Source organism: Phaethon aethereus (genome assembly GCF_964289735.1).
Source record: "Phaethon aethereus genome assembly, chromosome: 1".
NCBI lineage: Eukaryota > Metazoa > Chordata > Aves > Phaethontiformes > Phaethontidae > Phaethon > Phaethon aethereus.
Window position 1 is genome coordinate 57,343,508 of NC_138575.1, and position 144,179 is coordinate 57,487,686.

The 144,179-nt window shown below is 43.3% G+C and overlaps 3 protein-coding genes across 5 annotated transcripts in view; 1 reads left to right on the forward strand and 2 right to left on the reverse strand.

Annotated features, from left to right (window-relative positions):
* Positions 1–13,508: 13,508 nt before the first annotated feature.
* MRTFA (myocardin related transcription factor A) lies at positions 13,509–91,571 on the forward strand (the record flags this gene model as incomplete). The annotated part of the gene is made up of 15 exons (XM_082011129.1): positions 13,509–13,796; positions 44,965–45,121; positions 63,539–63,604; positions 78,620–78,675; positions 80,239–80,314; positions 81,473–81,634; positions 83,075–83,250; positions 83,713–83,868; positions 84,374–84,627; positions 84,974–85,145; positions 85,423–86,538; positions 87,713–87,868; positions 90,007–90,180; positions 90,580–90,640; positions 91,072–91,571. The coding sequence occupies exons 1-15, from the start codon at positions 13,788–13,790 to the stop codon at positions 91,569–91,571; spliced, it is 3,291 nt and encodes a 1,096-aa protein (XP_081867255.1). The 5' UTR covers positions 13,509–13,787.
* Positions 91,572–97,281: 5,710 nt separating this feature from the next.
* On the reverse strand, positions 97,282–110,833 carry SGSM3 (small G protein signaling modulator 3; the record flags this gene model as incomplete). Of its 2 annotated transcripts, none has more annotated exons than XM_082001971.1 (16): positions 97,282–97,443; positions 97,851–97,911; positions 99,524–99,646; positions 100,012–100,097; positions 100,425–100,473; positions 100,825–100,895; positions 100,995–101,069; positions 102,393–102,442; positions 102,885–102,939; positions 103,488–103,643; positions 103,958–104,085; positions 107,538–107,592; positions 108,545–108,772; positions 109,733–109,878; positions 110,109–110,304; positions 110,699–110,833. In XM_082001971.1, 16 exons carry the CDS (start codon positions 110,816–110,818, stop codon positions 97,366–97,368), a joined length of 1,677 nt encoding a protein of 558 aa, XP_081858097.1. In that variant the 3' UTR covers positions 97,282–97,365. The 2 variants fall into 2 exon arrangements, with proteins under 2 accessions (XP_081858097.1, XP_081858096.1); XM_082001970.1 differs by having other exon boundaries at positions 100,995–101,147; positions 110,699–110,818.
* An 18,564-nt stretch (positions 110,834–129,397) lies between these two features.
* The window catches only part of ADSL (adenylosuccinate lyase), a gene marked incomplete at its 3' end in the record, with an annotated part of 19,465 nt that continues 4,683 nt past the window's right edge, over positions 129,398–144,179 (reverse strand). Inside the window, exons 2-13 of one of the 2 annotated variants that reach the window (XM_082009783.1) lie at positions 142,685–142,888; positions 141,510–141,554; positions 140,422–140,501; positions 137,852–138,023; positions 137,512–137,558; positions 137,010–137,100; positions 136,123–136,192; positions 134,930–135,077; positions 132,825–132,915; positions 132,028–132,117; positions 129,806–129,982; positions 129,398–129,484 (exon numbers count right to left, since the gene is read on the reverse strand). In XM_082009783.1, the coding sequence (XP_081865909.1) occupies positions 129,398–129,484; positions 129,806–129,982; positions 132,028–132,117; positions 132,825–132,915; positions 134,930–135,077; positions 136,123–136,192; positions 137,010–137,100; positions 137,512–137,558; positions 137,852–138,023; positions 140,422–140,501; positions 141,510–141,554; positions 142,685–142,888 (1,302 nt within the window). The remainder of the gene's footprint in view (positions 129,485–129,805; positions 129,983–132,027; positions 132,118–132,824; positions 132,916–134,929; positions 135,078–136,122; positions 136,193–137,009; positions 137,101–137,511; positions 137,559–137,851; positions 138,024–140,421; positions 140,502–141,509; positions 141,555–142,684; positions 142,889–144,179) is intronic. The other variant, XM_082009784.1, reaches the window with a different exon arrangement.

Genomic DNA, 144,179 nt, shown 5'->3' on the forward strand with positions numbered 1-144,179 from the left:
GGAATAGCAGCCATTTGGCTTGAACATGTAAACACTGACATATAAACATTTCCATTGGATGGAGAAGTTTATCAGCAAGATGAGACTTCTGCATTTCTTAGAGATGACACTATTTTTTTCTTCAGAAAATCTGGGACAGTAGAGTTTTGCCTGCATTGACTGTATAGTGAGAGGAAAAAGGAGGGTTGGAGGAATGTTTTGACTGTGCTATAAGCAAAGAATAACAAAAGCAGTTTAACTGTGGAATTTTGCCAGAAAATGTTTCAGTTATCAGATTAATCTTTGCTCACTCATTGCAATATAGAAGGAGCAGTAAAGAGCTTGTCTTTCACTACAATTGTAAGGCTGTTCTGCTAAATTTTTGTGAAGCTTGTTATTTTGAAGGCGGGGTGTGTCTGTGTTTTCTGTTGTTCCATCTTCAAGCTGGATTGAAATTCCATGGAGTAACTGAATAAGGATATTGATGGAAATACATTATACCTGCAGCATCTCTTAGCTTAATGGCACACACATTAGGAAAAAAGTCAATGACTGCCCATGCCCATTGCAAGCCAGTTTATTGCCTACTTGGGGTTCAGGTGGCTAAGTAAATTGCAGGATGCAATACTTTAACCACCTAAGATTGAGCAGGAGCTTCCTTGACGAATAGGACAAAGTTTTAAAGTTGGCCTTTTATTGGCCAACTTTGTATCTGGAATAAAACTTCAGTTCTTAGTAGAAAAAGGAAGATAAATATATGCTGTGCTGGAGGATGTGTTATGTGTGGGAGAACAAGGATCTCTGAACACCCGGGAAGGCTAATGGAAGTGCTGGAAACTCAGGAGAGGTAAACAAACTGAGGCAAGGAAGCTATTGAAATAATTTGTCCTGTTTTCTGAGTATGTGTTTGCATTTACACACACGCACGCACGTTTTTTCTGAAGGATAGTCATAAGTTTTTGCAAAGATGCCAAAAATCACTGAGCGTATGTGTGTATTTATATATTTTTTTTTAATCTTCATGCATGCCTTAGGAGGTAAGACTTCAAGGTCTTCTGTATTGTGCCAAGTGAGCTGTCTATCCAGCCTGGTGTCTTGTGTTGGCTAGTTGCTGGTAATGAGTCCCTTGGAAGGGATGTAGAACTGGGGGTTTACAGAGAGGTTCTTCCCCCTTCTGTCTCACCCTGCCAGCTGATTAGGGATAGCCTGGTATATTCTTTAGACCTGGAGTATTCAGCAGTTGAAGTTTTCCAGAGAAAACCATGCTGAAGAAAATACAAAGATTTTTTTGACTGGTTATGGGGTCCCACTTCTGTAAAAGACTAGCAGTTGCCCTGTACCAGGTGGTAGGACAGACAGACCAAGAAATGGCTCGGTGTTGGAGCTGTCTTAACTCAAATGAGTTGTAGGAGAACGTGGATCTTAAGTGCTGGGAGTGAAATACAGCAGCATGATGACTCTTGAGCTTTATCAGTGATGTTGCAATCTTAAAGTGGAAAAGACTATCCAGTGAACCAAGATTACTAGAAATTAGGGATTGGTCAGCAGACGTCTTCAAATGGAATGCGTCTCTAACTTCTCCACACTTTCATGTGCGAATAGTGGTTTCAGGGGTACCAGTGTCTCAAAAAAACCCAACCAACAAACACCCAAATAAAAAAACCTTAAAACCAAACAATGCCAAAAACTTGCACTGGAGTAAAGATTTAATATATGGATAGACTTAACTCACTTATAATTTGTGATTTGAAAAAAACTACACCATCACAAGCAAACATTCCATGCCTAAATTTTGATGTTAAGTGCTTAGTGCTGTCAGAAGAATGCTCCAGCAGAATTATTTTATCAGATTATATAATAAGGCATTTTTTTCATCAGATTGAAATATCAAAGTCTTAACAGTATTGAATTGTTTACTATCTATGTGGAAGAGTTTCCCTGACTTCTTGAGGCCTTTTTGCCTTGCCTTTTAGGAAATCTAGGATCTACAATTCTGTAAAAAGTACATTGTAAGTATATACTTGGTTTTGTAGCCTTTCATCATTGTCATATTTTAATTACAGTTGTATCAGTTTGGCTGCTTTATTTAAAAAAATTACGTATTATGAGTTCCCTTATTAAATTAATTGTTTAAGTGGTTGTAAGTAATTCTAAATATTGACTTAATGACAAATACTGTAAGAGGTGGCAGAATGACTTCTTGATTCTGTGGTAGAGCCATGATTAATGTGTGCTGACACATTTTATTCAAAGAAAAATTGAAACAGTCTCTGAAAGGGATTGTAAGGCAAACTTCTAAAGTAGTAGTGTTCTGCTTTTTTGTATCAGTATTGTAAATCCTGTCTCTTGCAGATTGTTAATTGGAGAAGAGTTGACCACATAAATGTGCAATTCATTACCTGTAGCTGTTTCTAAACAGCTTCCTTATTTGTTTGGGATCAGGGAGCTCTTTCAAATTTTACGATATGCTGATTATCGAAGTGTCTAGCAGTGGTCATTCTTTCTTCAGAAGAGACTACTTGGTCTTATTGCTTCTGATGTTAAGGTACTATACAGCTCCTATTTGTGGTGTGTGTGTGTGTTTGTTTTTTTTTTTTTTTTTTTTTCAAATCCAGCTATGTTAATATTTATGTCCTAAGTCCACCCAGTCTGAAGTTTGTATTTGGGGAGGTGCCTGGATTTCTTTTATTTTCTCTTATTGACAGAATATCATGGCATCTCAACTGCAATTCTGTGCTTCTGGTGCCTAGGAAGCCCTAAAGTCTGAAAGGCTCAGAGGAAGAAATGGAATGGAAACTGTGTTAAAACCTTCATCTGATGATTTGTATTTTTTTTAAGGTGGCTAAGGAAGGAGGAGTGAAAGTATGGCAACTACAAATCAACTTCTGACCCTTTTTACTGCCTTTGGAGACAATAGTCTTCCAGACCTCTGAAGTAATTATTTTCTAGTCAAGTACTGCTGTGCACACCTGTTAAAACTGTATTGCCAGAGAAAAGTGGTGTGTTACCTCAGTGCATTCACGAGTTTTTAAGGTGTGCAGGATGGTTCCCTCCTCCTGCCCCCTCCAAAATGGGATTCCTATTGCCGTCTTGACAAATCTTTGAAATGTACTTTTTTATCTTTCCTTGTTTTTGTTTGGATGGATAACATGGTGTGATAAACTAGTCATAACAGTCTCCAACTTCTATCCAATGTTTAAGAATGATTTCAGTACAAGGATGGGAAGATTGAGTGTATAATTTGGTGAATATTTTGGCTTAGTAGATCTCAAACAATGTATTCTTCAGAACTGACAAACCAATAGTACTAAAGTAAAAGTTCTGCCCTGCAAGTAGCATGGGTATGTGTATACAAGTGTGACATTCCTTATGGTATTTCAGTCCAACTTCTGTTGTGTGTGCCAAATGAATTAAAGATTATATGAAAAAAAGAATCCTAGATAAAGGACTTTGCTCCTTATTCTTCCAGGAGAAAATAGGCTGTGTGGGTTTTTTAAGTGTGGGGTTGTGGGGTTTGTGGGTTTTTTGGGTTTGTTTTTTTTTTTTAAAATCTCTGAGTATTTGTGTCCTGTTTTCCCTTTCAGTGACTGGGGAGATAGCTGCTGGCATGGAAGTGAGCTGGGTTTGTCCGTGGGAACTGTGAGTAAGGTGCGTGTGGTGTTCTCTTTGCTGTCTTTAGTCTGTACCTTTTGTTTCTATGTGCTGAATTGAAAATTACTTGTGGTCACTAAACATGAGGGATTGTACTGTGTTAGGAATGGAATATTTTGAATGTATACTAGCATCGGGTGTGACAGCTGTCCAGCAAGGATTTTATAGCATGAGAGTATAAATGGCACACTTGTGCCCTTTTCACTGCTTGCCTAGCAGTTAGTCAGACTTTTCACAAGTTAGCTGGTACTGTGTTGCAAACTTTTTTCAGTGTTACTGATACTTGGCTCGCTAGACTCACTTATTCAACTATATAAAGGCAGGCAATTGTATCTATGGAGTAAAATTGTAATGTCTGCAAAACTGTAACTGAGCTTACCATGATACAGTAGCATTTGAAAGAGAAGATGATACATTGAGACATTATCTGTGGTCCCAGGCTGAGTCTTACAGTAAAGCATCGAAAATGTTTTAAGCTATTCTAGCACCAGAACAAAAGTCTTGGTTTACATGTCCTTCATGTGCTGGCTTTTAGTATTGTTGCTTCAAAGAAAAAAGTAGTGAAGATTGAATTTGGTATTCTTTGAATTGGCAAAGAACAGCAGCAGTACTGATTCCTCCACGCCTGCACCATGTTCTTTACCCACATACATTAGATTCACATGTTAGGGAGTATCTCTTGAGTACTTGCTACTTCTTTTCAGTAAACTGGTTAGCTTAGACAAGACAGTGATATTGATATATGCTTCTTTATGAATCACTGAAGAATATTCTTGCCTATTTTTCAGTAGTGTGGAAATCCAAGGGTGGAAAGTCAGTGCTCACAGGGGAAAAAGGGAACAGAAGATCTGGTAACTCAGTCGCAGCTGGTGGACTTTCCACTTAAATGAATGTCATGCTGGGTAGCTGCATTAGGAGATGCCAATAAATTCAAATAAATTTGCATTCCACACCCAGTGTCCATTGATGGGGAGGAGAGGCCAAGTAAATGCAGATTGGTTTAATTTCTGTAGACAGTTTCACACTGTCATGACTAAAGAATGTGACTGGGGTCAGAAGACTTCTTGCAGACTCTGTTTCAGGCTTTGGTTTCACACTGTACCTAACATGAGGTAACTGAAAGCTGTCACTTTTCAGTGGGCCCTGCTCCGGTGTGTGTTTGGGGTTTTGGGGATTTTTTTTGGATGATATCTAATGAACCTGTGGTTGCAGGTTCCGATTGCTATCACAGTGGGTAAACAAGCATGTTTCAAGGTATAGCTTTCCATCAGAACAGCAAGCTGAATTGACTTACTCTGTGACAGCAGAGCCAGTAGATTTGAAGGAGAGAAAGTGAGAATTTCAAACTGAGGTGAGGCCATACAATATGGACCTACACTCTCAGTCACAGCCCGTGATCAGACTGAATTAGATAAAATGTAAAACTACTTCCTCAGACACACAAGTAAGTTGCAAAAAAAACTTGCCATTAAACTCCTTAACATTCTTAAGTTCTGCAGTTTTGCCTGCTGCTTTGTGCTGACATGAATGCTTGTGCTGGGAACTGAACTGAGTGAAATCTAACTACTTTACCTTTGTTTTATTTCCCTTTTTACTTTTCAAAATTTATTTTCTTTTGGTTTAGTCTAGCTTAGTTCCCTGAGCTATCTTTCCTTCCTTGCCCAAGTTACCACTTTGTTATGCCCTAGGTAATCCAGTTCTTGTCCCAAAGTTCAACTCATCTGCGTTTGAAAGTGTGTTGTTTCTTCTGGGGTCTTATTTCCACACTCCTCTTGTCCAGTTACTTTCTTCTCTCATCTGCCCTAAATCCACATTCAACATGAGTTCCTTCATACTTTCTCAGCCCCTCAGTTTTCCTGCCATGAATTTCCAAGTCAAAACACGCATCTGGCTGCAGATCGTCAGCATTCCCTTTTCTAGTTTGCTGCAGCCTCCCTGCTTCCATTGGTTGTTGGCATCTGTTGCCACATGCCTTTGCTGCTGGCTGAATGCATTGCTTCATCTGCTTGCCCCTGTGGGGCGAGGAGGAATGCTTTTGCCTCTGACATGAAGGAAATTTAAAAAAATGCATCAGACAGCAATTGCAAGGAAGTCAGTCAGAAGGAGGTGGAAAACAGGCAATCCTGTTCTAAACGCACTGTAGTTCATCATGCATTTCTTTGGCACCAGTGCAGGCTGAAACAGCTTGCTCCCTTTCACGGCTCCCTCTGTTTTGCTGGCATAGCTGTTTCTGTGGCCATGGTGAGCCACTCTGGGGAACAGATCCTCCTGGAAAGAAGTGGTTTTTTTCTAGATTATTTTTCATCTGGTCCAGTACATGTTGTCTCCATAAGATTTATGCTAGTTTCACAGTGAGGAAGGTATGAGAGTGGGAATGTGTAGCAGACTGCTTAAGTTGGCACCACTGCTGTTTAAGTGTGCTCTTTGACATTACAGTTAAGTTGATCTTTCAGTGAGCTGCTGTTGCAAAGGCTGGTCAAAGTTCTGCACAGCTGTGCACTCCTGCTTCTTCCTTTGCATCAGAGGTAGTGATTGTGCAGCCACAGGGCATGTCCAGCTAGCTGACTGATCCTGTAGAAAATGGTTTCTAATCTTTTGCAGAGTTAATCGTCTGCTGGTTCAGCTGACCTGAGTCAAGCCGTGGGTGCACACTCATTAGAGCAGACAAAAGGGAAGCAGCAGGAACCAATAGCTTAGTAGCAGAAGCCTGGATTCCTCTTTTAATTATGATGTTGAGCTGTATCATCACCAAGGCTTAAAATATAGAAGTGTACCCATTGACACGAGACCTGAACATCACATCTTTTTTGCTCTCTTTTGTTCTTTGAACTTCAGTAGAAATTGTTATTTCTTAAGTAGCTATCATCTTTAGTCTCACAAACTAGATCATTAAACACACTGAGAGGTATGATAAAATGATGTGTCTGTAAACTGCTTCACCAGTTTAAGGCTCAATGTCCTCTGAAATTAGAAGGATGCCTTCCTCATTCATCCTTTGAGCTTAAATAAGAACTTCAGAAATTGGTGGGGAGTTCATTCTTTCTGAGCAAGGATTGTTTATTATAGATATCAGTGTGATTCTCAAAACTAGCTTTGGTATTATCAGTTCTTCTGTGTACCCAGAGTTCCATGAGCTTGAAAGCCACAAAGTTCCTCCAAATACATATTCAATCATGAAAAGTATTTCTTAAAAAACATTTGGAATGCCAAACTACATTTCTTAGCCTGCTATTTGTGGTTTTAAGAAATGGATGTTTGGTGATGATTTTTCAAGACCTCTTAAAGACTTTCTATCACTGCTGGACCTAGTGAAACAAATGCAAGTGTCTTATGAAGGAAGTACTTCAGGCTTGAGAAATATGGTTCGTGATGAGTGGTTATTAAAATCAGGTGCGAGGCTGTGTTTGTCTACAGCAGAAATTATGAAATTGATTGCTTTGCACTAGATGTGTTCTTTGCATCTTTTCCCCCTCAAGTCCTAACATCTCTATACAGCTGTTCATGCCTTTTATCTGATAAGATTTCTTGCCATTTGCTTGCTAGCCCAAGCATGTTTTTTGACTCTTATACTGATAGATTTGCTGGAGGTGGTAGTGGAGAGACTTCTGGTGATGATTCAAGGATGTCCTCTCTTACTGTAATGTTACTGTCACACTATACATACAGGTTTTTCTCATCCGTGCTTTACCAGCATCTTTGTTCACGTGTTGCAATCTTTGCATTTTTAATAGGGCTTTTGTAGGGTAGTTTATACCTTCAAATCACTGGTTCTAATCCAGAACTAATTTGTTTACTTTTTGACTGCTTTTACCTTTACCCCACCCCCCCAACTACTGTGAAAGTGAAGGAAGTTGATGACTGGTTCATTTTGCAGAAGGCAAATGCATGTGGAATATGTGTGTTTAAAATAAAATTCCATAATCTTAGAAGATCTCTCTTTAGTGGTCTGCATAGTTTGGTTTCTTAACTTAAGGTGGTTTCTCAAGACCAAACTATTACATTGTCAGGGTACAGTCTTTGTGATCTTTGCCTTGTGGCTTGCTGTATTGTATATACGTTATGGGCAGTGTTATCAGTTTAACTCTCAATTAAATGGAGAAGTTATTCTGCCAACGGTTGTGTGTCTACCTTAAGCTGACTGAAAGGAAACTAAATAACTTTTTAAAATACAACCTTGGTGGGCTTCCTGTTGGTGACTTTTCTTTGGTATCTAAAGATAAAAAGAATATCTCTCACTCTGATCGTTATAGCTTCTCAAGCTAATGTGACGCTTTGGCTTTCATCTGCTGCAAACTTCACTTCTCCTGGATTATTCTTTTGGTTTGTGATGACCTGGGGGGTATAGTTACCTTTCAGCATGTCATGGCATTCTCTTCCTCTCTTTTCACTCATTTCAAAGATTCATCCACTTAAAGCCACTTTGCCCCAAGATTGCCTCTCCTCTTGGCTGGATGACCTCAGCTGGCATAATCATTTAACAGAAGGCTGCTCTTAAGTTTAAAATAAAAAAACCCCTGTCTTCTCAAAATAGCCTAGCTGCACACACATGCTGTTGCTGTTAGGTGCTGGAGGTTGCTTAGCAATTCTTAAGTTGGTAGGAAATTGCTATTACCCTGGAAGCTCAGCCCCAAAATGCAAACAAGGGAAAGCTGTTTATAGAGGTTTCCTTGCTTGATTTGGGAAGTGTACTTTTTTTTTTTCCCCTGTGCCTCTCTGATTTTTACTTACTTATTTTTAAATTCCTTTTGTTTTGTATGCTTTACTCTGGTTATTGAGGCTTCACATTAGGGAAAGTGGTACTTCTCTTTGGTTCATTTAAATACTGACTGTCAAGATCTTGATTATGCCGTAAGTATGTGGATATTGCCAAAATCGAGAGAAGTCTGATGCATGAAGACCTAGTGCATGTGTCCATGTCCAACATGAATGTTGGATAGATTCAACTGTATAACAGCACCTTAAGGTGACACTGCTACCAAAAGGAGCCATCCTGATTTTTTTTTTTATTTCCTTGTGCCTCATTCTCCCTCATGCTAGCCCAAGTTTTTGAGTGGCTGGGTGGCAAACCAGATCGGGAATTGATGCAGATTAAAGCTAGTAATTTATGTGTGTGTGGCCACGTCAAATTTAACACAGATTAGTTCCTTGATCTGGTTCAGCCTGTGCTCGCCCACAGGAGGTGAGGAATGAGCAGGCTGGACTGTTCTTTTTGTTGGCAATGCCAATTTAGTGTCTAACCAGAGGATGTGGTCTTATGATGCAGCTAAGTTGATCTAAGCTAGCTCTTGCCAAAAAGGGTGGTCTTGGATGCGTGCCTTTGTTGCTTCCTTGTGCCAACATTGGTGCTTGTCTGGCTTTATGATGGGATGATTAATGGAGCTAAAATGGCAGGAAACTAATCCTAATCCCTTCTCCCCCTCCCAGTTTTCTTTTCACTTAGTTCCGTGAACTAGCTTACTGTGGATCATACAAGTTTCAGTACTGCATGTGTCTGTCTGTTTTGTTTCCCTTTCACCTCTTTGGCTTTGAGCTATACTTCAGTGATTCTGGACAAGCAGATTTATGAGAAGTTTCTATAAGTAATTTTGTCATATGGTAAATGCAAAGTAGAATACTTTTTTCACCAAGGAGTAAGATAATCAGGTTTAATGTGTGTTTACTGTGATATGGTGTTAGGATGGCAAGAGGATGCACTTAAAAAGCTACCATGCAGAAGTTGCCCCTGCATTATGGTGACACAGTTCTGTTTGTAGTTGGCAATGGACTAGAGTGGGGAACCAATTTTGCTGAATACCCAGAAAAAATGGCTGTTTTTCAACTAAATTGATTCCTTAGTTGAAGAAGGGGCAGTGCAGGGACAGAAATGAGCATCTGGACAGTGGAGGACTTGAAGGTTGCTTAAATTGGTGTTGCTGCTGTAGAACATCTGTGGGATTGCAGCCACTCTTGTTCCGGAAGCAGCTGTCCCAAAAGTAGAAAAATGCCATGATAGAAAGCTTTTGTCTGGTTAGGCAACAGATAAAAATCCTTGAGGGCACTCACCCTGAAACTGTTATTGAGGATAAGAAATAAATACTTGCTCTTAAGACTGTTCATCAGCTTCTGGATGACTCACTTAAAGATCATGGCATGGCACATTTCTTTATGGGAAAGTTTCTAGTCTGTTCAGAAATGACAGGAAAATAAACGTTTTAAAATTTTAATTAGGTTCTAAATATTAATGTGTGCAACTAACTGATTGATCATTTTACAATGACAGTTATAGAGTGGTATAACTGTCTGGGAAGTCTATAAACAGGCTTACTGTTGGTTACAGAAAAGGATTCTATGACTTTCACAGGACATCCAAATATTGAAGCATGGATGATTATAAATCCTCAAGGCATCTTTCAAAGCCCTCTATGTCCTCATCAGACTTTTAATTGAAAACGTTAAAATTAAACTCACCCAATCATAGCTTTTACTGTGGTCTTGTGGACTAGAGGCTTTTTTTTTTTTTTTAAGTGGAGATATGTTGCATACTAAGACTGAAAAAAGTTCTCTTTCCTTTAGATGCTGGCTAGATGTTTGGAGGTACTAATGGTGTAAGCAGGTTCTCTCCCCTGTGATGTGCTGGCACAAGCACTGATGTGGCTGCATGGGTCCTGATTTAACTGAGCCAGAAGATGGGCTTTTATACCTGGGTCAGTTTTCTCACTGGTTTATCATGTGTCACTGCAGATTCTTGTGCTGGCCTGAAATGGAAGGGGATGTGGAGGAAGCAGAAGGCAGGATTTCCTAATGCATTTAACAGTGTGTCCCAGTTTAGTTTCATTTGAGCTGCAACCCTACTTAGAGTAATAGAATTGTTGTGCAGGCTGTTTGAGAAGCAGAGTCAGACTGATTTTTTTTTTTTTTTTTTTTTTTTAAATTTTGTGGCAGTGTTTTCCTGTACTGTTCTGGTTCAACTGTGGCTTGTATGAAGGAATTGGTCTAGCTGAAAGTAACCTAGGAAACAGCTTTCTGATATGGTTGGAAGTGTGGCCATACCAAGCAGCGCTACTGGCACAACACAGGACATACATAGTGGCAGGGCAATAATGAATGTCAAGGCAAGGAAAGGTTTGCTTAATCTGTGTTATCTTTGATGTGGGACAAACATTGAATGACATGCCAACTAGGATTAAGAAGATGATACCTTCCATCTCTGTTGTCTTCTACGTGAGTTAGCAAACCTGCAGATCCAAGTACAACTCTAGTGATAATCCAACCCCTGTGCCAAAGTTCCATTGGACAATTCACTGGAGAAACTCTGGTTTATAATCCCAGTACCAATTAACACCACTTGGTATGGTGTTGATCAGGGTTACATAGCAAGCTGGTGAGCAAGCACTGATCTCCTACTCAGCTCTATGTTGTGGCTGGCTGGTGACTGCTTTTACTGTAGCTTGGTAGAGTGCTTTTACATAAAGGATATAGTTTCAGTGGACAGGCTAATATGAATACACCTAGATTAGGAAAATAGATTCTGTTTTACAACACTTGTTAAAATGGTGTTTGAAATGTGATTTTCCTAGTTTATGCAGGTTACGAATTCCTGTTTAAAAGAAAATCCAGCATGTCTGAAGTTCCTAAGTATGTTTGCTGTTCACCTAGTTGAAGCAGATCTTACATATTTGAGACATGTCAAACTTTTTTTCCCCTTTTGGGAAGAGGAAGAATCTCTCTTTTTTTTTTTTTCCTTTTTTCCTTCTTTTCGAGGGAAGATTGAGTCTCCTGCCATTCCAAATCCTTGTTGGGTGGGAGTTAGATATGTCTGTCACCTATTTGTGGATTCAGGCCTGGCTGCACTTGTCCTTCCACATGATCTAACCTAACCATCATGTGGTACTAGGCAAAGTGTAATGTCTCCAGTATATCTCCTTCAGTAAAGCAAATTAGCTTGGCTCCTCTAAGATGGTGACAGCAGTCCTTACCAGCCAGCCTACTAACTGAGCAATTACTCTTTCTTTTAGCCCCTTTCCACAGGCCTCAAGTCACTACAGGGACAAGGCCTAAGGCCAGTTGTACTGGTCATGATTTAACTCTTCCCAGCCTTTGCAAGGATTGTTATAGCATTCCAAACTCTGTTATTCTAAGTCTGTGGTTTAAAGGTGTGTGTTTCCAAGCTTTCTGTGTCCATTGTAAAGGGAAGAAGGGCACAATCCCAATTTTGTCTCTTTGCAGATTAGTGTTACAATTTGCTCTCAAATGGATATGAGTGATGTTTGCTTTGGACAGGAAATGTATCAAGGAGAGGGTATGCACTTTCTAGCCAAATAGTAACTAAAGTAAAAGCAAATGCTTCTTATGGCAGTAAGGTTTGGCTCGGTCTCATTTGTTTTGTTGTAATAAGCACCAGCTTTCGTTGGTGGTTTTTGTTGTCTTCTTTTTTTCCCTCCACCCTTCATTTCCTTGCTTCTCTTCAGATCGTGACGTAGGGTCCTGGGAATGAGTGTATGACAACATGGATGAAATAGTGTATATTCATTACCAGTAAATTCTTATTGTTGTCCTGAATATACACTAAACAGATTTTTGAAACAAATGTACTACCACTTCTAACTTTGTTCTTGGTATTATAGAGCAAGCATTACTAACCAACTGAAGCATGAAACTGAAATGCAAGTGGGGAAAATGACTATTTGAGCTACTTTATCAGCTGTTAATGTGTTGATGTGGTCACACTCATTCAGGTTAATTATAAATGTTGTGGGGACTACTTAACAAAAAAGTGTATTGTTAAAAGCATTGCTCCAAGTTTATGCTTTCTGATTGATTTCTGGCGGATAATACAGATACTTTTTACTTTGCTTCTTTGCAACTTGCTTTACCTGCATCTCTTTGAAGCTGAAGGTTAGCCACTGTAAATACCTTTTGCTTGATAAATTACTACAGTGCAGCAGAGTTATGTAGAGGCAGTCTTCTGAGTTTAGACTGGTTGAAACAGCAGCATACTAAGAAGCAGGAGACTTCCGTCTTCATTAATGAAAACCAAATATGATTGCCCTTGTATAATGTCCGTTACTGTTTAAACGTTGACACAGTAACCATTTCACTGGAGACTTCCAGCTGGTTTGTTTCTGTTTAAATTACTGAACATATAAGAATTTTAATTCTAACATAGTAGTGGCTTTTAAATACTTATTTAAAGAATTATGGCAATATCATGAAACATTTAAAAACTGCTTATTTCATTAAAGCCCTTTATATATTGCACATTTCAGTTACTTTAGCTGAGATTTTAGACAGGAAAGCTTTCTTATTTACTGTATGTGGAATATTTTTCTCGCATTCATTTTCACTGATAGTGAATGGGGAAGAGAGAATGGAGCAAGATAATTATTTTTTGAAATACAAATTATTTTACTTGAAAACCCCAATCTGTTGTACTCAGCTATCCTTCCACGTTTATTATAAAGGATTACTTTACCTGTCTAGATTTCAGATTGACAGTTGTCCTGTTAAAACACTATTGTTGGTATAAAAGGACAGTAATCAAGAGTTCAGCAAGGTTCTAGATAGGCTGACTTCACTGGAACAACTCAATCTGTGTCTTCTCAAGATTGGCTTCCTAAAGTACCAAAAGTTGAGAATGTTCTCATACTTTTTAAGAAAATGATAATAATCTGTAGTTTCATCAGTAGTTTCTGCAGTGATGCTGTTGGGAGGTTTATGCAAGTTTCTAAACTTCTGAGTTTAGCAAGTTTCAGTCACTGGTTGGATTTGAATTGATGATAACACAAACACTGTGCTAAAGAACATGTTTCTCTAGAATATGGAGATGCCATGATGAACTGGACATACGGGTTAAGACTCTCATGTGAGATTTTAAGGTTTGTTTGTTTGTCTTGCAGGTTGCCATCACGAAAGCCAAAGTGGATTTCTCCGGTGTGGTCTGCCTGCCCCCTTCCGTCATTGCTGGAAATGGGCTGGACGGAGGAGGGGCTGGCGAAAATGATGATGAGCCGGTGCTGGTGTCACTTTCGGCGGCCCCCAGCCCTCAGAGCGAAGCTGTTGCCAATGAGCTGCAGGAGCTCTCCTTGCAGCCCGAGCTGACCCTCAACCTCCATCATGGCCGAAACCCCAACCTTCCTCCACTTAGTGAGAGGAAGAATGGTAAGTGGTACAGTGCACTCATGTCTCATGTAGTATGTCCTCACCAAGGAGGTACTGTGATGTTGTCATGGTACATGTTCTCGTGACAGGGCTGCTTCTTAAAATGTTTTATTTGTATGAAGAACTAATAATCTAGAGTTGAAAAAAATTATTTACATTGGGAAGGATTGATGTTACTGGCTGTGGAAGTTCCAGAGATCTCCAGTGATAAATGCTTTAGATTATTATTTTAGGTGAATACCGGAAACAACGTCCATGTGCTCTGTGGTGACTAAACAGTTGTGCAAAGCTGAGACAGTCAGTCAATGGAAGTGTTAGGTCACCTTCAGACTATAGCCATCTATAGATTTTTTTTCTTTGCCACCTTTGTCTGCACTTAGCACGGGAGAGTAACTTTCTCACTGCAAATGTCTGAAAGGTTGTGTCAGACTTGTTAGAAGGAGGAACAAGATCTAGAGTTAAAAATTAACTATCCCAGTAGGCCTTCTAATCCTAGAGTGAGAATGACCTGCCTGTGTTTCTTGAGTTGCAGGTAGCTTATGGATAACTATGGTATGAATCCTTCTAACCATCTGGTGGGTGACAGTGGCGTGGCAAAATACAGGGTCACTTGGTGACCAGAATTCCTGGTTTTAGAAGAATATGAACTGTCTTAAGCTCAGGATCACCAGGCTGCCATGAAAGCCTTTGCACATTCAGCCCCATTCTGTGACAGACTGATTAAACCATTTGATAACTGGTGGCTTCTGTTTGTGAATTCCTCTTAGTGATCACCCTTCACTCCACCCTCTGGGGTATATGTTGGTGGCTCTTGGCAGTATGAAGGTCTTGCTAGAGTCTGAATCCTTGCTATCAACTTTACCTGCAAGATACTATGAATTTGAGCATGGTTGAGTCCTGAGTGCCTTATAATGTTGTGCTTTAATGTTGCATTATATGCGTTACATAGAGTTGCATGGCACAGGATATTGGAAATGCTGGGGACCTTTGGAGTGGTTTTATAGCCAGAACATAATGCTTATGATAAAGTGATTTAGAATATGTGAACTGTAGGGCAGTAATTTGGATCGGAGGGACACCTCACTTGACATGCCTGATTCTTTACCTGCAGAAACTAAACATGCCCTTCTCTGAACGGTGATCAGTGTTTTTCTGATTGTAAGAATTAATTAACTTCAACCCAAAATACTGGTTTTTAAGAGGATAAAAAGAGCTTCCTCATTCATATACATTATCCCATCATTATGTAATTACAGGCATGTTTATAGGCCTTAAAAATGGAGAAGCTAGAAACTGCAAAAACAGAACAAAAAGTTTCTAATCCTTAATGTCTGAAGTCCTTTATAAGATAAAAGACAACAGATGGAGAGAAGGGTGATGGTGGTGGTAAATAAAAGAGAAGAAATTGGAATATTAGTCATCATGGTAGAGTGTGATCTCAAAACATCGCAACTAGTGGTAGACTTGATCATTTTATAGTTACGAAGGCAAGGAGAGATTTCAAATGAAATTTAACTGAGGTAGTTGTGAAACTGGTAGAGGGCTTGGAGGTAGCATGGGAAAAGCATATGAGCCTTTGTTTCCAAAACCTGAAAGCTGTCCATCTGAAGGTGACATTGTGAATTTAAAGAAGGCAGGGTTCTTCTCTTCTTAGTGAATAAGACATGACTAAGGGTCCTGAATTGAGAAGGAGCAGTTTATTCTTGATGCCACAGGAAAAGGGATACTAGTGTTGGGAATGGATAAGAGTACAATTTTAGGAAAACGAAACTTGTAGCGGCACTTTGAATGGATACAAGCAGGACACAACAGCGTTTGTTATGGTCAAGAGGAAACGATATTCTGTTACAGAAATGAAAGAGTCTTTATATGGCTCAGGTGTTTGGATAGGTTTAAAAATTGTTGTCTTGGGAATATTTTACAGAAATCACTGGTTTTCCTCTGTCAAAATAATGTTATTTTTAAAGATTCAACCTTGAAGCTGTATCATTGTAGGCTGAAAATCTGTTTGACTGGAACAGGTAAAATAGAATTGGGTTAAAAAAGTATTTGAGAAGGAACACCTCTGCGCATAACTTTTGCCAAAGAAAATTAGGGTATTCCCGGAAATGACTCATTAGGTGAGTTTCTTTAGAGCCGGTTCTTTATCAGGACTCAGCGCAACAGTGGGAATTTTACTGCTGGAGGTGCAGCTTTTCAGACAAAGCATAAAGTCCAAAGTCCCTGATCTAGACTACCTGAATATTCCTTATCTTCAGAGGTATACAATGCTTTTTTCTTGTAGGCTGGTGTATGTTGTTTTTTGTGTGTACATTCATTAAAGTTATGTGGGACTGAAAAGTGCTGTTGAAATATGGTTGTCTGCAAACTGTCACAGCATAAAAGGGGACTTGGCTTAGTGAGCTGTTGAGAAACATAGCTGATCCATTTTGAATTAATAAACTTGTTCCCTCAAATGGGAACTTTTCAGTTAGCTTGGTGTAGAGGTTGCACAGCTGTTGAAAGCTGTTGAGCTTGTTAGAGCTCCTTTTTTAAATATGGTGTCTCTTTTTTGTTGTGCCTTTGTCTTCAAACATATTAAAAAAACCTTTAAAGATGATCTGCTGGTTGAGATAGCAATCTGCTTAAACATTTGAGCAATCCAAAGTGGTTGTAGAAGCATATCTTGTGCAGTGAAACTGCTTCTGTGACAACTTGCCAAATTCAAGGTATGAGGAAGATTCAAGCTGAGTGGCAGTGGGAGGAGAGGAGATAGTAAATAAGAGACTTGCTGGAAGCTGCCTATCTGTGTCAAAGTGTCTCCAGTTTGCAGTTCTAGACAGGCATTGCTGACTCACAGCTGAACTAACTACTTATGCTGAGTGCTTCTAACATGTTAACCCTTTGTGTAACTTTTGCTTACAGAAGACTGCTTATCTATAGATGTCTGTAGGAAAATATTACATGGATTTGTACTGAATTTGTTACTTCAGGCAGTGGTTCTGGAACACAAACTATTAGCTGAGGTAAAATAGAATTTTCTTTGGCATGTGAAGCATCATGGAATTATGTATCCCATGGGAGAGCTGAGAATGCAGTGCTGTATGCATATGCTGCCATATGTCCTAGGACAGCAGATTCCTTTTTTATTTTTTTCTTCTCTTAGAGAACTGAAGAGCAGCAAGAGACAGTTTCTTGGGCTTTTCTTGCTGGCTTTGTTTTGTTTCAGACCAAGACTCCTCTTCATATTCTTCTTATTACAGCTACATATTATCCTTGTAGGTATGTGTACCTGCAAGGGTAGGTACACCTAGATAGATGGGAGTAAAGACCTTGAACATCTTGACTGTAAAGTTGTTATTAAGTTACACTTAATTAAGATGCAATCACTAAATTAAGATGCAATAAAAGCTCATAAGGATATTGTGAAGTATTGGAACATATCAGATAGATAGGAAACAATTTCTTGTCACTTCAGCGGAAGGAAACCTTATGTGGTAAGGTGTTTGTAAAATATTTTGACACAATTATTAGGTTCTATTCAGACATCAAGCTTAATGGAACATTTAAGGTGTAGTTATTTATCTTTGTGCTTCACAGTGAATTTTCTACCCAAAATTGCTATTCCTTCTCCTTTATTACCCATGTTCATCAAGGCCTCAACTTTCTTTAACTATGAGAGATTACCTGTGACTCACTCATTTGTTGCCACACAAGCCAAAAAAAGGTCATTACACAGTCATCTGAAGCTCTTAAGTGTATCTTGATTTTTCTCAGTTGCCTGTACAAAGATGCCAAGATAACTTTTCCCAACCCTTAGGGCAGGGTTAGAGCAAGGTCCTGATGAATGCGCTTGCAAAAAAGAGAAAAACCAGGTGATGAATATACAAACTTTGTGCAGTTTGGTAATTTCTGATCAAAATTATCCTATTTAACTTTCATTTGAAATTATGATAATTGCTCCACTAGCTTATTGACCCTCTCTCTTGACCCATTTTCCCCAGATGAATTAATAGTTATCTTTGTCCAGAGGTCATGAAAAAAGTTGTGTTAGTAGCCTACCACAGTCCTGGTTTCTTCTCACTGTAGACTTGTTTAAGGTGAGGTAACATTCTTTTGAATGAACTGTTGCATTTTATGATTACAAGTTTGGGCAAAACTTGTACCAGCTTGTCAGTTTTGGGGGTTTACTTGATCTGGGAAGCTTGCCTTCTACAAAGTACCGTATGTTCTGAAAGAGACTAGTTGGAATGTGTGGAATTTCAGTATGACTCAAAGTCACGTAACAGGCCTGTGCTTTAGGTATCAGAACATACTCCTGCTACTGTAAAGATCGAGTGCTGTATAAAGCATGGGGATTAATTGGTGCCACATAAGCTGTTGGTGATTATACTCAGAAATTACAGAGTTGAACTTTTTAAACGGTTCTGAGGAACTAATTTAGTGCTTATATGCCTATGCCCATTTGCTGTTAAAAGACGGGGTAATATTTTAAATGTTTATTAGGACATCTGCTTTTATTTTAAAGAATTATGTAGGTGATTGCGCCTATAATTATTTTATTAGGTCATATGTTCCTGTCTCCCTCCTGTTCTTTCCCTTTCCCATCCTGGATTATCATTACATTGAATGCAGTCAGATTCAGGATTTGTTTCAAATATAACCTATTACAGTGGATTTGCAGATTTTATAGCTGTCTTCTTGCTACTGTGACTTTAAAAACATTGATAATGTTTTCTTAAAATCATGTCATAAACTGTCCTTTTAAAAAGTGAGTATTGTGACTTGTGAACTCATTTAAGAAGTTGGGCTTGTTTGCTTATCAACAAGTGTGGTATTTTATTCCCAAGAAAGGGTTTTAAAGAGACAGGATTATGCTGAATTACTTTTTCAGTTTGGTGGGTTTTTGTTGTTTTGTTTTGTGTTGTGTTTTTTTTGTTCTAGTGTATATTCAACTTCTGGAATAGTGTGACTCAAAGTTACATTTAATTACCAAGTGGTGGTTACTGCCTCATCCAGAACTTACATGTGAAGAAGATTAAGTCTGTATTGTAGCAAAAGGACCAAGACAGGAAATATATAGCTTCCTCTGATCTGTCCTTCACACACATTCCAATGAGGCTTGCTGTTTTCTCTTGTGTGTGAGTAAGGGGAATGGTTGTTGAATAAAAACAACCAGTCTATCTTGGACAGATTTGTGTTAAGAGACTTTATGTCCCAGGAGACTATAAATTTAGCGTGCTGTCTGAAAGTTTCTGATAGAGCTGTGAGATTCAGAGCATGATAGAAATGACTGGCCTGTTACTGATGGGAGCTACTAAACAGCTGAGAAGTGGTAATCTCTTGAAATATTTAAAACAAACTTTTAAATAGTGATGGGAGCATAGTTGAGCTGGAAAGAGTAATGCCGAAGGCAGCTTTAATGTGGTGGCTTTAACAAGTTAGCTCTCAACACAGTTTTTGTTTGCTCCTGATCAAGTTAACAAGACTATAATGCCCTTCTCCAACCACTGGTTTGTAATATTCCTCTCCCTCCTTTTTCTCCTTTCCAGTTTCTCTCTTATTTCGGTTTGCCTTTGAGGTTTCAAGGTTCAGGGCTGATGGATGAACACTAGACATATAATTTGATAGCTATTTAAAAAAAAAATCCTTTTTCATTAATTTAAACTGCTTGCTAAACAAGTCAGGCTCAGATCTGGGCAGCTGTTTTGCCTATGAGAGTAAAGATTTCTGTTGCTGGTTTTGCTGTTTTAAATAGTAAGGGTCATAATGGGGAAAGGAAGTCTGGTTCTTTAAAGGGAGAATGCCATTCAGCAGGATTCTCAGTCTGTTCCACTTAAACAGTGAGTGGCTGCTTCATGCCAGAAAGATTGCACCATTTTGCAATAGTCAATTCCTGCTAGTACTTAGCAAACTGAATCCTAGCTTTGGGTGATGGTCTGCTTCTGTAATGTATGGCTTTCCTCATGAAAATTTCAAGTTTTCTGTAATTTTTTTATATTGGGGATACTATCAGCTGCTTCTGCAGGCGCTAACTCTCCCTCTGCCACAATCAATACGCTACCGCAAGGTCTAATGAAGGAGTCTCTGTGGGAAGACATTTGGTAGTGGAATCTTCATCTTCCTTGCTGGTCAAATAAGCAACATCTCAGTTAATGCTTTAAATTTCTTCTGTCTGCTCATGGTCACTGACGGTGCGCATGTACATACTTCAGGGAGTTAATTGTGTTCCTGGGCACTGTAGGGAAGATTTCTTTTCCACTTTGCTCATACTGCTTACCCTTATACCACAAAAGTAAACATACATTCTGCTGAAAATCGATGGTTTCCTGTATTTATCATGAATATAGATATTCAGGGTAGGTGATAAGGTGATTTATTTCTGTTATTAATGTCTTTAAATTCTCGGGATACAGTGCATCACTGCAGTTCCTTTCCATAAGGATTGCACAGCAAGAATGAACATTTAGGCCTGCAATTTTTGCCTAGTCTGGCTGCGAATCTAGGTCTGCATAGGTGGTGTTTGAATGAGAGAGAAGCCTAAATGAGCTGATTCTTGTCCTTTTACAACATACTACTGGTGTAAGGAGTATGGAAATCAAATAAATACTACAATATCATCACTGTAAGGGATTTTCCTGTGTTGTTTAAAGCTGCTGAATGAGTTTCTGCTGCCTCCTTTGAAGCCCCAGATGTGTTTGTGTGGGGGAAAGCAGATACGTTGCTAAAACCTGTCATGCTTTTCTCTCAGCTGTCGAGCAGCTGTTGGGGGGTTCTTGCATCTGAGTGCTAGAGAAGCCCTGAAGTTATTTAAGATTGGAGGGGTCAGAAAACAGCACTAAAGCAGTTCTGCACACCCAGATACACATCTTCATGAATACTGTTGTGGCAAGAGAGGAATTCTGACTTGCTACAAAGGGATTTTAAATCTAAAAATTGGTCTGTATCTTTGATGCCAAGCTCAACATATTTTTGGGCTATGCAGTTTACTTACTTAGATGACCTAATGAGAAATGATCATGAGCCTTGGGGAAAGATAGGGAATAAGGGAAAGCTCCTCTGGGGACAGAAGCGTTGGAATTAGTTTGTTAAGATAATTAAATTATCTGTTGGGCAAATTACTTGAGACTCTTTAGAGACTGAAATTGAATCTCCTTTCTGTTGGGAGCTAGAATTATCTAGTGAGGAAAGACTTAATTCTATTTTTATCTTTTACTTAAGAAATATTTGACCGTAAAAGTTTTGTCCACTATCCCAAATAATTTAGAACTAATCATCTGGATGTGGGAAACATGACTTAATTTTTTTTTAAACCTCTAGATAGTTTGGATGGAGGCTGTGATCCACAATGGGAGAAGTCTGAAGGAGAAAAGGCATTTTGTTTGTTTTTAAGAAACAGATGCTACCATCTATTTGGAAGAAGTTCCAGTGCTTTGTTACAGTAGCTCAGGCTTAGTGGTCAGCAAGGGGAGTTGATAGGGGAATATAGTGCAATTATTAAGAAAAAGGAACAGTAAAGATTGAAGAAAAGTGACTGATCTATCAGCATGATGTATACATTTTTGGCCATGTTGTTTCGAAGCTGAGGATGTCTGCATGTTTATGTTAACACTGGGTCTCCTTGTCCGTGGAATGAAATTGCCTCATCAGCAGAGCCCCGTAGGGGATTGAAAGTCTACCCAAGACGTCATCTTTCTCTTTTAAAAGGGGAAAAAAACTGCCAGTTCTAGTGTCTCTGACCCCTTCCTCCCCCCCTCCCTTTTACTTACAAAGCATCAAGGGGTGGACCTTACTTCTGCAAACTACACATCTTGCGTTCCCCTTTGAGTATTCATTTTTCTCCTAGCAGTAATTTGATTCTGGGCTGTTCCAGCTTGCCTGTAGTGAATAAGCAGGGAACTGTATGTTAAAAGACTGAGTTTTCTCAGTAGGCATTTTTCATCATATAAGGATGAGAATTTCTTGCAAATTTTGAACAAGATCAAAGTTGAGAGGTCCTCTCGGATTTTTTTTTTTTTTTTACATATCTATATCTATCTGTGTATTTATCTATAAAGAGAGGCCTTTAAGGGATTGTAACTGTTGAGAAAAGGATCAACATGACACTGCTGGAACCAGAAATGCAGATGACAACACTCCAATCAGGTATCACCCCAAACATATCCCATGGGTAAATTTTGCTAGTGAATCATGGGCACTGAACTATACAAGGAGTGCCAGGAGGCTATGTGACTTTGAGTAAAGACAAATTAGAGAGCTGTGGTAACTTCACCTGCAAGTTGCAGATGGATACTAATTGGATGTTGAATACTGATTACTTTAGAGCTTCATCAGAGATAGAATTATCTTTCTATTCTGTATTTGTTGCTCCCCAGTGTTAAATTTAAGTGCCTCATGAAGATTAGAAAATCCTGGTCACATCTAGGACTTGTTCTAAAGAAATTTCCTTTGTTTAGCTTTTAGCTGATTTATGAAGTTTTATTGTTAATTATTTTTTCAATGAAACATAGTCTTGATACTTTGGAGGGATTTTAAATTGCGTATTTTGGGAAAAACACTTCTGCCTTGAAAATCCCCAATACTTGTTTTATATTTTGAAAGACTGTTTCCTCGAGAATGAAAATGGTATTGTGTTTGGTTTGGGTTTTTTTTTTTCCCCTAAATACTATGGTCTTTTTGTGATACTGTGTGTACCTGTTAGATATGTAGAGTTGCATTTCTGACGTGTAAGACATGCTAGAGTTAATGACAGTATGGTTTACTTCTGCAAAACATTTTTATCTGAGGCTTTAGAACATTGTGTAGTCATGAAACTTAACAAATATGTATAGATATCAATGTCCTCTGTTCTATGGATGGGAACAGAGTCTGAGTGTAACCTTGGTAAGATACGACTGCAAACTAGTAGTAGCCTAAAAGTCTGGGTTTGCATTTGTGTACTCTTAATCTCTTGTACAGTGTTGCCTGAAAAGCAGCACACGCATAATGCCAAAAGCGTCAAGGCAAATTTGTTTCTGAAAGTTAAATGCTTTTTCTTTTCCTTAAGTAATGACTTGGAAAGAGACAAGTAAACCAATAACTTCGTAGTTCAATATAGTTTTTTTCAGAAATCGCTGTTTTTTTCCTGAAGTTACAGCATTGATTTCCCATACTTAGTCTTATGTTTTGTAAAATATCTGTGAAGATTGTGTCTGTCTTTAAAGATCCTCTATGACCTTTATTTTATAGTTCTGACATATGGTTGTATTCTTTGTTGTTTAGAGAACCAAAGTACTTTTTTTCACCTCCTGTTGTAGAAATGAAAGGCAAGAGAGGTGTTACGGCAGGGCTACATCTTCTGTGGAATACATAGATTCTGCCTCTGTGGAATACATAGATTCTGTTTCAATTCAGGAGGTTGTTTGGACATAATACATCATTCCTCTACTTGTACTCTTGCAGTATGTGAATTCTGGAGGTAGGACTTAGACATTAGCAAGGTATTTGGTATTGAACAGGATGTGTATGGCAAGACAGTATCTAATCTGACTTTGTTGTAATGAAATTTTTTCTTTTTTGGTATGACACTTGTTACATAAAGGCCTGAAAAAGTTGTTTACCTCGATGTGCTTTGTTTCTAATAGGTTTCCTAATCATGTTAATTTTTTTTGCAGACAAGGAAGAGCCATGGAATTTACATTTCGGGGTTCTTGTAACTGAATTTGTGCATGATATTCTGGGGAAACTTACAGAGTAAAGACAGACTTGTTAAAATTAGGGAAACTGCCTTCGTATTCGTATTACATTTTTCAAAAACTTTATTTGTGGCTGTGTTTTTCTTTTCTTCCAAATTATGAAAACTCCTGAGGCTTGCATTTAATTCTTAGGGTGAGAGTTTCTCCCACTGAAGAGTACTTGTGTGTAGCTTTTGCTTAAGTCAGCTAACCCTAGTCCTAGATCATGCAGTGGCGTTCTGCAATGTTGAGGCAATTTCCTGGCAAGCTTAGTTTACCTAATGAGGGATACAGATTTATGGCACCTCTTCCATCAGCGGCAGCTCTCTTTCCTCCTGGATCAACCACTGCTGGAAAAATATTAAGCAAGATGTGGGCAAATGTTTACGTAAATGGATTCACAAGATTGGTGGGGAAATTAAGTATGACAACAAGATGGAACCACATGTAGAGTAAATTTTAAAGATCAGTCTTGAATAATGGTAGTGTATTACAGGCTTCTAGATAAGGAAAATGGCTACTTGATGCTGAGGCCAAATTGTTCAACATTTTTTAGAAAAAAATGAAAAATAATGTTTAGTGACTTCAGCTGCTCTGTTTGGTTTCTACTGTTACTTAGTGAGGTAATTAAGTTGTCTGTTGGGCAAACTACTTGAAACTTTTTAGAGACTAAAGTTGGATCTCCTTTCTGTTGAGAACTAGTATCATCTAATGATGAAAGACTTAAGTTCTCAAGGCTTCTTGGTTCCTATGTTCATCTCCAGAAGCCCTACTGAAAAGATGGAAGCTGGAAACAGTTGTCCCAGTCAAGTCATCAAGGTTTCTGAACAACCATTGAAAATGTAGGAGAATCATGGCCTAAGCTGGGTAAATAAGTTATCCTGATAGACCTTACACAGCTTGCACTCCATAGACCAAATGTTCTTAAAGCATGCAGGTCATAAGGCTGTGCTTATTTAATGCTTGCGTACTAATGGGAGTCCACTCCAGAAGTAACAGTATCTGAAGCTATAGGTGACTTGGGAAATAATGTTTGTATTCCATGTTGGTGGGCACATAAAAAGCAACACCTTTGATACTAAATATGAGAAAATATTCTCAATATTTTAAAGAACTGAGGGGGAGAATATAACTTTACTATTCTGGGAGCAGAATAGCTTAAGCAGGGAGGGACTATTTCTTCAGAACAAAACATAAGTGAAGCAGAAACAATATGACTAGCAAAGTGCATGTTATATTAACTTGAAAAAATGAAACACACCTGTCAAGCTGGAAAAGGGAAGAGTAAAAAAATCAATACAAGTAATGACAGCTGAGGAAGAAAAAGTAAAAGTGAAAATCAGGCTGAAAAGACATTACAAAAAGGTGGTAGACCCAGAAAAAAGCAGAAATTTAACTGCTGTGTTTGACATCTCATTGGACTACTGAATTTGTTTGAGGAACTATGGTATTACTGAGCGAGTCATTCAAAAAGCAGTCATACACAGTGAGGCAAAATTTTGCATTCATATTTAAGAATACAGTTTTGGAAACACCCCTGCGCCAGTTTGCATGTTTTCATTCTGCTGAAATTAAGTTTATGTGCAGGTCTATCTATACCATGCTCTTAGCAGTGGGAACTCTCTCAATAGCGTTTTTCTACCAAGAGTCACTTGGTCCTTTTTGCTCCCTTGACTCTCTCAGCATGACTCATTTGTTTTCTTTATATTTATTTGCTGATTCCAAAAGCTTGGTGTTTTCTTTCCATTATCTACTTCAACCTAATCTCCCTATGTAGCCTCCTTTTGTGTTCCCCTGAAGCCTTTGTGTTATTCGTGTCACTACCTAATTATCCCATATGGAGATCTTGCAAATTCTTTTGCAGTTGGTCACTGTTTGGTCAAGATATGGACTGAATAGTTTGTTGAGATGACCTGGCTTTGTTCTGTAACAGACTGTTTGGCCCACTGAAAGAATGAGTCATTAATATTTTCTTTTTTTTTTTCTTTTTTTTTATGAAGGGAAGAATGCTAGAAGAATACTTTTTTTGGCACAATCTACAATCCAGTAACACTTAAAACTGTTTTTGAACAGCTGTACTCATCATGAGGGACTCATGCACGTTAGGGAAATCTCAGGAGTCTTGGGTGTGCTGCTGGCCTCTATATGCAAATTTTGTGCTTAAATGGCAAATACAAACTTTCAAAGATAATTTCACTTTCTTTTTCATTGTAGTTGTTGTTGTTCACAAGTTTTTTTTTATGACTTCTAGCAGGTGGCTGGGCAGAAATGTGTATGCAATACACATACAGAGGTGCAATCAGCCAGGTAGATAAACCCTAAATTTCAGATCATATTTTGCAGACGTTTTGCATGGATGGATAAGAGTTATGGCCACTTAGGGTCACTTAGAGTCTAACAGTGCATCGCCATAATGAATGGATATTATCTCTTGGCCAAATGGCTACTTATGCTAATAAATTCCATTTCCCATAAATTTTGCTCTATTTAAAACCACCTTCATTTACTATTCTGGGTATCATTGGTTTGTTTCTGTGCACTACACTGTGGTTTGCACTCTCTTGGTATATGCTGCACGTTAATAACTGTCTCTGTGTAATCTTAATTTTTTTCTCTTGAGCATACTGAAAAAAGTGAAGATCTGTTTGACATAGCTATCTATTGGGTAGCATCTTTGGGTTTTGATACGTTGTTCTATTGACCTACTGAAAAAAAATTCTTAGAAACTATTAGAGATCAATACGGGTATGCAAACCAGAAGCAGGTTGTTCTAAACTGTTAGAAGTGCGGTTTAGATGAACAAGAGGGTTTTTTCCATGCATATTTAGAGAACAAAAGAAGTGTTGTTTTGAAGTCAGCACTGTAAATGGGCATAGAAATAATTCAGTTCTCTAAAGTGGATAAAACTTGACTTCTCTGGTCTAATTTGGTTTGTATCCAACTGGTTCTGAAAAAGGAACAATCGCTTTAGCTGAAAATTAGTGTCATCTTGAATCAAATGTAAAACCTTACTCATTTTTAGGGGAAAAGTTGCATTTTTGACTACTTTAGCAGATTAGGGATATATTAAACTCAGCTTAGGACAAACTGATGCTGATCCCACTCATTCTTTCTTTGAAAACACAGATTTTTTTCTCTTCCCTCTTTAAAGGATTTAAGTTGAAGTGCTTTAGGGATGTCAGCTGCTAAACTATTTTTAATGGGAAGAAAGGGGACAGCTTGCCTTTGTATTCCTAGAAGGGAAGTGTCTCCCTTTTCAGATCTTTCAGGAGTGATAAATGTCAAAGCTGCAGTTTTTATGGTTGATTTTCTCTGTTTCCTGTTTAAATTCAGTACTGACTTTCGGTACTCGTAAAAATAACCTCCCATTCATGCACTAAAATGCCTTCTAACTTAATCTTGTCTTTTCCAAGCACCTGTTAGTAGGGTATTTTTCCTTACTGTTATTTTCATTTCCTAGTAAGAGGTTTTTCTAGTTGTGAGTTTTTTCCTCTAGTTTCTGGCATTTCATTTTGTTTGAATAGTAGAACTTAAAATGCTGATTTCCCCTCCCCCCTTCTTTTTTCTTCCCCTGCCCCCCCCCCCCCCCCAACTTGGCATTTTGAGATTGCAATGAGTTCTTGAATCAACACCATCACGATTTTGCTTTTGGGTGGAGAGTGGAGGTGAGGAGAAAACATTGCTAGCTTTATAATTTGCATCATCACCACTTTAAAAATAGAACTTTTGATTTCAGTTTGGAATCTATGGCATTTGGAAGTGTAACCTTTTGTATCTAGGTAGCAAGTTCCTGGGGAGTGTAAAGAGTTCCCTGGTTGCTGGTACAGTTCCCTGAGATGTGTATATTCTGAGTAGTGATAAAATGAGTCCTCACTGGCTTTTAACCAGAATCCTGCATGTGATCCAAAGACTGAACAAAGTTATGTGAGCTTCATCGTCATCATGCAGTGGGAATTCTTTCCGAAGCAGCAAATGGGACGTTCCTGAAGTCAGCTTTAAATACGGAAATTTTTATGCCAGAGCTACTAACTGCATGAATTTCTGAGTTGGCTGTTAGAAGACATGGAGTGAGGAGTGCACAACTGTAAGCTGCACGTTACTGAGTTATTCCATTCATGAAAGATTTGAACATAACCTTTTGCTGCCTTTTATCCCTGTGATTAACTCTTGAGTAATCAAATCACTGTGTTGTGTTAGCCAAACTGGAGTTAAAGGATTGTACTGAAATTAAATATATAAAGGATGCTTTTTTTTTTTTTGTCAAGAATGACAGCCTACAATATAGACTACTCATTAGAATCACTTAGTTGAGCAGTACCTATTTTTACTGACAACTTTAAATTTAAATAAGAAACTGATGGAAATCTATCAAAACCTGGAGTATTTGTTGAAGTGTTAAATTACCTTTCAAAAATAGTAATTTTTTTCTCTATCTACTTTGAAAATACTCTGTTCATTCATTTTCTGCAGCAAGTGTTACACTACAGGTTGAGAAAGAGGGAGTAGGAAAAACCCACCCAGGCAACTTTTTGTTTTTATCCATTCTGTGAATTAAGATGAACTTGCAAGGGCACACAGAGGCTACATTTGTTCTAAAACAGCAAAGATGCGGTAGACACAAAACAATTATTCACCGACGACTTTGTTTCCTAACCTTTATAATAGCTCCAGCTTAATTTAAAATGTACCTATTGAGAAATAACTTTAAGGGAGGGATGTGTGTGTGCATTTTAACCAGTTTCCAGTCTACATACTAAGATTGTCATCATCATACTGCATTTTTTGGTATTATTCAGTAATTGCTATTAAAAACTAAATGCAAGTTTAAAATGCATGTAAACTCATGTCAGGTTTTACATGCTGTTACTTTAATCAGAGTCGTCTTTGCTGTCAAATTAATGCATTATGTATAATGGGCCCTATTTAATTGCTGTCATCATGTTCTGTAAATTACCCATTCATTTACATGATGAATATGAATCAAGCTTTCTTAGGAAAATAGTTCAAGTGCATAGGCAAAGTGAAGTAAAAAATAATTATTTAAATTAGCTGCTTATTTGGGGTCTTTAGGCACGATTGTATAAAAAATACTTAATGATTATTTAAATAGGCTCAGGCTGATCATTGTTATCTTTGTGGCTCAGACTGATCATAGTCACCTTTGTGGCATGCCACTAATTTAGGTTCTGGATTAATATCTGAACGTGTATTATGCTGAGTCTCTAAACTGGTATGATGATTACACCACGCATGTTTTGCCTGAAGGGATACAGTGCAGACACACATCCGTTCTGTCTTCCAGCTACCTGGTTATGCTTTTCTATCCAGTATCTGCCAGATTTAAGAGATGACTAATGTTTAACAAAGCGCTCAAGTTTCCATTCCTGTGTGATAGCAGAAATTTACAATAAGGTTTAGAGTCAGGATTTTTTTTTTTTTTTAATAATGTGATACATGTTCAGTCTACATTTTGATTATAGGCATTAAAATATGAATTTTTTTATATCTAAGCTTCGATATGAATCAGTCTCTAATGTATGCCCAGAGCTGTATAGATCAGTGGTGGGGATTATAGGTAACTGCTAAGGTTTTGGGCATGTCTCTGATGTTGTTGTTTGATGTTATGTGGACACTGACATAGATAAATTTTAATATTTAACTGTTTGACATCTGCTTTCACCAGTCTCAAATGACTCCTGTAGCACAAAAAAAAACCCAAAACCCAAACAAAAAAACCCCACAAAAAAACCCATCCCCGAAACCTGAGGTAACGTACAGCTTCGTGTTGCATCTGGATGCTCCTTGCTGCTGAGCTGGTGCACCTCAGTTCAGACTTACAGCACCCTCTGCTGTTCTGAGCTTAGGGCTCTTCCAAGAAGAGACTGACAACTTGTTTCCAATTGTCGTTTCAAATGGAGAAACCTCAGCTGGTTATCTTGAGGCAGTCTGAACTTTTTTTTTCATTTGTGACTAAGGAAACATAAGCCCTGCTTTATGGATGTGGAACTAGAATCTTTATCTTAATGGAAGAAATACTGCCTCCCTTTCCCCTCAATTTCTTTGTAAAGAGAATTTTACTAATAGAATCTATATAGAAAAGTAGTCTAATAACATTGGTACAGCTCCCTTTTGTGAATAACCTTAGTGTGGTTTAAGAACGTTGTATAATTTAGGAATAGTTTAAGTAGGTAAGCAGTCATAAAGATGTCTTCGGGGTCACAGAGCCTACTCACCTGCTGTTGCAAGTAATCATGTCATATATTCCCCTTTGTAATTTTATCGAGCACCATTTAAAAAAGTTTTAGACTTCTCACTTGCCAGCAACCCATACTGGAAAGCTGTCACAGATTTTTGTCTCTTTGGTTAAAAAATCTTCTAGTTTTCAATATTAAATGAGCACGTATGTCAGTGTCTTTTAGTCCAAATAGTTTTTTGTAGTTAAATTGATGCAAACCTTAATGCAGGCGAAATTTTTCACTAGAAGAAGCTGCATCCACTTACAATATCCTTAAGTAGGCACATGCTAAAATAGTGTCTTCTAATGTGACCTGCTGAATATGTTTTTGTATCTTTCTATCCTGATGCTTATTTTAAATCAGATCCTCTAAGTAATGTTATTGATGCTTCTTAGATGTTATATACAGCATTGGAATCCTAACAGGTTAGGAATCTATTTAATTATCCAGTGTGAGAAGTAGGTTGAGAAATGTATTTATGTTTTTTTGTAATCTTTTCCATTTTCTTTGCCCTGATTGTTTTTCTCAGAAATGGGTGTACCCCAAATAAATAAGTCACAGCTTCCAGTGAAGCACAAGCTGGGTTGATCAGCCTGTAACGATAAGTGACCTTGATGAGATGTTTGGTTTTTTTCTTGCTGGAGATACTCTGATTGAAGCTCGTTTTCTTTGTCTATGTCTTTCAATATTTGAGATTTGGATTTAGCGTTCACTGATGTCAACTCAAATAAAAATTTTAAAAAGGCATATATTTATTTTATTAAAGTTACTGACACACTGAAGTACCATCAGTTAAAAATTACAACTCCCAAAACTTTTGGTTAAGCTTTTCAGAAGGTACCTTGAGCTTGACTTATTGCAAAACACTCCCAAGGCTTAGAGCCTTCAATGTTCTTTATCTAAAAGCTGAAATAAACAGAAAACACTTTGCAGTATGCCTTTGCTGACCCCGTGTTACCTCAAAAAAAGCAAGAACAAGATCCAGATTAGTAGGCTTCTTATGGAGAAACCTCTATTGCTAATCTTACCTTGAAAATCCAGAGACATGTGAGTGTGTCTGGAACGGTGTAGTGTATGAAAAGTGGTCTCAGGCAGGAAAATTTCAGCCCATTTAAGGCCAAATCATCTTTAAGTTTAAGCTAGGAAGTTATCAGCAGCCTAAATGGACCAGAAAAGAATAGCAATTTTAAACAGAAATGCAGTATTCTACAGAAGTTTAAGTTGGTTTTTAAAATTTTATTTTATTTAGATTTCCATATGAATTTAAATGTACTACACACTATCTCATTTTTGGTGGGCTTTGTTTTCCTTTTTTTTTCTTCTTTTCTTTTGTTATGCTTTATTTTCTTCTCCTCCTTGTACTGGGCTTTCGCATTATGGTGGCAGACTAAGTGACTGCTATAATAAGAGACTGCTCCACTCCTCCCAGTTTTCCTCGGAGAGAGGCACTCACTGTTTGCTGTGGTTGTTGATTTAGTGCCTGGGAAGAATGAGGTTTTTTGGACCACTTCCTCGTCACTCTCTCACTAAGGGAGTCTGCGTCATTGAGAAATGTTTAACCTTCTGGCCCTGAAGCGGGACTGGAAACTTTGCTGCAAAATCTAGAAGCTAAAACTAGATCTTGAAGATGTTATTTATGTGAACTACTCTTTCCTTTGATTTAATTAGGACAGGAGATTACAGAGCTTGATTTAGAGTTTTGAGTAGCTAATAAGTTGGAGAGTGAGCAGTAGGGAAAAATTAGTTCTGTAGTGAAGAATGGTGAGTAACTGGTTTAGAGGAGGTGGAGAGAAGAGTTGGGGACAGAAGACGGAAAAGTGTGGGAGGACTGTGTGGGGAAAGGCTGTCCTAGGATCATAATTCTGGCATTGTCAAATGCTTAAGTAATCTTTAATTCATGTAAGGAGGCTGGCTGTGCATATTTTTTTTCATATAACACAATGGTTTCAAGATGCTGATAGCAGAAACACATCATGAAAAAGCATTGTGGAACAGGAGTGTTCAAACTTAACCTTGAAGCATGAGTTGGTTGTGGAGAGCTAGGGCCTAAATTGTAGTGGGAGCTCTTATTTCCAGAGGTTTGATCTAATAACAGATACTGCCTCTCCCTGTAAGCTTTGGTATGACTACTGTATGTCTGATTTTCCCAGACTGTCCACTTTTTTCCCCTTCCCTCCTCTCCCCCATCTGGACCACTGGGATTCTTCTAAGACTTCTGCAGAATTTCCAGATGTCTGGCTGCCCTTCTGGAACTACACTCCATTAACTGAGAGGGTACAAGACATTTGGAAATCCCAGACATTTTTGCAGCATAATCATAATAAATCTGACATGTTGAAAATGTTGTGCTTTTGCACATTAAGTATATAGCATGCTTGTAGTACAAAGAGTAATCCTGACATGTCCATAGAGTGTTGGATTTATTGTACATGCTCTAGAAATCTACACAGCACATGCTTGTATGTTTATCTTCAGGATATTCCAAACAGCAATGTGGCAGCTCTGTCTCTCAGGGTCCAATCTCTTTATGGTGAAGAGATTGAAACTAAATTGAAGAAGCTTGAATAAAGGGTGAAATAACAGGAAACAGTTTGAACTGACCCAATGATTTGTTATGACTGATGGAAAAGGCGATAAGGGGCTTTTCTTCATTCCTGTTTTTCATCATTAGCAGATCAGTGCACCTGCTGCTTATCCCCAGCTATCTTGGATGTAAATTGGACGATTGGACTTTTTTTGTGAGCAGTCTAATTAATTTTGGAAAACAAAGCCATTTAAAAAAAAAGTTTTCTGATGGATCCGTGAGCTGAATTAACTCACTGAACTTACTTATGAAACCTGGAGCCATCAAAAAGAAGGAATGATGAGAAGTGGAGTAAGATGCTAGATTGTTTCATCTGGTTTGGGTAACATCACTCAAGTGGTCTATATTGAATAGTGAAACTGAGTACGGTAAAAGAGAAACAATTTCAACTCTGAAGTCATCAGTAGGATGAGAAGACTGCTGAACACTAGATCGTGGAACTAGTAAACAGTGGCAGTGGCTGGACAGTAAGTCTAGGAGAGAGGAAAGATCAGGCAGTAAGGGAGAATATACAGTGTGTGATAGACTCAAATAATTAAGAAATGTATGAAATGAGAAGTGGGTCTATGAAATTAGAAATTATCTTTTTTAGGATAATATTAAAAATATGTGCATTTCCCCAGTGTGAGGTTTGTCATGTTAGAATTTTTTTTGTTTGTTTTTACTCTGAGGTTGTTATGTATCTATGAATGGACAAGCAAGCTGCTGGAAAAAGGGTGGTTACGCATCTATCACAGAATGGTTGAGGATGGAGTGGATCTCTGGAATTCATTTTCTTCAATCCCCCTGCTCAGTCAGAGCCACCTAGAGGCAATTGCCTCCGACTATGTCCAGATGGCTTTTGAGTATCTCCGAGGATGGAGACTCCACAGCCTCCCTGGGCAGCCTGTGCCAGTGAGGCTGTGGAGTCAGCCTCACAGTAAAAAAAGTGTTTCCTGATGTTCACAGAGAACCTCCTGTATTTTCAGTTTGTGCCCGTTGCCTCTGGTCCTGTCCCTGGGTGCCGGTGAGAAGAGCCTGGGTCGTCTTTGCACCCTCCCTTCAGCTATTTGCATACATTGATAAGATCCTCCTGAGCCTTCTCTTTTCCAGGCTGAACAGTCCCAGCTGCCTGAGCCTTTCCTCATAGGAGAGATGCTCCAGTCCCTTCACCATCTTTATGGCCCTTTGATGGACCCTCTCCAGTATGTCCATATGTCCCCTGTACTGGGGACCCCAGAAATGGACACAGCACTCCAGGTGTGGCCTCACCAGTGTGGAGTAGAGGGGAAAGATCACCTCCCATGATCTGCTGGGAACATTCCTCCTAATGCAGCTGAGGGTACCATTAGCCTTCTTTGTCCCAAGGGCACGTTGCTGGCTCATGTTCAACTTGGTGTCCAGCAGGATCCCCAGGCCATTTTCTGCCAAGCTGCTTTCCAGCCACTAAGTCCCCAGCATGTGCTGGTGCACCCTCTGGGCCCAGCTATTCAGCTAGGTTTCAATCTGCCTCACTGTCTCCTCATCCAGTTCATACTTCTATCAGCTTCTCTATGAGGATCTTACAGGAGACAGTGTCAAAAGCCTCACTAAGTCAGGGTAGACAATATCCACTGGTCTCTTCTACCACGTCTGTCCACATTGTAGCTCAAACCTAAAGACAGTTTTGCCCAATAGCTGTCTCGCTCAGGCAAAAATATTTTCTGATAGGAGAGAATTGTTAGTTTGTAGTAAATTCTGGACTTACTACAGCATAGGTGCCAAAAGTAAGCATATGGCAATGTGTATACTGTTAAAATTGTTTTTGTTCCAAAGAGTTTGTTTGTAAGTGACTTCTGTTAAGCCAACTGTTAGATGCTTTGGGAGTGAGCAGCCAAGTCCTGTCAGATCATAAGAACTGGCAGGCATATAAAAACCATATCTTTTTCAGTTGCATGCTTGTCTATTCAATTAGATCATCAACCTATTTGCTTTTATATGGCCCCACTTTAATGGTCCCTCACTTGTGACTGGATTCATAAAATAGATTTGGTAACCAAGGAAGGATTTCCAGTTCTAGTTCTTACACACAGACTGTGTTACATATAAATCTCTCTACCTATTTTAACTTAGTTTATCAATCCAGAGGGGTTTTAATAGAATTGAATTGTTTAGAATCCAGAAATGTAAGGTTCTGACTGATGGGTTCTGGTAAAGCGACAAAAGAAGATCTTAAAGGGGTGCCACGCAGCTGATGAAAGATAGTGACTGAAGAGAGACTTCTCTCATATTGTTTCAGGTGAGCTCACAGGTTTAGGAGGAGGGAATCAGAACAGAAAACTGAGGCCCAAATCAGAACGTAATGTTCCAAGCAGAGTTACGTTTACAGTTATAAGCACTTAGGCTACATGCCTGTGGTGGGTTGACCCTGGCTGGATGCCAGATGCCCACCAAAGCTGCTCTATCACTCCCCTCCTCAACAGGACAGGGGAGAGAAAACACAATGAAAAGCTCGTGGGTTGAGATAAGGACATGAAGAGATTATTCAGCAATTACAGTCATGGGCAAAACAGACTCAGCTTGGGGAAAATTAATTTAATTTATTGCCAATCAAATCAGAGTAGGATAATGAGAACTAAAACCAAATCTTAAAACACCTTCCCCCTATTCCTCCTTTCTTCCCAGGCTCAACTTTAATCCCAATTTTCTGTACCTCCTCCCCCTGAGCAGGGCAGGGGGATGGGATTTGCAGTCAGTTCATCACGTTGTCTCTGCTGTTCCTTCTTCCTCAGGGAGAGGACTCCTTACACCTTTCCCCTGCTCCAGCATGGAGTCCCTCCCACAGGAGACAGTCTTCCACTAACTTCTCCAACGTGAGGCCTTCCCACAGGCTGCAGTTCTTGATGAACTGCTCCAGCCTGGATCTCTTCCACAGGGTGCCGTCCTTCAGGAACAGACTGTTCCAGCCTCGGTCCCCCATGGGGTCACAAGTCCTGCCAGCAAACCTGCTCCAGCCTGGGCTCCTCTCTCCATGGGTCCATAGGTCCTGCCAGCAGCCTGCTCCAGCGTGTGTTCCCATGGGGTCACAGCCTCCTTTGGGCATCCACCTGCTCTGGTGCGGGATCCTCCCCAGGCTGCAGGTGGAGGTCTGCTCCAGCATGGAGCTCCATGGGCTGCAGGGGCACAGCCTGCCTCACCATGGTCTTCAACATGGGCTGCAGGGGAATCTCTGCTCTGGCGCCTGGAGCACCTCCTGCCCCTCCTGCTGCTCTGACCTCGGTGTCTGCAGAGCTGTTGCTCTCACATATTCTCACTCCTCTATCCAGCTGCAATTGCTGTTGCACTGCGTTTTTTTCTCCCCTTCTTAACTTTGTTACCCCAGAGGTGCTGCCACTGTCGCTGATGGGCTCATCCTTGGCCAGCGGCAGGTCCATCTTGGAGCCGGCTGGCACTGGCTTTATCAGACATGGGGGAAGCTTCTAGTAGCTTCTCGCAGACGCCATCCCTGCAGCCCATCTGCTACCAAAACCTTGCCACACAAACCCAATACAGTGCCTTTCAACGCTTTTAAGCCGGTTGGGGATTAAAACTCATAAGATTTGGCAGGTTTTGCTGGGGCAACAGAGGAGGATATACCCTCTCAGTAACTTGCCTTTTCTTTTTTGCTCTCATGGCTGGGTTTACCATAACTCTTGCATATGAGATAAAATTTGTTTTAAAAGTAATCATGCTCCTTGCAAAGGAAGCCTGTGTCTTTGGAAAATGGGATTTATCATGAACCACATAAGTATTTTAGGTCAATTCGGGTTGTTTGGAGAAAATACTGTGTTTTGGTCTGATACCTGTGGGTATTGTGACCAAATCATTGGTGATAGGTACAGATGATGTATGAACTAGAAGAAGTTGTACATTTCATACCAAGAGTCTGTCTTCTGTTACAGCCTTGAACAACTTCAGGGAAAATAAACCTTTGGTTTGATTAATGCAGAATACAATTTACTTAATGTAGTCTGTGGAGAAGGAATGGTAGTACCATCAAGACCGCATCTTCCTAAAGTGATAGGCAAGTGAATGTCACGAAGGCATTAAAAGACTCCTTCCACTATAGCATAACCAGGATATTTTTCCTGCTAATCAAAAACTGAATGATTTAGTGGCATGCAGGTAAAAACTATCCTAAATTTAGTCTCACTTTGTCTCTCTCTTGAGATTCATACTTTATGTTGCAGTTAAAGTCTGAAATATCTGCACATGGAGGAGGGGGGATAAATCCATACTAGAACCTGGCAGCCCTTTCCTTCTGTATCAGTGCAGTCCATTCCATGAAATTAAATGGTTGCGCGCCTTGACATTGTCTCAGGCTTATTTTATGTTGTAGCTAAAGATTAAAACTTGAACATACTATACATTTTTATATTGGAAACAGAAATTCAGTTGTCGAAGCAACCATGAAATCTTGAGATTGGCATCTATCCAAGGGATAGCTGAGAGTTTTGGCACTAAAGGAGGAGTTTGAGCATTTGACATTGGAGGTGATTTATACATCTTTGGCAATGCAAGAACTAAATTTTGGATTTTAGAGGACAAAATTATTTCCCATCTCAAAAAATCCTGACAGTAGCTTTTTTTTACTGAGGGGGTGAGAGGAGCATCTGTGACAATGGAAAAGGGGACCACCACTTTCAGTTGCAGCTAACCACTGGTATTATAAAACTTCCTCTCCTACTTTACCTCATCCGAGCCTCCACTATAACGTGTCTGTGACAAAGCACTTGAACCATTTTTGGAGAAGAAGTTAACAGTTGAAAAAATCCCACATATAAAATTATTAACATAGTTATTTTATATATATAATATAACAACAATCTAAGTTGCTTCAGAAACTTCAGAGCAGACTTTAGGCTTATTTTTTTATTTTAACTGTCCATTGACTACTAACTTATTAAATGAATGGGATGGTTTATGGTATTTTTAGAATTATAACTCCATTAGTGCATAGTTGTTTCAAGTTGGGAAGCAGTCTTCTGCAAACATAAAAGGTAAATAGATATTTTAATAAAAATCCACATTCTGGGATTGCAATTCTGTATCAGATTAACAAAAAATAATTGTAATATTGAGTCTCCACAATGTTGTTATTTCCTATGTAAATGATGTGTTTGGAGAAGAAACAGTAGCTTTCTGGGCAAAAGTCACAATCCTGTAGCAAGGGTTTACCTAGTAGCTATTCTGCTAATATAAACTGCGAAGCAAATGAAGGGTTTGCTAATCCTTTCACGAGCAGTGCATGAACATCGAGTGCAGCCTGGCTGTTTCCTCTCTTGCTTAGGTAGTTTAAAAATAGACTGCATTTTCCAAGTGTTTGCAGGTAGCCCCTTTGTGCAGCAGGAGGGTTTGATAGAGAAGAAACCTTTTATTGCCAGAAGCTGAAAGGATGTGGGAGGGAGAAGTGCAGTGTATCTTCTGCTCACAACCACAGGTATTAGTGACATAACTTCTCAAACTCTGAGACATGCCTTAACATGAGGGGAAGGGTATCTTTCTTCCATCCTTTCACAGTTACTCCCTCCTACAAAGAAATTGCTGTTTTAAGGCAAATTCAAGTTGCCTCCTTTTCCACTCTGTCCTGCTCACTACCTGTCTTGGTCTAGCAGCCAGAACTTCTTTTTTCCTGCTCTTAAGAGCAAAACCAAATGTTTCGTGTTTTTCTGTTTTCTCTTGTTCATACTGTTTTAAATTAATGCCTGGAATATCTGCAAGAGGAAATATTTTGAAAAGTCTGGTCTCTTATGCTCAGCGTTCTTTACTGGGCACAGCATATACTTACTCACATGTCAGTCTCCCTGCAACCTCTGAATGTTCCTGCCAGTGTGTGGTGGTGGTAGTGGGGAAATGCACATCTGCATGTGTATGAGCACATCTGCCTACCCCTGGAGATGTATCTGGGGTGCATGTGAGTGAATTAGCAAACGTAACTGTAGATGGGAAGGCTGATAAGAACTATTTTAACTTTGTTGAATCTCGGGTGACTGTCTCTGGCTTGAAACCTTTGACTCTTTTATAACAGGTAAACTATTGCTCTTAGGTAAAAGCAGGGAACTATTACTCTTACTTCCCTTGGTTTTAAGTAATTATTTTCGAGCACGATGGATAATAGCTGAACTAAGGAGTATATGGGAATTCTGTTGCAATTCCAGCTGGAGCAGCCCCTCAGTTAAGCCCCTCCACTGGAGATACCCACCCCACATTTGAGATGCCGTACTTGATGTGTGAGCTTTCCCTGTGAAGCTCGTTGGCTTAGCAAAGGTAATTTGAGCTAATCTTTCTAACTTTGCACTGGAACAGAGTGAGAGCATTCATACAACCAGTTCTGGGGGCTCAGCAGGGGGTGGTAACTTGAAGAAGGGTTAGTAACTTTGAACTATAAAGAGGTATGCAGCAGTGTTTGCATCTAACCAGAATTTGTCAACCAAAATGGTAAAAATAACAAATAAAATGTGTTTGGATATGTGGTTTTAATTTACTTGCTTGGTTTTGTTAGGCTCATGCACCGTGGACTGCAGTTGTTTGGGAAATAGCTATAAAAATTTCTCTTAATCTCTCTGCTTTCCTCCTTCCGTCTACAGTTTTCTGTTGTGGACAGAGTCTTTCCTCTACATTAGCCAGAGAAATCCACCTACTAGTTGCATTTCTTCTCTTGGATAGAAATCTCTACATAGGCAACACCATTTTGTTGTGAAGGGGTGTATGTGCAGCTTTCTGGAGGATGGCATTGACAGAACTGTTGCCGGTGGTTTTCAAAAGAAAATAAAACCAAACTCATAAAGAAGGTGATTTAACTGACTTGTCTTTAAAAGTTGTACTGCTTTCTTTGGCTGCATGGATGACACATTCTGAGTGGGTGTAACACTTCCATTTAGTAATATTATGAACATGTGCTGCCTAATGCTTTTGTTTCGATACCATCTAGAGTCAGGTAGACTTCTGAACTGTTTCCTTCTCTTCATCACCCCCTGGCATCCTCAGTACAACAGGTCCTGGAGGGGAGGGAGGAAAGAGCAGAACATGGACCATAAATGAACCAACATCTCTGCTTCCCTTCCTGTCTCTCCTTCACCTCTTTTCTGCCCTTGTAGCAACATTGCCACAGTCTCTTTGCAAATGACCTTTGGTCAGCAACACTGACCAACTGTGTTCTTGGTCTGGGGAGGGGAGAGGTGGGAAAAGCAAAGGTTTTGGCTTCCTTCTGCCTCTCCTTCCTCCTCAGGTCTGCAAAGCCTGGGAGAGAGGCAGGGCTGAGAGGGGGATGGGGCACCGCTGCTGCTGTCTTTCCACACCTCACTTGCAATATTGACTTGCCTTGCTGGTTGGAAACTGCTTATCTACCAAGTTAATCAAATGCAGATCAGCGTTGCATTCCTTGGGCTGAACTGATTCTTCTCGCTCCTGTGTTTTGCAGATAGGGATCACAGATTTCATGTGTGTGTTTTCAGGGAAAGGCAAACTGACATCTTGGCTGAATCCCAAGGAATGGGGTGGGTGGCAGAGTTTATATATGTGCTGGGGGTTGATTTGGCTCTAGCTGCTGTGTAAAGTTCACTTTGGCAGCTGAAAGATGCAGAGAGAAGCACTTTCAGAATTAGAGACCGTGAGGTAATGAGAAAGTGACATAGGAAAGGAAGTGGTGGGGGGGAGGCTCAAAATGCGCCTTGACATCATCTGATAAGTTTTCCAGCCTGTGCAGCAGCTATTTTTATGCTCTCAACTCATAGTATTTACAGCTCAATGACAGCCAACTTGCCAAAAGTGGGGGTGGTGGTATATCCCAGAGTGGGTTGAGGGACTGAAGAGCTGCTCAAAAAGCTACGGCAAACATCCAGGTTCCCAGGCATGCCCACTGCTGTTGCCTTTTTTTACATCTGCATGGTAGTTACCTTTGGCTACCTGTTGTGTCTAGGAGTTTTCTGCACACTGACTGGCAGCACTAGCTGTCACCAGCTAGTTGAAAAGATCAGAGTATGTAAAATTCAGGCTCTTCCTGAGAACCGGAGAAGCAAGAATGTACAGTGCTCCCAGCTTGATGTTCCTACTTCTTCCTGAAGGTCACTGTTGGTGGGAGGCAGGATCCTGGGAATATCCAAAGCAAATTCACATTACATAAATGTGATTCTTAGCTGAGAAAAAGTAAGCGACACAAGTGTCAGTGTGAAGCCTGTATTTATTTTGAAGTATAAAATTAATAAAGTCATAAGACATCATAAGACATCAAAGGTTTACAGTGATGTAGGTGCAGCATTCTGTTATTTTTCCAGCTTTTGTCTGCTTGCTAGAAATATCAGAAACAGATCTTCAAATATAGTGGGCTCATATGTCTTTCTAAGGGTTCTGGCTTAGACCTTGACTGAGGTCTTTCTCATGTTGCCTCAGTATGCATGTGTTGCAGCTGTTTGCCAGTTTTTAGCAGAACATTGTTTGGATTTCATCACTGAATTGTGTGCATGCAGATCCTTGCAGGCATTGTGTCGTGTGAGAACATTATTACTGGGGGAAGGAAGGCAGAGAACCTGCTGCAGGGGAGGACTGGAGGTGAAAGGAGGAAAAAAAAGCACATTTTAAGTCGGTGTGAGTGGTTTGTCAGAAAATTTTCTATCTGCTCATTAATTTGAATTTAAAGAATACATTAATCTTTGGGGATAAAACTAATGATGTAATTCTGTGTTACAGTTAAGCTGATCCAAAGTTAGCCTGTGTCAAGACTGGTGTAGTCTCTCTCTCTTCCCAGCTGTGTTCACCAGCCAGAAGCTCTGGTGTTCATCCCACCTGGTGGTAATGCTGTTTAGTAGGTTGAATTGGGTCATTAAGATACCAGACAAATGTCAGAACTGGTTTTAAGGAGGCTAAGAGCATGTGTAGCTGAGAGAGGACAGGAGAAGGTGAACTGGGAGAGATTCTTTTGGTGGTAGCTAGCTTAAAGCTGCAATAGCTTCCAGGTCTGATGATAACTTTGCACAGGCAAATCTTTGTGTGATCCTGGAATTTAAAGGTCAAGTATCTATGGCAGGGTTAGAACTTGAGGGTTGTTCACTCTTCCATAGTTCTCTTCTAACACAGAATGGGAATTTGAAAAAGCTGCTGCTTATATGCTGTCTTGGCTTTTGAGAATAGAAAAACAAAAGAAGAGAAAGTTAATGGATTTGTTCAAAATAGTAAGTAATGATAACTGGCATTCAAATATAAGTATTGCATTCTGCGCCCACCAGGCCTCAGAACTTGCAGCAGTATCCGTGCAAGCCATGTGTACACCTGGTTACTTTTTATTTCTGTGTGAGGGTATACATAGTAATGCAGCATCTTGAGGAAGAATACATTCCCACAGTCTGTATCTCATTTCACACTTGAAAGTCAAAGGACGTAAGGCTCATTAGATGTCTCATGGACAGATTATGAAAATTTGGTTTGATGTTTTCTAAACCAGAAATCTGTGGCAAATACCTAGGTCCTGTTGATAAAGGTGATCTTTCTGCCAACAGCACTGCTGCCAATTCTAGGATAGAGGTTGTGCAAGACACTGAATGTTGGACACGCATTGGTGTGGGTTGATCCTACTTTTCTGGAGTGGTTAAGCAACTGAAACTGTTGGTGGAAATCCTAACTCTGCCATGAAATGTACCTTCCCTTCTACCCTGCTGATTTCCAAAGTAACTGTCAAAGTTACTCATCAGGCCTTACTTGTTCTTAGAGTACGCTTGTGTTTCTGTCCATGTGATCATTGATCAGACTTTCAGAGCTCTTACCGGTACATCAGGATCCAATAAAACAAATTAAACTTTTGTTTAACTTTTTGATGCTCATCAACATCTGGTAGTAGTGTCAGTGTTTCATACATGACAGGTTTCTCTTGGTCTTTACTTATTTATCAGAATCCATATTTTGCAAGGAGGTACCCCACAAGTGCTTGCTTGTGTGTCGAAGATATCCTCCAACCTGGGCCCCTTGGAGTTTGTTTTCTTACAGCATTTACGGCATTATCCAAGTCCTTTTTGGAATGTTCTGGCCCATCTTTCTCTTTTTTGGATAATTGCTCCTTTTTTCAGAATGCTTACTAACTCTGTAGGACGAATTTGATACTGTAGGACAAAATTTTAGAGTATCTTGCTCAGTGAAGAAAAGATCTATCTACCTACCATTGAGCCAATCAGGTGTTTTCTTTCCAAGCTGTTTTCTACATAGGAAGAAAAGTATGTCGCATACATATCTGCAGTTCTGCAGTAATACATTGAGAGGATCAAATCTTCATCAAGTTGGAGTTGTCAATTATAGCCACAGAGGATTGGTTGTACCATCAGGTTGCAGAAATTAGCAATGTATTTCATGTATTATTAGCTGTTTGGTGCCTCTCTTCTTTCAGTTCTTAAAGTTTTCTTCATCACAACTTGGGCAACACCTTAGGGCTGTTTTGGCAATACCTGGGTATTGGTGAGTCAGCTGGGTAGAGCAACCAGCTCACATTTCCCAAGCCTTGTACACTGTAGTGAGCTTCTGCCTCAGAGGCCTTGGCTGGCAAAGTAATAGCAGTCTTTGGCCTCTGTAGCTGAATCTTGTCATTTCCACCATGCAGTTAGTGTACTGCTTGCCAGAAGAAGTAGGACTCAGTCTGGCACAGGGTAGTTGTTCTTTAGTTATTACAGTAATTATGGGACCTGTCTGCACAGAGTATCAGGACTGATTCAATGTGCAGTTGTGTGTTGCTGCTGAAAGGGAAGACCCGGACAGTGTGTTTCTTTCTCTCCTCCTTCATCCTAGTTTTAGCACTCTTGTGGTCTGCCAGCTCAGCTTCCCAAGGCAGCTCTCTGCAGTGTCACGACTGCTAATGCTCACGCAAAAGCAGGATCATCTATTTATGCAGTAATTTGACCTTAATGGCCAAAGTTCATTGTGAAACTGAACCTTTACCTGACTTTTACAAATCCTAAATTTAAGATGAGAGTTTGTGTTGAGTATACATTGGTAATTTAGGGATAATGTGATTACGGAGCTTTATATTATCACCAAAGGTATTTTTTTACCCACAGGAACTTTAGAGTTTGGATTCTTTTCTGACTGAAGGTTGAACGTTTCAAAGTAAGAAGAGTACTGTTGAAGGTACTCAGAAATGTCACTGATGCCATCTAGCATCATTATTTAGTAAACATGTAAAATTCTGTATATTAGTTTTTAGTTTGTAACAATACGTAAGATTGGTTTTTTGCTCTAGTGCAGCTTATGGTGGAGTTAGTCATGCTTTTTAAATTCGGTTGAACACCATTTTTCTTAGATATTAGCTTCATTATTAGAGACTTTTTTTTTCTCTGTGGTTGTTATTCCAGCCTGGCTTTACAAAATGGCTTGGATGCCTCTCAAACTATTTGGAGATGAGAAATTTTTGTCTTGATTGGGGGTGGGGGCAGAGTATGAAATGGAGACTGTTCCCGTAGTGTTTAGAGTATTTAACTTCTTACTTTTATAACGTCTATGTGGCTATCTTTGCTTCAGGCTTGTAGGATGATACCAATTACTATTAATCTGTTTTTTTTCTGGAAAGATACCAGAATATTTTTTTCCAGGTATGTGTATTTATTGCACAGCTTTTCTTTTTTTTTTCTTTTTCCTTTTTTTTCCTCAGACTTATTGCACCTTTTATGATGCATGCTTAGTGAGATTAAAAACTAACAAAGCCACCAGCTGTACTGGTGAGAGTACCTCCTGGCTGTTGCTTGGATGGAACGTGCTTTTCCCTGGCCACTTCCAATTCCAGTACCATGTTGAGTAGTACGTATAACCAAAGTTTGTCAACCATATGGCATCTGTTCATGATGCACATTAAATAAGCTCCAGGTAAAATGACTGCCTCCATACAAGCACAGATTCTGAAGTTCTAGTGCTTGCAGTAGAGGGTTATTGATTGAGGGTTCCTGATTGTCTTCAGGTAGGTGTTTCTGCTAGGTTGGGAGAAAGGATTTAAGGGAAGAAGAGGCGAGAGTGTGTGCTTGTACAGAAGTAGCCTGATGTTACTTATATGTGGTCTCAAATGCATAGAGGAACTCTGTTTCCCAGATTATCAGTTTAGCTCTCTCCAAAACTAAAATTCCATTTCTGATAGTTTAAACAGGAAGGGACAAAAGGCAGTGCAGGTTCTGCACTCAGAATGGTGGTGTTCTCCTAGCTGTGTACACGGCGTGCTTACGGTCGGGAGTTGCGGGGGGAGAGAGGGTAGTGCTCAATCACATGATATTGCCTGTCTGGCAGGTGTCTGTGGTGTGAGTAGAGAAACCAACTGCTCACTATTTTGGGTGAATGAGGTTGGCTGTTACTGCAAGTGGCCCCACGAAGAAGTCCACGCATCTGTTGATAAGCACCGCTCTGCATACTGGGATCCTGAATGCTTATAGCCGCTTGCTGAAACAGTGAAGTTTCTGTCTGAGCTTTGAGATAATAGGGAGAAAAGATTTGCCAAGAGCCTTGCTGATTTTAATCTTTAGATGTTGGCTGTCAGGATTTGTCTGTGCCTCAAGTACTTCTCTGTTCCTATGCAAGCACAGCCTTGGAATCTAGCAGTAAACTAATTTTTTTTTCCAGTCTCCCGCTTCGTGCAGTGACCGAAACCTGGTAGAGAGGGATTGCGGTTGGGTCTCTTGTGAGGATTAAGCACCCCTTCCACTAGCCTGGGACGCCTCCTGTGTTACAGAATCTGCCTTCAGGTCCAGGGATTTCCTCTAATATGTTGGATAAAGCCAAGACACTCCAGCCTGCCTATGTCGGGATTGTGCCGCTTGCAGAGACTGTGTTAAAGCAAGGGAAGAGCTGTTCAAGCACATATCAAGATTCATACCACAGCTTACGAGAAGGTTAGCAGGCTCTGCTTTCTTTGTTGTAGGCACTGTGTAATTGGTTTGTGGGATTTTTTTAAATTATTTTTTTTCCCTATTGCATATTGAATCTCCCTACTTTTTCTTTTCTGGGCAGTAGTCCAGATTTTGGGTTTCCCACTGACTCCTGTGACCTGTTGTCCCTGAGGGCGCTCATAAGCATGTCATAGAATGAGGTCGGAGCTCTGTATGTAGTGATTTGCAGTGCCTGGACCTTAGGACAATTTCACTTGCATTTGGAAGTTTTAATTTCAGAGTTTAAATTTCTTCCTTTCCTCTATGTCTATAGTGATGTTTAAGGCTGTTTTATTAAAGGTGTAAAAGCTTGTTCTGGAGTGTCAACTCTGCTTTGGAGGAGACAGAGTATCATGTTTTAAGTTTCAGTATGTTGCTGTTTGGAGAGTGTGGAAGGAGTGGGATCTGTATATCTAAATGTGATTTTCTTTTAGATAGTGGTATTCTCCTGCAAATATATCTGATTTTTAAGGGGGTTTGACAATTCTGAAAGATCATGTAGACAGATAGAGGTCAAATTTCAAGGAGTGATATCTACGAGGAGAGAAGATCTGAAGGGATTGAGAAAAGATTGAGAACATGAAAACAGACAGTGATCCATTCATAGTGCACAGCACAATAAATAGCAACAAACAGGAACTGGGAAAAGATTGCAGGCAAAAGTGACAAAACATAACAAAATGCCAATGGCAAACATAGCAAGATTTATGCTTTATCAGAAATACTGCATCCATCTAGCTACAGGTGAAATTTTAATAGGAACTTGCAGGTGCAGGAGTGAACGAAGATCTTGAGAACAGTGGCCTCAGATATAAGATGACTGATTTTGAGAGTGAGTAAGGTGATTTGAGAGGAGCAGAAAATGCTTTTCAGTGACATTTTGATCAGAAAAGTAAAATAAAGGACAAAAAGCCAGACAGAATAAGGCCATGTTTGTTACGGGAAGATGGCCAGTGTGTGGAGGACGATTTCAGCAGTTGCATTTAGAGGATTTTTTCTCTCATATGCAGTTCTAGGCCTGCCGAGTCTGCCAAACAAAACCGTTAACTTTCTACTCCCTATTGTCACTGCCCTTACCAAGCCTCTTTAACTGATATCAAGAGTTAGCTTGTTATTAGATTTTAAAAATATTAAAATTTTTGTTGCTTGTTTTGATTGGCATACTCTTTGTTGAAAAAGTATGGAAAAGAAAACCGAAGTCACAGTCCTCAAATTCAACTTTGGGAGTCATAAATCCATTAGTATAGGCAGTATTCCCAGATTACTTTGCTCTGGAGTCAAAGAACTGCAGCACATCAGTCTTTAGAGGAAAAAAACCAAACCAAAATAAAAAGAGCCAGAACTAGCAGCTGTCTTGTATTTTCAAGGCATTGATTTTCACAGAAGGTGAGCACTTTGCATTTGGATGTGCCAGGATACATCTTCATTCAGTCACTAAATATCACAGGCTCTACAGTGGGATAACAGGTAGAATGAGGAAAATGCAATTCTGTAGTACTTTAATCAATATAAAAATGTTTGCTGCTGTCTCAAGTTGAAGCAAATTAAGGTCATTGAATTCTTGTATAATTCTGATTATTGAAAAGGCTGTGTTGACTCTGCAAGTCTAGCAATATCATCAGCCTACCCCATGTCTAATTCATACTTCAATATCATACATGATAAGGAAAGCTACTTTCTACCAGCTACCAAACAGGAAGGGTAGGGGAGATAAATAGAAGCTGCCAGCTTCTTTCATGTCAGGAGAGAAAAGAATAACCCTTTAGCTTTGCTGCTGCTCCGTTCCAGTCTCCTGCAGTCTTGGGATGCCTGTTGTATTTATGCTGTAGCATGCACTGTGTTTTGCAGAGCCAAATCTTACAGGCAGTGGAGAAGCAGATACACTCATGTGTAAACCCTTATGGAAGCTCTGAAAGTCCAGAATTAGCATTGAGCTGAAACTGTAATGACTGTTGTACCTTAGTTTTGGCCCCCCTGAAAATGTGACAGCTTAGTTTTGTTATCGCCCAGGACAGAAAATTCATGCACTTCTCTTCTTCACTCATTACCGCACACAGGTGAATGGGTGCCAGTCTGCTTTCTCCTCTTTATAAAGCTGGGCAAATAAGAGGTGTCTGTATTATGCTGACAGTGTTCATACCTGTTCTCTTAATAAATCTCATGAGAAGCTGCTATCTGGAATAGACTTCATCTTATTTCTGTGTGTCTGGAAAACAGATGGTCTCCTAAATCTGATTTATTTTTTTGAATTGGGACTTGACATTGAAGTTTGGGAACTGCTGATCCTTTCCACACAGACATGGATTTGACATGGGGAAGTCAAAGAACATATGCTTGTATTTTTCAAAGTATGTGTTGGAGCAGTTACTTGTAAAATTCCTAGAATTCAGGAATCCATAAACATGTTTTCTGCTCAAGAATGCCCTGGAATGACTTAGTTTTCAAATACCAGAGCCCAGTTTGCAGTTCCTAGACCTGTTAACACGACAGTATGGTAGCCCCTCATGAAAGATATGAAGAGGGAATTGCAAGCTTTAAAAAATTTCAGAAAGCTACTCAAAAAACAATTAGCATTCATGTGAGTCTAGCTTAGAATTAAGTACTTCCAAAAGTAAATCACAACTTTTCCACCTCTGTGCAGTGTCTTTCGTTCATTGCTCTTAAACCAAGCGCTTTTTTTGGCAAGTCCTCCCTTCAAAAATGTTCAGTGTAACTTGGGGGCTGACAGTGAAACTCACCTGTCTTTTTCCAAGATTTGTGTCTCAGGGCCCAGACACAGGAACAAGTTCTCGCATGCCATCTGATCTGCCGTAACTGTGTGCACATTCTTGGTCCACAGCAAATGTGAGGTAATTTGAGTTAGCTTAGCCTTTGATTAAACTATTAATATCTGTTCAGTACTTTGAAGAGATCAGGAGTCATGCAAGTGCTTGTTAACATATGGTTCTCTTCATGAGTGATCTAGACCTTACTGTCCTAAGGCCTCCAGGCACCTGAAGAGCTGGTTGGTGGCCCGTACCTCATCCAGTAGAGGGCAGGACAACCTGCACGTGTAGACTTGGAAGCTCTCACCACCAAGGAGATCCCCAGCAAGAGGGCAGCCCCTGCATCTGAGGCATCTCACAGGAATGCAGGGTGACATTTTTCTGTAAAGGTTGATCTGTGTCTTCCTAGTTGAGAGTGGACCTGAAGATGCTATGAGAGATGTCAAAGCGATGCCTTATACAAAATGTGTGGTCAGAAACCAGACGCAAAATGTAACAGATGCATCTCTGAATTATGGCCAGATGCATCCCATAATTCAGAATTATTTACGTGAATAGTGCTCTGACACAGAAAAACGTAGAAAATGTGTTGAACGCATTGGGAGCTACCTTCCTGGCATTTCTTGTGGCAAATCCAGAGGCACAGTAGATGTAGGTAGTTAGACTCCCTGCGGCCTTGTGCTGCAACCACTCTGCAAATGCGTGGCATGGTGGCTGTGACTATGCTTAAAGGGTAAGCGGTGCAGTGAAGGTAAGATAATGATATATTAATATGAGGTAGCTTGAAGTTGGCAGTAAGATGGCAATTAAAATTTATTTTTGCTTTATTGCCAGTGTGCCTCGTTTGACTGCGAAGACTAGAGGTGTTTCAGGATATTTGGTAACTTTATAACACAAGTGGGAAGCTTAGAGAAAGGGTTAACACTGAATGATTAGGGTTTTTATGTCAGTCGTTATCAGTGGAAGGAGAGTCATAGCATTATCCCTGGAGTTGAATTCACATATTTTTTCAGTCCTGCTGTCCTAATATGTTTTTGGTTTTTTTGGATATGACATGTTTTCTCCTCTTGGAGTTTACTGAACTATTCCTGTCAGTGTAATGATCCCCAGCTGTTGCTTTAGCCCTAGCTATTTTCATGCTGGGAATGGGAGGAGGAGGAGGACAGAGGCTAGCTTGTTTACCACACTGTGATCTACTTAATTTGTCAAGAAACGGCTGCTATAATACTTTCTTTAGCACAAAGTAATACTAAAAGGAAAAAATTGTAGACTCGGACCTGTAGAAGAGTAAGGACTCAACACATGCAGAAAAACAAAAAAGAATAGAAACCGGGTGTAGTGCAACAAGTGCAGCTGTCAACAGCATTTATGCAGACAATGCTTTGAACTAGTAATGATACCAAGTAAAATTTGCAGTAAGTACTTTCCTGCCCTATCAACTGAATTTTCTTCACAGTTGAACTGAGCTTCATGTTCAATGGCAGTGGTGCTAGGGTACTGATAATCCCAGCAACTGGGAAACAAGTTAATAAAGCTTGAAAAAACTTGTGTGGCTTTGGAATTATTAATGAATTGATAATTATATGCTATCTATTTATTTTAAGGAAATACCTGTATTTATACTTTTAAACAGCAAATGACTGATGCTTAGACTTCCCAGGAACTGTTGAAAAGCAGAATCTTTTTTGAAAACAGAACTATGGTACGTAAGCTCAGATTGCCCATTTTGCATCCAGAAACAACTTCTGCAGTTAACATGGTGGTTCAGAGTCCTTGCCAGACAGATGTCACTGTGACTCTCCTGCTCAAAGAAGATAAGGGTCAGTGACAGTTCTGGTTTCTGCTCATACTTTTGGATCCACATCAAGCTGCCTGTGTAAATCTTGTCTCGGTGATTTTATCATCTATAAGATCTGTCACTAGTCACCTCAGATTTTTCAGCATTCTGTCACACCTGCAAGTCATTGATCAACAACTTAATGAACATCTATACCAAAAATAAGTGCTTGCTTAGATACTTCCTTTTGTCCCCCAACTCCCATCTATCCAGTCTTTTCTGAGCATTGAATTACTGATCTTGTCACCTGCTGCATCAATAAATTTCGATCCAAAATGTTAAAGTAGCACATTTCTTGGCAAGAACCTCTGCAGCCTATGGTAGAAAATGGGACATGGTCCCTGACATAGCATTTGGTTTATCAAACAAAAACATGCAGTGAGCCTATGGGGCAAATTGTGTTCCTTTTTCTTGCAAGAGGCCTGTAAGTGGATGCATAATCTGCTGAATGGTATTAACATGGAGCAGAACTCATGGTTTTCTTTCTCTTACTTGGGCTAGTGGAAGTAGATAGAATGTTTTTCCCTGGCAGTATGTAAAATTTACTAACCTGATACCTCTCCAAACTAAGAGAAGACCCGCAGTAGCTGAAGTACATTTGTAATACGGTGATTACTAATACGAACTACAAAATGGTTTTTGCTTATCAGTGTATTGAGGATTCTTTCCTCGTGTTCAGTGAGACGGGTAGAAGAACTGTGCAGGTGACCTATTGTCAAAGTTTATTCTGTATATAATATAGTAAGCATTCTTCCAAGAAAACCAACGTTTGAACTTTCTAGTCTGCAGTTCTGCCATCTGAAGTTAGACTAAGCCTGATGAAGCTAACAAGAAATGTGTAAGTAGGTCAATAATAAAGAAGAGGATATATTGCTTTGGGGCATGGATTCTTTCCAAAAGTGACAGTGAAAATTGGTGAAATCTTGGCTTTCTGGACAATCTCATTTTAATACAGCCTTTCAGAAGTAGGCAGCTGTAAAGAAAAACTTTTGTAAAAAAAAAAAAAAAAAAAGCTATTTGAAAGTTTTCAATGGAAGTGCCCGTAATGGATTTTTCTCCATGGTAGGGACACGGATCATCTGTTGCAGCCATGCTTATAGAGACCTCATTCTGTGGTCTCCATCCCCAAAGGCAGCTCATGGAGCCGAAGCACAGACTGGCATCTGAGGGCCCATCACCATTCTGAGGGTATTTTCTGTAACGTCTCTGCTGCATCCTAACAGCTGACACATTTAACATCTTTTTGGTAACCTTCCTCACTGAAACACTTGTCAGGGCACAAACGTTGTGCTGCCCAGCTGGATTGCTGGGGGAGAACTGAGCGATGCCTTCTGGGTGACGGAAGGAAAGAGAGTCACTTTTGACTTTTTCTGCGTGACGTTTCCCCAGCTTCTTGCGGCTACTTGTTTCTCTACTTTTACATGCATTGAGGCTATAGCTGTATTTTTTGTAAGAGCTGAATGTGGCAGTGGCTATGTTCTTTGGTTACTCACCTCTGCAAATTTCACAGCGGTGCTGGAAGCCAGGATGTACAGGCTCGCTTTTGTGTAATTTGGTCAGTAGTACAAGCAGCATGTAATCTGTCCCCACAAACAGTTGTGGGGTTTTCTTTCTTATTTTGGTAAATGCTCTTTGTCATGCTCTTTTGATATTCTTTTTCTTAGCTTTCACTTTCTTAAGCTTTCTGTGTTATGTGTGAAAGTTCTTCCAAGCCTGCTTGCAGCTCACACCCTTTTCCATGTGTTGATGTCAAATTGTCCCTTGTCAAATTCTCCCCTTTCAGGAATCAAAGAAAAAATTTTAGAAGTAGATGCTAAACTACTAGTACCTTTGTGCCTCACTGAGAGACTGTGTTACTGCTGCTAATAATAGGTGTCATATTGACTGCGGATCTAACTACCGAGGTTGCAAACACTGTCACCACGTAGCTATCGCCCCTGCCTCTTTGCTGGAGGGAGCAACAGAAAGAAACCTGTCTGCCCTTCGCCTGCTTTTGTTCAGTATATTAGCAAAAGCTCACCTCTATTTGCAGTTGGAGGGAATCTTCCACTGTGTGTAATGAGTGTGGGTGTACATGCTGCTGCCAGCAGTCTCCTCTGTGCCCTTCAGTAGAGGACTGAGCCTGCAATAACATTTTAAACATCTGCAGAATTTGTCCACCAGTCTGAAGTCAAGTGGTCATGCAGGCCATTCTGGACTGCTGGTTTTTTTAGTTTGCTGATTGACCTGTCACACAGAATTATATTATTAAGGTATTTATAGCTATGATGGCACTTAAGAACCACACCAAGCCTCATAGACAGATTTGTTTTCAATGCTGTGGATCTTCCCTGGTGGGGGCGGGAGGGGGGCGGGGGGGAAGTGTCCTCGAGATCTGTAGTCCATATCTTTGAAAGAAAGTAAATATCCAAAGAGAGAGGAAGTAAAAAGTAGTAGATAGATGTTGTATGATCACAGTTTAAAGAGTTTGAGGGAATTTGATGTGCTTTTTATGTGTAATGAAAATTCTGGGGATCAGCTGCTGTACTGGGCTGCTGTGAAGGAACTGATTTCTAATGTAGAGGGATATGATGGCCATGGCTGAATCTTGTAACTTTTTTACAACTAGAAACAGAATTGTAATAGAATTTGTACTTAAACTGTAAAGAAGGTTTTAGACTGTTGCAGTACAAAGGCTGGGATCTTTATTTGAACCTCAGATGCCATGATTGTGGCATGTGCTCTTTGCAGTCTTGGAGAAAACAGCAAAGATGTTTCTCACTACCATGAGTTAAAGAAATATGGTAATTCTTTGTAGCATCCACCTGAAATTCTTGTTAAGAGAGGATGCTGGGGCTTGGACAAAAGCTGGTGGCAGGAGCACTAGCCAGATGGGGGATGCTCTGAGACTTTATTTTGCATGTAATATGCACGTTGGGCAAAACCACATTTGTTCCATGTCCTGTGAAATAACTGTCAGCACAATCAACCAACTGAAGCTGGGAGATGCTCAAGCTAGCTAATTTAAAACTATAAGGGCAAGCTTTCCGAGTTCCCTATATAACTGGTTAATTACTTCTTCTAAAGAACTGCTGGTTTTGTATTTAAATTTGCATACTTCTAAGTCCTTTTTTCTACCACTTGTGGAACAACACATTTGTTCTCATTTGCATTTGGTTTCAGTAAACCAAACATCTTTAGGTGGTTAAGAATCTGAAATGTTCTTGGAAATACAGAATTATTCCACACTTAAGTGGAAAACCCAAAAACACAGCTCATATGTTGAGGTCTCCCAGCTGTTGCCACAGAATTTTGGTGGCTTCTTGACCATTAGATGATTTCTGTGAAGGGAGCTTTTAAATTCTATCTGTAGAGGGTGCCCTGTTGCAGAAGGAAGGCTGAATCATTGGGCCAAGACTACGGTCTCTGAGAAATGTTTGAGGAAGATTTTGGCCTTGATCTTAGAGGCCGTTAATACCCTGGAGCACTGTGCTGTAGCAGAAATTGCAGTATGGGAGTTGAGCTATGAAGGAAAAATATTAGACCATGTTTCTTATTGCTGAAAGAGGCATGGAGGGATGTCCCCATCAATTTTAGTATTATAAGCATGTCTAATCAATCATGTGTTTTATGGATATGTCCTGGCACTGTCCCAAGACTTGGTTTTTTTCTGCTTATTAGAAACACAAAAAACATACTATCCCTTGAACCCAGAGTTTTAAATAAAATGAAAAGTTGTTCAGATTCTGATGTATCTCCAAACAACATGTTTTTTCTTTTTTCATCTGTATAATTTTTCAGAGAAAATATGAGCAACTCTCGTCTCGTCTTTCAGGAAAATAAAAAGATTGTAGCTCTTTCTTCTTATAAGCAGCGATACCCGTATCTTTACAAGAAAAAAATGAGAAGAGTTCAAACTTGTTTTTCCCTTCTGTAGCTTGCCTTTTGTGCCATCACATTAGCAGGCAGCTGTAGATCTGATTGTCAGGATATGTCTACCCATTCCTTCTTTTTCCTTCATTTGTCCCCATGTGCCACGTCCTATTAAATTATCTTAGAGAATTTCTTTCTAGGGTCGTCTTTGCAAGGTGGTTAAGGGCAATGTTAGTTCTTCCTTGTTCATTATTTCGTGGAAACATATAAATCAGTGTAGACTATGACTCAAGTTTACACGGGGAGTTGGGAAATTCTCTTTTTCCCCTTTCAAGGCTTCTCTTCCAGCTATAGATAGTAACAATGGATATACAGATGGCATCAACAAGCACTGATTACTGATAATATTTACTGTCTTATGATACTGGTGTGTCAATTTTAGGTAGACCTTTCCACCTAGGTATTTTGTTACAGGTCATCTTGTTGAATCATGCATGGTAGCCAGATTCCATAGATATGGATATGTGCCTAGTTATTCACACGCTTAGTTTTCACCTAACCAGTATTACTGGGACAAAATGATTTTATAAGACTCAGTACCCTGCACAGAAAGCAAATGAACTTTTTCTGTTGACAGGCTTGTTGCAGAGTTTTACATGTTGCCTATCTTACTAAATATACCAGGTTACATGTATTTTGGGTTAATTTCTTAAAGTCCTATTTTAACAGTTTCAGTGAGTGCTGAAATGGACTATTAGATGTACCAAGATTTAATTATGAGTGGACTTCTATGCATTCAACAGAAAGACTTATGTACTAATAGTAATACATTTATCTGATTTTAAAGTTTTAGTATTAAAGATGACAAAGCTGGCATTGCATTAAAAAGTAGCAATGATTAAAGTGGCATTAAACCCCCCTAAGTTTTACATGTTTAATGGAAATGGCAGGAGTTAAATCATGAGGGAAAAATGTAAAGGCAAATGCTGTAAAATGCACAGTAACTGCTAGTCTTTCTTTTAAATAAACATAAGAAGAACCTGGCAAAATTCAGCATAATTTTCAAGTTTACATATATTTAGAGCCATATACATGAGTAGCACCTGTGAAATAAACACATGCAATTGTGTGCAATATTGAGGACTGAGATTATAAACTTCTAAGACTATGAACTGGTGGTTCCTTTTGTATCTGCACATTTTACCACTAAAGAACGCCAATGCTGACTTGAGCCTTTGAGAACCACCTGCAACAGGAGTAACTATTCTCTGGAGGTTAGATCATACCATGTCACGATACTTGGACCATGCTACTGCTTTTGTTTGTTTTGTAATGCTGTGTAATGCTAGCAAAACTAAAATTGCTGTAAACGGTGGCTTTATCTTCTAAGTACAGTTTTTAACTAACATTACTTTGATTTCCACATTGTATCAAATTTGATATGAAGCCTCAAAAATGACCTGCTGAGGTAGCTTGTTGTTCTGTGCTCCTGGTGTGAGCCAGCTACCTTGTGGTAAAATGTGAGGATGGAAATATATCCTTTTGCTTTTGATTGTGTATTTGCTTTTGATTCCATATTTTTTTTGGAACCTGCTTCTTCTGTAGGTTGGGATCTTTGATTCTGCTAAATTAACCATATCAAAGAATCCATATTTCTCTGTCTCCACTAGCAGAGCTATTTAATGCCTCACAACATTGACTCATTAAAAGATAATGCATGCAAGTATTTAATTGTCCTTTGAAAACATTTATTAAAATTATTCCTATTTAATATTTCTCTTCCAACAGCATCCTCCCAACAAAAAGGGACTATTGACTTGTACCTGTCTCTGTTGTTTTTTTTTTAACTAGTAGCCAAAACTGGTCTTCTGGAACACAGTCATATAGACAAGGCATCTAATATGTCAGCAGGCTTGTGTAAGCTGCATGTCATGTCAATGATTTTATATGACCCAAGAACATTTTGAGCTGTTGAAGCTTTGATGAGTATGGTTTTTTATCAAGAAACAAGCCCTTCTTGTCCTGAGGATGAGAGTCAGTTAATTTTCTCTCTTCCTCCTCTTTTTGTGTTCTTAAATGACCAGTCGGTCCTTTTTCTGTACTTTAAAAGTACAGAAGTACTTTTAAAGCTACCTTTAAAAGCTTCTGGGCACTTGAGAGCCTGAAGGCTTTTGGAAGTGCTGGACAGAAAAAAAACCAACCCTAGTGTTGTGTGACCCACATTACATCCTTGGATTATTACTAGCACATCTACTGTGAAATAGTTCGAAAGTTGTTGGTTTGGACGTGAAGGATCTGTTCTCTTTTTTAAGAATCTCTTGATAGAAGTTTTAGGCCTACATTGGGCAGAACTGTACTCCTGTTCTCACCTGTACAAATTTTTAATGCTCTCAAAAGCTTACTAAGAGGATAAAAAGAAAAGGTGGTTGTGAAAAAAGTTTCAAGTGTTCTATTACTAGATTTGCCTTTGATGCAGCTGCATGGCTTTCTTCGTTAAACCTGCTGTTTGGCTTTGTGCCTACGATCGTCTCTGTTGGACAAGCACAGCTGGGTAAGAAGTTTATCAGTGTTCCCCAAACTGGTATGAGACACCTGTCCATCTAAGCGTATTGTGGCAGAACATGCCTATTTCTGCAGTGCTGCTAAGAAATCCACTTTTACCATTCATGTGACCTGCAATAGGGAAGCGCCTCCTGATCCTGGTTTTGTTTCCTGTTCAGGGTCTGCTATGCAGACCTCTTCTGTGGGTGTAAGGAGAGCGACCCCAATCCTACTCACAAAGAGAAGACCACAGCATGAGTAAGTGGCTTTTGCCTCTAGCGTGAAAGGCTCTTGTAACAGTTTAAGAGACCAAAACAAATCTCTTTCTATTCTTTACCCTCCCAAACTCAATTTTCTCCATAGTATGGTTGCTAAGGAAGAGATGAGGAAACTGCCTGCATTTTAATAGCAGCTGTTGTTGCTGCAGTAGAGAAAAGAGGTAGTGGAATGTGAGATAGTCTCAAATAGTAAAGAAATAAACTTCTGCTTAACTGTCCCTTTGCCCAAGCTTACTCCAAGCTATTCTTTAAAATGCATTGAGATGAACAGAATTGTATGGCTGCTATCTCCAGTACCACTGAATGCTTGCGAATTGTGAGGATGAGCAGTGTACCTGCTGCTTCTCCTTCACCCCACAGAGGGACATGAATTTTTGGCATACCCATTTCCCAGGGTAGGAAACTGTCATATAATCCCTGCAGTTTGGGTGTCATTTACAGTCTGCTTCACTTAAATGCTTCTCTGTTAACTGCACAGTCTGCTTAAATGCAAAGCCAGCGTGTATTCCCCATCAGCAGTTAGTGGATTAAAATGCTCTTAGGATCAGAAAATTGCCTTTTTAAAAAAGGCCCCAAAAGTTGGCTTTTCTTTGTTGGTAACCCCCATTCTAGCACATTCTGTGTGATGGGGCTGTGTGTCGTTGACAGTGCCAGAAAAATACAGCTCGGGGGGCATGGGGGGGGAAGTAATCCACCTCAGCAATTTGAGTTATTTTTCCAATTAATTTTGACCATTGTATACTCACTCATTCATCACAAACTATCATAGCTGAAATTTTCTTATAGCTTCTTGTGGACACTACAAAAAATTTGGTAATACTAACCACCCTTTGCTGCTTCTGTACAGAAGGGTGTTGCAACTGGAGTTTAGCAGATGCTGCTCTTGCTGTTGTATGAACCAGAATCTAATCTGGCTTCCCGTTGAAGCATGAAAGGCCTAATGTGAGTCAACATTTGGTTTGTAAGCAGGCACAGCTGGAAAATGCTGAGAGACCATTTTTGTGTGAGGGAAAGGTTTTCTCAGTACATCTCCAAGGGACTGAATTCAGTTATAAACGTAGGATATAACCTCCACTGAAAACAACGGCTGATGTGCTGCGCATTCCAAAGCTGAATTTGGCATTGGCTACTGGTCAAATGTGACTATTTAATCAGAAACGAGGAAAAAATTTATCTTCTCAATGTGATTAGAATGTCTACTGCTGGCCAAGTAGTAAGTGGAAAGGTGGCTTCAGCCTGCACAGCAAGTAGTTACACGGCACTGTGATATTTAAGTTAGAGGCCCCTGGTGTTGCACAAACAGCTGTGATGATTTTTTTCAGCAAATATCCATGCCATCAAAGTCATATTTTATGGTTGCATATTATAATTAAGTTGGCTGCATATAGGCTGTTGGTTTAGTCTAATGGTGTTACTGTATTGAAAATTTTATACAGATTGTACTGAAAAATTGAAAAATATGTGTGGGCTGTAAATGGTGGCCTAGTGCCACGTTTCCTTAGGCTGTGGTCTCTGACCCTCACAAAGTAAACCCAGTCAGACCCACTCAGTGCTAGGCCAGTGAAAATTCTCCTAAAAAATCTTTGTCACTACTGAAAGGTAGAGGTGTTGATGAACTAACTAGTAGGTTTCCATCCCAGCTCGTGCTGTATTAATGCTTTCTTGCAAGTTAAGTGGATGCTGTAGCACAGGGCTTTCAAATGGGGTGTGCAGAGGTGCTGAACAGCATACAAATAAATGATCGGGAACCCTTTTGAGCATTAAAGTGCATAGTTTGCTTTTTACTGCTTTTACTTATGCTTGCACTTTCCTCAGCTTAGATAATGAAGTTAGGCTAATTTCACTTGTTCTTGGTAGTTTCTCTTTCGAATCACATGGCTTATTGATTGGGTTGCAAGGATGAATTTTTCTATGGGGCAAAATGCTTTCACTGAACTTACAAAATCGATAAATCACTTCTGTGAGCATACAGCCTATCTAGTTAATATGCAGTTTATGTCTTGCACTCTCTTTTTTTACACAGGTATCCTAACCCTAATTCCAGGGAGTTCCACCTCCCTCAGCCCCTCTATCGGGTTTTGTTTGGCTATAGCAGCCTTCCTCCCTTCCCGTTCTGTGCTACTGCTCGTGCTGTCTGTTGTAATCCACCATATGGCTGTGCTTAATCATTACCTTGGTTGGGCAACCTTGAGTATCACTTAGGATTCCTTAGAAGAAAAGGTTTTGTAGAAATGTGAACATGGAGTCCCTTTGGCAGTAAGCCTGTATTCAACATAACATGCACAGGGCCTTACCACAAGCTGCAGTTCAGGGCTGTGTACTTCTCTTCACTAGTTTTCAAAAAACAGGAAATGCAGAATATTTTTTAATTTGTTGTCTTAAACCTGTCCTGGTGTGTGACATAGTCTCAAAGATGAGATTTTTTTTTTTCTCTCTTGAGATGCTGAGATGCAGAGGCTGCAGTCTAGTATTCTGTCAGCAGTTCTAGTCAAACTATTAAACACAAAGCGTGGTTTAGAAATAGAAGGGCTTTCAGGTGTGTACATGTAAAGGCAGGCATGCTGTTGCAGGCTTAGACGATGAGCTGCAAAAAACACCTTAGCTCATCATAAATATTTGTTCTTGCTACTGCTTATTACTAATGCACCCTTGTACTATAACTAGAGTTGGAAGTGTCCTGAAAATGTCCATATGGGTGCAGCCTCTGTATATTAAGCATATACTGCTCTGAGCTACTACCAGCCATGTGTAGGCAGGAGTGCTCTGGTCTTGGAATATGCTTGTGGGTTCCCTGTTAAGGCAATTCTATGGTAAGATGAAGAGAAAATAATCATGACTTGCTGTATTTCACTAACAGTGTAACTCTGTTGATAGTAGCTGTATCGCAGTGTTGTCTCTTAGTACACCCCATGCCCTCAAGTTCTTCTCTATCCCTCCTCTAAACTGCTGACAGCAGTCTTCTACACCAGCTCCCAGATTCCTCTGGAGTGTTTTACTAATTCTTGGAACAGTTCATTAGAGACATAAAAACCTTGTTCAAACTTTAACTATATTTCAGAATTTTTCATACTTGTGAAATAAATAAATTATGCCCATTTTCAGGTGGGAAAAACAGTCAAGCATACAAAGCCCACAAAATGTTGCATAGGCTGTGACACCAGCTGAATGAAAGAAGCGGGTTGAAGGGTACCAGTATGGAACTTATTTTCTAGCCAGCAGAGATACCGCTTCTTGATATGAGCTGATTTATTCCTAATTTGAAAATTAATTTAAAGGTTAAGTAGAGGGATAAAGGAAACAAAAGATTGTTGGTTTGTGATTGAAAGACACTGCAGTCTGTCTTTGAGTTACTTTGAATTTCTCTGGTCATTCTAGACCTTTGGCTGAGCTCCATGTTCAACAGCCTTGGATTGGCTCTTGGGACATCTGTTAATCTATATATAGGATTCACACACTTGCACACGTAAACAGGTGACCTCCTAAATATATGAAATGGTGTTGGGAACTCCAAGTACTTATTTAAGCCAAAATGAATTCAGGAGTGTACTGAAGTAATCCTTTTTGCCCTCCTCCCTGCCACAGAAATAAGCTGCATTGTAAAAAAAAAAAAGTGCATTATGTGCTGATTATAACTTGTGCTTAATATGTATATACATTCATAAACCCCAGGAATTACTTAGTGCCTATTAAAAGTATCCTGAAAATGACCTTTTTCCTATTCTCTGGTTTATTTCTCTTGACAGTTGCTAGTTTTGTGCTGTGAAGGGACATAGCGTTTAAAAATAAGAGGTGCATATAATGGGTAGAGAAAAAGGTTAGTAGATGGTAACTGATATAGAAATAAGATATATTTAGAAAATTCATAAGGGAAGCTGAAGTCAGGAAGGGAATTGTAAGTCATTTGATGAAGTCTCTTGCTGTCTGGCTGAGACTGGTTTCTCATAAATCTGGGAACAGCAGGGAGACTTCAGAAGAGCGAAAGACCAGTAACATTTTGCATCATTACTGAGAAAGGGTGAGTGAGTAAAGAGTGGCTAATCTGGTCTCAGTTCCAGGAAAAAAATACGGAAAATTTGATAAAGAATTTAGATGGTATAAGAATAGCAGTATAATCACACTGTTCAGCTTTTCAATTTGTGAAAACAGGTCTGTTCAAATGTAATTTTGCTGTTTTGATATGTGAAATTTGTTTGCTAGGGGTTTTGTCTGGGTGTAGTAGACTTTTATAAGGTCTTTAACTTCATAGTGTGGTATATTTTGGTTTTTAGAAGTATCTTTGAATTTAATGAAGTACTGTTGAAGTGGATTAAGAACTGACTGTAATCAAAGCAGAAAAGCATTTCTAGTTGGGATCAGCCTGGTGTGGTCTGGAAACAAATGCAAGAAGGTAATGGTGTGCACAGAGCAAAGATCAGTGGAGGCATAAATAATGACATTCAAAAATGGTTCAGATCATTTAGGCAAACTGAGACAGCTGGGCAAAATGTGCATAAATAAGGTGAGGGCAGAGTTATGCACCAAGGAGCAAAAAATGCCAGGCACACCTGTGTGTGAGGAGTTTTTCACTGAAAATCCGTGACTCTGGGTGGTGAAAGATATATAGTAGGTATAGCTGGAAATGGAGGGAAAGTAGATGATCCTAGCAAGCAAATAGCAAAGTGTCAAAAAGGGCTAACATACATTGCTAGCTGCGTAAGTGGGAAGACATGAGTAATAATGAGATTATCTGCACGTAAAGTTGTGGAGATAGACCTGATGCTATAGGTCTGTGCCTTGCCTGTATACATTTAGTGAGATGTGCTAATTTAGGGTATGGAAATGAGTCCCTGAAATGGCTCACTAGTGGAAATAATGCCACATAGTGAGAGATTTAATGTGCCGTTACCTAATAGGGCTGAAATCACTTAGTGGCATACTGCTGCTGGAAGGATGAAGTCTCACTCCCACCTTATGTTAGTGTTAGCAAATACCTGCCTATACAGTCGTCCTCTTCAGCTCACAAATGAGAGAGAAAACTGTTCCCCATTTTGGCTGGGCTGTGGTCTCTGTCATGTCAGTAAGTCCAGCAACCAGTCAGGGGAACATGAGAGGTGATGTGGGGAGTGAGAGATTTGACTCTATCGCAGCAAGCTGTTAGATCGAGTGCTCGTGTAGATGTGTCACCACTGGATTTGGGTTTTGATCACCTCAAAATGAATCCAGCAAATGAAGAGCTCTGTGAACAGGCCAGCCGTAAGACTGTATTAGCCCTCACGCTAGCACAGAAGTAGGAGCACGATCGCATGCTGGGTGGGAGGAAGAGTCTGGGACTACCACTTCTGTTTGTAGTTCCACAGCCAAACGAAGGGCCTGTTCCTTCCCCTCTGTGTTCCCTCCTCCTCGCTCTGGCTCTTGGCTGATCCCACACAGAATTAGCATGGTGCTCTGTACACCCTCCCTCCTTCTCTCCCTTCCCCGTATTAAAGGAAGTAGTTTCCTGCCCAGGATGCATATATTAAGAAATCCTAGCTTGGCTTAAGAAAGAGAAGAGAGGTAACTTGCTTGCAGTGTGTACAGAAGTACCTCCACAGGTAGGAAATATATTCTCACTGTCATAAACCTTTGAAAGAAAGGTACATCAAGAGCCAAGCGAAGTGGAAGCTAGACAAATCCAAGCAAAAATTTACGTGTGCATTTAGGAGAAGGTGATTAGCCACCTTGCAAACAACCAAGGAAGAGATGGATCTCGTTAACTTGTTAACTTCCAGAAGACCAGAACCCTTACTGGAAGATATATCTTAGTCAAATGCAAACTGCAAATAGGAGGTTGAAAGAAACAGGTAAAATGTGATAATGTCTGTGAGTAGATGAAGTAGTATCTTCTCCTTAAATTTTTTGATCCCTGCTTTTGGAGTGTACAGTATAAATTTGGATATAATGTATGAAATTAATGTATTGGACAAGAAGAGTCCTTGAGAAAGGGCACGTAAGGTTTATAATGAGATTGTATAGTTGGACTGTAGAGTGGTTTTGCCTTCTGGTGGTTCCACTACATTTGTGTGGACTTCTCTTATGTGGACATACAAAGAACATAAGCTTGACAGAGAAATTTAAATGAAAACATGGAAGATGCCATGCCATTCGTTCTCTAATATTTTATGTTGAGTATACGTAGGAGCTTGGGCTTGATTGGCAGGCAGGGTTCAGTATCTATTGATGTTCACTCAGGTTGTCCTAAGTTGATGTGTGTGCACACGCACACAGGTGTGCACGCATGCGCACATGTGTGCACGCACACGCATGTGAGTTTGTTTCTTTGGTTTTGTAAGGCCCTTTTCGTACGGAAGCTGTCTTTGACTGTTTGTAAGAACAATCTCTAGAAAATCACTTTGATAGTGTAGTTTAAAGGGCAACTGCTTTTATAACATAGATGTTGAAATGATGACTATTCCAGAGATTTGCATTAGGAAAAAAATATAATAGTATTTCATGCAGATAATGCATATGTTCTATTACTCTAAAATAAATAGGAAAAATTCTAGTGATAAGGAATTCCTTTTGCTGTGGAACAAGGACATTTCTAGATATATCCATGATATTTCATTTTCATGAGATGTTTCTGAAGGTGAATTTCTGAGTCGAGGAAGAAAATCAGCCTTGTAATTTAGAGTAATGACCAGTCATTTTGTCACATCAATTTAACCTACACATGGCAATTAGAGTTTTCAGGAGTCATTAGCAGCTGAGGTGTCACTCTGTGTTTATTGGAGGACTGTCAGCCGGTGTTTCTCTTTGTTTTTTAACATTAATGGTTTGGAAAGAAGTTGATGCTCTAGAAAGAATTGAGAAACAAGCCTGGCTTTGCGGATTTTTATCACCCTGCCAAGACGCTGCGCAACTTCCTCTCCCTGTTGCCCGCAGCAGCAGAGTACGGAAACCCGACTGCTGAAGGCCACTTCTGCAATTGCAGTGGTGCAGGGGAGCACGGTGTCAGGGGGGTCTTTTCGTTCTGCTGCTCGCTCGGGCCTTGGCATCCAAAGGACAAAACAAGATGTGTTTGCAAATGTCTCTTCAGTTGTTTCTCACACTGATGGGTTTCCTTCTCTTCCCTCTCTCTGCTGTCGTGCAGTGCTGCAGTTGAAGCTCCAGCAGCGACGCACACGGGAGGAGCTGGTGAGCCAAGGGATCATGCCGCGTAAGTATCACTTCAACTCTTTGTCTTGGTGTTTTTATGCGTGTTTTTGAGCGGAGAATGATTTCACATATGATTTGAAGGATCAGATTCTTTGTTTCTAGATGAAAAACATCATATATAAGAGCCCCACCCTGTCCCACCCAACTTGGTCCTTCAGAAGTGTTGTTACTCTAGGTATGGGGCTACCTCTGATACTGAGGAAAAGAGTAATGGCTCCAAGCGTAATTGTACTCCAAAACAGTGTTTCCTATATTTGATCACAGTGGAGAAGAGTCTTCTGGAGAACATGCTGTGTTAGAAGAGTCTTACATACTTCACGCATGCTGGTAATCACTCTTTTAACAGGCTTCCTGCCTCTGCAGTTTCTGTTCTTGTTTGTCAGCTCCCCAGATCTCTCAGGCAGTTGTAACTTTGCATGTACATATTCCATAAACCGAGTGAAAACAGGCAGTGCATACAAGATGTTAACCAACAAGACGCCATGTTTTATATTTGTAGCTAGAAAACATAGCTAGAGAGAGCCCTATGGGCATCAGCCAGACCTCTTCCTGCAGGGGAAGGCAAAATCTGCAGAGCCAGAGAACTTTGGCTTGTCTGGGTGGGCACAAAGGATATAGCCTAATGCTAAGCTTTAATAAGCTGTCAGATTAGCATTGGAGAAGGTATTTTTTTGTTTTGTTCCCCTTCTTCCCCCCAAAATGATAAAAGATAGCTGATAAATAGTTTTGTCATGTTTTGCTACCTCCAAATTAGATGACTTATAGATAACAACTTGAAGCAAGACCAAAGAGCAAGTGTTTTATTTTTGACGTCATCTCAGTTTTACTTAACAGCTTTACTAAAAGGCAATGGATCAGATATATATTTTCCTCTTTCAAAAACTTTCCCCTTCCCCCATTTCACAAACCTTACTTGAAGACAGTGTAGTAATGAGGAGTTTCTCATTCCTTCTATTTTGGGGGTGCACACTGTAATATGACACAGTGATGTGACTTAGACTTTGCTAAAGGCGTAAGGTTAGGCTGTCAGCTCGCTCTCTGAATGAAAAGAACCTGTCAGCAGCACTTTGTCAGCTGAAGTGGCTCTCTGGAAGGTAGTGACGTGCTCAAGATGTGTCTGGGACCCATACTTAAAATTCTATTACCAAATCAAAAAGGAAAGATTGTACTGTCTGGACATAGTACATCATGCCTGTTGTCTTCTTTTTACCTGGAGAACTTGTGTATGTGCTTCTACAGAATACATTTAATTTGCTTTTGGATGAAAGAGTAGTGGCCCAGTGGCTGTGCCCTTTTGCTAATGCTTCCCAGAAGAAAATGTTCCTGACTTCTTTGTGGTCTCCTGCTTTAGGTGGATATGTACGCAAATACTGTATTAAGTTATGTTCAGTACTGGATTTCTTCAAAGTGTGGCTGCCCAAACTTGTGATTCCTGAGAGGGGTCTGTTTTACGGGCCCTTTGAAAATGAGGCCCTTGCAAGTAATTCAAGTAAGGCACCCAGAGTAATTAGTTAGTCTTAAATTTGCTTAAAATATAGCCTAAATAACTTGTCTTTGCAGACTTGTGCCCTTCATTGCTTCATTTATGTCTCTTACATGTGAGTTTTATGACAGACCAAAGAAGAATGCTCAGTAAAATATCATTTTGGAAATATTGACGACACATGAAAAGGTCCTTTCTGCAATGGAGAAAAACCACTTTAGCAGATCTGTTCTAAACATGATTTGAAATGAGTTCTCTGCAAGTCATGGTATCATTTACCCATACCTGCCAACTGGAAATAATCGCACAAAGGGAAATCTTTAAAACATTATTTGCCTGGGCCATTTTTAATGAGAAGTTCAGATGTGAGATAAATTGTGATACTTAAAGCAAAAGTCCCATTTTTAACCTGAAAAGTACAAAGGATGACTAGGGGCCATGTTCCTCCTGAAGGCGTCTCGGAGCCATGACAGCTTTCCTTCTACTTTCAGAAGTTCAGAATAGACATTTTGACTTACTACTGTGAATGTGTAGGTATCCTGTATTCTTTCATCTGTCTGCCCTGTACCCCCTGTCTGTGAGAACATTTAGATACTTAATCTTGTTCTTCTCTCATGTACTACTGAATATGGCTATACGGGGCCCCATGTCTCCCTCTTGAGTTTGTTAGTCAGGAACCAAGCCCCACACAGCTCTTTATGATGATTTAAGAAAAGTGTAAAAGTGGGAATCCAGAGGATGGTTTGGTATTGAATTAAATGAGCTGGAGTGCTCTTTCCATGTGAAATGCTGGTTGGCTTCTAGCCTTTATTTTCCATTTGGAGAGCCTTAACACCCTTGAAAGAATTGTGGTAGTTGCAGTTGTATCTACATTAGCCTTATAGCTTGTGTCAGGAAGGCGCTATTGAAGTGAAGCTCCTGATTGCCCCTGCCTGCTATGCCTACATGCCTTGCACCATGAAATGAAGTTTGAGAGTTGGATTAAATTGGGATGAAAGTAAACTGGAAAATACTCTGCCTACAGCTAATATGCATTCAGTCCATGGGACCAGACTACAGCTTGTCTGGCACAGCACCTCCCATTTCACCTTCACGTATAGAGTGTGGATGTCAGTTCCTCAGCATCAGCTGTTCTGCTGTGCATATTTGGTCTTACTATGCTATCCTACATGTTAATTTAGATTAGCCTTTAATACAGATGAGTTCCTGGATCTTGTAGCCAGACGTGCAATATCTGTAAAGCGAAGTTTATGTTTTACATTAAAAGCTCTCTAGTGTGCAAACTCACTTTGGTACCTTTGGTTCTCCTGACTGCACTGTAAGTCTCATGTGGTGTTTAGGTTCAGCTTGATGCCCTAAGGGAGAAATTGTACTTCAGGCTTCCATCAACATAAGGTTTTTGGACGTTGTAAACCTGAGGAGAGGGAGAAGATGCGGTGGTGTCCCATTAAAGTGAGAGTCACAGCACTCCTGCTTTGCTTGTTCAGAACAGAGCTGGGAATTGCTTATTTTGTTCCCATGTGGAATTTTGTTTATATGCTAGAGAGGAAAGGCAAATGTTTCAACATTTTTTTACCAAGTACACTTAATCTCGCTTGAATAACCTTTCCAACCCACCAGCCACTTATAGTAGTACTATGCTTTACTAAAAGATTAATGTATTGTAGTAAGAAATAAAGCGTTTATAAGCAGTGGTGGAGGATTCAAAATAATTGGGTTTTATGCTTCATTAATTCTTCTTGCTTTTCTGTTATCCCTTTGTGTAACCTTTTACTAGTAGCAAGATTCATTAGTTGAGGATTAAAACTCTCAATTGCCCATAGAAAAGAGGTGGGAAGCAAGTCTTCATCTGCATCTGACATACCTGTGATTTGAGCTAGAAGGACTGTATCTAGAAACAAGGAGAGCTGACTTTTCATATTTATTCAGGTTTTGGCCTATTGTCTAATAATGCAAATATACAAGGTTTTTTTTTTTGCTATTTGCATTTTTTTGTAGCTATGCAGAGGTGATTTTCATCTTCTCGTCCTCATAAAATGCAAGCTAAACAAAAACTGCTGTCTGCACTCAACTCTTTGAACTCATGTCATGCTGTGAAAGAACAGCCAGATGCTGTCAGTTTTTACAGTGTCAAATTTAAAGGTTACAGCTGTTGTAAGGTTTTTGGGGGGGTAGTATTAAACACCCAGTTTTCCACCCTTGAAAAGAATGTTTAAAACAGTAGCTAAGGTGCATCTGAGTAGAAAGACATTTGGAAAGTATCTTCAACTAAAACAGCAAACATTTTTAGGGGAGAGACATTTGACAAATGTAGCAATACTCTGCTTTGCAAAATATGTCGCGCTTTTTCTGTTTTGCAAGGTTTAAAGCTTCACATGCCCATCGGGATCTTCGGCTTCTGGCTGCAAACACAAAATATAGGCAAGCATGCAAGGTTGTCATGTGGCAGAATCCTGCAGGAAAACTGTATTTGTGACCATCAGATTCACCTGTGCAGGCGAAACAGAAGATAATTTCTGGGAATGTGCCTTGTGTTGCTCTATATTACTGCTTTGTGAACATCTGTCATCTGTGACACAGCCTTTGAAAAGGGCATCGTCTGGACTGAAAACTAGAAGAAGGGTGCTGCAGAGAATTTCCAGGAGCTTCTTTTTCACTTCAGTGTATTGGATGTTTGCCGGGTTTTGTGCCCACATCCAACTACTCTGACTGTATGTTTGCGTTCCAGTATACAATATATGCAGAATGCATGTAGAATCCAAACAGGATGAAATTTATGCTGTTTTTCTATGTAACTGTTTTTACAGGCACTGAGGTGTTTCCATGCTACAGGTCTGCATTACCACCCCTCCGATGCAGTTTTCTGCTTGGGCATGCAGCATCTTAGTTGCTTGAGTGTATTTTGGACTACAAGATTTGTGAATCTTGTGCTGCTGAGTTTCAAACTCTTCTGAAGAGAGTGTATTTTATCTCCAGACTACATGAAGGGAGCGTGCCATAGTTCAATTACAACAGGTCATGCCACTAGGAATGACTGTAATACAGCAGATGGCCTAATGATTATAATCGCATTAGGCCTCTGATGTCACTAGCTGTATTTTTTTTGTAGCCACAAGGTTAATGGAGAAAATGTAATATTTGTTTTAAAACTACAATACAGTATTTGCTTTTTTGGGGGAGCTGTGAGACATTGCTTAGAATTGATTCTAAAGGAATTGACATTTACTGGGGACACTTAGTGATTTGAGGATACAGAACACGGGTTATGCTTTGGCATATCAGTGTTGATCATCCTCTAGGCAAAGCTTGTAACTGGTTTTCTGCATCCAGCACAGCTACCATCACAAGAAAACAAGGATCTTTGAGGTATTGGTTCCAGGAAGCTACATGCTTGCCACCTGTTAGTTTCTAAAGCTAAACCATGTCTCTGGACTTTAACACCTCAACCCCCAAATTTGGCCATACATCCACACTTGTGTTTGCATAGGGTCGCTAAAAATGATACTGCTGCTTTAGCCTCTACCTGATAGTCTAACTACTTCTCAATTTTAAAAAAGTAATTTGGTTGATGAAAATTATGCACTTCCAACTTTATTGCATAGCTCTGTATTTAATATGTTATTCATGTTCATATTTTCTTATAAAGCTGACAGTTTGAAACCTGAAACTTGTTAATAACAGTATATGGGACAGTAGTTGAAGGAGACAGTCCTTTGAGGATATAGTCAACTGCTGGTTCCTGTCACGAACAGTAGCTACAGTGGAACATAGTAAATGTTGTCAGAAACAAAATGGTTTAATGGTTGGACTTGATGATCTTGAAGGTCCTTTCCAACCTTAGTGATTCTGTGAAAAGAAAACAAAAAACCTGATTTATAAATTGTTTAACTGTTCACTGTGAAATAGGAGCATCTTTTGATGTATGCCAAAGAAAGGAGAGGCAGTAAGCTGTTGGAACATACACAGTTATCTACATGTGCAGTATTTTTCATGGCAGGAATCATTCTGCAGTCATTCTGATGGCTTCAGGTGCAATTCATAATGTCTCAACAATGTTTTATCTTCTACATAAAGGCTGGGGTAGAAGATTAACTGCTATGCCTACATGGAGTTTTACTGATTCAGAAATGTTGCAGTGTGGCTACGCAGTTGACATTTTGAGATTTTTGTGTGTTATATTTGAACTGCAGATAAACCAATTGCTTTAACACCCCGAAAGAGATCTTCCTGCTTCACCTGTCTCTGCTGCTTATCTATCGTGTTCCCATCATTCTCTTGCTGCTTTACATATCAGGTCTTTATAGTGACGTTCCCTGTAGTTTTTTGAATATATTTATAGTAACAAAAACAAAAATACAAATTTTTACTTCCCTGCCACCTAGTGTCTGCTATTCTGCCCATTGGTGACTGCTTCACTTTCATACCCTTTTTCCACAAAACAAGGTGAAACTGCACTTTCATTTAGGATAAAGAGTTAAAAACAAACATATGGACTGTAAATATCATTACTCCCAGATTTGTTTAAAAAAATGTCCAAACCTATCAAGTCTTTAAGATCTAAAAATAATAACTTCTTTTTAATACTCCATTTAACTTCTGAAACCTTGCTATTTCCTGCTTCACTGTGTACAGAATGGGACCTCAAAAATAGAGGCTGCAGCAAGACTTCTGATATACTTGATGTCATGATCTGAGAGTAAGGCTGGAACACTAAGCAGGTATCATAAAACAAAAAAAAGCTGTGGAGGGCACTTGCAGCGATATTTCTGTTTGTGGCATGTAGCACAGAAATCTGTAACTGTTTTTATTTTAATTTGACCATCTACCTGTAACTTGTCTCCCAGGAATTATTTACTGGTTTTTTGACTTTGATCTCTTGAAGCACAATTTCAAACCCTTGAGGCTTTGTGTTGAGATGGAGTCCGTGCATTTAAGCTGAGCGCCTCATTGTCAGGGGCCTAATAACTGCAGTTGGTTTCTTTATATTTTTAGATAGCTGTTTAGATAGTTTATATCACCTGTGATTAATGAGACGTGGTTGGAGTAGGAAAGTTAATTTTGTTAGTAAAGGAGATGTGCTGTTCGTCCTTTCTGAAGTTGTAAAAAGAAAAGGCCATTCTCAAGGGTTTGATAGGCTGCGTTTAGTCCTTGATCCCTGCAATGATAAAAGATTTAACTCTTCTGGTTGCAAGAGAAACATAATAATTCAGCGGAGTAAAATCTGGTATGTATTACAGCATTTTTCCCCTTCATGTTCCCACAGTCATCTTGGGTTCATTCTTACTTGTTGGCTGAGAATGGACTCTCCTTTTTCTTCTCATGGTCACAGACCTCCCCTAGTCTGGGCACTCTGTAAAGTTGTCAGAGGAGTTTGCAAAGGGAGATTATCCATCCCAGAAGAAGGCATGAAGTCTGGTCTAGGAATGCATGGATCAAAGGGTTCTCACTAGAAGTTCCTTATCTCCCTTTTCCTCTTTCAGTTTGGAGGTGACATAATCCTAATTGTAATCAAGTTTTCTTTTATCTTTTTTATTTTTCAGTTCAGGATTTAGGTAATGTCTTTTGAATGCCAAGAGTTAATGGGGATCAACAGAGTGGGTTATACGATCTGTATTTGCTGTAACTGTTCTTTGACACAAAGCTGTAGCCATAGTCACCCATAGATCTGATAACTGTTACCATGGGTGACAATTTACATTTGTGCTCCTAAAGAGGGTGAACTTTCTGAGAAATTACACATATCTGTTAGAGTTTAAAATAACTCAGTGTTGGGCCTTGAAAAATCTTAGTCCTTTCTGTCAATAATTTTGCATGTTTGCTGTGACAAACATGGCTTTTCAGGCTTTTCACAGAGTTAAAACTAATGAAAATCTTAAATTTCAGCTGTGTTGTAAAGGAGATACCACTGTAATAAAGTTCCTGACAGTTTTGATAAGTTGTGGACATGGGCTCTGGAGAGGTGCTTGGTTTCAGGTGTTGGAAGCAGCTCAGCTTGTGTGCGGTTCCATGGTGAGCTGAGGCAGGGTACCACAGTCCCACCTGTACGGATGTTTGTGCAACCAGGGCAAGCCCAGTTCAGGGAGCTGGAAAGTGGCTTTTTGGGCAAGCAACAGCTCCATGAGCCTGTCAGTACACTGTGCAGGCAGGCTCGTGAGTGTTGATGCAGGAGAAGGAGTGGCTCTGTGAAGTAGGGTGTCAGGGCGGCAGGGCATCTTCAGCTCTGGCTTCCACACCAGCCTGAGACTCCCCAAACAATCTAGGTAACATGGCCTTTATTTGGCTGCTGTCTTTGGTGCCATATCTCTGTTGATTGGAATAGCTTGGTAACAGGGAAGACTCTAAAGCCATAAGCACTCTAACTGTAATGCCATGCTTTGACAGTGCTGGCAACAGTAACAATGTGGGGAAGAACCCTTCTCCAGTCTTTCTACAGTTTGAGACTAGAAACACTCATAATTCTTTCAAGCACAATGTGGTCGTTATTAAAGATGCCACTGAAGGGCAAAGCTGCATTTGTCTCATTTGTCTGGGTGCCACAGATGTGTTTCCCACCTTCATGAAAATATTTGGATTGTTTTTTTTTAGGTCAATCTTAATTTTGAATTTCCTAATTTTATATTTTTGGGGGGTTGAATAATAACAATTTACCAGCTGTGGCTTCTTTTCTTATCCTTAACTTGATACTCAGATCTTAGCCTTAATCCAAGGGCTCTTACCAATGCCAGGGTTATGAAATCAGCAAGAATTCTCACGTATGATCAGGTCTGTGTACCAGCTGTGAAACTGCCCGGAGCTGCATAAGGAGAAAAGCGTGCTGATGGAGATCTCTTTTCTATCACCTGTTTATTCCCCACTCTTTTTTCATATTTCTACAGCATACTGCTCTTTGATACTGTCCCACTAGCAAGATGACAGATCCTTCTGTACATGTGACCCAGTTTATGAATACTTTTTTCTTCCATGCCATGAGAAATTATTTTTGGAAATGGGGTGAAGATGAAGGGAGGAAGCAAGTGCCAACTGCCTTGATCTGTGATTCAAGTTTTATGCCTCTTACCAAATGCTACACACCAAATGCTATGGGGTGGGAGCCCCACCCTGAACTGACAGAGGAAGTGATCGAGCCTATTTGCAGCACTTTATCTTATCTTTTTACGAAAGCATAGTAAACAAGAGAGAGAAACTAGAATTTGGTTTAGAGCAGAAGTGAATAACTGCAGGAGAAGGCCTTCTGCTTTTCTGAATTAAGTCAGCATGTCTGAGGTTGGGTTTGGACATGACATGAGCTTCTCTGTCATAGCAAAGGAAAATTTTCCCTTCAGGAACTGATCTAACTGAACAGCAAACTACTTGATTCAGTAGCCTTTCTACAAACATTGCATGTTGTCTGACCAACTGATTTGCAGTTCAAATATCACCTTGTTGTGTATGATGAGCTAGATGCTGTGGCGAAGGAAAGCTCATGTGCTGTCTCTCCCCTGTAAGCCTGCACATCTGATAGCCTCCAGTAGTGACCTTACCAAGTACAGAAGGTTTTGCAGCCTCTCCTCCCCGCTAGGCACTTGAGCTATGAGGGCCTGTGAAGACCCTTTTGCCTTTCTTTCTTCCCTTTATTTGGTTACTTGCAAACTTTGGTGTCTTCTGTCGGCTGCATAAGCAAATGCAGGTTGTACAGGTATTTTGACCTCTTTTTCTCAGTGGTTGGGTCAGACTCCTTCCCCTGCTATGTTTTGTTCTTAGGGTGACTGAATTTGGTTGTGATTCCACTTATTTCTCACATTAGATTACAGGAACTTGAAGATCTGCATATGACTACCTTTGAAAGCTTTGCAAGGCTAAAATTTACTTTCGTACGCTGCAGGATAAACCCTGAACAGAAATGCTTGCACCATTTTGCCCAGCTTTTTATCTGTGCTATTATATTGGAGATTTGGGTTTGATTCCTGGGCCTTGATTCAGTCTGCTTCTAGCAGCACCTGTCTGAAGCTTTGTGCCAGTATTTCCCTTCAGTCACATATTGCCATCTTCAAAATGTGTCTTGGACTGAGGGAACACTGAAGTCATGCACTGCAGTTTTGGACCCTGTTTCACAGGAATTAATACATTGGTTTGAAGCGAAGATTAGCAACTTCCATCTCTGTGCTTTGTATGGAAAGGTGTGCATCATTGTAGATAGTCCTGTGTGCTTGCTGGATAGCTTTGGGGGGTCAGATGGAAAGACAGTAGTTGCAATGTATAGCTGCGAACATTTTTGGAGCAGGGTGGAGCCACAGAACAAGTTGCATCATTGATCTCTGGGGAGATTTCTCATGGTAGCTAAGGGTGTGACCACAAAGTTACTAATGCTTCAGGAATTCTGGTGATGAAGCATCAAAATGCTCCACAAGAAGTAGCAGAGAGTCTAAAAAACTAGGACGTATGTGGTAGGAATTTCATGAGATTGATCCTTGCTAGCCAGCCCATCTGTGGTAGGAAAATCACATCCTGCTGTCAGTCATCTAAAGGTGAGGGTAAAGCTCATCCTCCTATGAAAACAGTGGACGAATGGAGCAATCTGAAGATGTGGGGGCCATGGTTCAGCAGCTTGGGGGCTCCTGCTGTGGCGTTGGCCTTAACCCAGCCTTTCGTTTCTGACTTTTTCTGGCAGGGCAGTTTTTGCTCAGTTTTGCTGACACCATTATTTGTGGAGCCATGCTGTAACCCAGCATACCAGTCCAGGTTAAAATAACTCTTTCAAAACAACTGTGATCTGAGCCCACAAACAGTTTTGTCAGCGTAACCGAGGGCTAACATGCTTTGTCCCAGGCCTAGGTACAGGAAGGAGGGCAGAAAGTGTAACCGCAGTTTATTGATGATGAGAGTACCATGCACGTATCGTGTAGAAACAAAATCAGAAAGGTAGGCAAAAGGTATACCTAACTGAAATTGGACGTTGCAGAAGTTACTTCTACATTCTCAAATATCTCCGTGGAAGAGAAATAAAGAGGATTTTTTTTTTTTTCTGCATACAATGGAAAGCAAAAATTCTTAACAGCTAATACTACTGTTGTAGTTTGGCAACTTTTTTTTCTCTGGCAGCACTCTGTTCTCATCAGGGGCTCACCCAAAGTTTTGCTGGCAAAGCTGGCCATGCTGACCATGCAGTTAACTAGATCAAGGATTTGAAACGTGTTACCTAGTAACTCTTTTTGTGTAGGGGCAAGTGCCATGGGGAGGTGCTGGAGTTACTTCATGGTGACAGTTCAGCTGTACAGCTCCCTGTGCATTACAAGTACAATTGGAGCATCAATGGCGAGGCAGAAACATGTGGGACATGGGGGAGGGGGAAAAAGAGGTCATTACTTAAGAGGGACCTACCACCAGACTAAATATTTGTTGAACTGCCTCCCCAGGAAGTCAGGGTGTTAAATGTCTTTTTGCACTTCTTGGATTTAGTGAGGTGCTTGACACAGGCTCGCCTGATGTTTTTGTAAGCAAGCTGGGACAACTCAAAGCTGTGTATGCAACTGGTGAGAGAACAGTATTGGAATAAAGGCCTGGAGTCAGACTGGGAGGATGTGTTGAGCAGGGCTGTTGGGTGGAGAGGGAGAAGGTCAGTGTCTGATAGTATTCAGTATTTTCAGTAATTTGATGTAAACAAGGGAGCAGTGTGCGTATTTATTAGGCTTGCAGTTTAGTAGGGAGGAGGACAAGGTTGGGACTTACAACATTTGGAAAAGATGAGAAGTACGGGACAAAACCAAAGAAAAATGCAGAGGTTCTACGTTTTGGTATGTCTAGTTAATGGCATGAATTGAGGATGGAGGATGGTTGGCTAGATAGCAGCTCTGCAGAAGAGGATTGGAGACCTTTCATGATTTGTGAGCCAAGCACGAGTGAACATGTTACGTGTTTTATGTATAGAAAAAAGGCAAACTGGCTGGGACATAAAACTGAGAAGTGTTATTTGATAATCATTTAGCTTTATAAAAGCTGATAAAGCCTAGGCTGGAATATGTACCCCATTTTGGACACTGTAATTCAAGAAAAATGCAGATCAAATGGAAGGAGTCCAAAAGAGAGTAAACAAGCAAAGGTTGTTATCTTTAAGGGAAGGTTGAAACAACTGGCTTTGGTCATTTTATGTAACAGAAGACTGTAGGAAACCCAAAGCTTTCAAATATATAGGGATAAATGCAAAGAGGAAGAGAATAAATTGTTCTCTGTAATGATTGCAGGTAAGGCAGGGAATAATGAGTATAAATTGTACGAAGGGAAATATGTGAGACATTCAGAAAGGTTTTTAAATAGTAAGGACATCTATGCACTGGGATAATTGTTCTGCAATAATAGTGCATTTTTTCATGAGAGGTCTTCAAGAACAGGTTGACAAACTATTACAAGGGATACTTTAGTACATTTTATCCAGCCTGAGCAGTCAGAAAGCATTACATGATTAGAATTTCGTCATCCCTATTTTCTGTGGTGATATCTGCTGCTTCAGGGCTGTGGACACGGATCCTGTGTCAGTGACAGAAGTGCTGCCCAATACCTACCTGGTTACCACTGCTTCTGCTCCACCAGCTAAGCTGCTCAGTTGCATACACCGTCAGAATGAGCCAGAATAGCTGATACGGCTGAGAACAGCAGAGCTTTGTCAATACGGGTAATTTTGAGTGGAATGGATAAATCTGCACTCCGGTGAGCAAGCCAGAATGGTACAGGGGGCAGGAATAGTTTTGCAGGGGTCAGTGCCAAGTGCCCAGAAAGGGCAGTGGTAGGAGCTAGAAAAGGGGCATATCTGCATTGTGGGTCTCCTGTAGAGCTTTCTCAGAGCCTTATTGCTTCAGAATTCTTCATTGGATTTTTTTCTTTTTCCCCCTTTGCTATAGTAAAGTTAACAGAGTTGGTCCATGGCTCTGGGCTATGTAGTCATTTCAAAGCCAGAAAAATGTGCAAGGCTTAGTTGGCTTTGAATGGAGTATGATTTTACAATAGACACCCTCTTCTGACATGTCAGCCCCCATCCTAGATTGCTGAGGGAAGCAGTGAAGGATTTGTGCCCTCTTGACATTTTCAGAGGTCAAATATGAAGTCCTCTGTCATGTTGCCAGTCCAGAGAGCTACAACCCAGTGCTTGTTTCCAGAGGACTAGTCATGAGAGACTGAAATTGTTCTTTACAAGATTCTTCCCGTAGCAGTTTTACATTACTTACTATTTAATGTGTATGTGTTTTGGGGAAGGGTGGTGGGTTTTTTGGGTTTTTTTTTCGCTCAGGGATTCTTTTCTTCTTGCTTTGTTCTTCTGTATGCAAGAGTCTTCCTGGGCTACTGTGACATCAGCTGAACTCTGACAGTTACTTTCCTGACCATTTGCTATGGTCAGGGAAATGTCACTTAAAGTTCATGTGCTGCCTCTTACTGACAGCAGAGGTAGGCAGGAAGGGGAGAGTAAAGAATTACTGCTATGCCTGCACATTCCGGTGGTAGAGAGATTTTGAAGACTCAAGAGGAGGCCTGCTTCACTTGTCTCCAGGGTAGATTTTTATACTGGCTTATATATTGCATGGTATCTTTTCCCAAGTATACCTGAACTTTTATTTCACATTCCTGTGATATGCATACAATGAAAGAAATACATGCTTAAGTTCAAGCATGTGCATATTCACAAGCAGTTCATGTGGCTTGAAAAAGAGTATTTCCCAGTATTATTTGTTGCTTGCTCTTCATCGAAGTGTGATGGTCAGACTGCCCAGGAGTTGATGTCTCAGCTAGCCAGTGAAGGGTTTTTTTTGTATTATTTTTGCAGTTATTGCAAAACCCTACCTCTGCCCTTACTTTGATTTATCCCAAAGTGCAATCAGTGCACTCCCATTTCACAGCTTGCATAACTTTCTCTGGTTATTTCTCTCCATAACCAGATTGTACAAAACTATCTTTAATCTGAACATGAACTATTTGCCCCATCATTGTAGGGGTCTGTATACTCATTCGCTATGGTTAGTTTTCAGTTATTAATTTATTCTACAAATTATTCTTCATTCGCTTCTGTAGTCTGAATCTCATCTATGATGTCCTGGTATGTTCAGAATTCCTGGCATATGGGCTAAATTCTACTGTTTACCACATTGATGTGAACCTAGAAGGACTCTGTGTATACTTCACAGAATGTGTGTCTGTATTAACAATTTGTCTTTGGCTACTCCATTTTACTCTTGTAGGAAAGGGTTTAGAAGTCTACGTGTGCATTAGAAGTAGCTTCTTGCATTCCATTTATGCAAGGGCTTTTATTTTTTAATAGTCTTTTGAGATTTCATTATGAAGTTACATTTGAGAAATACTTAATCATTGGTCTTAAGTGAAAAATAATATAAGTAGACTATATTTCATAGGACCTAGATGCAATACTTTGGAATTACTAACTGTACAAGTTTAGATTTTTGTCTTCAAAAGACTTCTAACTTACCTTTAAAGCTGAAGTTTTTTAACTTTGATGTTTAGCTTGATGGTAATTTAGAAACTTCACCAGACAGTTTTAAATATGAGTATTTCAGAAATAATGAAAAGAAGTTATTATGTTCCCTTCAGCTAGTTCTGAATACAAGCCACAATGTGATTGTTTTAAAAAACAAGCTACTTGCGGATTTGGGAAAACCGTGAGGAGCTAGTGGCAGTTACCGTTGCTCAGCTAGAAGTAATGTCACCCTCTTTCTCTGGTTTTACTGTGGGACGTGAGCTTTGTGTGCTCCAGAGGAGCCAGGCAGAGTGAGAGATTCCTCCAGGGTTAGTACGGTCCTGGACAGCAGAAGATCAGTTTCTTAAAACATAATCCATTTTGGCTCTGGTTTTATACTGGGTCCAAGGGGGCGAGGAGGTCTGTTATATGGAGGGCTGCTGTTAATTCCTCAAGTCTTGGTTTTCTGTCAACAGCCAGATGTTCTTTCCTGCTCAAGTGTTCCTGTTCTCACAATAGTTTCTCTTACATGGAGCAACATATATGTCCTGTGGACCTGCAGAATTTGCAACCAGCCCTTGCATGTACACAAAACACAGGTGCAGATTAAGAAAAGACTTGTAGCTTCCTTTGACATTAAAAGGTAGTGAAAAGGGTTTACAGTTCATTAGGATCCTCCCCCATCCTTCCAGCCATTTGATGTATCTCTTCAATGTTTCAGTGCCGTTCCCTTACTTAAGGGTCCTGGATATCTTACTCTATGTTGAAGGTTGTAAAAGGCATTTAATGAGGGGTTGGTTTTGACTCATATTCTTGAACCCAACTTTGTGAACAGTGGTTAGTTCAACTAGAAGTGTACCCGTATTAGTCTCTTCACCGGCCCACAAAAAGTCCAGGTCAGTTCCTGTAGCTCCAGTGCTGTCAAATGGAGTATGTCAATTCACATTGCTTTATACCAGCTGGAGATCTGGTCCAGTGCGTTGAAAGATGCAGGAGGCAGTTGCTGCGGTGTATTTGTTAACTCAGTTGGCCTGAAGGGATGTGCAGTGAGAGAACTCCCATCATTCTAATTCATTCTCTAAATGTTTTCCTCTCTACAGCTCTGAAAAGTCCAGCTGCATTTCATGAACAAAGAAGGAGTTTGGAGCGGGCCAGGGTAAGATGCAATATTGTCTTTAATGTTTTGGGGAAGTCAGGAGTAGTATGTCTTATGTTTGGGGCATCTTGTAGCTGTTAATGAGATGCAGAAGGGAATTGTTCATATTCTGGATATAATAGAGTGCAGTGTAGTCACAGATATATTGGATGGGGTGTTCTTTATCTTGTGGTTAACCCTCAGTTGTGCCTAAAAACCACTGAATATGGTACCTGGATTTCCCCTGGAGTCTTCTTTCTGGAAGTCACTGATATTCTTCTCCACTGTCCATATACTTTACATTTTTATTTTTGTGGTGTCTGTTTTGCCCTTAATTGCTGCTATCATGTGGAGCTCAGTTCCACCTTTGAGGAAAGTGTATGGTTTCTCTGTTACCTGCACGTGCACTTGTTTATGTAGGACATTAGAAATTGAAAATTTAATAGAGAGGATCCCCCCCCCAATTTTGTAACACTGAAATCACACAGACTTCTGGCTCTATAGAAAGAGGAAGCCAGGCGTCACACTTCATGTAGCACCTTTGCTAACTGGGGAGTTTCTTGATGATTTCTGTTCCTCAAAAGGCCTCTGGGGATAGGTTTTTTCCCTGATTAGCCTACAGGGGAATAAAACCTGTTATGACTGCTGGGCTAAGTTTTGTTTCAAAAGTGAAAGCAACATAAGTGAAAAAATAACAGCCGTTATTAAAACCTGTAAGGGAGTGTTAGCACTTCAAACTGTGGAAGGATTGGAACAGTGGACTTTGCATTAAGACCAGTGTCTCAAAGGCTTTTGTTTCTTCCTCCTCTTTTTTTCCTAAAACCTTATTAAGTTAATATTTTGGTGTGGGCAATTGAGCAAGTATGGTGCCGTTTTCTGATTGACTTTATTTTCTCTGAAGGCCCATCCTGATGGCCAGTACTTACCAGTCTGTTACCCACTGCTCCGAAATTCCCATTCCTGGGCTGTGTAAAGGGCAACGTGCTGAGCCCAGGCAGGGTCGTCTCTGTACATTGCTCTGTAGTGCATTCTCCAAAGACAGAGCTAAAAGCAGCTCTGGAAATTAAATTAGTCTTGTCATAGCATTTAGATTCTGCCTGCCAAGGGACTGCGTGGGGTCTTTAGCTTAACAAATAACATATCTTTAAACAAATAAAAGAGTATGCCCAAACCACAAGTCAGACCTGAATGCCAGCAGTATATGAAAGTATTTGCTGTGAACAATGGAACCAGTACATTTATCTTTAATATAAAAAGAAATGTCTTGAATTTCACCCTGACACAAGTTAGTGATGTTGCATAAGAGGGGAAAAGAAGGCTCCAACTCTTGAGGAAGTCCTTTCCAGTTTCTGTTCTGCGGGCCAGCAGTTAGACTGAGGCGATTACAGTAGAAGGTCATTTTTAAAATAAGCTCATTCTCTGGGTACTCTAGGACAGAAGATATGCTCCTTCTCTGTTCTGTGTTTATTTAGATCTCGGTAACAACTAAAGATGATTGTTTCTCTTGTTTGAGCTGTCCAAGATTACCTCACTCCTGTGTCTGATCAACTGAAATTGGTTCTTGCTTGTCTGTTTTTGCTGCAGACAGAGGACTATCTGAAACGGAAAATCCGGTCCCGGCCAGAGAGATCAGAGCTGGTTAGGATGCACATTCTGGAAGGTATGGCACGTGCTAAACAGGAAAACATCAATAATAAACTTTATCATAATTACTTATTTACAGCTTTTTATTTTACCTTTGATCCCCAAGTCTTTCTTTCGTTTGGGAGCGGGCCGAAGATCATGCCTGCTGCATGATTTCTTGGGAAGGATTCAACTCTGCTTGCATGGAGATTCTTGGAAGAATCTATTATGTGAACTCAAATGTGCAGTTTTTTGTAGCTGAGCAGCAATGAAATACAATGACCGTGGATTGCTCTTCTGCTAAGGGAAGACACTGTAAAATATCCAAGAGGGAGTGAAGCAGATTTGGTCTAATTAGTAAGCACCTCAGTTTCAGAGAGGGAGTACTATTCTGCTGCTGAGCACCACATAGAATCATAGAATCATTAAGATTGGAAAAGACCTTTAAGATCAAGTCCAACCATCAACCTGACACCACCATGCCCACTAAACCATGTCCCAAAGAGCCACGTCTACATGTTCTTTGAACACCTCCAGTGATGATTACCCTACCGCTTCCCTGGGAAGCCTGTTCCAATGCTTGACCACTGTCTCTGTAATGAAATTTTTCCTAGTATCCAATCTAAACTTCCCTTGGTGCAACTTGAGGCCATTTCCTCTTGTCCTATCACTAGTTACTTGGGAGAAGAGACCAACACCCACCTCACCACAGCCTCCTTTCAGGTAGCTGTAGAAAGCAGTAAGGTCTCCCCTCAGCCTCCTCTTCTCCAGACTAAACAATCCCAGTTCCCTCAGCTGCTCCTCATAAGACTTGTTCTCCAGACCCCTCACCAGCTTCGCTGTCCTTCTCTGGACACTCTCCAGCACCTCAATGTCCTTCTTGCAGTGAAGGGCCCAAAACTGAACTGAAAGTGAAAAGATGAATGAGAATTGGGTGACATCAGTTTGCGAACAGTGAATTTGTCCTATTCTAGAGTCACAAGGGCTGCTGTAGTTATAAAGATAACTTAAATATATATAATATCTATAATATCTTTATAGTGCATAGTTATCTATTGTTATCTGCAACTATTTTTCTGTACAGTTACCTACTGTTATCTACAGTTACATTTCTGAATAGAAGTAAAATACTGCTGGAGTAGATAGGTTGACCATTGCTGGATTGATGCCATTTTGTTTACTTTCCCCTGAACAGAGACCTCAGCTGAACCCTCCTTGCAGGCTAAGCAGCTGAAGCTAAAGAGAGCCAGACTGGCAGATGACCTCAATGAGAAGATAGCACAGAGGCCGGGTCCCATGGAGCTGGTGGAGAAGAACATCTTGCCTGTGGAATCAAGCCTGAAGGAAGCCATTATAGGTAAGGCCGGAGGAGGCTCTGTGTTGAGGGCATTTCCCATAGGTGGCTGTGATTTCCTGCCTCTTCACCTGCTTGTCTAAGGGAATGCAGTCCCATGGTTGGTCTTGTTTTCCTGTCTCAGAATCACAAGCTTTCAGCCCCAATGATTCTGAAAAGCAGAACTCCCTGTGGCCCAGATAGTGCTACAGAGACATTAAATTATAGGGAGCATGGACATCCCAGAATAATCTGAAAGCAATTGCATACCCTAAAGACTTGAAAGACTGTTGAAGATTGCATTCCTTAGATTCTCGCCTTAAAAATCCCTCTCTCAGTATAACATGTCAGCAGCCTTGGTCAGGGAGAACCCATCAACTTACTCAGGTCAGGGAGAGGAGACAGAATATAAACAGGTGTGATGAAACAAAAGCTGTCTGTGAACTTAAAAACTTCAGAGGATCCAACCCCTTTAAAAATAAACCAGAACAGATGTAAATCATGCCAGTGCCATTCCAAGGGCTGAAAGGAATGCTGAGGAATAGCCTTCTCACTGCCTCAGCCGTGCTCTTTACTGTCTCCTCAGACTGAGCAGCCTGTGTGTCTGTGGTTATTCATCCCGTCAAAAACACACAACTACTTTAAAGACAAATGGGACACAACTGTGAGCAAGGCAGAATACATTTCATGAAAAAGGAAAAGGACGGTGTTGTGGGAGAGCCCGCCTTCACTATTGCACAAGAAGTGGTTGAGGAAGAGAAAGAATGAACTTGTGAACTGGAGCATTAGAGACGTGGCTTCCTTCTAACTGCACAAAGTACATCTCTCTGGATTTCTGTTGCTTTTACATTAGGTGCAAATGATAGTATTCTCGTGCTTACCAGAATTAATTTGAGATAACGTAATCTAAAAAACATTAGTATGTTACAAATGTACACTCATGTGAATTTATCTACTGGACATGTAGATAGAAATGCTAATAGCAGTCAGGGCCACCACTTAATCCATAGCCCTTGTTGCTTGTAAGACTAGAGGACAATTTAGGATTCTGTCCCAAAGAGGGATTCTACCTTCTATCACACAGGACAAACACCAAAAAACTCTGACTCAACCTTACACTGTCTAACTTGCTTCTTCTTTGGTGCCAGATGATAATGAAAGAAGCCATGCCACAGATCTAGGTTTGGGCAGAGTTTGTTATACTTCCTGATCTTGTCTGGCTAAGCAGCAAGTGAAATGGTTCACCCCAGTCTCCATCATTTCATTCTACTGATAGCAGAGATGAATGTAAACAGTTAAAACAGATCCAGTTTGGGCTCTGTGCTCCCATTTTTAGTTGATGCTTTAAGCACAGCTCAGACACAACTCTCTCCATGCCTTCATTATCTTTGTGAAACATCTAGTGTCAAGTGAAAGAATGTCTTATCCCACTTTAAAGACCACAGTTGATGTTTGTTTTTTTAGTTGGACAGGTGAACTACCCAAAGGTTGCAGACAATTCCTCCTTTGATGAGGATAGCAGTGACGCCCTCTCCCCAGAACAGCCAGCCAGCCATGAGTCTCAGGGGTCTGTCCCATCACCGATGGACTCCCGGATTTGTGAGCCTCTCCCTAGCACCACTGGCACATCACTAGCTCAGGTGAGAATGCGGTGGCCTCCTGCAGTGCCCTGGAGCTTCACAGCTACTGCTGATTTGTGGCAGAGGATCCTAAAAAGTGAGATCAAAGGATCCTTAAAAGGTATAGTCTGTGAGATTTCACAAGGGGTCTTAGCTCTGTGTGGTGTTGAGTCCTCTGGTTATTCAGGAGTCCCCACAGTGGTGCCATGTGGGGAAGGGAGGCACTCATTACTTGGTGGTATAGCCTGTGTGTGACTGATTCTGGCGGGCAAAGCTGGGAGATACAAGTGTGGGATTTTGATTCCTTTTCTGCCCTAAGAAGTTGTGCTGCTTCTCAGGGACAACTGAAGCAGTGGGTTAAAAGGAGTCTAATTAATGACTTGAAACCTGTACTGCTTCCTTGTAAGTGGACACTTCCTGCACTCTCTTAAACTGTTTCCATCCTTGTATATGTATTCACTATGCCTTTTTTTGTCCCTGCAGGGTACATCCCAATTGCAGATTAGCGCAGACTCCAGTGAAACACTTTTCCTACCTGAACAGCCACCCCCACCTCTGCCACCTCCACCTCTTCTGCCCCCTAGTCTTACCAATGGAGCAGCTATTACTGCTGCCAAGCCCCCACCAACACTCATTAAGGTACTATTCTGGATGATTTATTCATTGTTGTAGTCTGAAAGAAGATAAGATGGTTACTCTGAAGAAGGTTTGGAGTTGGAAATATTGTGTTAACGGATGCAAAGGAAGGAAAGCTTGTTTCTCACTAGTGTCTTCCTCTGACACTAGTTGTAGCATATTTAATAGGTTGTTCTGTTCCGTGATGTATTCACCTTCTGTAAAATGCGTGCTGAATGCAAAATGTTTTGAAACAATCAGTGTTATCCATAATTAGAGTCAGTGAGTCTGTGCTGGATGAGCAAGTGATCTGTGTGCTGGGAAACGTGACCTGCATTATGGTGCAGTGTAAGCTGCTGTGGGTTCTGTGACTATACTGTTGGCTGAGTTAGAGAAGCATGGAAAGACCCTGAGGTCAAATCTGGAGAATTTTGAAATGAAAGTCCCAGTGTGTGTTCTGGTTTACGTGGGGTGTTATGTTATTTCAGTGTTTCCATTCTTATTTGCTTCCTCCTTTTCTTCTAAATAGCAAAGCCAGCCCAAGTCTGCTAGTGAGAAGTCTCAGCGCAGTAAAAAAGCCAAGGATTTGAAGCCGAAAGTCAAGAAGCTTAAATATCATCAGTATATTCCCCCGGACCAAAAGCAGGACAAGGGAGCTCCTCCCATGGATTCATCCTATGCCAAAATACTGCAGCAGCAGCAGCTGTTTCTCCAGCTTCAGATCCTCAACCAGCAGCAGCAGCAGCACTACAACTATCAGACCATCCTGCCAGCCCCACCAAAGTATGGGTCCTAAATGGTAGCTCTCTCAGGAAGCACTTGCTTCCCCAGGACTGTTATCAGAGACTGGTGTGTGAGGTGTGGTGATTGGTGTAATGCACTCAATGCTGTTAGGTTACAGCGGGCCTCAAAAAGGGCTGGTGTCAGATGAATCAGACAAAAGCAGCTGAAGTGAGTCGGTTGGCAGAGTAAGGGTACATGGATGTAGTCAAAGGCATTGGTGTGCTTTAACATCTAAGGTGGCAGTAGTGACCCAGATGTTTCTGAATGCATATGATTGTTGACACTGAGGGCCTCCGGTGCCTTTCCACCTTGGTTTTTGATGCCTGTGTTTTTTCTTCCCCTGCAGGCCTCCAGGAGAGCAGCAGAGTGGTGCCAGTGCCCCTGCTGTACGCAATCTCTCTGCCACAGTCAGCAGCGGATCTTCAGTATCCTCTGGTTCCAGTGGGCTGATGCGACAAAACAGTAATGCTGCGGTGGGCAAGCCTGGCCCTCTCCCTGCCAACCTAGATGAGATGAAGGTAAATGTCCTGTAAAGCTGTACTGCCCCTTTTTTGCCATTGTCAGAGGGCAGTACTGAATGATGTTGCTGCCCAGAGCAGGACTGAGGTGGACGGACAGGAGTTAGTGACAGCAGCTGGTATTGCTACTCTGCAATCTGTACCTGAGGTGCAGGTTTGTTGGCCTGCAGCAGAGTCAGTTTAGTCCTTTGGCCCATGGCTCTGGTAGCTGTTAATAGTTCTTCTGGTTAGAGTGTACATTCTCTTAATGTTGCCCTCTTTTTTTCTCCTCTATCAGGTAGCAGAGCTGAAGCAAGAGCTGAAGTTGAGGGCCTTGCCTGTCTCAGGCACAAAGACAGACCTGATTGAGCGTCTCAGAGCTTACCAAGAGCAGAACAGTGCAGCCGGCCAAACAACCCCCACTCCCAAGCCCAGCACAGCAGCCATCCTCCCAAAAGCTGCCGAAGTGGTGGTAGCCTTCCCAGCTGCCAGGCTGAGCACAGGGCCAGCCCTGGTCACCACTGGCATTACACCAGCAGAAGTAGTTGTGGCCACAGTCACCAGTGGTGGCATGATGAAGTTTGGCAGCACAGGCTCAACTCCTCCTGTTTCTCCAACTCCTTCTGAGCGCTCGCAAATGAGCACAGGGGACGAGAACTCGGCCACCGGAGACACCTTTGGAGAGATGGTGACTTCACCCCTGACCCAGCTCACCTTGCAGGCATCTCCAGTGCAGTTCCTGGTAAAGGAAGAAAGCTCCAAGGCTGCTTCCTGCAGCGTAAATGCGGCACCCAGGTCAGAGCGCTGTAGCACGGGTAACAGCAGAGATGCAGAAGTTAGGGACAAAGACCAGATGCTGCAGGAGAAGGACAAACAGATCGAGGAGCTCACCCGCATGCTGAAGCAGAAGCAGCAGCTGGTTGAGATGCTTAGACTACAGCTAGAGCAGGAGAAGCGCTCTCAGCAGTCACTACCGGTGCCAGCGGCTGCAGGAGAAGGAACAGCCCTTGCCTCCAACCCAGTAGCATTTGGCACCCAGGTCAAGAGTGAAAATGGTTTCCTGAGTTGCCATTCTGCAAAGCAATCCAGTGGCCAAACAGACCAATTCAGTCCTGCACCAACCGCTAGCCAAATGGACACTTCGAATCCAAGCCCAGTGCCAAAGAAAGCCGTGATGGTGAAGCAGGAGCTGCCAGCCGCGGAAGCAGAGCCGCCGTGCCAGTCCCACAGCCCGCGGCTTTTCCTTGGCCAGCAAGGGAGCGCCCTGAGTGACCTCATCAAGGGCACTCCTCCCCCCACCCTCATCACCGACTCCACAGGGACCCACATCGTCCTCACCGTGACCAAGCAGAGCGCTGAGAGGCAGGGCCTCTCGCCCCACGGGAAGGCAGGGAGTAGCTGCCCGGCCTTACAGGTAGGCAAGGGTTAGATCACATCCCTGCTGCAGGCAGTTGGGTTCCTCTCTCCCTCTTCCCACTCCCATGGTTCAGGCTACCATAGGATGACTTAACGTGGTGGCAGTTCAGTGCGGTAAATACTAAAATGGCCGAGTTGCTTGCTACGATGGCTGGTAAAATCATGGCTTTGTAAAACAGAGCAGTGTAAGCAGAGCTTCAGCAAAAGGACTGGAATTTGACAATGATGGACTGTGTACAGCAATGCACGATTGACTATGTGCATCACAGGCTGTTCAGCATTCTTCCAAACACATGGTTCTGCCTTTTGTCAGGCAGGATCTCGGGCTTGGAGGACAAGGGTTTGCTGCCACATTTCACTAGTTTTTGTAAGAACAACTATGCCTGTGGTAATGCAAAAAGCAGTGTGTATTTCATCTCTTGTCTTTTACTGGAGAGATCATAGTTGGAGTGATAGATAGGTCACCTTATCTATCGAGAGCTGAAATCAGACCCTGGGAGCAGACTTTTTGCTTTTTGACTGCTCTTTGTTTTAATGCATGTCAGTATTTCAGTGTTAACAGAATCTTTCATCAGAGATGATCTACTTTTCCCCTGTGGGCATGAGCTCAGCACTTAACAGAAGCGTTCCAAGTGTTTCCTCCAGGAAGGGATAAATATGCCCAGGTTTTATGGCATAAGTCAAACCCCAGTGTCTTCCTGGCATCAGAGGAGATTTTCATTCTCTGCTGCTACATTTCTTGCACCTTCTGCAGAGCAAGTGGCAGTGTCTACCATCAGGGACAGGCACTAAGCAGGCTACATTTGCTGTGTAGCTGTTGAGATGCCAGTCAGCTGCCTAAATATCGGCATTCAGTGTTACCCTTGATACCCCAGGGTATCTCACTGAACTCCAGCCACTGCCCCAGAAGGGCACAGGTCCTGTGTCAGGTCTGCTGGTCCTTGAGGGGTGTCATGGATAGCCCAGGGATTTAAGAGTGGTACTACCTCCTCTTTTAGGACTCTAAATCTCACCTCAATCTGATTTCTCTGCTTGTTGAAACAGAATGATTGACTGAATTTCCTGAAGAATAGAGAGTGGAGAAAAACAAACTTCATAAATTCTTTAAGAAACAAGCCTTGCTGCATGTTTTTTCTGGGGAATAACTTCTCACAGATACCCTTGCTTTCCAGAGAGTACAATCATTGCCCGCTAAAACTTCCAGCCAACCACTGTGTCAGCTACCTGCAAGCACCCCTCAGCAGCCCGCGCAGCAGCAGAAGCAGCAGCCCACGCCGCAGCAGAAGCAGCAGCAGCAGCCCAGAGGACTAAATCAATCTGTCAGAAAGGTAGCTCGCTGCCTGCTTGCTTTTCTTCCGTGCTTTTCTTTGCCTGCTGCCAGGATGTGTAGCAGTGGTGGGAAGGGGGCACACACACACAATCCTGGTCAGAGACCGTCATCACAGCAAGTGAGATCTCAGAGTGTGCCACAACTTGCAGCTGCATGGCATGTTTGGTTTTCAGCTTGCATGTGGCAGCAGAAGGGGTGCCTGGCAGAGCCTCTGCATTTCCCTGCCTCCTGCTGCAATGGAGAGCCCATCAGACGCGAGGTTTCAGGGGCACTAAGTGTCCATGAGGTCTCCCCCTATGGGCATGCTGGGAAGTGATGTGGAGGCTTTACAGCATGAGCTCTGGGCTAAACTCTGACAATTTACTAGCTTCTGCCCTTTGGTCCCACATCTAGGCAGAATACCAGCTGGTGCTTTAAACAAGCATTGCCCATCAATTAAAAACAATCAGAGGCCAGAGTGGGCAGCCTTGGTTCACACTGGTGTCCCTGATTCTTGAAGGAGTGCTGGTGAACTGAAAAGGTGGCTGCTGCACGGAGGGAGGGTGGGGTGGGCAGTACGTCTGCTGCTGAAGGTGGTGTATGAGCTCTGAGAAGGGCAAAAGGATGTGACCTTTTGCGCTCTGGTACTGATGAATGTGCTGTGATTTTCATTCCCGTGCCTTGAGCATACCTGTTAATCACCTCTTTGTGAAGTGCAATGCTGATTCAGGAAAGGGAGCAACTCTGGCTTTACCCGTTCTCCAGGTGATGGCTGTAAAGAGGCTCTGCTGTGCCTCTCTTCCCTTTCTAGCCCACTTAGTGCGCTCTCTTACATGTAATTAAGATACAGAAAGATTATCAAGAGTTTTTAGAGTTTGGAAGATCACTTCTGAGTCAGATCCTGGAAAGGATATGAAGGCAGGCATCATTTCTAGTGTAGTCAGGGTAGGATATCCACTTCGCAAAGGGTCAGTGTGTTGGTTTGCTTTGAGACCTTTGAGGAAATGCAGAAGGTAAACGAAGGCACCTTTTCCCTCAGACTCTCTTAGCTTGTGTGCTGTGGAGGCATCTGTAGTGACTCTCATAATCCTTTTGCCTCCCTGTAGGGTCAGAAGCCAGGTCTCCAGGTGGTCATGGGGCAGCTACCCCACACCATGTTGTCTTTCTCAGCACCTCCAAACCTGCAGCCCTTTTTCCCCAGAGTTTTCCACAAACGGTCCCTGAAAATTGGGGCTCCTGCCAAAGCTGACCCACCCAGTGTGTTAAAAAAGGTACCCTCGCAGCACATCCCAGTGGCCTGTGCCACAATGCCAGTTTCCAGCCCCTCTCAGGAAGAGAGCAGACCCCAGAGCAGCTCTGCCAGCTGGGGCCTGGGGTCTCTCCTCTACCTGCAGCTCACAGAACAAACGAACAGCTTTCCGGGAAAACAGGATGGGGAAGAGCATCAACACGTACAAGTGTTGGAACTGGCATTCAGCTGCTGCCCGGGGATCACTACTCCGGGGGAGCAAGCTTCAGTGTGGGTCACGCAGAACTGCTGTAGAGGCAAAGGCCTGTTTTAACTTTTCTTATGGGCAGTTGTGTGCTGATTCATCTGGTAAAGCTGAGTCACAAGCACCACTTCCTGCAACACTTGGAGTTTCCTTTGGAGATCTCTGGTGCTGCTGAGTGCTCTGGTGCTCTCCGCCCACCATCAGGCTGTGAAACTTGCTGCTGGTGAAGCTTGATTGTGTCCCCAAAGCAGGTGCTGCAGAGGGAGGTGGGTAAAAGACAGGTCTGGATATATCGTGCAGAGTAGGCTGACCACAACAAGGGAAGTGCCCTCTCTCTCCAAAGTGCTAGAGGAATCCCCCACTCGGACAGATGAGGCTCTCCCCATCCATGAGCAGCCTGGTGGCAGTTTGTGGCGTGGTTGCTTTAGCGTTAGAAAAATCAGCAAAAGATTTCCAGCTGTCAGTTGGAGGGGAGATCTGTCTTCCTCCCCTGCAGCCAGGGCATAGTGCACAGAGTACATGGAAAAAGCCAGGCTGCTGGGAGCAGAGCAGTGCAGACCTCTGTGCAGTGCTCACCAAGAGAGGGGGTGATGGTCTCAAAGCAGCTGTGACACAGGGGTTGATGTGGACCTTCCCCTGATCCTTCTGCCTTTGTTCTGAACAGCCCTCATCGCAGCCCAGCTCTCCTGTTGCCCCTTCCCCATCCCAGATGGACCTGGAGCAGCAACAGCACACATCGCTTTTTGGAACTCCTCCACCTCCGATCCCTGTTCCCTCGGTCCCAATGAAAGAGCCACCAGGCTATGAAGAGGCTGTGAAGCAACAGCCAAAAGCCCAGGTGAGAGCAGTTTCCTTGGAGAGCAGGTGAAAAGTTGCCATTGTAAATCTGGTAATATTCCTGATCTGGGCCAGTGATAGAGAACGGAGACACAACTGCACCTTCCTAGCTGAATTCCTTCTTGAGGGTTTGGGGCAAGACCCTAAACCACAGGTAGAGATCCCAAGCCACTTCACTGCCTGGTGAATGTTAGCACAGCAGTTGCTGACTATATACCTTCCCGTCCAGTAACAGCCTGGGTATATGGAGGATTTCGGTGTGCTGCCTCCATGTGCTCATTCTTGCTGGATAACAGCCACATCCCTGGGGTGAGGGAGGAGAGCCAGCAACCAAAGGTGTTGCCGGAGGTGGAAGCTCCCCTGGTAAATAGGAAGCTAATCCTGCGCTCTCTCTTCCCAGGAGAACGGCTGTTCCAGCCAGCAGATGGATGACCTGTTTGACATTCTCATCGAAAGTGGAGGTAAGGAGGCAAGGCCAGCATTCCCCATAGTCTTTGGGTTTGAGCCTGGGGATTACAGAGCACTGAGGGGAGAGTCTGTCACAGCCCAGGTCTTCGCTCCTGTGTGCCACTGGCAGTAGTCATTAAGGCACTGAGGGAGATGTCAGTCAGGCATTAGTACGATACAAAGCTTCTCGGTGGCTCTGCTGCATCAGATCTGGGCACATCTCTTCTGCGATACTGGACAGAACTTGAATTCCCCGGCGGCGAGCTGAAAACTCCCCATAGCCAGACAAGCGTGGGCACAGAATGAGTTTCCTTAATCCCCATTGGTGGTCAGCGATTGCTCAGCCAGGGGTGTCCCTGTTGCCCTGGTGGGTGGGAGGGATCCTTCTGGAGTTTGGCCAAGCTTTTCCTCACCCTGGGCTCCTGCCTGTTTGTTCCCTGTACAGAGATTTCTGCTGACTTCAAGGATCGGTCGTCCCCAGCTGGGAAAGAACCACCTGTGGCCCCAGCATGCTCCCCACCACCCAGCAGCCACCATTCCTCAGAGCTGGCGGTGCCGGTGTCCTTGGGGCAGCCGGTGCCTGTGGGCCGGCTGGAGGACTTCCTGGAGAGCAGCACCGGCCTCCCGCTGCTGACGGCAGGCCATGATGGGCCGGAGCCCCTGTCCTTGATTGATGACCTCCACAGTGAGATGCTGAGCAGCTCGGCCATCCTGGACCATCCGCCTTCACCTATGGACACCTCGGAATTGCACTTTGCTCACGAGCCGTCCGGGGGCATAGCCCTGGATCTGGCTGAGGCTAACTTGGACAGCATGGACTGGCTGGAGCTGCCGGGGGGGCCCGTCATGAGCCTGGCTCCCCTTAGCACTGCGGCTCCCAGCCTCTTTTCCACAGACTTCCTTGATGGACACGATCTGCAGCTGCACTGGGATTCTTGCTTGTAACTCTGTGAGCAGAGACTGAAGGGAACGGGGGGGCATGGGCATGCAGGGGGAAGAGGCCAGTCAACCAAAAACAAACAAAAAAAGAAGCGAGCTCCTAGTATTTGTACTCATCCCCCAGCAGTGTCCTTCCTGCACGAAGCTGGCAGCGGTGGCAAAGGTGGACCCGAGTCACTGCTGCCTGGGCAGCGGGCCAGGCTGGGCAGGGAGAACAGCTGCTGGAGGGAAGAAGAGGCTGCAGGAGCTCTGGGGCTGGTGGCCGCCTGCCCCCTCAGGGCAGCCTGACCCAGCTCGAGTGAGAAGGGAGCCGGCAGTCCCTCTTCCTCCGGGCAGGAGCAGCGATGGCAGTGCATGGGGTGCAGTGCCACCAGGCACGAGTTCCCTCATGCCTTGCAGCGGGACACAGAATGACTGGGCACGAGCCGTTTCCAGAAGCGGCACCCTGCGCCTTGCTGGGATTGGCAAATAAAGGGGGTTGTGCTGCCCCAGCACCGTGGGTTTAATGGTTGGAGAAGGGGATTCTACCTCTGGAGCAGGATGCAAAGGCGGGAGCGCTGGCTGGGGGCCCGGAACGGCTGCCCTCTGCAGCACCCGCTGTCTGTCAGGGGAGGGTCTGATCTGCCGCAGGGTTGTGAGGAGCTGGGCAGAATAGGCACCTTTTCCAAATGTAGCCAAAGGGAGCCAGGGTTCCCCACCAACCTGGTAACGTTTAAGCTGGTTTCCCAAATACCGCTGAGCTTGGCATAGGCCTGCCTGCTTGCTTCACTTGCTTTGGGCTGCAAAACAGATTTTTAAGGTGCTAAAATCCAGGTCCTTATATGTTAAATCACTGCCCCAGACCTCTGGCTGTGCCTGGAGGCTCACCTTCAGGCACACCCCTGTCCCCCCCAGCTTCCACAGCACTAGTGACATCCCCAGGTCAGCAGGGCAGTCCGCCTGTGGTGGGGGTTAGGGACAAGAAAGCACCTGTGTGTCCTGGGGAGCATGTGTGGGGCACACCTAGCGATGAACCACATATCATTAGGGGCCATGTGCAATCTCTCCTGCCTTCAGCTGTGCGGTTGCCTCCCTGCAGCAGGTGCCCCCAGTGGAAAGAAGCATCTGGGGATGTCAGACCCAAAAGGCAAGGAAGGGGAAGCGGCACTGCAAGAGGGGTGTTGTGTGGTACAGCGCGGGTCCTGGCTCAGTAGCGCGACTGTGAGGGCCCCTTTCTGGGCAGAAGTGGGAGCCTGGAAGCAAGTAAAGGGCAGCTGACCTCTGCTCTTCCTTCCCTCCAGGCCCACGGTGTAAAAGGCAAAAGCAAATGGCTGCTTTTGTGTCAGGCCAGCTGCTGCTGTGTGGGGCCCCAGGGCTGGTGCCTCGGGGTTGCTGCTGACTGACGAGCATGCCAAGGCCCCGGAGCCATGTCGCTGCTATTGCTTGTGCCGAGTTTTGCGTTGGAAACCTGGGCCTGTGGCTCGCTCTCGTGCTGTTACACCTGTCACTGTTAAATGCCCGTGTTTGTTAGTAGTAACTCCCTGCCATATTTGCTGGGTGAGACACAGCCTTGCTGGGTGAGACATAGCCTTGCTGTGCCCTGCGTGGCTGCCTCGCCGCATGGCTGTCCCTGCTTTGGCCCCGAGCTGGGTCTGGGCTGAGGCACTGACCCTGCTCAGGCAACGGAAGGATAAACTCCCATCCTTTCTAATACCTCCTTGAGGATGCTGTCCCCACCTTTCCCCTGGGAAGGGGTAAGTGTGGGTGGGCATACGCTGCCCCCCTGCCCCTTTGGCTGCTCCGTGGCCGGGCGGGTGAATGCCAGCCCTGCACAATGTGCAGCCACTGAACTGGCAGCCAGACGGGGTCACAGCCTGTTTTGCAGCTGGGAGAAACTCCTGCTTTCCTGAGCCCTGTTTGCTTGTTAACGGCATGGGGAGCCACTTCCTTAATGACGGGCAGGCAGAGCCTGCTGCCAGCTTCCTTCCTTTCTGCCCCTTCTCTCCCCTCTCCCCGCCAGCTGTAAGCAAGACAAGCCTCTTTCTTACCTGCCTCCTTCAGTGTCTGGGTTGGAGAGGATACCCCTTCCCCCCGCCACCTGCTTTCTCTTGCCCAGGCTACAGTGTTGTGTCCTAAAAATCAGAATAACTGGGACTGGAGGACACCCTTCGTGCCCTGAGCCCTCCCTCCCTCCTCTCCTGGTGCTGCCCTGGTGCTCAGGGGAGGGAGCAGCATTAGCAATCGCCTTACAGAGCTCCCCCAGGGTAGCGGCCCAGCCCGCGGACCAGGCTGGCACAGGAGGCCAGAGGTTTCTTAGTACGTGGGGGGTGGGACGATCGCTCAGATGCTGGGGGGGGAAAAGTGAGGCTGCCCGTTTGTCAAACTTGAGCAACATTAGCTTCTTTTAGCTCGCCGTGAGCAGTAGCCCCCACAAAAACCAGCTGTGTGATTTCTTTTGTACAAGTAATTACAAAGCTGCAACCGGTAAATAAAGAATGAAATTATGGAAGTGCAATGAGCTTCTAGAAGGTGGGAGCACTCCGGGCCTGACCCATGCCTGGTGCCTCGCAGGGGGCTGGGCACCCCACCCTTTGTTGGTAGCAAGATGCCAATGCCTGTTAGAGATTTAGCCCTTCCCCAGGGTTGCTGGTGAAAGGCTGAGCTCACAGCTGCTCCCTTTCACGTTTACCCAGCCACCATCACTTGTGGAACGTGGTCGGAATCTAACTTTGCCCAACATAGTTGAAATAATTGGCTGATGGGCTTAAGAGCCCTCAAGGAGCCGGGATGACACAGAATCATGAGCCTCACCTCCCGAGGAACCCAGCTAACCTGCCAGAGCCCTGCTGCACCGGGGGCTTCCGCCAGGAGAGCTAGCAATAGCCCTGTGCCTGGGGGCAGAGGGGAAGATGGTGCCTCATCCAAGGAAATATTGGAAAGTCTTGTGCCCAGAGCAGGCTAGCCCAGTTCTCTGCTTTCTTACTATTATTTGTTTGAATAATAGTTCAATAGTTCTTTGTCAGAAGAGGTATTCCCTGGACATTCATTTTTGCACCCATTGGGAAAAAAAAAACGAAAGTCTGATGTTCTGCCTCTACCTTGAATGTAATCCTGAATCTTTCTGCTGTAACCACTACTTGTTTGTAACGTGTATTTGACTAGCACGCACTCTCCCTTCCACTATGCAGCAAAGGGTGAGGGGTGATCAGCACCATCTGAGACAGATAGTGCTGGGGCATCGGATCCAGAGCAAGTATTCAACTGGAAAAGGATAAAGTGACAAGTTAATGGGGGAGAGAATGGACTTTAAATTGAATTATTTTTTCAGTTACAAATATTTGAAAAAAAATCCATTTTATTAAAAAAATTCCAAACAGCCACATGCTTAAAAACATCTCTGCTATGCTGGTGGGAGGGTTTGGGGCCCCTCTGCCTTTTACCGGCTAAGGGTGGGTGATCCCTCTGGGTCTTTTTCAAACCTGAAAAAAAAAGAAGCTTGAGTGGTGGTGCCTCATCCCTCTCGGCTGCAGGGAGAGGTCCCTCCTGTATGGAAATTACCTACCCTGCAACCAGAAGTAGGTCTTGCAGTAGGAGAAGCAGGGGCAGCTTTTACAGCCTCCAACAGCCCAGCAGGCTGATCTGGACCCCTGCTGTTCTGGAGGTGAGGTGATGCTGCAGCCTTCCCCTGCCAGATGCCAAACTGGAATTACTTTGACTAAAACCACTGATTTTCACATCAGTAAATACACTGCAACTTCCACCCTCCCATGAGCTTGGGCATCTGAACATAGTGCTGTTAGTGTCCCACTTTGCAGAAGAGATTCCAGCTGCTTTTTCTGCAGAACCTTGTTGACTTGCAGACAACACTGCTGTCCACCACCAACCCAGCCCTGTTTTCTACCAGACCCTCTCCCTTTGCTAAGGGCCCTGCTCTTGCAGGGTCCCTACAGCCCTTCATTTTGAGTATTTTAAAATTTTGTCCTATGAGGACAGGCTGAGAGAGTTGGGGCTGTCCAGCCTGGAGAAGGCTCCAGGGAGACCTTAATGCAGTCTTCCAGTACTTCAGGGGGGCTTATAAGAAAGATGGGGACAGACATTTTAGCAGGGCCTGTTGCAATAGGACAAGGGGTAATGGTTTTAAACTGAGAGAGGGTAGATTTAGACTTAAGGAAGACATTTTTCCCAATGAGGGTGGTGAAAGACTGGCACGGGTTGCCCAGAGAGGTGGTAAATGCTCCATCCCTGGAAACATTCCAGGTCAGGTTGGATGGGGCTCTGAGCAACCTGATCTAGTTGAAGATGTCCCTGCTCATTGCAGGGGGTTGGACAAGATGACCTTTAAAGGTCCCTTCCAACCCAAACTGTGCTATGATTCTATGATTTCTTGCTTGTTGGGGCCTCCCGGGGCTCTGCTGCAGAGCTGCACCCCAGGGAGGGCTGGCAGCAGAGGGAGGCAGGGCTGCCACTGCTGGCAGCACTGCTGCCCCAGACACCAGCCGGCCTTGCGTGCTGCACTGAGGCAAGGCCAGCGTGCGGAGCCCCCACGGTGCCAGCGCAGGCTGAGCAGAGACCTCAGCTTGACACTAGCAGAAGGCAGCGCAGAAATGGGGTCATAATTCTCAACTGGCAGAAATTAAGAATTAAAATCTAGTCCTAGCCCCATCAAAAAACAAAGCCAAAGCCCAGGACTCTTCCCAAGATACAGTTTATTTACAAACCCACTGAATAAAGGAAAGTAAGAATCTAGTGTCATTTCATGAGTAGTTTGTGCTCACAGACAAGCGCTTTCAGTAGAAAGTCACAGACTCCATATCCAGAGCCACCACCACAAAGCAGCAATTCTCCACTCCTGACCTGCATCTCCGCTGCCACCGCAGGGCAAGGAGGACCAGTTAGTCTCCCTGAGCCAGCTCCAACGTGAACCTCGTCCTGAGCTACAACGGTGCCAAAATATACACGTTCCTGGAGTTAATTTACAGCTTTTTGGTTAACAGTAAAAATCATCTAGAGACTAAAATGACAGCATGAAACACTCCTGTTTAGGGAAGAGGCAGTTTTTGTCTGCTCCCAGAAGAGACAAGGCCCATACCCTAAGGCTGTTACAGTGGTAACAGGCCAGTGCAGTCGGGCACCTCTTGTCAACACCCCACACACCAGTACCAGGGAGGTGGGATAAGGCTGATGCCAGTTCCCCCTTCTCAGCCACGGCTCCTGGTCAGAGGAACTTGTCCAAGTGCTTCAGGGTTTGCCATCCCTCTCCCCGACAGAGGGGAGCCTGTGGCTGGCACCGGGGTGGGGGCATGTGCTAGCCCTGCTCCCGTACAGCACGAGTCTCTCACCAGCCCCATTCCACCTGCACCCACGGTGCCACCTGCCAACAGCACCAGCTCCTGTGGGTCAAAGCCACCCTGCAAGGGCTGTCTCCTCCCCACAGCTACAGCAGCAGACACGCTCACACCCCCACACAGGGCAGCGCAGGAAGGGCTGCGGGGCAGGCGGCTCCCCCAGGCGCTGCTGGGGGGAGTCAGGGCTGAGGCAAGCAAAAGATGGGGGTGGCAGAGATGGGGCACTTGTTTTTGTGGCCAGAACACACTTGTCCCTTTGCAGTATCACCCTCGACCATCACCTCCCTGGGGTCTGCAGCTCAGCCTCTTGGCACTGCTGCCATCTCTCCCAGGTGGCCTGGCAGCCCCCTGAGGGGGATTTTGTCACAGATACAAGTGGGTGGGGTGGGGGGAAGGCAGGGAGTGAGACATGATGGGAGTGGGGGAGAGGAGTGTGCGCCATTGAGAAGGTTCCCCAGGATGGGGCAGGGTGGGGGTCACCCATCTATGTCCCAGCTGAAGAGATGGTGCTTCACGAGCATGTCCTGCACCCCTTCCTTCAGCGGCTTCTTCTCCTTCTCCTGCAGGATGACACAGAGACCCGGGTCAGTGCACCGCACCCAGAAAAGGGGAGTTTGTGTCTGCGGGCAGAGCCCAAGCACGCTGAAGTCTCCATCACCCAGACAGAGCAGCTTTCTGCACTTCCCACCTCTGGGCAGCTGAAACAGGGAAAGACCCTGCGGTTCAGAGAGCACCGGGGAAGGGAGGGGCCTACCATTTTCCTCTGCCCCAGCTGGGAAGGGGCAGGCAGCACCCTCTGCCAGCACTGCCACATGCCCCAGTAGGGAACATGACCTCATCCACAGCCCCTGGTGCCGGCTCAAGAGGAGGCAGAGGATGGGCTGGAGCACAAAGCCAGGAGAGGAAGGCAGTAAGCAAAGCCCACGGCTGAGAGACAGAATGAAAGATGACACCTACTCACCTCCCTTTTAGTTGGCAGCTCCCAGTCCTGAGAGAGGCTGAAGGCAAATTTGCAGAGGACTCTGCAATGGAAGAGAGCGATGGTAACACATGTGTTCACACACATCCAGATCACACCCCCAGCCTGTGCCCACAACTGCTGCCCCCAAGGCACACAATTGCACTGGCTCCTCAGCTTGCCCTGCACACCACTAAGCTTACAAGAATGAAATTCCTTGTTTGTTGGTGTTGAAAGGGCAACACCAGCCACTCATCCCCTGTTCCCACCCACTCTTTGGGCTTCACATCGTGCCAAGCCCATGCAGGAAAGAGAGGCTTGAGGATGTGACTCAAGTGCAACCCCTACAGAGCCTGACAGCAGTGCAGGGAGGCACAGGCAGCCCCGGGCTCTGCTAGACTTCAGATACCGCAGCTGAGGACTGCACACAGCTGGCAATGGGGGGTTGCAGGTTCCTCTCTAGAAGACAGACTCCTGCCACTAGCACCTCAGAGATTCTGCACCCCTTTCTCTCTCTCTCGTTCTCTGGAGCAAGAGATGTGTCCTGACCCCCATGCACAAGTGCCGCATGGGGATGGCACATGGAGCTCCCTCGCTGGACCCAGCCCTAAGCAGGGGCTGCAGGCACAGCCTCAACCCTGTCCCTAGGACAGGGGACACAGAGCTCAGACCTCCTGGCAACAAGCTCGTCAGTCCTTCAGACTCAGGGGAAACTCCTATGTGGGGGTCTCCTCCAACTCCTGCAGCAGTGAGGGAGCCGAGGCCCTCCAGAGGAACCTAGCTGGGAGAAATATGTCATAAAACCTCCGTTTCTGCTCCACACTAACCTGGGCCCAGCCATGAACCAGGCCCACTTGGTCCTTCGGCTGTGAACTAGCACTGCCCCCGTGCTGCGAGACCCGGGACAGGGCAGCAGAGAGGTGAAGGGGACTCCCCCCTCCCCCACTCCTTCCCTCCCATTCAGCAGCAGCGCAAGGAGAACAAGGAACCCCGAGGTGTGTATGTACACACGGGCCTGTTCCTGCTACTGATGCTCCTGCATCTGGAACAAAAACCAGTTCCCACAGGACAGCAGCAGCAGCAGGGCTGGAGTGGTGGTGGTGGGGAGGGTTGCTCTGCAGCTCACTGGGACTGGATGTGGCTTTGCAGAGTGCAGGAGGGCCAGGAGGTCGCAGCGTGGGTGGTGCCCTGGGCTCCAAGCGAAGTGCTTCGTGCGAGCTCAGCTGCCTTCAGCCCCCGACACCGCTCCCTCGCTTAACCAGGAGTCAGCTGATAAGCGACTCCTTCCCGGCCAGCAACAGCCAGACCGTCTCCCTGTTCCTTGCTTCGACTCATGGTGGCTGGCACAGGACCTGGAGACCAGCAGGGTGGAAAAGGCACCATCAGAGTAGGTGCAGGGCGCAGCAGGAGGCTGCTGGCAGGCAGAGGCTGCCTGCTTGTCACAACAGCTCCCCAGGAGCCAAGCTCAGCTCCTGATCAGGCAGGCACATTAGACTGTCTAGACAGTTGCTGCTGCCTCAGCACACAGAAGGAAATCTCTGCAGCAGGGATGTCTGGGCAGCCCACGCTGCTACTCACTGGAGAGGGTCCAAAGCCAGCCATAGTGAGGGCCACCTCCTGCAGGGGAGGAGGAAATCCACTCCAGCTCCTGGCAAGGCCCATGGGGACAGACTCACCTCAGCTCACATTTGATCTGCACCCAGCCAGGACTGCGCAGGAACGACCAGGGATGGAACCACTTCTCCACGGTCTGCAGGCTTGAGCACAGCACTTCCAGCCACAAATGCAGTACCTGCTCACTGCAGCGACAGGGTGGAAGCGCGTTACTCGGCTGAAGCCAGGGAAAGAAGCCCCCATCCCTTTGGTATAATTTATTTTCAGCCCAAGCCTTGATCCCAGCCCACAGTCCTGTCCCCAGTGGGAACAGGATAACCCAGTAAACTTCTACGAGCGACTCCGCGCAACGAGAGCTACTTCTTCCAGACAGGAGCCAGGCCAGCATCATGAACAAAGAAAGGAGCAGGTCCCACTCAGTGGCTGCAGTGAGAGGGAGAAAAAGACCCTATGGCCTACAGTGAAACAACTGCTGCCCTTGAGCCTGCTCTGCCCCCTCCCAAGCTCCTCGCACCCCCCACCCCAGGGGTATCAGGACTGGATGACTCACTTGAGTCCAACACAGATGAGGGAACGAAGCTTCACGTCCATCTGTGCATGTGCAGCATCGTGTGTCATGTTCACTGCCTGAACCGCCTGCAGGGCAGGAAGATGTGGTTACTGCCTTTGCGGCTTGGCCTTTGGCTGGGCAGCCATTTCAGCAACACAGGCAAATGCTCTCCTCCTCAGAGTTCCCCACCCTCACCCAGTGCCACCGGTTAGCATCAGAGGGGCCGAGCCTTCCTGATGGCTTCACTTTCTGCCTTTCCCCAAGCACCTGGTGCCTCTACTGCTTCCCATCAAGGAAGGTCTGGGAGATGCTCAAGCATCTTGCTAGAGAAGGGCATCACCCTTCAGCAGCCTCCATGGGAAACTTCCCCACATTAGGAGCTGGGCTTTGGCTGGGCTGGGCGCAGCACTCACCCGGTAAAGCAGCTCCTCTGGAGTGAGGACTTTGCCATCTTCATCAAGCCTGCAAAGATCACAGCAGAGCACTAGCCAGCTCCGGAGCCACGCTGGGCACAAGCAGGCCTTTACCCCTCCATACCCCAACAGCTCCCTTGCTACTGCTGAGCCCACAGTTGATCCTGCAGCCGTAAGAGAGCGAGATACAGCCCCAGAAGCAGAGACAGGAGCATGAGGAAGGGAGCAAGAGTCACTGCCAGCCCCAAGTCAGCATGGGCACAGCAGCCTGCTGACACCACACCCACAGAAGGATGGTGCAGACCATGACCCTTCCCAAGGTGGAGAGCAACAGCAGTTTGATGAGCGTGCAGGAGCAGCGCACAGACCCAGATACTTCATGTGAATAAAGTGGCCTTACCTGTAAGTCTTGCAGAGCACAAGGCGAGAATACACAGAATCAAAGTCCCGTTCCACTTCCCGGCTTGCAGCCTAGTAGGGCAGAGGGACAGTCAGTGCACTCTGCCCTACAGGCCCATCACCCCAGCCCTCTGCCAACACAGCCCCATGAAGGGAACGGAAACATCTCACCTCTTCAATGAACAGCCAGGGATGGCAGGGCCCCCCCAGCAGAGATGGCTTCTTCAATCCATGTTCAAATATGGACTTCAAGGCTGGACAGAGTGTCCCTCGCACCAAGTCCGTCACCCCTTCTGTGACTGAGTCATCTCCAGCGATGGAGTACTGAGGAACATGAAGAGCCAGCTCTCAGCACACTGGCAAGGGCGCAGAGCATGGAGGCGGTCCACTCACCTACAGCTTCTCTGTGCACACCTGTTCCACTCCCAGGTGCCACCAGCCACCCCCCCCCCCCGAACCCCTTATGCCCTTGCAGAAGGCACCATGTTCAATTCCCCAGAGTACCCCAGGGATTTGCTGAGACAGCAGGACCTTTGTGCCTAGGTGCTGCCCATGAGACCACACAGGTGACCCCAGCACCACTCTAGCAGCAGTCAGTATTGTAGGAACTGCTGCGGTTTGGTGTGATGCTGACTGAACTAAGGGAAGGAGAAGGACTTGCACCAAGGGTCTCTGGGACTCTGTAAGCTGATAAAAATCAAGGCAAATAGGGGTAGATGGGAATCCCAGGTCAGCTGGTACACCACTCCGAGGTATCACCCTGATATGCTGTTTGCATGATGGATATTACAAAATTAGGATAAGTGGGATCCTCTCTATTGCCACAGTTGGGAGGAGAACTGCTCAGCAGAACAGGGTGTGTTCATGCACAGAGGTGATCTGCATCTACAGAACCAGCCCCAAGAAGGGGGTGAGGAAGCAAGTAAGATGTCAATGGTGACCTCTCTCAGGGCTTCTCTTGGGGTCTCAGGTCAGTCTTTGAGCCCTTCCTCAGTCTCCAAATGCTGAGGAGGAGAGGGAGAGCAGGGCCTTCTCCACTTCGCCTGCAACTTGCCTAGGCCAACAGCTGATGACGTTTGTCTCCTACCCATTACCCCAGCTTTGGGACCATGTTGAGGTATCTGCTCTAAATAGGTGGCATCTCATCACTGCCAGTGCGAGAGGAACTGAGGTGGAGTGCCACAGGCACAGCCTCAAAGGAGGAAGAGAGCACAGGCAGCAGGGAGCAAGCAGAAACACTGCCCACAGGATCCTGCTGCGTACCTACCTTTCTACCTACCTAGCTTTCTCAGCTTTCCCAAAGCTCATCTGGGCCTTGCAAGCCCAGGCATCATGCTCAGCTACCCTCTGCAGCCCGCTGGGGCCCTCATTCTCCACTCTGGTCAGCACAAGGAAGTTGAGCAAACAGGCTTAGGAAGATAAGTTGCCTGATCCCTAAGCACTCAATAGCCAGACAGGGCAAACAGAGCCAAGGGAAATATATGCCTCTTTTCAACTATGTTTTTTCAGCTACGAGATGACTTTCTTTTATATTGTTTTTTTGTTGCTGTGTTTTGTTTTTTTAATTACCTCTTTGCTCCGCTCATCCAAGATCTCCACAAATTTTGCAGGAAACCATCCTATGAAGAATGGACAAAGAAGCAAGTCTAACACAGAGAAACCTCTAGCAGAGACAAGATCAGAGCCCACTGGAAACTGAGAACAAACCAGAGTGTATAAGGTCCAACCCCAAAGAAGGAAGCAAGCAGCCTCAAAATCACAAGAATTAAGGCAACTGCAAGAGGAAGCCAATTACAGGACACTGCCCACAAGCAGCAGAGATGACATGCACCCAACCACCCTGTGCCAAGAGGATGGAGACTAAACTTGCTGTTTGCAAGAAGTAACCAGGTAGCTGCACCACTGCTCTCATACCCTGCTTTAACACTGCCCTTGTCACTGGCAGATGCTCCAGGTAACTGGCAAAGCCTTTGCTGCAAATGTACCAGAGCAGTTGCTGTGGATGCACAGATGCTCCGCATCCGGCCCCGCTCTCCCCAGTGCAACCCATCCTGCTCTCACCTCTCAGTCCATTCAGCTCTCCCACCCAACAGTGCTCATCCTTCTGGGAAATGATCTGAAAAACAGGGAGTGGAAAACACTGGTTGAAGAAAGTGCAGTGCCAGGAGGGCAACAGCTGCCTGGCTGTGTATGTGCAATGAAGAACTGCTTTCTTCTCAGCTGTTTTGCCAATGTTCTCTTCTCATGTCCCCCAGGGCCTTCAAGGGCAAAAAGCAAACACAATGTTGTCCCTGTTTTCCCCAATTTCAGATGGGACGCCCACAGCTAAAACACACATGGATGCTTTTACAGTCTTACAGAGCTTAGTGCGCAGTGTTAAACCGAGACCCAGGTTGGACCAAATCAATCTTTTGCTCAGCTGTATGGCAGCCAGGAAAGGGACTTTGTGGTTGCATTGAGAATGACCCACAAGACAACACTCACAGGAACATACTGCCTCATCCCCAGGCAGCCCCCAGAAACACCAACTGCTTCCCTTGGACTCCTAACTGGGCCCTGAGCTGACTTCCTCCCTTCTTTCCCTGCAGAAGAGGCAGTGCAGTGTCCCAAACAATTTGGGTCTGCATGGTCTTGCCCTGGTCCCTGTCTCACAGGCTGACACACCGTAATGATGTCATTCTTGCGGAAGCCCAGCTCATCGTCATCGTGGCGCTCAAAGTCCAGTAGTGCCTTGGCTCGTCGTCGTCGGTTGCGGGAACAGGCCACATAGTTCTCATGGTCCCGCTGGTGGCTCTCCATGCTGTAGTCTGGAGTCAGATCCTAGCATGCATGTGGACAAAGAGCAAGGAGGAACAAAAAGCAACAGATGACTCTCAGCTGATCTGCCAAAGCTTGCATGCCCCTCATCCCAAACCTTTTCCCAGTCCTAGCAGGCAGCAACCTCCCAGTGCAGTCCTCCTCCATTAGAGATGAGTTAAGCAACCCTCACTCTCCACCCACACACTCCCACATCTGGAGTGTGTGGGCTCGAGGAAGAATGCGCCAGGAGCATTTGAGCAGCCCTGTCCTGTGGTGGACGCTCAACGCTCATGCCTGGAGCACACAGCAGTGCAGATCCAGCTGTTCCCACTCACAATGCTGCAGTTCTTGGGATCCACACACTGGAAGTGCCGTGCCACCTGGAGAATGGCTTCACGCAGGTCAGCCACCAGCTCTGTCTGCTTGATGTTCTTGGCTTTCAGTGCCTCCAGATCATCATCCCCTTGGGGAGCCCACACAGCCAGAGGGAAGACAAGGAATGGAAAACAAGTATGAGGTATTTATTTTTTTGTTAACATTAGAAATTATTAATTCTACAGAAATAAAAAAATTAGAGGTGCCTACAATAAGGCAGGTACTTACTGCCAGTCTATTCAATAATGTAAATAACCAGCACCAATTTGACTGCCTCAAATTTTAAGGAGCTGGTGTTTCAAACCACATATGGAACTGGAAGATGTCATCTTTGATCTGTTTGGACAACTCTGGACAATTATACCAAGGTACTGGGTACTACTTTAGAGAAGTGTCTACACAGTATAGAGTCAGCTGAATGGTGGCACACAAAACTAGGGAACTTTAAAAAATTCTCATAAACTGAAATTCTCCTGAAACTGAAACAGTTCTCTGTTGAACTACTTCTGATTTTTGTATACCTCACAGGCTGAAAGCATATTCTTCACTGAGTCTTGAAAAAGATTTGATAAACCAAGACAGCCCACTTTCCTCTGTCAGTCTAGAAGTCAGAGCCACGAGAGAAAAGCCACCATCTGCTTAAGACCTTGACCCTCCTATGTGTCAGATTTCAAAGGTTTTTGGTGTACAGAAATGGTCATAAGTACAAAGTAAAAGTTACCAAAGCATTTTTCAACTGTCACAAATTTGCCCAGGAGTTTTGACAGCCTATCTCTATTAATTTATGGAGAAAGATACCTAGTGGGATGGATTCTTTAGACAGTTAATGGATCCGAATGCCTTAAAAACTGTGTACATGATGTTTGGGAACAATGAACCATTTGCTTATTTTTCTAAAAAAATTCCGTTTGTTTTAAATTCAAGGTGTATTTTCATGCATCTGTTTTTGCACCCTCTATAATATATAGAGGTAGCTTGATTAACAAAATCAACATTTAAAACAATATTTTTCACTGAACTCCAATTTTTATACAAACACAGCTTTTATGCAAGACCCAAGTAAATCATTGGCTAGCAAATTAGTACTCCATTTATCTTCTAACGGCATTATAGAAACCAATATGAATAAAGTGTGGCCAGAGCTACAGAGCTGCTGCAATGGCTATGTACTCATGAAGCTTCTGCTTATTGAAACATGATTAATAGTATCTTTTAATCACAAGTGATCCTAATTAAAAAAGACTAAAACTTTAAGAAAATAAATAGAGGCACAAAATTAGATTTAAAATTATTTTTGTAATTGTTTTCTATTTGCTGAATTAAATTACTACAGAATCAGACACACAGAGCTTGAGAGAAAATTGAAGTTTGCTTCTGGTCTTGAGAAGTTGTAGGGCATATTTACTCCCAGTCCAAGCAATGAAAATTAACAAAAACTCCTCCTCAGTGACTGGGGGTAGGAAATAGAGCATGAAAGAAGTCTCACTACAGATTCAGAGATACAAAGATTGTAAATAGATAGGTGATCATGCAGATGGCAGGGATTCCCAGAAAATCCGTGTTGCTAAAACAAAGCGTGACTAAAGAAGAAACTACTTAAGCACAGCCACATCAGCTCAGTGGGCTGCCCTCATTTACATAGATCACTGGTTGTTTCTGTCATTCAGTTGCTTCTGGCCGAAATACTGTGCTCCTCCCTCTGTACTCGGATCAATCCCACCCAAATACAAACAGGAGATATGGGAAGCAAGTTCCACACTCTCTAACCTTAGAATATACATGATACAGAGGAAAGTAACTGGGGTTTCCAACAGATTCACTTCACTGCACCTGACATGCCTGCACGTGCACTTCCAAAACAGGAAATCAGTGCAGGATCGGCCACATGTGAGGAGGCTCTATTCTGAGCCTGCAAAGACTGACCAGCTGCACAGCTGTGCTGAGGAGGACTAGCTCTCCTGGATTTCCTTGTTGCAATACCCATCCAACAGGAAAAGGGCAACACACACATCTTGTTCTCCGCCAAACTACCTTTCGCTGTTTCTTCTATTTCTTCATCCGAAATCTGGTCCACCTCCTTGAATCTCAGCTAGAGAAAGCCCTGGCTGACCTGATCTAGTATGAGCAAGAGTCTGGCTTTGAGCAGGAGAGGTTGGACTACAGACATCTAGACATCCCTTCCAAACAGTGCTCCTGTCCAAATCACTACTAAATCTGCATTCACTCCAAAGGAAGAAGAACTAAGTTCTGGGTAAGTTCTTACTCCCACCCAGACAAGGGTACCAGCTCTACACAGTAACTATCACAGGTAGCAGATATTACAGTTAAGGTTGTTTGACAGTTCACCGTATAAGGTGAATTTATCACACCCAAGCTTTCCTTCCCCTCACTTGGGCTGAAGTTTTCCATTCTGGTCATCTGCTGCAGGATGATAACTTCTCTATTTTAACCAATGTTTTAATCACTAAGAACATTGGGTAAAAAGCATGACAGTCACTGTACAGAAACCCCACTGAAATGAGAAAACACTGTCAATCATCTCAGTTCTACCATTGATATATTTTGAAGCTTGAACTTCAAATTTATCTTTGTGTGTGGGTATAACTCTTCATCAGTTTCATAAAGCTACTCATACTTGGTCAAGGAGACTGAGACACAAGCAAGATGCATTGGGCAGGGAAGTTCCCTGCCAGTTCAGTCTCTACTGACTGTATGATAACATTAAATACAAGAGGTCTGAGTTAGGTTGCACAAGCAACTTTCCTGCATTTCTTCACTTCTGCATGTTTGACTTTACAGCTTCATTGGTCTTCTACCATAACTTTTATATGTAATGCTGTATGTGCTTGTCTTTTTCCGGAAAAAACAATCTCTGTGGTGAGATGTGGCAATTTCAAGAAAGCTAACCAGTTGCAAGGAAGGTGATGACAGTGAGGTTTACAATAGAAAAGGCTATGATGGAGTCACAGAAGCAAGTTACTCTTAAACCCATGCAAAACCTACTCTGGCCCTGTGCTTTCTGGACATATGCTGGCTTAGCTCATAAGCGAGGAAAATTAAGACTCAGAAGTGTTCAAATCATCAAACTCTCAAAGTAAGGGGGACATCAGTGATGTTTGCGTTTATAAGTTTGATGAGTGACACACTGGACCATCCTGCCCTGTCTCAGATCTTCAGAGATGTTCCTGAACTCAGCAGAGTAAGATCAGGAGAGTACAACATCCAGCCCGTGGACTACATATGGTCTGCCAGAAAACATGTTGGACCTGTTGGTCAGTGCAAGAAGGACATTACAGCTGGGCTGAGCTGCAGCCTGCTGTTAGTCACAATTTAAGGACTAGACATCTAACCTAAAATTCACTTTCTGAGCCCAGACCAAAGCAAGCAAGTAGAAAACTGCACTTCTTCCCTCCCATCCTTCAATTCTGTCTCCCTTCTCTCCTTTTGCCCTGTCCCAGTGTTTCCCTGCTTTGCTCACCCCCTCCCACCTAGGCTGCTATATCCATCAGCACCACATGAAAGGCACAGAATTGTCCTTACCAAAAAGCAGAGAGGTGATGCCAGATTTCCTGCGCTGAGTCCTGCGTCGCACAACCTGAGGGAGAGAGAAGAGAGAGAACAAAGTGCACACATTAGGACAGATTTCAGAAATAAAGCAGTCCTCCACACAGGTCAGCTCTGGGCAAGGGGTCCTGACAGCTACCACTGGAAGGGGCAGGCAAGTGAACTGGCACATTTTAGGCAGGAGTTTTTCCAGTTCTAACGCAGTGAATCAGCCTTACTGCTTGCTCTGCTCCATATGCAATGGGTTATTTATAGTTCAATTATTAGGAAAGCATAATTGAAGTTCAAGAGTCAACCACGATTCAAGTGAATAATTTTAGTCTAATTCTACTTGTTGCCAAAAGCAGTTCTACACATAATTATATATCTAAATTTCTAATTGGATGTCTATTACATTTTAGAATTGCAGGAGGGTCTTGTGATTAGCACACAGACAAGCATCAAGAACATATCTTCCACACAGGCTTGATAAAACAGGAGCTACCCTATCTGCAACTACAGGCTATAGTCAAAGATTAAACACAGGTGCATTTTTTATTCAGCTTCTCAAAGGCTGCTGCTGTTTTCTTACTCTACCTTCCAGAGTTATTTTAGTGTATCTGTTTCTTACTAATGTATTACCTCCAGTTCCTACCCTGCATGCTCCTAGCAAATTCTGCCAAAAGCATCTGCTGTTTCTTTTAGTTACCATTAACACAATGCATCACTTTCCATCATAACTCTCATTAATGATAATTACAACCAACGTCAATATCCCTTTCACCTGGGGATTTATCAGCCAGGACAGATCTGGCAGCATTTCACTAGTACAGACCTCCTCTTGACTTCCCAGTACCTTTTCTCCACTGGATGACAGAGTCATCCTGGAGCCAAAATCCTCTCAGACAGGAGGACCTTTTCCTCACAAACAGGGATTGGAAGGGAACATGTAAGGGAATGGTAAAAACGCGGCAGCAGAGGCAGGTGGGACTCTGTGCACTCACTTTGGATAAATTGTTGACAGTGGTGCTGGAGTTGAGCAGCTGCCCTTGATCAGCAATGAGGTAGGCCAAGTGTTTGCGACGCTGGGTCTCCACTGCCACATCTGTCAGTGAGCCAGCCACACGCATGGCCTCCCGCAGCAACACATCTGCATCTTCAATCTGACTTGGGATGTCCGAGAGCGTGTTGAAGATTGAGGCAGAGTTCTCTGACTGGATTAGCTCATCCTCCTGCAACGATGCAGTCATTTTGCTATACAGAACAATGAGCATGACAGCTATGCTCTTGGGGCTGCTAGATGCAATTTTTACATTCAGTGTACAGCCTGGACCAGACACAATGCAGGTACAACCAGACAATTCCATGAAAACCTCAGTAGGAAGAGTCCAAGCTACTTATGGGAGAGGAACAGCATCTTTTACTACTCTACTGCACCGAGATCTGCTCTTAAAATTCTAGCCGGCATGTTGAAGAATCACAGCACCCATCATTGAAATGAAGTCAAATCAGCAAGCAAAGACAAAACAGAAGCTATTCTGCACCCACTACCAGGATTGGGCACAACAGGGATCTTGCTGGGGACAAGGGAGTGGAAGATGCTCAGTTTCACAGACTACTGAGCGCCTACCATGTCAAACTGTGCTCCACCTTCCCCTCACTCCCAGGAGGCCCACCCTTACCATTCACACAGCAGACTGAACCACAAAATTTTTTTTTTTTTTTTTTGCATAAAAAGGAAAAGATCAGGTGGCTAAATGTAAGCTAGCCAAATCAAAGGTAGTCAGGACAATGCTAATCTCTTGAAGCATTCATCAGTGCCATCAAAAGCATCCCAGACAATCACAGCCTTGGCTCTATATCTCTGCTCAGAGATGGTGCAAAATCAAGAGGCATCTTGGTTTAGCTAAGATGGACTCTCAGGTTAGGAGCTAGACTGAAGAGAGGCGGGCAGCTGATGGGGTTTAATTATGAGGGAGCAAATGCGGTAGGCAGGGGAAAGAGCAACTTCTGAATCCTGTGAAGTGCCTTGGAAGTTCCTCACAGCCCCCAGTTCTGAGGAAAGCAGGAAGTCACCTTCCCAAGCACATTCCCAAATCACACACAGGAAGTGGATACAAAACCTTCTGGCCCCTAAAACTCAGAATTAAACACCTAAGTGCTATAAAAGAGGAAGAGGAGGTGGGAATTACCTTCATACTGAGCATGCCCAAAGTGAGCTGGAACAGCACCAGAGAGCCCTGGTAGAAGAAGAGGTCCCAAATACGCAGCAGCAGCTTGATGTGGACAACACTAGCAAAAGAGGTGAGGAACCAGTGCAAGGTGATCAAGGAGAGCTCTGTGAATAGAGACATGGAAAAGAATAACAACAGAGGAAATCAGCCAACCAGTGAAGATGGCCTCTCCTAAGTGCTGTCCTCCCAGCTTAAAGATTGACCATCCATTGCCTCCATGGCCAGGAGGTTTGCTCCTAGCCTTGGTGCTCTCCTTTTTTGAAACAAGAACAATAATCCTTGTCTGCACGTCACCTTGGCAAGAAAAGCTATGGTTTCTAGGGCACACTTTTACCAATGTCATGCTCCTGGAGCAGCTTGTCCAGGCGGGGCAAGTACTGCACGATGAGCTGTCGCAGGACACGCTGGTCCGTCTGCACACCCATCAGGGTGGTGCTGAAGTAGGAGGCAGGAACCAGTTCCTCAATGATAGCACACATCATCCAAAAGGCATCTTCCTCCTCCAAGAAGAGCAGCAGAGAGGCAGCCACCTAGGATTTTGAAGGAAGAACAGCATGCCAAGCCTGTCCTAAAAGGAGCAGAACTCTTTCCCCACTTCCTCACATGGAGAGATGGACCAGTGTCTAGGTGACCAACATCTTCCTTCCTCTGCAGCAACTCTCCCACAGTCTCCACTGAAGGGATTTCTCCTCAGTGTAATGCCTGTCCCTCCCCAACAGATGGACTGAATTCTTCCACATCTTTGGATGTGTTGTGCTAGTCTGCTCTCCCTGCCCTAGGAAAAACATTCCATGTGGAAGGGATTTCCCTTCAGCTCATCTGGAGGCCACAGTGTCTGGCAGCACTGCCTCAAATTAGTTGCCCCAGCATAGTCACCATAGACAAAACGATCCCAGTCACAAAGACAGTCTGAAAGCAGGTTACCATGCCAGTGCCTTGGCAATATCCAATCTCTGGGTAGAGCCAGGCAAGTCCTCGTAGTATCCTGCGTAGCCGTGGCACCCCAATACTGTTCATGTTGGAGAAGCAGGCATTGCTGGGCATCGTGCGGAGCAAGTCCTTTTCAATCTGCCAGACAGCCATGAACAAGGACAGGGTCAGCTTGCAACATCTGAACAATTGCCTTCCGCTCTCTGCACTTTCCCAAGGCCCCTTGCCTCAGGGGACTCTGCTTCCCCACACCCATTCAGAAGTCCTTCAGCACCAAAGAAGATAGCCCTGTCCAAGCACCTGGAGTCAATTTATCAGCCTTCATTGACACATGGGAAAATGCCAGTGCAGATGGTGACTTGGTGTTTCCCAAGAAATACTTGCATAAACTCAGCCTGTAGGTTCACAGCTGAGAACACGATGCCTAGTGGTTGGGTATTTCATCTGCTTGGATTTCAAGTAAGGCTTCCTAACAAACCTATTCCAGAAAGAAACCAACAACCTGGATGTATCTGTGACTGAGGACTTGGAAGTGAACAGCCCACAGATTTCCCTTGGGCAGTGTTGTTCCTCTTTCCAACCATTCTGAACCTAACTTCTTGGTGAACGGTGAACATGTGCAGAGCTCACTTTCTTTTGCCATGGCCTTAGTCTTCTCCCACAAAAGGAGAGGTCAGAGGAAGAGGGAAAACACCCTGTAACAGTCTTGTTGGTGTTCAGAGACTTCATGTTTGGGGGAACAAAGACAGTCCCCGGAAGCAGCTGCCACTACTTCAACAGAGGTGCATCTATCAGCCTTTCACCCTTCACTTCCCTCAATGAATATCAGGATGTTTGCTGAGATGCAACTGCAGTGCTGTTTTCTAGCATGCAAGTAGCATGGGTCCAACCCCTTCCTTGCTGTCCTAGGAAGGAGGGGAGCTGCACAGTTGCTATTCCAACAAAACAAAGGAGAAATATGCCCAACGAGGTTAAGCTTTCGCAGGATTCAACCACACGTCCTCTCAACTGTCTCTGCTGCAGGTGTTAGGCAGGCACCCCTTCCTCAACACAGCAAATCTTGCCCTTCTCCCCACTCCCTTGCGGCCAGTCAGCACTAGGCAGTATCTCCTACCTGTTTGGCAGCAATGGTTTCATCGTTAGAGCTGTTTTTCACAATGTCCCGATATGACATCTCTGAATTCCTCTTCTTCTGCAAGGCCCCCGACAGGCGCATCCACAGCTGGGGGACAGAGTGAACAGAGATAGGAAGAGTCAATAAGAAAGACACCGAAAGCCATAATCTGGCACACTCTCAGCCAAGAGAAAGTGGTGTCGCTCCGCTGTCTCTTACTCCAGGCAGGAGAGCCTGCCCAGAACAGGCAGCACTCTCACCTGTGGCCTCATGCTGTGTGGAATGCCAGCTAGCACCAGAGAGCGAAGCTTGTCTGAATGTGGTAGGGTGACCTCAATTTTGTCCCAGGTGAGGTCACCCACGTCATGGTTGTGTGTGAATTCCAGATGAGCCTGCCACTTGAGCCTCTGCTGTGGCTCCTCTGTCAGTGGGACACCCAGAAGCTTCCTGGAGCTTGGCTCCACACCATCTGCCTCAGCAAAGGGAAGGGAAAGAAATGGAGACAAGTGAGAGAGGAAACGAACATAGACAAGGTGAGGAGGAGGATGGCCATCTGAAGAAAGCACATTTAAAACATTCACATCTTCCAGCCAGAGCATGGAAAGGCAAAACTTGGTTTCTAACAGTCTTCTCCATGCAGTAAACTTTATGGTCATAAGCAAAAGGCAGTGGAGCCTTGAGAACTAAGAAGCTGTCAGCAGGCTTCTCGTCTCTACTTACTCATGATTTTGAGCAGAATGTGGCTGGAATTAAACAAGAACCCTGGCAGCAGTCATCCTGCTGGGTTTTGTAAGGCTCTATAAACCAGTCTGACAAAAGCAAGCCTCAGAGGTGGCAAGCAGAAGCTATATGCTCATGCAAGTAATGAGGTGCAAAATGTTAACTTTGGGGATATTTAATCACCAAAAAGAAGCTTTAATAGGACACCTCCAAATTCACAATGAGAGTGCACCTTAACCTGAGGTTGGCTTTCTAAAATAGACCTTTTAGCACAAGTACAGGTTTGATGTAAGGCACTCTGTCCTTCATCATGTAACACATCCCAACAATGCAGTCCAAATCTTTCTGCTGATTTTATAATGCACTAGTCTATTGAATATTCTGTCTGAAAAAAATTGCTGTGGCCTGTCCTCATCTCCAGGTCACTGCTTTAAAGAGGATCCTCTATGACTCAAGGTGCCTCAGGGCACACATGCAAACAACTTCTGCCCTTGCACTGTATGGCCCGAGCCCTGGAAATGTCCTCTCAGAACACATAAAGCAATTCCTACATCCCCCACTCCTTTATCTTCCTCTTTGCAAAGGTAGCCAGCTGTTGTAGTTCAATGCCCAGCTGCAATAGCTCTGGACACATCCTTCTGTTTGGTCTCCTGCCTCTGTATCTTGCAGAAAAAGTAGGATGTGGGTTCTGCCCCTACAGTTTGCCCTACACTTTGCCAAGCTGTTAGGCAGTGAAGAACACATACTGCTGCCACTCATCTTGGCCACAAGTTTTTCAAGAGATAGCACATGTCACTGTGCCTGCTATCAGTGCTTGCAGGGCTACTGACCGTGACAGAGACCCCACTGTCAACTGGGAAAGTTGACCTTCCCCAGCACGCAGCTACTAGTGGAAATGATAACTTCCTCCTAACTTTCCTCTCTCTTTACCCACAGCAGAAGCATAAGGAGATGGAAATGACTCTGCTTCATATTCTATGCTCCAGACTCCTGTAAGGCCAGCACTTCTAACACATGTCCTTTGTTGGGATCACCCTGCACGGCTTGACCTTAAGAAGAAGCAGCCATGCAGATATCCAGCTGTTTACCAGCTTCTCAATGCCACAGCTCCTTCTCCTTAAGGTCGAGCCGTGCAGATCAACGCCACAGCTCCTTCTCCTTAAGGTCGAGCCATGCAGGGTGATCCCAACAGTCCCTTGATTACAATGGTAGGATACAGAAAGATGATGATGGGTGGGTAGATGAGACCTAGCACAGAATGGTTGTAAAATCACCCAGAAGCATGGGAAGGGCCGGACCCAGACACAATGGAAGGGTTAGGGCTGGGACTGACTTTACCTTCCTTATCAACTCGGAAACCAAATTCATCATAGTGGAACTCTGGCTGCTCAATGCATTCTTCTTTCTGGGGAACGTGAAGAAGGAGAACAGATGCTATCACCAGTCTTGAACAAGTGAATAGAGACATGTGGATATTGCCCCATCCCACCACTGCCCACACTGTGCCCTCTGAGCAACTAGACTCCTTGCCCTTTTATTTTTGATGCCTCCCACCACCATTCCCAGCTGGAATGTGTGGTGTGTGGGTGTGTTGCACGACAACCCCATTTTACTTCTCCATGGAAGTTCTGAAGCCCTGCTTTCCCACCTGTACAGATCTTCCCAGCAATAAGCACAGCATCATATCAAAATCAGAACTTCTCCACCTGGAGAGGAACGCAGCCCTCCTCGTGGACTGAGGAATCCACACACACCAGCTAAAGTGGTCTCTACTGTCTGCATGTCTAATACACAGCAGTCCTCTGTTACCTAGTGCACACATACTGCAAACACTCTGCATTGCTCCATCTCCTGCCTGTTGCTTTCAGCTTTTCTCTGAAAGACAGCAGACAAAACTGGAATTTGCACCTGTGAAGCAAGCCCAAATTATAGGCCAAAGGAAATTAAGGTCCATGACCCAAATCTCAACTTTCCTCATCTGTGCTCATGGTTGGCATTGGAGGATTCACACTGGAGGTTACAACCAGGCTTTTTTAAGGAGTGAAAACCTACAGATACCTCCCCTTTCCTGCAAGCTCACCTGCCCCTCCTGTGGGGTCTCTTGCAAGCATTGCACCCAGGCAGCACCCAAGAAGCATGCTTCTAGCATAGCTCCACAACAAGCTTCACTGAGCTCAACTGCCTTCAGCAAACACTGTGGGTAAGTTGCAAAATTCCACAGCTGCTTCCTTCCTTCCTGCTCTGCCCACCTGGTGACAAGTCTTGAGGCTAGCATTTCCTGCCATGAGCAAGCCATCGAGAGTAGCTTGATGGTGACAGAGGTTCCCTAGGGGTGTCAACATTTTTACAGTGGAGCAATAGTTGCAAAAGAGCAGGGCAATAATTCACACAAGTTTCTTTGTGCTTTGCAAGATCCTCTTGCAAAAGCCAGGATGCAGCTGCAAAACACATGAATTTTAAGCAGGAAACAAGCATCCACAACCGAACCACCAGAGGAAAAGTGTGCCTCTCCCTCCTTTGTCCTGTGGCTTTCAGAGACCACCAGAAATCACCAGAGTCACTTTACTTCTGAGCAGAGCCAGAGAAAACCCCCTCCCTGCCCCACACTGTACCTGTGTGTATTTTGCCAGGATCTCCTGAGGCCAAATGCTGGGAGTGAGTGCTGAGAAGGGACCCCCAGCAGAGGGAGTGTGATGGCCTAAACAGAGAGAGATCAACATATAGCAGTGAAAACCTGGAAGGACTCCCTTCGAAGATGCACACTTGATACAGACTGTGCCAGCAAGGGAAGGGCTCTCAGCAGTTCATCACTACTGGCACCCTAGACATTGAGACAGCTCCCATTTCACCAAGGAGCAAGTAATTTCAGATGTTTTTTCCGTATCATCAAGCAAAAGAAGTAGAAAGGCAAACCAGAGTTCCCTCTTAGAAAAAAACTTCTAGGGAAGAGAAATAGTTCCATAGCATCATGTGATCTTTCTTCTGCTTGGAAAAGCTGTGTGGTCAGTGCCAAGCCAGGAGAACCATTACCAAAAAAAATTACTATGGAGAAGTAAACACCTCCTTTGGAGGCACTGACCCCAGTACCAGCAGCACTCCAGAGTTCCCTGAAACTTTGTCAACCAGGCACTAAAATGGGAAATCAGAACCTCAGCAAGATGGTCAACTGCTCCCTTTGCTCCAGAAGGGCTGGGATACTGCCAGACCATGTATAAACAGCTGCAGCAATGAAAGTATGCCTATCATCTTGTTCCTCTGTGTTCAAGATAAGCACCTTTCTAGTCTCAGGTAGTGTCCCACTGAACAGCTTCCCTTGGAATAAAAGCAGACATCAAGTTTTGCAATTGAAGCAGATAAGCATGTTCCAGGTCTTCCACTGTGCATATCACCAAGAAAAATGTTTACTTGGATTTGACGTATAGTCTCCCTCAGGGTTATATATCCTGAAATAACCAGCCAAACCAGGAGGGAAGGTTTAGACAAAAATATGGGGTGGGAAAGTTGGCCACTGTAAGGAGACCTAGTTTTAGTAAAGCTTATATCTCAGTAGTCCACACTGGAACTCCAGTAATTCTTCAGCCTTCTGCCTGCCCTAGAGCTACCACTGTACAGCAAAAATCTCTCAGATCATAAAGTGAGCCACTCACTTTGGGACAGATCTTGCGAGGAGAACAGAACCAAGCAAATCTTATGAGAAGTGGGAAGGCAGACTACATTTCAACCTTCTTCTTCCTCTGTGTTCAATGGCTGAAGCAGCTTCTGCAGACTTCAGCACAGGGTAAAAGAAGGAACTGAGTTCACTCTAAGTGAAAAGGCTGCTGGGTCACAAAGAGTGGGGTGGTTTCCTCTCCCTCAATTTGACCAGACAGTATGTTAATGTAAAGAATGGCTCTTGGAACCGGTAACTTTCTTTTCCTAAGTTGCAGCTGAAGAAAGAACACACAACCAAACAAGAAGATAGTGTCCATTTTTGTCTGCTCACCTGACATTACGCTAGGTAGGGCCAAGCAGCAGAGGCTGTCAGCAGGTCCAGAAATGCTGTTCTCAGAGGTGTGAGGTTACTATCCTGTTATAAAAAGGAAAAAAAAAAAAAAGGTGATGAGAGAACTCAAGTAGCATCTAAGAACATGGCAGGGGACAGACAGACCCCCTCACACACAACTTCCTCCTAAGGAAAATTAAATACCTTAGTATTTAAGTTCCGCCTCCCCCCCAGAAAATTAAATTCCAGAGACTGGAATTTCCTCTTGGTTTCATACCTACCCATCAGCTAGAAAGAGCACACTGTCATTTACCAAATCTCTTGTGACAGTAACAACACTGCTGATTGAGAGAGTGTCAAAAACAAAGTCAATTTTCATCACCTTTTCCATCACATATTCTAAGTCCTGTATTTAATTATGAATACTCTGAATACACTGCCCATAGAGAAGGGACTAGAATGGTAAAAAGGGTTTAGGAGGGTATCATTAGATGCAACAAGCCTGAAAGAGATTTTAGGAGTAGCATCACAAACCATAGGAGTAAAGTGTATTAGGCTGTGGAAGATTCTGACGAAGATTTTCTGTCATGAACTGGGCTAGGATGTCAACAACATGCTATCAAATACCTCTGCAATGAGCCAGGAGCCAGGCTCCTCTAAACTAGATCAGGTGATAGAGCTCAGAATGATGAAACAGCCTGCATAGCTCCCCTCCTTACTCTCCTGATACCAGTTCACTGCAGATTTTTTTATAGGGGTTTTCCTGAACAACAATGGAATAGTTCAGTAATCAGAGAGAGATATTTTGGACTTTAAAAATCAACCTTATAACTCTGTGTGTGGGAGACAACAAGAGCCACCTCTACCAAGCAGGTAAAGCCAGTGCTGGGGTATATCAAGTCACTCACATTTACTTGGGAAAGAACCTGGGAGAAACTAACACTTGTACATCTGGGATGGGTCTTCCAGCTTCCCCCTTCCAGTAAAGCTACTCACAACTGCAAAGAAAAAAAAAAAACACTGAAAGAAGAAACCCCAGGGATTCATCCAGCAGGTCCTGAGTTGCTTATAGTGCTCAGGAATACAAGATTATATATATAGCCACTCCTGCATCTGGATCTCAGTGAGCTTTCCAGCAAGCACTCACAGCCTGGAAGTGGCTTGCTACGGCACTCCAAGATAAGCAGCTGTAAACCACTGCAAAAGCATAAAAAGCATCTGTGTCTGAGAACACAAATGATAAGGCTTCTTCCTTCAAAATTTAAACAGTTCTCTGCATGAGAAAGGCTGTCATGGATGAACAGATACTCTAATCTTTGGACACCAACTCTCAGGGCAAAAAGAAAAAAAAAAGTTCAGCTTTTCTTTCTGAGAAGTAACATTGTCCACACAATGGCCAGTCATTACCCACGAGTTCTGTAAACACTCTTCTATCCTTCCCACCACTCTAGCCCCACTTGTTCTCTTAGCACCAACTTTTCCCTCAGTAGCTGAAGACACAACACACATTACAAAACGAGCACCTGCACACTCATTTTAGATGGGAATGCAGACAGCATGCACACCAGGCAGGTAAATCTGCTGACAGTACTTACCCCCTTTCAACATCACTGTGAATGTATCTTGATGCTTTTTTTTTAAGGTTTATCACCACCCTGCAACCACAGCTGCTCTGCTCCTGAGCCTGCAGTATGTCCTTCTCCCCTGCCTTCTCTCGGCCCAGATAACCCTGTTTCAAATGACTTTTATTAGGAACACAGTCACTGTTTCAGCCACGTGGTACGTCTGCCGTGCTTCTCGCTGCCAGCGCTCTGAATCTGCGCTCAGAGCCTCAAGCTTGTGAGTAGGGATCCCCCTCGGTCACTATGAACCTTCATTGCGTGCACAATCACTGCTGAACCAGCCTGCAACGGAGAAGCCGGGCCAGTGTGTTAGGCACGTGGATGAGACAACACCCCGTAACAAGGGAGTTAGCCACGGTGCTCGGGAAGCAGGGCAGGAGAGTGCTGAGGCCGAAAGCCCCTCCTCATCCCAGGACAGGTGTAGCAGAGGGGAGCACCTTCCCTTGTCCATGGCATGGCAGGCCGGCCTCCGCCTTGCTGAAGATCGCTCCCCTGCCTGCTGCCTGTCCCTGACATTAGAGCACTCAACTTGATGGGCAGGTTTTTCCTGCCCCTGGTTCCTATAGAAGCCTTCCTACAAGCACCCGTCTGGGAGCGGGACCAGAGACAGTGCTCAGACAGAGGCTCACCCTTGCCCGAGGTGTGCGCAAGTGTGTATCACACCAAGAGAAGGCTCCTGCTGGGGCACAAGGAGGTGGTGCGCTGAGGACTGCCCACGGAACCAGGTGTCTCCAAGAGAAGGTGCTGAGGCCACTGCACCAGCCCTGTAGGTCTTCCATCACCCTGCTTTCTGCCCACTCCCACTCTGCCTCCAGTAAATCATCACAGGAACAGGGAGGAAGGCTCCCTGGGACAGCCAGGCACCACCCAGTGCAAGCCAGGAGGAGGGTATCTAGCATACGGGATTGATGTAGTAAGTTCTCTCCTTTGACGGAGGGACAGAAACCTAAAGCAACTCTCAAACTCTCCTAGCGAGGAGACAGGAAGTAACAAAAGGGGGTCCCACCAAGCCTGTGAAATTGCATGCATAACATTGCTACAGCTAATTTAGTTGTGTTATTTGCACAGTACACACTTCTGAAAACGAGCAACAGTAAGGGATACAAAGGAAAAAAACACATCAGATCCAACAAATATTAACGACAACTCCCAAATCCTCAAAACCTCAAAATTAAAACCAGTTTTCACCCATGCATTAAGAAGCCATGTTTAAAGGCAATTTAAGTTTCCCATGTGAAGGAATTTTGGTCATTGAACAGGTAGTTTTCACACTTTGAAAGAAACTTATTTTTTGTTAAAATGCAAATGGTACCTGTTATTTGCAGCTTTACTTTTTGAGTTCAGACTCTAAAACAAACCACACCACCACCGATTCCAGCCTGCTAGAAGACAGCTGTAATGACAGCGTGTGCAACAGGAAAAGAAGGCTGCAAGGGAAGCACGCAGTCAGCATCAGGTACAGCTACTTGAAGCACTCCAGCCGCAACACCTTTGTTGGAGTTGCGAATACACACCACGCAGAATTATGTCCAATTAGTTTATTTTCCAGTGTAGGTGTCCTTTACAAATTGATATTTGCAAAGGAGACCTGCAAATTCATTTCTACTTGGCAATATCAAGCCTCCTCTGGACACACTTGCTCTTCCACACAACTGCGAGGAAAGATTTCAATTACCTGACTCCTTGCAAACACCAGGTAACAATCTCCTGCTGCCTATGTTTGACTTGCTTGGCCTCTTTTGCCACATTATCTCCACTTAAGCCTGCTGTGATAGCACCTGGATGTGCTAGGCATGACCTGACACATTTCAGTCCAGAGCCTTTCAGTAAGATTTTTATTTTGGGACAGAAACTCCTTCCCGGGGGTGTTCTCCCCCTGCTGATTCTAGCAATGGAAAAAATAAGAATCCACCAAAAAGCAACATACCTCTAGCAGACAGATTGCAGAAGATGAACATTTTACAAAGCAATGTTTTTGTACACTGAAAATGTTACAGCTAGTAGCTGTGCAGGAGCCATCACTGAACATCATCAGAAGGACAAGAACAAGCATAACAATTCTTTCTAGAATGATTTTCATCAACTGCCACAGGAACAGCGTATGCAACACTTCCTCTGACAGTAAGCTAGCACGGGGAAAAACTCTGCTTTGCGTTACGCTTAATTTGAACACGAAGCAACACTGCATGCAGTAACTCCCACCGTCACCTCTGGACTGTCAGCTGGTTTCCACTGCTCTCTATTATCTTCCTTTATTAAAGAAAAAATACATTTTGGAAGAGACAAAAGCAATTGCAAAGCCACAGCACTCATCCGGAGGCCAAGCACTTAGGTGTAGATCTAGAAGTCTCTTCCAGCTCAGCTTTTAACATCCCGTGTAGATTGCATCCAATTTAACATTTATAGACCGACTCTTCCTCTCTCCGACAAAAATCAGACCCTGCACTGAACCAGGAAGTTAATTTCTGTCCTCTCACAGCCGGAAAGCTTAGTTTTTCTAATCAAAATCCTGACTTGCCCAGTGAAACGCACAAGGGGAGCGCTCAGTGGGAAGCCCTTCGCCTCCCCTTCCCCCACCAGTTGCTCCTTCAGGCCAGGCAAAGGCATATCCCGGAGCTGCAAATGCCGCTAGTCCCACGAGTCAATATTTGCTTTGCACATACACAGTCAGAAGAAAACGACGGCTTCACAAACAAGTACGTAAGTGAACAAAGCACAGCCAGGCACCTGACCAAGGGGTGGACAAGATGCAAGTCACTTCTGTCCCTGACACCCTGGCTTTTTAAGTGCTGCAGGACCCCACACAGACACCGACACACCCCAGCTCCTGGTTAAGGAGTCAACAGGGTACTGGTGAACCTGAGTCATTCCAGGAGGTATCTTTAAGGTGTACAAACCACGACCAGCCTCATGCTGCTCTGGGTGTTGAGCAACACACTACCAGCACAGAGGCGGGGGTGCTGAGGTGGTAGCCTTCACGCTGCTTTCTGCCACATGACTTGGAATGAGAAGCTGGGGGACTTCAACTGCCCTCAGCCCACTTCTCGTAGCAGAGAAAGCGCATCAGAGATAAAAGGCTACGGTAAGCCCAGAAAGGGGGACAGAAGATCTGGAAGGCAGCAAAGGTGAGGGCCTTGCAAAGCCAGGTGGGCAGGCAAGGAGGGATGGCAAGCTGCTGACAGCGTTATGCCACTGACTGCAGAGGCATCACTCAGGACTCCAGCGCTGCCCAGTCACCAACTGGGATCACATACTGACCGCAGGAGTGTGACGGGGCAAAGTGCCTCCTCCCAACTGCCCCGGGGCACTATTACAGCGACACATAACAGAGACAACAAAAAGTAAAATGGAAATCTGTGTCTCCTACCATAAAGCACCTTGGAGGCTCCTGGCCACATTGAAAATCTAATTCTGTGCAGAAATGTAACTAAAAGGTACTTCCAAGCAACAGACCTGCTCCCTGCACCGACCAGTGCCCAGCAAATCTGCCTGCTGTAACAAGAGAGAGCCCCACTGGAGCTGAAGGTGCTGAGCCATTTCCAGTTTATACAGAAGGAACAGAACAAGGAACTTCCAGTTTCACATCCATTTCATCTCCATTTTGAAAATATGGATGTGAAAAAGCAGAATTCTGGTTCCTACCACTTAAGCATTGGAAAGACAGACCACAACTGGACTTCCTGATTGTAGTTCAATGTGTAAAGCTTGCCTCTCAAAAAACCCTTTCACAACACCTACTTATGTATCAGCATGTATTTTCTTTTCAGAGCAGAACTGCCTTTATTTATCTGGCTCCAAAGCAGACAGTGGAGCCTTTATGCCAGAAAAGGCTGAAGCTCTTACTTCTAAAATCTGGAGATAACAAAGGCTTCCCCCCATGTGGCTCATGAAAAAAAAAAACCCGCAAACAAACCAGAACCAAACTTACTTATGGCTCTGCTGATCCCCTGTGTTGCAAACACTTTTAGCCCTGGAGAGTATACAGCATCTATCCTTACACAGCAGACACTTGGTGCCTGCTAAGCATGAACTGTACTGCTGTGAAGAACCCCTTGTTTGCCAAAACCCTTGGGCTCAGAGGTAGAGGAGTTTCCCCTTTCCCAGTGCTCCCATTATTTGAGTGGTGAGAGGATATGTGATGGGAATATAGAGTGCTCCTCCCATCTCACACAGGAGGATTACAATAGGTCAAGCACTGGAACAACAGTTGTTTTTTTTAATCCGCATTGAATGAGGATGGAAAAAAGGTCAGGATACAAACTAGCAAGGTGTCCACTGTTGCTGCACACCAAAAATTCTCCTTGCTTCCAACACAGAGAGAAAACACACACGTGTCAAAAGGCAGGTCTGCAACTACCCTAGTCTTCAAGGCTTAGGGTAAAGGTGATTCCACATTAAACACTGCTACACAAATACAATCCAAAGGTTTCTGATTAGGGTCTAGGAGGGCCCCAAACATTTCTTCAGTGAGAGTCAATTTCTGCACAATAAATGGACACTTTCACTCAAATAAGCACAGAACTCTGCAGGAACTCATTTTCCCCAAAACTCTCCAGAAGTGATTTTTATCTTCTGGTCCATGAACTTCTGCACATCTGCAAACTATTCATAAGATGTCTGCAGAAGATAATGGCAACTGTCCAGTTTCATTTGCTATACAGAAGTTTGAAAAAAAGCGTATCTGTTAGAGATGCAGGGTTATACCAATCTATACCAATCAAGGAAAGGTTGAAAGACACTACCGACGGTTATTTAAAGGCAGATATTATGATGTCTTTTATATGACACTCCTACCCTAAGCAGTGACAAGCAGTGCCATCCAAGGCTCGCCCCATGCATGCACCCTCCTGGTGAAAGTTTTATTCTCAAGCTGGTCTCATCCTACTGCTCCCAGTGAAAAAGGAACAACAGCCTGAAGAATGGCTCTTCCTTGATACGGCCTCTGACGGATCTGCAAAGCTTTAGCTGGTCAGGGTTTGCCATTCTCTTGGTGAAGCGCAAGAAAGGCTAGCCTCCAGGCCACACTCCTGTAGCTTAGCTGTATTACTATTTGCTCTATTATTTGCAAAAAAGAAAAAATCAGATTCACCTAGCAGTACTCTAAGCAGGTCTCACTCCATTTGTGTCCAGAAAATGACTTTTTAAGAAAAGCATTATCCCATAGCACTCAAGATTTTCTCCTTCAGGGCTCTGTCATCTTTCCAGAACTCAACTTTCTGAAGAGGCTAGTAACACTCAAAACACCTCTCAGGACTGTTTGCAAAGCTCTTACCTAGCATGTTGTGTTAGACTACTTAGATCTTGTTCCTGCAGAAATTTATAGGCACAGATAACTCAGAGGAAAAAAAGCAAAATACACAATGGTCGTTAACATTTGTAACAAAACAAGACAACACCCCCTCTAGTTCCTGTTTCAGGGGATCAGGAAGATTTCTTCTCCAGAACAATAGGGCTGTCAGGTTATGGACATTTTCTCTCATCTCTGAATCATCAAGTACTTCCCAGCCAAGAAATACTGCACTGACTGGGCAGTGACTATGGTTCTCGTAGTCATACTAATACCAATATGCTATCTTCTCTTCTCCTATCTCATAAAACAAATGTGTTTTCATTTCTCTCAGTTTTTTTTTTTTCTTAAGCCAGAAACAGAATTGCTCTGTTACTGATATAACTTGTTGCACTCCAGTTTAAAAAACAGCTGAGGCTTCCTCAGAGACAAAACAAATGTGGAAGGACAACATCCTCCTCTTCCCTACCTGGTGTCAACAGTAACACAGCTGACAAGTGCTATTTTCCCCAATGCTCCCCGATACTTACCATGTGTAAGCTTCATGTACCTAAAATCTTGACCGTGTGATGAAACGTTGCATAGAAAGAAGATGAAACAAGTCTTTGTGTTGCTGAGGATACAAACCTGAAGTGCCAACACCTCTCCATCTCCTGAGGGACATTTGGGATACTGCACTCACAACACACAGTGAAGCTATTTGTCTACCTCATCCTAGAGACAATTGCAAAATTTCTGTATCCTATCTATTTGAGCTATGACAGGACCTAGGACAACCAGCGTGATACAGATCACTGACTAGGATCACCACTGATTTAGCTAGAAGAGCTGTAAGGCCACATACACCACAATAAAGGTGCCTTACCTTTATCACTGAAGATAAAGTTGCAACACTCCTTAGGATTTATTTTTTTAAAGTTTTCTTTCCTTCTCATGTTTTTGTAAGAAGTTTGCAATTAACAGCCAGGAAGACAGACGTCATCCCAATCATTTCCAAAGCAGTTACAACCTCAAATGTGGTATCACTTGGGAGGGGAGAACTCACTAATTCCTTTGTTAAAGCATCCCAAATACCAAATGTGGTAAGCAATTTTGCAACACAGAAACCAATTCACTAAGAATGGGACTGAGCCTGGCAGCTCATTTCATACAGATACCTTAACCAATAATGTCTACTGTTACCAGAGACTTGAGACTGCCAGCTCAAGTAAGAGACTTTGATTTTTAAAAGCTAAATATTTTGATTATTGCCTATCTTTTAAGATCATCAAGGTCCTTTAGAACACTGATATGTGCAAAAGACACCATCTTGCAGGAAAGCAAGGAACAAGTCAGAAGCACAACAAAGAAGAAGAGCCTAAATGACACTAGCAGAGACCCAAAATTGGAGAATCACTTCAGTCCTGAGCAGGTGTGCAGTACTTCCCTCACCTCATTTAACTGATGTTAACTCTATCATCCTCTGATCAGTGCAGTTCCTCTAGAAATATGCCCCTCCTCTCTGCTGCCCCTCATGGATTCCCTTCCTCCTTCTTTGGAGGAAGTTGCTAATCTCCCTGAGATTACTAAAACATGTTATCAAAACATTATCCTAAACTGGAATTAAGAAAGGTGGCACCTGTTATTTTAATCTGTTAAATACAGAATTAACATAACTTTATATTAATATGAAACAACCCATCCCCACCCTGACCTCTTTAAGTACATGTCATGCCTCTTCTTGCACCCTTCCTTGCCTTTTACTTCGTGAATTCCCCAGGGTAGGAATCCAGCCTTTGTTTCTGCATAGGAAAAGCCACACACAGAGCTTGCACATCTGGAAATACATAATGAAATAGATGTTTGCTCCAGTGACTGTTTCTTTCCAGCACACTACTCCAGAATCTGTAGCAGCTGAAAAACTACTCTAGAGTTCAGATTTTTCTGGCAAGCAACTGTATTCTGATCAACGTCTTGGCAAAAGCACAGCAGAACCTCACTCCTGGTAGTTCCTTCTTCAGTGATTTTAAGATCCAGCCTCTCACTACTGAACACCTACTGTTCTTATTTCCTGGAAGACTGCTTCTCTCTCCCATCTATTAGCACTAAAGGATTCTCCATTTCCTCAAGGAACTTTTACTACTTTATTCCCACCAAATGTCACAGCAAGCCATGCAGAGTAAGGCTGAGACATCATGAAGTAGAAAGCTATGACATCACATAAAAAAGCCACATACACAAACACTGAAATCTACTTGTTTGGAAGGAAAGTACCTGCCTAAATTCACACATCCCTGCAAAAATAAGGCAGGAAGAAAAGCAGACACAGGGAAAAAAATTTTCCTGTCCCACCCTTACCAGCTCTGTGAAGAGACAGCAGCTGTCCCGGAGCCCACAGCCACTGCCTGCAAAGAGATTTAAATCCGTGTCACGGTGGTTCTTCGCTCCTTTGAATTTACGTCACCAGGTACGAGGAATTACATTTGTCTCACAACTTCCTTCTAATATTTATTACAGCTGACAATCACAGGGCCTGCAGTATCTCTATTTATGCCCGCTGCCTAAGATATACTGCCATATTTCCATCTCTGCTTCGTGACTGTTCCTTCTGCCCAGCCAGCCAGACAGCCCAGACTGTCTCTCCTCTGGGACCCCTCCGAAAAGACGCCAGTGTGGAGGGCAAACGCGGATGGCAGAGCCGGACGGACGAGACCACCCGAGAGTCGCAGCCGCGGAAAGGAGTGAGAGGCGGGCTACGGGAGAGGCGTACCCCGGGGAGCAGGGATGGCGGGGGGGAGAGGAAAGCCCGGGGAAGCGGGGAGCAGGCAGCGCACGCCCACGGGCAGAACGTGCCCCGAGCAACCCAGCCGAGCCTGACGGCGGGGCCGTGCACGACATGAGTCACTCGCCGGAGCCCAGACCCTGCGTCAGCGCGGCAGGTGAGCGGGAGCCTGCCCAGGGGCTGGGGACCGGGGTCCGTCCTTCCCCCCCGCCCCTGCCCGGGAAGGGGCCGGGCAGCGGCGCCGCGGCCGCGCACTCCCCGCCCCACACAGGGTCCCAGCAGCAGGGCCGCCCCAGCGGATTTAGTCCCCGTCCCCCCGCCCGAGGGGCACCGCAGGGGAGCTGGGGAGGGGTGGGGTGCCGAGGGGAGAGCGAGGCGTGTGTGGGGCGCCTCACAGGTGGGGCGACTGTTACCAGAGAGCCCGACCGTGGCGGCGGGAGGAGCAGGGCTGCGAGCCCCGGAAAGCGAGGGGCGGCCCGCCGAACGGGATTCCCGCCTCCCCCCCGCCCCAGCGCCGCCCGCAACCCCCGGCTCGGGCTCGGGCTCGGCCTCGGCCGCCTCGCCGGCACTCACCTGCTCTCGTCAGCGCCGTCCCCACAGGACGGGCGCCCGACCCCGACCCGGCGGCCCCACACGGCACTCTGGAGGGCGGAGCGGCGCGCATGCGCGGCATCCGGGCGGTGGCGCAGGGCGCTGTGGGGGCTGTAGGCCGCGGCGGGGCTGGCGCCGCCGCTGCCACACGGGGCCCGGCTGGCACGGGAGTAGCGCTGGATAGGTATAGGTAGCGCGTAAAGGGGTCTCTCGGCGACGGCGACACGCCTTGAGTCCCCTGTCGCAGAAGAGGTGGCACGAAGCCGTGAGAAGCGTAGCCGGGTGGCGGGAGCTGGCGCTGGGGAAGGCGCCGCCAGCCTCCGTAGCGGCCCGGAGGAGGCAGCGGCCGTCCTGCCGCGGGTAAGCCGCCAGCGATGGGGAAACAAACTTCTTCACGCTTGGTACGACACCGAGAAGCTACTCGGTCCTTTTTCATCACTGAGGTCTAGGTTAATTTCTCCTCCAAGCAGGGCACAGACCCACTGCCGCTTTACCGGTGGCATCTGTCGCAGACACGGGCTACAGGGGTACGTACCAGAATAAACTGGAAGAGTGACCTGGCCTTGCGAATTTAAGTGAAGAGCTGCTTCCGAAGCATTTCTTGGTGACCTACTCCCAACAAGCAAGGAGAGGGGGGAACTACATCTCTGGCTGGTGCCTCTGACAACTCTGCTGGAAAAAAGAGCAGGAGGTCCCAAACCAAGCTCTTCTAAAGAGTAGTAGAAGTTGAGTATAAGTCTCCAAAAGGATTTGTGTATCATGCCACAGTTCTCTAGGAGGGTGGCATTTGCCCTGTGTCATTGTTACTCTTTTTAAACTTTCCAAGAAGACAAGTCCAATGCCTCACAGCTGGCAGCCTCTACCTAGCACAAAGATTTATTTCCAGATGATGAGAAAAGATACGTTTAGCTGTTCCTCTTGTCTGCACAGGGTTGTTTGTTTTTTTTAAATCCCGTAAAGGAGGAGGAAAGAGGACCAGAAAAGGACGACTTCCATGTTTGTGTTTTCTTTCTTGGCTACCCATTTGAGTAATAGTTTGAAAATTACCAGTATTCAATTAGAGGTATCCTTTTCAAACAGACAGCTAATTAAATATTAATAGCACGTGCAGGCAAAATGCTTTAGAGACCATAAAACTCACAAATGTTTGAATGCCATAGTCTAGATGCAAGGTAAAGCCAGAGCAATCTAGATGAGGGGAGATCATGGCCTGAAGCTTCCCACTTCTCTACTTAATATAGGCAAGCCTCATTAAAACTTACTATATTTTGAAATCCTCTTTAAACAATGATGGCCTCAAGGAGAGCAGGTAGCTTCTTTCTAACTAGTTCTGCTTTTCTTAATTCTCTCCAGCAATCACACTTCAAGAAGAATCAAATAATTCTGACCATGTCATCTCTCAGAGTCTGAATAAATAACAGAGATAAGGAGGAGATTTTTACTGCACTGAAGCAAAAGAAATGGGCCATGATATAACAACATTGGAAGAAGAGGTAAGAGAATCATTCCAGTATAAGTCAAAGGGAGAAGAGTTTGGTCCAGGACTGAATGTCCAGTAAAGCACAGACATTACAAAACAGAATATTCAGAGTCAGAACTATGACCAAAGCTCTTGAATTTCTCTGGCATCCAATGAATTTCAACATTTTTCCCTCCTTATCAGACAAAACTTACTTGTAGTAGAGAATGTCTTTCACATGCCAGAGACCACCTGCTATTCTTGGGTGGTCTCGTCCGTCCGGCTCTGCCATCCGCGTTTGCCCTCCACACTGGCGTCTTTTCGGAGGGGTCCCAGAGGAGAGACAGTCTGGGCTGTCTGGCTGGCTGGGCAGAAGGAACAGTCACGAAGCAGAGATGGAAATATGGCAGTATATCTTAGGCAGCGGGCATAAATAGAGATACTGCAGGCCCTGTGATTGTCAGCTGTAATAAATATTAGAAGGAAGTTGTGAGACAAATGTATCAAGTACCTACAGCCAAGGACCTGGAAAAGTAAATCACAATGGCTGGTTCCTAACCCACACCTGTATATACAATTTTCAGAAGCTACAGAGCCACAGGTTCAGTATTAAACCAGGAAGGGAGCACTGGAGAACCACCAGTTTGATGAGCCAAGAAGTTCCATGGCCTCTCCTTTTCATTATTCTTCATTTTTTGGCCTATTTGATCCTCAAATCACAGTACTGTGAAAGCCAGGACAACCTTTTATCATCTTTTGAGACACCTGTGAGTAAAGCTTAAGAGCAGATGAAGATAGAAACAGGAATAGGCTCAGTTCCCCTTACACCTGCTCTTCAACAAGTCAGTCATACATGAATGTCAAGCAGCACCTGGCATTGCTCTTTAAACAGCTGGCAGTGCTCTATAAGGGGCCAGTGAAAGGCACTGTGATAAAGTTACCTTGTCACAATCAAGCATTTCTCAGTAACTCGGCATGCAATAGATGAAGGCTTGATTAAACAGCAGACAAAGAATGAAAAGCCCATCTGTAATCAAGGTGGCTGTAAGCTCTGGGGATTAAATGTAGAGAACCAAAATAACAAGACACAGTAAACAGAGCTGGTTCAGTAAGGCTTTTATTATCTTCCGGTACCTACACACCTTTGCAGAATATACCTAAAGTGCCAGCTCAATTTTCCCACCCATCTTGCTTTGGTATGGAATCAGCGCTGGTCGAACCTCCTCCTTCAGGAACTTTGCCACCTGTTCAAGAAAGACAGGAAAGATAAAATTAGCAAAAGAAAGGGCTTGCCTTCTCCTCCCCATTCAGACCTGCTTGTCTCACTGGGGTCTCTGTTTCAGAGAGACACCTAGCAGTATAATATGTGTGGGGTCAAAAATGTGAGTCCCACAGGGAAGAAAGACAAGAAAGCCAAGGAAAACAAAAGAGAGAAATGCATCTGCTTTAGTAATACGGGCAGAGGTACATAATATGTACACTCTCTGGCATACAGCAGGATGCAGGATTAAACAACATGTTGCATTACAACCCATAGCACCTGTAGCCTCTTTCCACTACTTTACCTGTTGAGGAGCACGTCCAGTGAAGGAGGAGGGATTCAACAGGCTTTCAAGTTGTTTATGGATAGGGCTGAAGTAAGGATCAGCACGGACACGGGCAATGAAGTCATTATCACCCCCTTCCTGTTTCACAACAGCAGCTGCTTGCTGGGAGAGAACACGAATCTTCTCGTGGCAATCCTGCAGGAGCAGGGAGAAGAGGAGAGGAAAAGAAAAAAGTCATTCCATTGCTACTGACAGCACATGTTCATCCTGCTAACTTGTGCAGGAGGAAGAAACGTCAAGGCATACTGCACTGAACAGCATACAAATGAGACACAGCTTGGACTGCAGTGTCTCATACACCACTATGTTAAAACAAGATTTTCTTCATCCTTCCACATTTGCCCTTTGAGGCTAAACCAGTCTGAATGTCACATTCATTCCTTGTTCAATTGTAACACAAACTTAGGACACGGGAATGGTTTAGTCTTCTTCAAATTTCCCAAATACTCTTAGGAGTCACTATAGGATTTTTTTGTTGTAAACAATGTAAAACTTCTACAGATTTGGAAAAGGGAAAAGGAAAGAACCTGTCCAAGTTAACAAGCAAAGAGACTATATAAAGCATGGCTTATACATAAGGACAGACAGAAGGAAAAAAAAACACCTTACAAACCTGAGGGCCTTAAGACATTCTCTCTCAAAGAACCCTGACATGGCACTAATACTGGCAAAACCCTTATAAAAATTTTTCTGAAAGACTTCCTAATCCCTTGACTTTCTGTGGAATTAATCTGTAAAAGCAAGGGAACCCAACTGTAGTTGGGGACCACCTGCAAAATCAGATGCTGCCAGGCTGGCCCTAAAATACAGTCATGTTAAGAATCTTCTCCTCAAATGTATTATCCTTGATCTATCTTCAATTAGGAGGGAAATGATCTCCTGTTTTCTCCATGCAAATGCCATCTTGCTCCAGCACTAACCTGCCTCAGGTGAACAGATCTGTCTTCCAGATGTTTAGGGGAGGGAGCTGTTTAGTGGGAAAGGAAGTGTGTTTCTGTGCTATGAGGTGGGAAAGCATAGAAAATGTGCTGTTCCAGAGTTCCCAGCACATGCAAACAGAACATACAAATGTGAATATGAACAGCTTTTATAAATTTGCTAAACTCCATAGATTTGTAATTAAACTGCACCAGAAAGAAGGGAGGCCAATAACAAACACAAATGAAATTCACTCTTCAATCTAATCAAAACAGAGAGGACAATATTAAGAGTACTGTTTAAGTATGGGATATTTTAGAAAGAACCAGTTGAAAAGATAATAAAACTTATCCACATGCTGTGACCTAATACATTTAGTTAGGAAGCTTACTGACTGACCCAGTGACAAACGTCAGAGACACAGGGGGAAAAAACCAGGAAAAAGGGTGTTTCCTGCCTAACATCATGGGTGAGTTACCACCAGTGTTTCAGAGAACTAGAACCACATTCCTAGTCAAAGCTTCTAGCAAACCCTTCCACTATTACTACGTTGCAAGTTTAACTTCTGTCCCTGATGTGGAAATAATCATAGAAGGAAAAATTACTATCTAAAGGTAAGTAAAAATAAGATATTTTATTAAGATGTAAATTTAGCTATCAGTTTTAAAGTGAATTGTGCAATTAAATGTTGAGGAAATATAATCTAATTGTGTCTGCATTTATTTACTAATGAAAACATTTAATTTCAATTTGCTTGAACACAGAAAACTGAATGAAGGACCATAAATTAAGTTGTTAATAAAAAGCACTATACTGAATTAGGGAAGAGCGACACATGAATGAATGGTTTGGAATGGTCTTACTTGCTTTTTCTTTAGCATCACTGGTTCACTCTTAATTTATAAGGTAGCCACCTGCCAACATGTTCCATTTAAAGAAGCCTGGTCTACGTTCCAAGTTCCTTCAAACATTTACAAAAGGAAAACGCCTACTAGTATCTAATACAAAAATAGGTCTCCCTCTTTTCCAGCACAGACAGCCAGATTAGCTCAAACACAGAGTGTTCCTAACAGAAAATACTGATCTCCACAACTGCTGTCTCCTCGGAGAGCTTTGCAGCACCAGCGTAACATTAATAACTCTGTGGGAGTAGGTGGAGAAAAAAGAAAGGTGAGATAGTTGTGACAAAAGCCCAGATACTTTTGTTTCTCAGGAGTCAAAGGCCAGGCAGTGAACAAAGGTATTTTGGACTGCATTTGTACCTGACGATTGCCCCCTGCTTTCACCATCGCCATGATTATATTCTCTGTGGCCATGAATGGCAGCTCCTGCCGGATCCTCCTCTCAATCACCTTAAACAAAACAAAAACAAAACAAACAGAAAAAAACCCCAGCATTATAGAAATTCTGTAGACAACTGGGACTCCCAGTGAAGTTTTCCTCTCCCTTTGAATCTCCAGGACTGGACAATGTGCAAAGATAATTCCTCTTTTTGGACTTAGCTCTGGAAATCCAGGTATTGAAACTGTCCCTTAGAAGGGACATTACTGTGGAAAAGATGTACAATGAATTTTATTTTTAACCTGTAGGTAAGTTACAGGACTCTATGAGATCTGTCTCGACAGTCTTTTTGATGCTAAGTTCTGGAAGTGAAGAAGCCATCTCTGGAAGTGTTCAAAAAACGTGTGGATGTGGCGCTTCAGGACATGGTTTAGGGGACATGGTGGCGCTGGATTAATGGTTGGACTTGATGATCTTGAAGGTCCTTTCCAACCTAGTGATTCTGTGATTCTGTGATTCTACAGAACCATTTTATAGTTCAGGGCAAAATACCCTTTGTGAGAAGTTTTGAATTCACTATCTTTTGGCTTCAACAAGTACCCTTTCACGTCTGTCCTGCAAACAGTGGGAATACAGGAAAAATAGAGATCAAAATTCAGAAACCATTTGAACTAACAGATAAAAATGTAATCCTTTGAGTGGAAGGACTTTTATACACTTTGGCACGGTTGCAGCATTATCAAGGATGCAGCACTGCACACATTATCTCCCGCTTTACCTTTGGATATACCACAAGTCCCTCGGAGATATTCTGCAGTGTACTCAGGATGATGTCAGCTGTGAGGAAAGCCTCAGCCAGACACACGCGCCTACGAAACACACATACCCAGGGCCCCAGTTAGCAGTGAAGGCCATGTTCCAATCTACCTCAGATCCAGGCCTTTAGCTCCTGTAAATAATTCTGTAAACAGCATTACTGTGTCCCTAAAGCTGTAACTGTTCTCCTTACGGGTGCTTCTTGTTGTTTAAATGTCATGACCAGGAAAGCTAAAGAACATCTTATAGCAGTAGCTCTCAAGCTGGGGAGAAGGGAGTTTTGGGTTTGGTTAGTTGGTTGGTTTGTTTTTTTTTTGTCAGCAGAGAGAGGAAGAGAAAGGGTGAAGGCACACATAGAAAGCTCCAAGATAATTCAATGATTACACAGCTAGGAAAGAGGGCAGCCATTTACAGAGCTAGCAAAAACATGAGTATCTTCACCTATGTGTTCTGTGTTGCGCTGTCTACTGATCCTACCCTCCACGAGTAAGACATGCTGCACACTCATGCTGTGCCTGGCTGTGCTCAGCGGGGACCTTCCAAAATGATCTATACATTCGGTGGGGGCTTCCTCCAAGGGACCAGCTCCTGGTCACAAAGGAGGCTCCTGACAAAAAGGAAAGGAGGGAAAGAAGTCGTGGGGACTGAGCTGTATCAGGCAAAGGCAAAAGTCTCTGCTTCACAGTGCAGCAATTACAGCATCATCCCTCTGTGACAGCAGTGCTTGGCCCATTCTAAACTGTGATCTTTTAAAATATACCAGTACTTGAACCTTGTGCTACATTTAAGACCCCCAATTCTATCACACTGTCTTCAAAAGGATTTTGCTGTTTTGTAGACTGCATTTTCTCTGGGTTGCTCTCCTTTCAAAACACTATAGCTTTAACAAGAAAAAGCCAAGGCACAGAATTTTTTAACTGGATTATGTAGTGGACAAATGACCCTTTCTATTAGATGAAATGAAAATAAGGTTTGAAACATTCCAGTACAGCTCTCAACACTTGGTAGTTATTGGGAAATAAACACACCGTCTCAACCAGTATTCAGTTTTTTGGATTTACATTGTTTGCTGCTGCCTATGCAGCTCTTTTCTTAACAAGACCAGCAGCTGTGGAGTAAAGGCCTTTTGGGAAAAGATCTATGTTCTCAAGAAATTTTATGCAGACATTATGTTTGTGGAGCTATCTTTAAAATAACATTCTCATCAACAATCTTAACAGTAGTCTATAGCCAAAACTGCTGCTGTTCATGGTTCCACAAGCCCCATACCGTAGAAATCTAAAGATTTAAAGATTTCTAAGATTCTAGGAGATCAAATTCTGCAACAGAAGACTACTTTGAAATTAAAACATTTCAAAGGTAAATATAAGCTTTATGCAAATTTAGTACTAACTGGAAGATGGAAGCATTGAATTTAATTGCTGTAATGTACTTGATAATTATTACAGATAACTTTTGTTCATCTCAAAATAGTCATAATGAAGAATCAGAAAACAAAGCAAAGTTTGCTGAACAATATCTGAAAGACCCACACAGGTTTTCATGAAACATTACTTAAAAAAATGTTTGTGCTCTTTCTTTAGGATCTGAACGACTTCTTGTAAAGAACAACACATTACAAAGTGATGAAAATAAGTTTTTCTAGATTATTTGGAGGGTTAAGGGATTACAGAAAAAATGCTGAATTATTCTTTAAGAAGTGAAGAGGAGCAGGGTCAAAAAACACATTCAAAACAAACAGGGAGGAAAAATTGAGAAATGTGAGTACTGTTATACTATGCTGCTGAAACAGGAAGACTACAAGACCAATTTATTACCATGGCTTCTGCATCCCTCCCTCTCTCTGCTGGCTTACGTTGCAGAAGATCTTGACATTAAAAAAACCTAACAGTTTTCATCTGATCTTATAGAGGAAACCAGTTTGTAGTCTCTAGATTTTATTGAGACTGCTTTTTATCAAGGTGGTAACTTGTGGTTTTAGTTTAAAAATAGTATTTTCTAAATACATCAAAGGACCTTGCTGCACAAGACCTTCTGAAATTGCTGCATTGCACGATCCAAACAAACCTGTTGGCACTGTCATCCAACGTTCGCTCAAACCACTGCACAGAGGCTGTTTGGAGGGGATCCAGCACCAGAGTCATCAGGTGTCGAGCCAGGCTGCAGCAGCGTTCTGAACGCATTGGATTCCTCTTGTAAGGCATAGCACTTGAACCTGTGAAAGGAGGAAGAGTAATGGAAACGGAGCAACAGAAGTAGTGCTTTCAGGAAGAAGAGATGAAAGTCCTCCCTCAGATAAGAAAAATGTGTCAGGAATCATGTTTTTGACTAAAGCCTCAAAACATGATTATTTTCTAAGGACAAAATGGAATAAAGAAAATCACACCACCACACTTCCCCTACAGATTAGAAACATCCAAGTGTGGGAAGGAAAAAAAGTGAGAAGATATTTTGCAGTTCTGCAAAATAGAAGAAGTACTACCACATAAAAAGAACAAATGGACTTAATTTTTAATGCAGCATTTAGCACCATCTCTAGGCTACCCATGGAAACTTTAGCAGTGTTCAAAACCCCATTTGCTCGATAACATTGTCCTTCAAAATCAGATACTTATACTGCTGCCTGTTGCTCTGGTGAATGGATATCAAAACTGTCCATAGAATGTAGAATGGTTCAAGTAATAGAAACGAGTAGGGTTAATTTGTCAATTCAGTCCTACGCAACTGTTTAGGGGGCCTGAATTTTCTTCCAGCCAAGATCCAAACTTTGTTCCTTCTTCCCTTATACCAATGTCAGAATCACATCATTGGTATTCTTCTGGCAAGGGTCCAGCCTAGATTCATTATTTTAAATTTGCCTGTTTATAAAAAACAAAATGCTGAGTCAAGCTGAAAACCTACAGCTCCAGTCAGCTTCATGAGAAATGGAAAACACCGAGTGTTTCTGAGACTCAAGTCTTGCTCTGTGGGGAATGGGGCATACATGACTGCTGCTGCTCTCCCCGCAAACCCAGGAAATGGAAGAATACAAATCTGATTTTAATTACTTAATATCCAGAAACTTTTGGGTAATGTGCCTTTTTTTTCTTCTTTTTTTCCCTTCTTCTTCTTTAAAAAGGACCCAAAACACTAACAATGTCAAACCCCAGTTAATTTAAAGCAGCTTCTGTCAGTGACATTTCTAAGTTTGCTTAAAAGGCTGCATCAACATAAATGAAAAGGTACATACACCAGTCCAAGAAATGTCTCTCAGCCCTTACCAATCTGGTCTTTCTCAAAAGGCTCCTCTATCTCCTTCAGGTTGGCCAGAAGACGAATGTCAGTACAAATCTAGAAAAAAGCCCAAGAAATTAACAAACAGAACCAAACAAGCACATACCAATATATACTCCTGTTAGTGTTCTTGGAGAAGTGTTTGCATCTGTGTCTGAGAACTGAACTTGGGGGACAGTGAAAAATCTGACACAAAAATTGACACTGCTATCATACTTCCTGGCCTAAAAATCCCAGTCAAGAAAACATAAGGAGACAAGCATGTCCACTGTATTAGAATAGAACAGGACTGCAAGAAGGGCAAATGTTTGCAGGAAATGAAGGACAGACCAGGAGGGAACACTGAAAATGCGTAACAAAATTACACAGATAATGTGTGCTCACTGAACCAACCAGCCTACAAAACTAAAACAGAATACCACAGATCACTTTAGCCCAAGAGCAGAAGGAGGGAAGGAACAGAGATAAATCAATGAAAAGAATCCACAAGGACAGAGAGAATAACACCATTATCAGAGGAGCAATTAACTAGGAGCAAACAGTGAAACGTAAAAGCTCATACACCGCTAGGAAAGACATTTACTCTAGTGGGATCAATTTAGCATAGATTAGACAAATATCTGGTGTGGGATTTGTTAATCCATCTTACGATCTGCTCAGTAAACTTGATTTATTTGCCACTGGTCTTCAGATCTTTGAGGTTTGATTACTAGGCATGTACCCAGTGGTGAATTTACATGATCACAGAGAGAACAGTTGAACAAGGAACACCAATTAGTATTTCTTGAGCAGAGCATTCTGCACCATGAGCACCTTCTCTTCAAAATCTAAAATGTTTCCCTCTCTTCCTGACGTACACAAATAGGGCACTCACCTTGTGTATAGATGCTCCCAGACTGGCCAGCACAGACAGGACTTCAATATCCACCTTGCGACTATAGGTCTGCCCTGTGACCATATAAGCCCTAGAAATAAGCACAGAAGTCGAGTGCTCCAGACAGATACAATGGTATCTGCAAGACTTTGAGCAAGGAGTGACGTGGCTCTTAAAGTGAAGGGCTGTCATTCTGTCCTGATGAGAAAAACTTTGCATTCAGGCTGCCAACTTCTTGGGATCAGCATGCAGATGGGAGAGAGAAAAACAGAGGAAAAATGGATAGACATGCTTTGACAGGGAGACAAGTAGAAGTGGCCTATTTAGGAGGTGAAGTTTCCTGTGGGAAGCTGCAACTGAGAATGGAAGATGGCAAGAGAAGATAAGTCAACAGCAGCACAGATGTCAGTTTGGCAGCTAGGGGAATCTGAGCCAACAAGGACAGCAGGAGTCACACTTTGCTAACACTAAATATAGGTGACTAAGTATGCTTGTTACATACCGCTTAAATCCCGCCTTTGCAGTCACTAATCTGTCCAGCTCTTCAACCTCAGGGTGAAGAAAAAACCAAAACAAACAGAGCTCAGCAACAGCAAAACTGATCCTTTGCTTTTCTCAGTTTACTGTCAACAAGTGTTTTACTTGCTGGGCAGTACCCCCTCCCCAGATTCTGCTCACTTTCACACAGGGCCTTGTCAGTGTGTCCCAGACGGATCGCAGTGCCCTTCTGAATTTGGTGCCAGAATCTCCATATTCCCCCAAAGAGAACAGCATTCCAAAGGAGAGGATTGCCAAGACTGCAATGTTCAGAACAAGTCTATGTTCTAGGCTCTCTGACTTACTTTACTATGGTCTCCCTCAAAGAGCTGCAAGAAGCTGGCTTGAGTGCCAGTAGTGCCTTTTACACCCCGAAAGCGCAGGTCATCCCGAGCCCGCTCCAGGTTCTGCAGGTCCATGCACAAGTCCTGAATCCACAAGCAGCAGCGTTTCCCCACAGTGGTGAGCTGTGCAGGTCTGAAAACAATCAAGAATAGATCATGACTCATTCATTGAAAATTTGCACAATAACTCCACAAGGACCACACTTTGCTACTGAGTCTACTGGTAAGGCCTCCTTGCAGGCTGGTCTCTCGGACACTTCTAGGCAGAAATTAAAAAGATCTGGCTTAGGCAGGAAGATGTAACAGCACACCTGTATCACCAGTAAATGGTACTGAAGACATGATCATTCTTTTCAGGAATTAGATGTAATTACATCAAAAGAAAACAGTAATTGTGGTTTCTGTATGTGTGAGGGGATTAAGAAATAAGTGAGAATGGGTATCTGAAGGTGTTTCCCTACTGCAGCTTTTGAGAGTTTCTTAAAGAAAAGTGACCGGAGGCTCACTAGTCAGAATACGTAAAACGGGTTTCTCGGCGTTTTTCCAGAACTCCGTCAAGCGGAAAAGCCTCAGCTAGTGCAAGTAACGCGACCCGCCGGGCCCGCTCCCCCCCGGGCTCCTCCTCCCCGGGCTCCTCCTCCCCGGGCTCCTCCTCCCCGGGCTCCTCCTCCCCCTCCCCGGGCTCCTCCTCCTCCTTCCGCGCCGCTTCGCCCCGCGCCTCCGCTGCTGGAGGGCGCCCCCTGCCGGCCCCCGCCGCGCCCGGGGCTCGCCCCGCAGCTCTCCCCCACCCTAATTCTGCTCGCCGGGGGCACAGGGGACATTCCTGGCTGACTTATAGCACTTGGTGTGAATTTCTCAGTGCGGAAACATCTGCATACACGCTGTGATTTTAAACGATTCCTCTAAGGGACTGTTCCTTTTTATTTATAAAAATGCATTCCTTAGCCTTTGGGCAAACATGCAGTAATTAACAATACTGTTAGCCAACATTTTTTGTAAGAAAGACTTCCACCTTGAAATAAATATCTGCAAGCTTCAATCACACTGTCCCCCTGAAAATGCTTTAAGGAGAAAATGAGGGTATTATGCAGAACCTAGAAGTTGAAATATTTAAAATTAACCACAAGAACTCCAAAGACAGCACTCTCTACTCTTTCAAAAAAGCATATGCACATGAACAAGGTGCTGATTCAGCTCAGACATAAAAAGGAAGCGTACAAGATGTGGGAGCAGGGATGGGCGATCCAGGAGGAATACAAAGAAACTGTCCAACACTGCAGGGATGGGGCTAGGAAAGCCAAAGCCCACCTGGATGAATTTGGTGTGGGATGTGAAAAGCGACGAGAAAGGCCTCTGCAAGTATGTAAGCAGGAAAAGGGAAGGCAAGGGAAAATGTGGACCTGTTGGTAAATGGGGCAGAGGCCCTGCTGACAAAGGATGCAGAAAAGGAAGAGGTATCAATGCCTTCCTCACCACAGTTTTTACAGCTTCGCCTTGCATACACTCCTTGAATACTCCTTTGTACTCTTTCCAAAAGCCAAGATAAAACTGAGTCCAGAGAATACTCCTCCAAAAAGCTGTAGCTGAAGAGGGACCTAGGACTAGAGCTGATTGAACTGACATGGCATATACAGCAAGACAATTAATCAGACACCTTTCACTCTCCTTTGGGAGAAATTTTAAAGTGCCAGACAGAGTCTGACACAACCTGTGCTTAATTTCCCTGCCTCTGTTCACTGGGGTAGAAGATCTAAGCTTACCTCAAGGTGTACAGTTTAACGCCTCTGAATGCAAACTGTCTTAATGAACCCGCAGATTAATCTACTGCAACAACAGACCTATCCAGATCTTGTTGTCCTTTGACTCAGTAGTCTGCCTAAAAATATTCTAGTCTAGTCTAGTCTATCCTATCCTACCCTATCCTAAAAGCAGTCAATGTCAGAAGTGCTGCACAAGAAGTATAAGTTTCCCAAAAGACAGAAAAGAGTATCATCCTGTTAAACAGAAGAAATTCTTCCTGATTCTTCCCAGGGATCCACATAGGGATGTATAAAAACTGATGTATCCTGAATCACCACCTTAGAAAAAAACTTCAGCTATAGTGACAGAGTAGCTGTAGTAATGTAGCCAGTAACAAACTTTTCTAAGCTGCAACTGAAACTAACTTAACTGACAGAAAAACAAACATAAAGAAAATATGACTGGAAGACAGGCTTACTTCAATTCCCAGTTATGCTTTTTGAAACAGAACAGAATATACACATCTATGTTTGTCAGGAAGTCGTTCCTTATGAAGCCGTGTTAGAACAACTGCTGACAGCTAGTCAAAGCAATAGTTCAATTTCCTAAGACGAGTCTGGAGTTAGGCACGCACTCCTTTTCTGAACCACCAATAATGTCTTAATGATGTCCAGCAGTACCAACTGCCACTGGTCAGAGATGGGAAAAAGACGGATGAAAGAAAGCAGCAGCAGATCAATTTAACCAAAGCACAGTTGACAAAATGAAAGTAAAGGCTGATGGCTACTTACTGGTAGTGAGTGAAGCCCAAAGTAGGCAGGTCAGCATACTTCTCAGCGAAGTCAGCCAGCCGGCTGATCACCCTTGCGAGCTGGTAGATGCAGGAAAGATAGAAAAGAGGCGGAATGAGAGAAAAAAAAAAAACACAGCAGAAGCTGGCATGCTTAAGCACAACAACATTGTGAGAAAAAGGGTAGGAAAACAACTGTGCGCTCCTTGAATACCCCCTTCTAATTGTAGAATATGTTGTTTAATTTTTTCAGAGCATGCACATAGACTTATAGAATAGTTGGGGTTGGAAGGGACCTTTAAAGGCCATCTAGTCCCACCCCCCTGCAGTGAGCAGGGACATCTTCAACTAGATCAGCTTGCTCAGATCCCTGTCCAACCTGATCTGGAATGTTTCCAGGGATGGTGCATCTACCACCTCTCTGGGCACCTGTGCCAGTCTTTCACCACTCTTATTGGAAAAAATTTCTTCCTTTTATCTAGTCTAAATCAATACCTAATTTCTGCTTGCTACAAAACTCAAGCAAGAGATGATACAGGTGGTTGGACTTCAGCTCAAACTAGTCCAGTCCTTGTGCTCAACCCAATCCTGCAGTGGGTTTATCCCTGGCTATTTTCTTTATTCCTGGAGTTGGTCAGAAATAAGGCTGCTTTGGGTATAATTGATGCATGTACAGTCCAGGGTGAATTGGGTGCCAAGACATTCAGGTCAGACAGACAACACTGCACTACACTCCCACTATATTTGACCTCAGAAAATCATATTATGGAACTTCTTGAATGCTGACACACTCCTAGGAATATAGTGAAGGGCATGCCTAAGCTGACCCTGAAAGGAATACTGTTGTTTTCTGAAACTAGTACCTGTGGCACAGATAAAGAAGGAGTTGCTTATAATTCCCATGGTGAGCAAAGAAGCTTTGGGGAAGGACTTGAGAAAGGAAGATAACTGTTCACTTTCTGGAGAATAATCCAGACAGCTCCTCCTAGCTTCCCAGCAAGGCATAAGAAAATCCAAGTTAAACACAGGCTATTCACAGGACATCAGCACTGCCCACTTCTGAGACACTGTGCACAAACGCCTTCTCACCTTAGGTAGCAGCAGGTTAAACCCATCACGGAGGACAATCAGATCCTGAAAGAAGCAAAGAAAGGAAGTTTGCGCCATGTCTGAAGGACAGACATAATGGCTTCTCTTGGAGAGTACATAGATAATTAACATACATTTTATCCACTCAAAAGTCTCCTCTTAAAGGTATGCTGTCCTTCTTGTACCAGAACTTGCAGTGAACATGCTTGTAACAAAAATGCTGGATCCATCATTGCTCCTTCTATACTATCCACAGAAAGTCATACTGGGCAGTAGAAGACCCATTTCCACTGACTGGGTAGGAATGATCATTTTGAGATACTCCGGATGCCCACGGAATGACAAACTAAATCATTCATCCCAAGTGGAAAATGCAGGCACTGTAGGCTAAAGACAGCAGGAGAGTAAGTGGACTGATCAGGCAGCAGTCGTCTTTACTCCTTCTTTTGAGACTGAGGTACAGGTTGGTGCAAGTGGCACAAGGAAGGTGGTATTACCTAAAAGCCAAACAGGCTGGCAAAGGAGTAGGGTAAAAATCATCACACAGCAGCTTCTCGTATGACAAAAATAGTCGTGAAGTTGCAATGAGTTGGACACAGGGTAACAGCAATATATACTGAGAAATTAGGCTTTAGTTTGCACTCAGTTTTAGACAGGTTTTTTACAAACATTTTACAGTTCTGTAGCATGGTGGTACTTCCTTTTTCACTTCACACAGTTATCCATTCTTTTGGCCGCTGAAAAGCTTTATTTACCCTGAATTAATACAGGGGTTCCAAGCAGCAGTTGAAAGCTCATGGGCTGCGTATATCAAAAGTAGCCTTGTTTTGTCAGTGAACCTTGTCCCACTGACATAACTTACATGTTTCTGCATGTGTTTGCAACTCACGATCGCTCATCTCCTTGAATATTTAACATGCAAGCAGAGCTTAGGGAACAGTTAGTTTCCAAACAGATCTTGCTTCATATCAAAAGAAAGAAGGCAAGAGGAGCTTTCTTCCCTAGGGTAGCTAGGATAAAGGGGAATTAACTTCAACAGTGAAACTAATTAAAATGTCTGAAAAATCTATTTAATAATATTTTATAAAGAAAATTTTATAGAGATCTGCCAAGTAAGCAACTATAGCTTTGTTTTGCCCAGCTCTGCAGCCACGAAACTGAAAATATTATATTACCGTATTATCCCCTACATAACAGGAAGTTGCTCCAAGGTGAATGATGGCTGCAGCTTTTGGACAGCAGTGGGCAAAGGTGTGAACATGGGCCATCACATCGTGACGCAGCTTCTTCTCTTCCTCCGCTGCCATCTTGAAGTCAATGTTGTCCAGATTTGCTTCCATCTCCTGTATCTGCTCATCTGTGATAGGAAGCCCAAGTGACTGCAAGACGAAAAGAACTTTCTATTTCTTTTTATCTTTAAGAGACAACCAAAATTGAGAGGGAAGCTGATTACATAATTTACTTTCATGTCACATCCCACAGAAGCATGGCAATTTGGCATAATCAAGAGCTGTAACAGCAAATGCTTCTCCAACCCTTTCCAATAGAATAGGACAGTGTTCATACTGAAATGTTCCTCTTGGGCTTCATACTTTCCTCAACCATGTAACATCCCTGTGATAACTACAAATATTAGACACGTGGGGAAAAGGGATATAAAAATAGCATAGTTTTAACTTCTTTTAATGAAATTTACCCTTGGGGTAAAGAACAATCCAGCTACCATGTCACGAGATAGTTTATGTCAGGTAGGACCACAACTAGACCTACATGACTGCGAACATAGGCGGGCTTAGAACACAGGGAAAGATACATATGCTTGTACCTTTCCAAAAGTCCTAAAGTACTTCATCTCAGTCTGAACCTGGAAGCTTGGGAAATCAGTTACTTGATCTGGAAGCAGGAGATAAATGCTCCTAGTTCATGTTCAAAAATATTTGGTAAACCTTTTCAGCAAGCTGACTTAAAAACAGAGTCAGATATCAAATCACAGAATTATACACTGGTATAACTCTTGCACAGCTCTATACTTGCAGAAGCTAAGCTGAAAAAAATGTATTTTCCTGATACTGAGAGTTTGAGTGTCTCACAATAAACTTGGCATTACTGCCTTTTCCAAATTAAAATGCTATTGTCTTGTATATTAGTAATTAGAAGTCACCAGCCAGGAATCTGCAAGAATACAAAGTATTTTAAAAGCTGGTTCTGTTCAGAATCAAAATGCTTTGCAGATGTGGAATCTGGAACTAGAGAAGACAGCAAGTGAAGCAGATGTGTTTTCAAGGTCTTAATCAGACAATTAGTACCCACACAACTTAAAATACGACGCTGCAAGCGCATACACAACCACAAGTGTCCAGATAAATGAAGAAAAGCACCTGGCCCCAGACTGCTGTCTTTGAGGTGTACCGATACAGACTGTAACTGCGTGAAAGCACACAGGGAACTTGGCAGGGAACATACTTTTGTGCCAAGGTTAAAGTCTCATGCCTTGTTCACACATCCATGATCTGTTGGGAAAAGCTGACCACTGTATGCAGTCATTGACAGCCACAGAGAGAGGAAAGAAATAATCCCCAAGGAAAGGGACTATTTGTCTCAGGAACACGTGCAAGGTAGGGTAGTGTCAAGGAAAATGCTGTTCTCATGCGTCCACAAAAATAATGTGAG